Source organism: Haliotis rufescens, unplaced genomic scaffold (genome assembly GCF_023055435.1).
Source record: "Haliotis rufescens isolate VD_foot unplaced genomic scaffold, xgHalRufe1.0.p SCAF_15, whole genome shotgun sequence".
NCBI classification, from domain to species: domain Eukaryota; kingdom Metazoa; phylum Mollusca; class Gastropoda; order Lepetellida; family Haliotidae; genus Haliotis; species Haliotis rufescens.
Genome location: NW_025963835.1, coordinates 32,357,324 through 32,501,502, shown reverse-complemented (window position 1 = coordinate 32,501,502; position 144,179 = coordinate 32,357,324). Strand labels below are relative to the sequence as shown.

Sequence of the window (144,179 nt, the reverse complement as noted above, 5' to 3'; positions counted from 1 at the left end):
ACGATCACGTTAGACCCATGCAGGTAGATTTGATCCTTTATAATTCCAACGCCAAATTTTCTTCCAAACACAACTCGAACTAACCAAACAAGGTTATTTTTTATCAACAGCAATTTGCATAAATCTCGGTTGAGCGACGAACAAGCAGGTGCGCTATTGGTGCAGCGTGGCGTGTCGATCAAATATATAACGCCATGTTATAATTAGCCAAAATTACATGTATAATGTACTTCATATCTTAATTGTGTCGGGAGATACACACTGTGTACATTACAGACGAGCTTTAGCTGGCTTATCTCCAGGCTTGTGATACATCGTACCCTGTAGAGAGGGACCTCTAATGACGCGAACACGTGCTGCCGTACAAACTACACCATACAACGAAAACTGATAGCATCACCTCAATGGATAGTTGACGGGTGGTTTATGAAATCTCGTCAGCAGCTGATTTGTGCATTTTGGCCTCGCGAGAAACGACGAGATTTAATCTGTTATCGCAGTTGCGCCTTAAATGCGTACGAGACTTTAAAGTTGTTGACTGGGGAAAGACTAACGGTAGTCAAGGCGATTGCTCTCATGCTGGCAATGTCGAATTCTTTATAAACGGAAATGGTATTTAAGTGCAAATAGGAGTATCCTTTCCGACGAAAATCCGACCGTTGTAGTTCTTTTCGCATGTTGAGAAATAGCTCTCGCTAATATCAAGGGCTTTCTCGATGATAAGATCGTTTAAGGGTGATACAGCAATCATTACATCGGATATATGTTGGATTCTGAAAGGCGCCGTTCTCAGGGTGAGGTGCCTATGCTATTAGCATTGTAATGCAGTTTGTGTGTGAGTATTGTTTTACGCCGCACGTAGAGTATTCCAGCACTATCAGGACGGGTATAAGATACATGGGCTTCGCACATTTTGTTTCGATAAACACGAATAAACACACGGTCACTAAAATGCCTAGCGGTCAAAGCGTCGCTCCCTACATAGGTACTATGTGTGAACATAAAACGTCAAGTCCAGAGAATAACCAGTCTAGATTATCAAACGAAACAGATTCCACGAGGCCAATTTCTGGTGGTCCCGCCGTCGTATTGCTGGGATATTGCTTAAAGCGACAATCTCATTAAAATCAGATCTCAGCTCTCGCTATCGCTTAAACAAAGGTCTGAGGACATCCCATTACGGGTCACGTCAGACCGACCTTGCGCGATATTGTACCGACCAATGGAAGGACTGACAAGAAGTCGACATTAGCCAATCAGAAGGCAGCTTTCTCGTGCTTTACGGCACTGATTTCAAATTGGCGACTACGCTTCGAAACATATTTTGACAGATTCTCGACTAAAAATTTGAAACCTGAACAAAAGAACATTCTGGAATGGCAAATATATGGTCTAGATTGTATGGATTCAGTCGTTAAGCCCGTTACTATCGTTCGGAATACCCCGTGTTAAAGTTTTCGAGATTGCATGATTAGAAATCACATTCCGACTGTCACTTTCATGATCTGGTAAGCACGTCGCTATATAAGTGCAATAATCTTGGACGCGACGTTAAACCCAATTTCACCTCACCTCACCTGAATGATGTAGAGGCTGGACATGCAAGAAGAAAATGGCGCCAATCCTCCGCTGCGTTTAAATTACATAACAGACGAATTCGTTCTTCTCTCCAAACAGGGTCCAGTTTCAACAAGAACTTTATGCGTAGAACATCTTAATCTAGCTGTAGCTATTCAACAGTTCTTTACATTCAATCGTAAATATAAAACGCCAATGCTAGAGAATTACAAGTCTCAGTTATCAGCTGAAACAGATTCCATTTTGCGTAAAAAGCAGAGGTGAAACTTATATGAATGGATCACTGAATAGCAGTAAAGTCAAGGTGTTCTCGAAAAGCGTGAACTATTAATTCATTATCACTGCATAAACACAGAGACCATATAATAGATGATCTATTATATGGTCTCTGATAAACAGTTTAAAAAGTGATCACAAATATTTGTATATTAACAAATTTAAAAAACAACGTTTCATTAAGACAATTTGTAAATTTGACAGAAAGACAGCTTCCATAGAACACCATTGACACGTTGGTGTAGGGAGCCCGAAATGTGACTGAGTATATCCCACAAAACCGCTGTGTGTTTCAAGCAAATTACCCGAAACCGGCTTGCCTTGTCAAACGAAAGCTATTTTGGTTCCTGCAATGTTATGTTGATAACAATCGGCGAGGCTATCTTATCATTCAGGAAATTTGAAAAGTAAACATACTCCGTATGAGGTCATTGTCTTTGTGATGGATACACTGTGTACCAACTGCGAACAAAATTAATCTTCGCGGTCTTGTGGATGAGATTTCTCTCACGGCTGCCCCAACTGTTGGTTACATAATGATAATACGATATGCTTCGCTGTACTATCATTTTACACGTCAGAAACAAACCAAATCTCATTTCGTTCCGGACTTACAAAGAAAGCGGAAATCGTTCGGTAATTGGAAAATGGCGGGAAGGGTAACCAAGCCCGCTGTTATCATGCGGAGCGGTGACATGAGACTAGGCGATGGTTTCGAATTCTTATTTTCCTCGCGCCGTGGGTATCCCCAGTCTCCCTTGTTCTGACACTCGGGGGTAGGGGAGGGGGGTAGGGGGTGGGGGTGATGTTCACTTCCCATTGCCAGGTGTCGATCGGGTGTCGACGTTACCAAGCTGTGATGACGTCATCAAGACAGCAACGGTCCTTCAAATACCATGGTGGTCACGTACGCTCGAATTTGTATTGTTGGAACAGCCCCCTCTTTATGTACAACATGCCTTTCGGACGATCACTTATGATAATGCTGAGTGATAAATTTGGTTTAACCAATCAAGAGCGGATACAGATTGTGGATGAGGGGAAAGAGTCACAGTGTGTGTTACACTGACATTTAGTCCTAGAAATATTCTTATCTTACTTAAAAATATATATCTACAAAAAACATATGGAGCCTGGAAAATGCTTAATCGCCAAAACATTCTAGAACTTGAGATGGACTACTTTCTTAATTTATTCTCTTGAGTCTGGGAGACGGACTATTCGTTTGTGCTTGCGTGCGTGCGTGCGTGCGTTCATGAGAGAGAGAGAGAGAGAGAGAGAGAGAGAGAGAGAGAGTGTGTGAGAGAGAGAGACTATGAAACAAATTGCAGTTGTTAATCAGCATGTTTTGTCATTCCCACAAGGTCGTCTCTATTGACCGAGTCATCAATTCAATGTATCGCGTACAGCGTTAAAGAACTATGATCCCGTTTGGTGTTCAGCGTCTGTATCAGGTCATCCCCGACTGGCTAGTGTAGCATATCTCCAATGTATTATGAGTAAGTAAGTATCCTCGGCCCATACGCCACCATAACGTCGTCCCGGAAGTGATGTCACCGCATGCATCCCTCCATCACTAACTATCACAGAACTTCCCTCGCTCATGAGCATAATTGTCTTTGACGGCATTTTTTGTCATTCGATCTGGACTGACAAAAGGGTAGACTAACATTTAGTCTCTGAAATCTTATATTACACAATATCCTTCTTGACTCTAAAAAAATTAAACAATTCCCTATGCTGATTTGTGGAATAGAGCTAGCTTGAGCTGGCTAGACTTGCTTTTGTATGCATTTCTAGATTATTTTAAAAAAATAAAATAAATATATTCCACGGTCATGGTGCAGGACTGACAAAAGGGGTTCGTAGCATTTAATAGAATGGAGGTATACTAATCTGGATTATGAGATTCAGATTCCTTTATTCACTCAAAACCACCCACGGCGGTACAAGAGTACAATATATAATTAACATTAGATAAATATACATAGAACAATTTAAGACACTGTGTACACACATTGCATGTTTAAATTAACATCACGAAGGGCTTTTCGTTCATGAGACAGAGATAAATTTACATAAATTTCTCCAGTGTTTAGTGCTGTTGTTGGAAAATAGTCTTGCCAAGTTATGGGTATGGAGAACTTATGATAATATACGGGCATGTGTAGAGATCTATAGAGAGCAAAGAATTCACATTTAAATAAATAATGATATTCATCAGCTACTACAGGGGAGGTACATAGTTGGCATGTCTGTTCATCTCTAGTGAGTTTTGTTCCACCTACTGGTTTCGAAGATTGCATAGGACCTGCTTAAAGCTTATTAATACACGAATGATGCCAATTAGTCCTGCACAATGACCGTGGAATGTATTCATTTTATGAAAAAATAATAATCTAGAAATGCATACAAAAGCAAGTCTAGCCAGCTCAAGCTAGCTCTATTCCACAATCAGCATTGGGATTTTTATTTTATTTTTAGAGTCAAGAAGGATATTGTGTAATATAAGATTTCAGAGACTAAATGTAAGTCTAGATGCCAATCAGTTTGGCTACATAAGAGAATATATATTACAAGTTAGCGTCCGGGCAACGTCGGGGAGCATCTGGTGGGAGCGGCCGGGAGAATGATACTAAATAATAAAGTGTATTCTATATAATTGTGTTCTTGTATTAATTATACAAATATCATATAGCTGGAAAAAGAATCTGCGAAGCAAACAATATTTTATTTTATTCGAACTGACGAGGTATTCGTAACGTAGGCTTTAAAGGATACAATGTAAATTTGCTTATGGAACAAATATTATGTTCTTTTATAGTGTCATATTCTGTATACTATTCCATAACTAATACTGAAACACAGACGTTTTCAAAAGTTCACGCGTGGCCCCAGATGGTTCACTGAGTGTAAAACGTCGGGTACTATAGTTTGGTTTGTTGTTTAACGCCGCACTCAGCAATATTCCAGCTATATGACGGCGGTAGGTGTACTATAGCGTCCGGGCAACGTCGGGGAGCATCTTGTGGGAGCGTCCGGGAGGTTTCATCAGACGTCTGGAAACGTCCGGGAGGTTTCAACAGACGTCCGGAAACGTCCGGGAGGTTTCATCAGACGCCCGGGAGTTTAAAAATACAGTGCAGTCAATAAAACATGTCTTTCTCAGTTTGGTAAGATCGTGAGAATATCAACTGGCGCACGTGTTTGCCATGTGCAGCGACCAGGAACTTCCGGTGACCGGTACTTCCATTTTCTGGCCGCTGCACATGGCAAACACGTGCGCCAGTTGATATTCTCACGATCTTACCAAACTGAGAAAGACATGTTTTATTGACTGCACTGTATTTTAAAACTCCCGGGCGTCTGATGAAACCTCCCGGACATTTCCGGACGTCTGATGAAACCTCTCTGACGTTTCCGGACGCCCCCTGACGTTCCCGGGCGTCCTCGGACGTTAAATAGTAGGACCCACGAACACGGGTTATAATATCCCGAAACGATATATATTTTTAAAAATATTTGATTGTTACAGAGACACGTGACATCGAATACATTTTTTTGTACAGCTGCAGACGTGTGGGTTATTGTTCCTTTGTGTGGATATTCACGGATACATTCCTCGAACAAGGAAGCTGTCTAAAATTATACACATCAATTTGGTAGGTTGTAATTATGATATTTCATTTTGTTTTCTTTCATTTGCTGTAGCATTGGACCGATTCGTTTTTGTTCCTCTACGTCTTGGTTGGGAAATTCTTCGATGCGCGATAGACGTTGTTTTCACAAGTCTTTTCCTTTGTAAGCGCGTATATATAACAGTCAATTTGTAAAATGTGATTCTCTCAGGCAATTTATAAAATGTGTAAATATTTCAGTCATTTTGACTGAAAAATCTGTCCATTCCTTTAACAGATTGACTAAAAACTGATTAAGACGATCAAAAGGGCCTATAAACATCACAATAGATTTTTATGTAGGATTAGAAGTCAAACAATATAGAAATGTACTTGTCATCGTAACATTTTCAGTCTCTTGGTGATGATATTAAACATAAAAGAATTCGTTATCATAATAATACAGATGGACATATTTTTCAGTCAATTTGTAAAATAACTGAATATTCAGGCTTTCAATAAATTTCCTAAGTGAAAATTTCGCACATTTTGACTGTAAAAAATATAAACACGATAAGATAAGCAATGCTCAGGAGAAAAAATTATTTTGGGTTGCAAGTAAAAATAGTGCCCCTTTAAGTTTTGGCCCGAACAGATGACGTTTTTCTTGCAAAGTAGTTTTTATTCACGGCAAGTCAAGGAACATATTTTCCAATAAAGGCGTGCACATGTAGACAACCCTGATTACTGGTCCGAGTGGACCCCGGATGTTTGTCCAAAGTTGACAGCACTGGGTGTCGGATGGCCATGCTCTGTTCCTGATTAGATGTCATCGTGACCTTTGGCGCGCGACCTTGACCGTGCTAACAATCAGGGGTCTATCGGCCGAGGCTCGATCTTTAACAGGCTGGAATATTACTAACGATTATGAAGATGATGGTGACGATGATGGTGACGACGACGACGATGACATAATAAATAAAGTCAGTTACTACCTGCGTCACTTCCGACTGCCCTCAAACATGACACAATATCGTCCGTGAAGATCCGGGTTAGAATGGGTCTTCAGCAACCCAAACTTGTCGTAAGAGGGGGCACGGGTGGCCCAGTCGTCTAGGGCGCCGCGATTCGCTGTGCAGAGTTGCGTCCCTTGGGCACGCCAGAAACCTATGATTGTGGGTTCGAATCCCGGTTCGCCCCGATTGTTTCTAGGTTTGTCAGCACCATACCCGTGCTCGTGGGTTTCACCGAAGTGGTAAACGTCTGAAACCTGCATCACTTCGGGCTTTCCTCCCACATTAAGCTGACACGCCGTGATATAACTGGAATACTGTTAAAAGCGGCGTTAAACCCAACTCACTCACTCATTCACTCACTTGTCGTAAGAAGAGACGAACGGGATCTGGTGGTAAGGATCGCTATCTTGGTTGATGCATGTCATCGTATCCTAATTGCGTAGATTGATGCTCATGATGTCAATCACCGAATTGTCTGGTCTAGACTCGATTATTTACAGACCGCCGTCATATAGCTGGGATAATGCTGAGTGCGGCGTTTTACAACAAACTTGACTCAATGTCATACAACCGAAATTCTGTGACGTTAAGCCAACTTAATTCCTAAACTATAACACGTGTAACGCCATATTTTCAAACTCGTTCCATTCACTTAAACAATCAATATGATATTTGTTGCAACCATACCACACAACGAACGCGACTATCTTCATCGGACATCAAACACGCCCGACCTGCCCTCGTCCGGTGTATACCTGATCTGCTCACCCTAAAATCTTATCCCACTTGTAAATTGGCCCTGATTGCAACCCGCTCGCATATACCCTGTGAAATTTGTCTCGCTTTGGTAAAAGCGGTACGTGATCCCACCATCAAAGGAATAAGAGGAGCAGTTAATCCACAAGGAATTAGCTAATCTCACTTCAAATAACGCCGCGTGTCCAAGATTAGGTCAGCAAACCCGCGTTGACCAACACGAGAGTCCCCCGTCTCTTCGACCGTAAGTTGACGCTCATCCAACGCTCTAGGGAGTCGCACCATAGTCGACGTGAGTTACTCACAAATACCTCAAATATTTCAGAAATTAACATTTCTTTCAGGGTACCTGTTACATTGCTACAAAACCAGGAAGGGGGAATTCACAAGCTATGATAATCTGTTTGAAGCAGAATCTAACACTTTGCACGTGAGATCGTTTCACGTTTCTGGTCTTAACCCTGCACGTGCAAGACGATCGAAGCTGTCGTTTGTTTTGTTCTCAACAGTATTTAACGAAATATCGACGAAAGTATTTGAAAATGTGACAATAACCATGAACGTATGTAAAATATTTTCACACATATTAATGAACCTAAATATTTTTTTAATATCATGCTTACATGTTAAACATGTTAACTCACCTCGCGGTAGTTTAATCATTATATATTTTGTTTTATTATTGTAACACAACCATGAATTTGAATTGTTGTTAAAGTATTTTTGAACAATAAATACTAATACATTCAAATGCGAGTTTTGCTTACAATCTTTTTAATTTGGCCCTTCAGAAAATCTCACAACATTTATAGCACAAAGAAAATTCTACATTTTTATTTTCCATAGTCAAAATAGACATATTTAAGATCCAAATAGTCGTTGCCATAAACATCCATTAAATGATATATAGTTTTAAAAAATGTGTTTTGTTGATTTTAAGATTAAATAAGTTTGCTTTTTGAAATAGTGATTATTATTGGTTCAGTAAGGGCAGAGAGAACCATATGTTACGTTGGAACAAGTTGGGGCGGTGGACAGGATTTAAGTCAGGCTATCGATTCTTGTGCCTCATTGGTTTGGAGGAATTTACAGCCACCATAAACAGTAGTTCAAAGGAAAAAAAGAGCGTTTAAATTTCCAAGTTTAAAATAGGGGGTATATTTACATGCCAACTAAAGCCACTAGCCAAATGTTATGTTTCGCCTCCAAGTGATCCTTTTATCTTATCTTGTTATCATCAGCAGTAATGACCTCATCAGTCTAGTCAAATTTCGCACATATCTTGTCACCTCCGAGTTCTCTCCCCCTGATTACTTGCAGTCTGACACTGCATAGAACCAATTAGTCACCTGTAACGAGTGCACCGTTCAGTGCGCTATCGCACATCTGGAAAAAAACTGACTTAAGTTTGCTACTGGTTTCTGACAACAGAGGCTATTCTTAGACTAACGTCTAGTCTCCGAAATGAACATATCTTACAGAAAAAAAGTTGTTAAATTATTTTTATAAAAATATAATAAAAAGGAGCCCAGAGACTCTCTTCATTTTCTGATAATGCAGTAATCTAGACTTGCCGAGCATTGTAGACTTGCATGTGCTGTGTTGCATATATTTTCATCAGGGTCAGACTAGATCATTCTATATGTACTACACTATCAAATAAAACCCTTCTTGCTGGCTTAAATACATTTTACCCCACATGTGTTTTTCTCAGACCAAATGCAGTTTTGGGTTGCATTCCATTTTTCAAATGAGGTGACATTCTATGTTGCTTGGAGAAAATAATTTTAACAACGCAAAATGGAGTAAACTTTATTTAAAATATACATGGATATTTTAACTATAAATTGTTTATATTCTGAAAAATGACCGATATAAAATTCATAAATTGTTCCTGTGCTGAGAAAAAAACCCTTTGATTTAAAACAACGTTAAAATGATATTTACGTCATGTATTTATCTTTATCTGTGATGTATTCTCATGTTACTCCTCAAAAATGTACTGGACGTGTCGTACTGGGAGCGCTGTTTGCCCAGCCCTTGCGTCCTTAAAGCGTGTCAGGATGGTACGATTGTGTGTTCGAATCTCAGATCTACCCTGATTATGGTACTTGGTTTGTCAGCCTCTAACCCATGCTCGTTGGTTTCACCAAAGTATTTAGCATCTTCGACCTGCATGGTAAAACCAACTCACTCACTCACTCGCCGTCGGAATGTTGATTGTCTTCAAAAACCTATTTGTCCACAGGTTTTAGACCCCCCAATTTTTTTATTTTTTTTTCATAATTGATATTCTGGCCAAATCGTGTTTGGGTCCAAAAATGGTTATTTATTCCACAAAAAGACATTTATGTCTTGTCTTGATCGGCTGTATGAAAACATATTACCTGTGTGAAACAAAAACAAGTTTCGAGTTGGGAGTTTCTCCTACATTTATCTGACAAGCCGTTCGTGTCAAATGCGGTAGAATCGTGGTTTAAACGTTGTCTCGCCACGCAAGGTTACCGTGTGTTTGGGTACAATTAAGGTAGAATGTGGGTATAATTCCAATTGTGATATCTCCCGTCGCAGGAATACTGGTACAAGAGGAGTTAAACTGTACTCACTCACTCACTCACTCACTCATCAACTATAATGAATCTAGGTGGATGCATATTACTCGTAATTCCTTGCATCACTGTCATTGCACCATGATGGCAAACCAACTGTTTTTCATGTTTTATTAACTTTTCTATTCTTGTATCAACCAGGAAAAATAGACAGCACCATGTCCCCAGGGTAAATTTGAAGTATATTAAAAACAAATGTTAAAAAATATTATATATTCCTAAATAAGCATATTTTCAGTCAAACATATTTTTCATTTTCAAAATGTGATTTTTCTTTTTGGCAAAATGGTAGGCTTACTCGTAAAACAAAAACGGGTGGTTTGTCCTAATTAATCCTTCAAGATAATAGAATATGTAAAGGTTTCAAATAAATGAAAAAAGTACAAATCGGTGCATCTTCCATCCAGATGTTACCATCACGGAGTAGGTATAAAGTGACACAAGTGCTATTTAATTAAACACACCGACGTGTGTTTTCAACAAGGTCAGACAAGCAACGTTTTAACATAAACATACCGCAAAATATATAATATATGTGCATTAAAATTTATTTATTTTTCCCTTCTTGAAAGGACAATAGACCCATTAAAAGAACAATGACTTTCACAGCGTGGTAATTTTGGTACATGCTCTACGTCTTTGATGGGGGTGGTGGGGTGGCCTAGTGTTTAAAGCATTCGCTCGTCACGCCTAAGGCTCGGGTTCGATTTACAACATATATGCAGCACATTTCTTGTGTCTCTTTATCCTGATATTGCTAAAAGTTTGCTAAAAGCGGCGCAAAACCATACTCATTCACTCGTCTTTGTTTACGAATTCGCTTGATCCCGGTCCTCGATCGTCCAATGTATCTCTATTTTACTATGATAAACACACAGGAACTAGATGATAGCGTGTATAGCATAATGTATTCGTATAGAAAAAAATTCACAACCCTCTATATACACATAGACAAGGAGTGACACCCGCCATCTTGGTTCTTATTCAAGATTTCGCACTCGGTTCGAATCACAGCTCGATATCGCCTGAAATATGAATGTCACTTATTTCAACCTATTGGCACCTGCTAAACAAACCATAGGCTACACAATCGTGTTCATCTGTGGTCACCTCACCTCGCATTTATTTTAAAACAACCATCAAATCTCAACCCTAGGCTTCGCCGCCGAGGTAACCAAGAACAAGGTGGCCGGAAATAACGGCGCTACACGGGTTTGAACTCAGCAAACGTTTTCTATACGAATATATTATGCTATACACGCTATCATCGAGTTCCTGTGGATAAACACCATGAGACATTCGCCGCCATAGCTTCATTCCGGAAGTGACGTCATCATCTCAATATTCTTACCAGTTACTTTGCACAGAATGCTTCGACTCAAAACAAGGCTACGGCGGCGAATTGGTCCAGGACATATATCTCAACAGAATCGAGATGTCATACCATGCATAATAGAGGATGCTAGTTCTCTGACGACAGCCTGTCTTTGTGTTGCCAGCTCTGTCGTTCTGAAAGTTGACTTTTTATATATATATTATAGTTGCGTCTGGTTCGTTCCCAGAGGATTAATACTATACTCTTTATTACTAGCTTTAAATGTTTTTAAAAAAACAAACCCAATCAATTAATTATTCCGCATATAATGCGGATCCGGATGTGTATATTATGTCGTTTCAATTATTAATTTGCAATACTTATACGCATGATAAATGAATATCTAAAGTACGTCATGCCCCGATAGCTGTAAATTAACGACCGCATGTAAACCCATGATAGGAGTTTTTTAAACCTACAAATGTACATTCCATATGTGGAATCACGAATGTTAAAACCTTGCATATTTCGCCCTACAAATGTAGTAGGTTTTTGTGTAAGCTAATAGTCACGTTTGGGGTATGCATAGTACGTTCTACACATGAACAACGCTTGTATGTAAGCAAATAACACGATTAAAGGTTGTACATCTATCATCACGAGAGAGGGAGGGGAGAGAGAGAGAGAGAGAGAGAGAGAGAGAGAGAGAGAGAGAGAGAGAGAGAGAGAGAGGTGGGAGGGAGAGACTAATAAAACAAATTGCAGTTGTTAATCAGCATGTTTTGTCATTCCCAAAGCACCCTCAGGGTCGTCTCTATTGATCGAGTCATCAAATCAATGTATCGATATCTACTGTTCTTATCACTGAGGTCTACATCATTACAAGTCAATATCATCATGGTAAACATCGTATCAAGATATTATCAATGTTATTCATTTCACTATTTAGCTTTACTACTTCACTGTTTCCTTGTTTGTATGTACGTATCAATCATCTTGTTTGTATGTACGTATCAATCATCTTGTTTGTATGCACGTATCAATCATCTTGTTTGTATGTACGTATCAATCAGCTTATTTGTATGTACGTATCAATCATCTTGTTTGTATGTACGTATCAATCATCTTGTTTGTATGCACGTATCAATCATCTTGTTTGTATGCACGTATCAATCATCTTGTTTGTATGTACGTATCAATCATCTTGTTTGTATGTACGTATCAATCATCTTGTTTGTATGTACGTATCAATCATCTTGTTTGTATGTACGTATCAATCATCTTGTTTGTATGTACGTATCAATCATTGACAATAACAGCAGCAACTCCCGAAACGAAGTCTGCGGACCGTGATCTCATTCACTGGTTTAACTGCCATGGCGCTAACAGTAAAAAACCGTGTTAATGATGTTAAAAAAATACTCCATTAACCGTACGTTAATAACGCCTGAAAATACCTAAATCCCAGTCTGCCGTGTCAGGTACATTCATTTTAAAAGACAATCAGAATACGTTTTTCTTACGAAGAGCGGAAAAAAGGCCCGTAAAACATATAAGTTGCGACAGGCGTCCCAGCGATCTGCGGAAGGGGTAAACAAAGGCTTGATGAGCGATGGCTGAATCTTACCAAAATTCCGAAATGGGATCCTTGTCATTTCAAAGCCTTGACATTGCTGTTCGCGCATAGAAGGCGGTGGTTACATATCTCCTCTGAAACCCGAACATGGCTGTTGTAGATAATGCCGTTATTCAGTCCACGCAGATAGGAGCGGAATGCTTCACAGCTCAACCCGTGTAGGACACACCACACGCGGGAGGCGTCGCTGAACGCCTTGTGGACTGGGTATTCGTCTTTATATATATCTATATATTTGTTGATTTGTTGGGCTGCACAAAAAGATGGGTGAACCAGGCATGGTTTTCTGTACCTACCGATGACGGACAAAACATTATATCTTTTTCCATGGACTGCCAAGGTGCGTGTATCAAGGTTATGAAAATGATGAAAGCAAGGATTTGGTTATTAAAAACATTATTTTGAATGTATACCAGGAAGTGAGGTTTTACGCCGCTTTTAGAAATATTCCAGCAATATCACGGCGGGGGGCACCAGAAATGGGCTTCACACATTGTATCCATGTCGGGAATCGAACCTGGGTCTTCGGCGTGACGAGCGAATGCTTTAACCACTAGGCTATCCGACCGCCCCTATACCAGGGAGCGTTGACGCGTTCATTCCAAATCTTAACATGACCACCACCTTTATTTATTGAAGGAAACACCTGAAATATTGGATCGTGTTAACTAAACGTTTTCGTGTAGTTACTGAAGAATATGAGAAGTTAATAATTCCATTTGAGCATCTTTGAAAATATGGCGTTTAAACGAACGTTTTGGAATACAATGATATAATCATAAGATTTAACAAAAACATACTTTTGCCTCGTTCGTGGAAAATTCCTCATGGCAATGTGTCATATTGCTGAATTACTTAAAATGAAACATTTTGATTCTAGCAATTAAAAAAAAGACAGAACTGTCGAGAAACCATTCCTAGGGGAGATAACCGCTGTAGGAGCTGTATGTAGAACGTCTTTAAACCTCCATGAGAACATGTTGACACAACACACGATAAGGTGCAGCATGTGTTCCACATACCCGACAGGACTTATCAATCATATGCGGGAATCTCAACTCAATGACTATGATTGACAGTTGGGGGTACAGGGTCCTCCCCCGGGGTGAGGGTTGAGGGGCGGGAGGGGGGGTTGATGGAGTGAAGCTATGGCAGATGAATGATAGAGCGCAGTGTAGCAGTCTATGATTATGCAGTAACGCCAGGGACCAGAGTTTGGTATGGAATCCAGGAACAGATGGACTACGCCAGCCCTTGCCTGAAACACATGCGTTCATGTTGCGGAGAACACAAGACTCAGTCTTGATGCGTGGCTAAACTCTCACGTGGAAGGTTCGCTCTGATGTTTGACATGTTTCTAGGTTTGTCAGCACCATACCCGTGCTCGTGGGTTTCGCCAAAGTGGTAAAAACTTTAAAACCTACCTCACTTCCTCCAACATCAAGCTGACACGCCAATATATGACTGAAATCTTCCCACATCAATTGAAATACTGTAGAAAGCCACGTTTAGCTCACTCACTCACTTTTGCAAAGAATCTTTTCGTCATGGATTTTCGTTGTGTTTCTTCAGGTGTTCAAGCTGTTAAACTACATACATATATGTATCAGACCCGTGAAGATCCGGGGTAGAATAAGTCTTCAGCAACCAATGCCTGCCGTAAAAGGCCACTATGCTTGCCGAAAGAGGCGACTAACGGGATCAGGTGTTCAGGCTTGCTGACTTGGTTGTAGTCCTGCACCATGACCGTGGAATATATTTATTTTATGAAAAAAACATAATCTAGAAATGCATACAAAAGCAAGTCTAGCCAGCCCAAGCTAGCTCTATTCCTGAAATCAGCATAGGGAATTTTATTTTTATTTTTAGAGTCAAGAAGGATATTGTGTAATATAAGATTTCAGAGACTAAATGTTAGTCTAACTTGGTTGATGCATGTCATCGTATCCCAATTGCGTGGATCGATGCTCATGATGTCAATCACGGGATTGTCTGGCCCAGACTTAATTATTTGGAGACCGCCGTCATATAGCTGGAATATTGCTGAGTGCGGCGTAAACAACAAACAAACACACATATATCACGTTTTTCATGTATGTTTGGTAATTCTGGAGAAGGTCCCCCTACATCCTGCTTGGTAGACCCGACTAAATGGGAATTGGGTGGTCTCAACGTGACTTTATTGATTCCGTGTCACGACACTAAGACGGCCATCAGCCACTAGTTTTGTCATGCCAAGACTTGACTATTCACTAACTGCCGGAGCTTTAGGGATGGGTGTATGGGGGAAAATTGTGGAGGTAATTCCTTGTCCTTGGCATTGAAGTTCCTGATATGAAGTCCCCCCTAACACACCTGCCCCCTCACGCATTCAATTCAATTTCCTATTGGGAAAAGGATTGTTAAATACCTCTTATCCAGTTGTAAGTATTTAAAATATATTAAGCTTAATCAGTCAGAATCAGAATCGGTGAAAATGATTATTCCCCCTCCCCAAATAAAAAAACCCAAAACAACAACAACAATAATAATAAAAAACACACTGTTTGTTAGACATCCTGGACGCCCTGAAATAATAATAAGAAAATATAGATAAAAACAACTTCTTGCTCTAACAAGCATTTCCGTCTCTCTAAAGTATTAATCGGTGTGTCCACGGTAACCCCACAAGAAAACATGAAATTGTAAATACGGTTTTATTGAATCATTTACTAAATTTGAAGTATTAGGTACACAGTTCACAACAAAAACTAAATTCACAATCAAGTCTTACTTTGGCAACAGTGAGGATCCATTTTCCATCAATCACTTTCAAAGGACCATCTTAAATGTACATTAACTGTCCTCTATCGTCTATAAAAGTCAAACGATGGACACAGTTTTGCTCAAAATGAAACTTGAATGTCATGTAAGTTTCCATTGAAGTAGATTTCCTCTTCTTCTCGTTCTTACGAACCTGACTGGAAACACGATACCACTTTGAGTGTATTCCGAACATCCAATTGTTTTTTTTTCTCATTAATTTTCTTTTTGGTGACAGCGATATAGGAGAAATAGACCACAAACAAGCACCTGCTGGAAGACCTTTTTTATTATCATCATCAAACGGTTTATTTACAGGAGAAAATATCATTGATGGAAATTAAAATTCTCCCAATAGAAGACGATCTATTTGGCTTCTAAAAGGATTTAATTTTCTCCGTGCTCTTTTCGCCTTCTCTGTTAGCAAGGAGTCGTGCTTAGACCAGCGTTATTCAAAGGTCGTTGGCAGTTCTAGTATATCAAATACACGGTAATTTAGAAAGACAATGGCCATATCAGAACATGTGTTTTCGTCATTAACTCATTCCTTTATGAAGATTGTCGGCATCGATTCAGATAGAGATCGATTTAGAACACCATACGGCCGCTAGGGGACGCTCATAAACTACGCTTATTCAACGTCCGCGCCGGGCGGTCGTGCGCACGTTGGAGTTATTGATTTTTTTTACGGTTGTGTACATACTGGTATTTTTTAAAGTTTTTTTATTACAACTTCCGTATTCGGCGGTATGTAGCATTAACCACTATATATATTGTTAGTTATGGGAACAGTTAATAATTCCAATCGTATCAGCACTGTGTTCGATGCCAGTATTGATGACCAACTAAACTATACTGTTATTGATTCCACATTCGGTAATATAGCATATATGTTCATTTCATGTCAGTGGTAAAAGTCTGATACCTGCATCACTTCGGGCTTTCCTCCCGCATTTAGCAGACACGCTGTGATATAACTGGAGTACAGTTAAAAACGGTGTTAATCGAGACTCACTTATTTCACAGTGTTATGACATTAGTCGTATAACGATACCGACAGTGTAATAACAGAAGCAACTCGTGAGGATGGTCTGACTCCCAGACTCTAGAGAATATTTCTATAAAGGAGTCCAACTAAAGTCTATAATGATTTGGCAAGTCTATATTGCCTCAGCTCTAGGAAAGAGATTAAATATTGTTCTGGGCTCCATTTGGATTTTATTTTTTATTTTGTAGATCTAGATTTTTAAATAAGTAATCTTTATTTCTGGGTCTAAATGTCAATCTACCCCATCACTCGCCTCCTACCCCTGCACAACCGACTCCACACACCAGAGAAAGTAGCTTAAATAACCATCCGGATTTGGTGGTTTGAACTGCTCGCAAGAGGTAGTAGCTCAAATGACTGACTAGAGACATAGGCTTAAATGACTGGCTACAGACAGTGACTGACTACAGACAGTGGCTTAAATGACTGGCTACAGACAGTGGCTTAAATGACTGGCTAGAGACAGTGGCTTAAATGACTGACTACAGACAGTGGCTTAAATGACTGGCTACAGACAGTGGCTTAAATGACTGACTACAGACAGTGGCTTAAATGACTGACTACAGACAGTGGCTTAAATGACTGGCTACAGACAGTGGCTTAAATGACTGACTACAGACAGTGGCTTAAATGACTGCCTACAGACAGTGGCTTAAATGACTGGCTAGAGACAGTGGCTTAAATGACTGACTACAGACAGTGGCTAAAATGACTGCCTACAGACAGTGGCTTAAATGACTGCCTACAGACAGTGGCTTAAATGACTGCCTACAGACAGTGGCTTAAATGACTGGCTAGAGACAGTGGCTTAAATGACTGGCTAGAGACAGTGGCTTAAATGACTGGCTAGAGACAGTGGCTTAAATGACTGCCTACAGACAGTGGCTTAAATGACTGGCTAGAGACAGTGGCTTAAATGACTGGCTAGAGACAGTGGCCTAAATGACTGACTAGAGACAGTGGCTTAAATGACTGGCTAGAGACAGTGGCTTAAATGACTGGCTAGAGACAGTGGCTTAAATGACTGGCTAGAGACATAGGCTTAAATGACTGGCTAGAGACAGTGGCTTAAATGACTGCCTACAGACAGTGGCTTAAATGACTGGCTAGAGACAGTGGCTTAAATGACTGGCTAGAGACAGTGGCTTAAATGACTGGCTAGAGACAGTGGCTTAAATGACTGGCTAGAGACATAGGCTTAAATGACTGACTACAGACAGTGGCTTAAATGACTGGCTAGAGACAGTGGCTTAAATGACTGACTAGAGACATTGGCTTAAATGACTGACTACAGACAGTGGCTTAAACGACTGGCTAGAGACAGTGGCTTAAATGACTGGCTAGAGACAGTGGCTTAAATGACTGGCTAGAGACAGTGGCTTAAATGACTGGCTAGAGACAGTGGCTTAAATGACTGACTACAGACAGTGGCTTAAACGACTGGCTAGAGACAGTGGCTTAAATGACTGGCTAGAGACAGTGGCTTAAATGACTGACTACAGACAGTGGCTTAAATGACTGCCTACAGACAGTGGCTTAAATGACTGGCTAGATACAAAGGCTTAAATGACTGACTACAGACAGTTGCTTAAATGACTGCCTACAGACAGTGGCTTAAATGACTGACTACAGACAGTGGCTTAAATGACTGGCTACAGACAGTGGCTTAAACGACTGGCTAGAGACAGTGGCTTAAATGACTGGCTAGAGACGGTGGCTTAAATGACTGACTACAGACAGTGGCTTAAATGACTGGCTACAGACAGTGGCTTAAATGACTGACTACAGACAGTGGCTTAAATGACTGGCTAGAGACAGTGGCTTATATGACTGACTAGATACATAGGCTTAAATGACTGACTACAGACAGTGGCTTAAATGACTGGCTAGATACAAAGGCTTAAATGACTGGCTACAGACAGTGGCTTAAATGACTGGCTAGAGACAGTGGCTTAAATGACTGACTAGAGACAGTGGCTTAAATGACTGCCTACAGACAGTGGCTTAAATGACTGGCTAGAGACAGTGGCTTAAATGACTGCCTACAGACAGTGGCTTAAATGACTGGCTAGATACAAAGGCTTAAATGACTGGCTAGAGACAGTGGCTTAAATGACTGGCTAGAGACGGTGGCTTAAATGACTGACTAGAGACATAGGCTTAAATGACTGGCTACAGACAGTGGCTTAAATGACTGACTACAGACAGTGGCTTAAATGACTGGCTACAGACAGTGGCTTAAATGACTGACTAGAGACATAGGCTTAAATGACTGGCTACAGACAGTGGCTTAAATGACTGACTACAGACAGTGGCTTAAATGACTGGCTACAGACAGTGGCTTAAATGACTGACTACAGACAGTGGCTTAAATGACTGGCTACAGACAGTGGCTTAAATGACTGACTACAGACAGTGGCTTAAATGACTGGCTAGAGACATTGGCTTAAATGACTGACTACAGACAGTGGCTTAAACGACTGGCTAGAGACAGTGGCTTCAATGACTGGCTACAGACAGTGGCTTAAACAACTGACTACAGACAGTGGCTTAAATGACTGCCTACAGACAGTGGCTTAAATGACTGGCTAGATACAAAGGCTTAAATGACTGGCTACAGACAGTGGCTTAAATGACTGGCTAGAGACAGTGGCTTAAATGACTGACTAGAGACAGTGGCTTAAATGACTGCCTACAGACAGTGGCTTAAATGACTGGCTAGAGACAGTGGCTTAAATGACTGCCTACAGACAGTGGCTTAAATGACTGGCTAGATACAAAGGCTTAAATGACTGGCTAGAGACAGTGGCTTAAATGACTGGCTAGAGACGGTGGCTTAAATGACTGACTAGAGACATAGGCTTAAATGACTGGCTACAGACAGTGGCTTAAATGACTGACTACAGACAGTGGCTTAAATGACTGGCTACAGACAGTGGCTTAAATGACTGACTAGAGACATAGGCTTAAATGACTGGCTACAGACAGTGGCTTAAATGACTGACTACAGACAGTGGCTTAAATGACTGGCTACAGACAGTGGCTTAAATGACTGACTACAGACAGTGGCTTAAATGACTGGCTACAGACAGTGGCTTAAATGACTGACTACAGACAGTGGCTTAAATGACTGGCTAGAGACAGTGGCTTAAACGACTGGCTAGAGACAGTGGCTTCAATGACTGGCTAGAGACAGTGGCTTAAACAACTGACTACAGACAGTGGCTTAAATGACTGCCTACAGTGGCTTAAATGACTGGCTAGATACAAAGGCTTAAATGACTGGCTACAGACAGTGGCTTAAATGACTGGCTAGAGACATAGGCTTAAATGACTGACTACAGACAGTTGCTTAAATGACTGGCTAGAGACATAGGCTTAAATGACTGGCTACAGACAGTTGCTTAAATGACTGGCTAGAGACATAGGCTTAAATGACTGGCTACAGACAGTGGCTTAAATGACTGGCTAGAGACAGTGGCTTAAATGACTGACTACAGACAGTGGCTTAAATGACTGGCTAGAGACAGTGGCTTAAATGACTGACTACAGACAGTGGCTTAAATGACTGGCTAGAGACAGTGGCTTAAATGACTGGCTAGATACATAGACTTAAAGAACTGACTAGAGACATAGGCTTAAATGACTGGCTAGAGACGGTGGCTTAAATGACTGGCTACAGACAGTGGCTTAAATGACTGGCTAGATACATAGGCTTAAAGAACTGACTAGAGACATAGGCTTAAATGACTGGCTAGAGACGGTGGCTTAAATGACTGCCTACAGACAGTGGCTTAAATGACTGGCTAGATACATAGGCTTAAAGAACTGACTAGAGACATAGGCTTAAATCACTGACTAGAGACAGTGGCTTAAATGACTGGCTAGAGACAGTGGCTTAAAGAACTGACTAGAGACATAGGCTTAAATGACTGACTAGAGACATAGGCTTAAATGACTGACTACAGACAGTGCTTAAATGACTGGCTACAGACAGTGGCTTAAACGACTGGCTAGAGACAGTGGCTTAAATGACTGGCTAGAGACAGTGGCTTAAATGACTGACTACAGACAGTGGCTTAAATGACTGGCTAGATACAAAGGCTTAAATGACTGGCTACAGACAGTGGCTTAAATGACTGGCTAGAGACATAGGCTTAAATGAATGGCTAGAGACATAGGCTTAAATGACTGACTACAGACAGTGGCTTAAATGACTGGCTACAGACAGTGGCTTAAATGACTGACTAGAGACATAGGCTTAAATGACTGACTACAGACAGTTGCTTAAATGACTGGCTAGAGACAGTGGCTTAAATGACTGACTAGAGACATAGGCTTAAATGACTGGCTAGAGACAGTGGCTTAAATGACTGACTACAGACAGTGGCTTAAATGACTGGCTACAGACAGTGGCTTAAATGACACGGGAGTGATGACATTTATCTGCAATCCTGCAGGGGGCCGTTTCAAGCGCTACGGCGGTCGTAAGTCTATGTTAAAATGAAGGACTTACGATAGTCGTGGCTCTAAGATCGTTTTGTGAAACTGGCCCCAGATATGGTGGCTTAAATTACTCGCCAGAGTATGTGGCTTAATAATTGGCCAGATATAGTAGCTTAAATGACTCGCTAGATATATGGTTGCTTCAATTAATTGGCAGAGAAAATAGCTTAAATAACTTGCCCAAAATAGTAGGTAAAACGAGTCACCAGTGACTGCAGCTGAAATACATGTCATATATAGTGGCTTAAAGGACTCGCAAGAGGTAGTAGCTAAAACGAGTTATCAGGGACAGTAGCTTAAATAAATGTCAAGTTTGTCAAAAATTGTTTAAATATCTGGCCCATATTGTACCTAACATTAATAACCAGACACAGTTGCTTATATAGTCATATATAGCGGCTTAAATGTCTTTCAAGAGGTAGTAGATTACTCGCCCTAAAAGGTAGCTTTAATAACAATCCAGGTGAAGTGACTTAAATGAGTTTGTAGTGTAAGTCACTCTCCGGAAAAAATCAGCCCTTTTGAGGTAAAATGCCTTTATATGTTGACCACTTGAATTTCCGAGTTAAAACACAAACACAACTTTATGTGGTTTTTTTCGCGAACACCGGGTATCATCACTTCCTTCTTATCTTTTTCACCATTATTTTGTCTTTTACGACCAATCTATTGCGTCGGATAATCGAGACTGGTTAGTCCCTAGCCTTGCTCTGACGTTTTATGTAATAACGATTAAAGTGTGTAATCCTACCATATAACAGATTTTCAGATTTAAACGTGTTGAGTTACTAAACGATGGGTGAGTGAGTGAGTGAGTATTGTTTTGCGCCGCTTTTAGCAATATTCCAGCAATATCACGGCGGGGGACACCAGAAATGGGCTTCACACATTGTACCCATGTCGGGATTCGAACCCGGGTCTTCGGCGTGACAAGCGAACGCTTTAACCACTAGGCTACCCGACCGCCCAGTTACTAAACGATATATGCATATACATGTATGTACATATGCATGTTCATGCTACCGTAATGTCTATAATAAGGCATCATGTATATTGACTGATCCAAACAATGGCATGGCATTGCTGTCCACTGTCATCTATTGACGTGGTACCTATCTGGCTTCTAATCAGGGCATTGGCTTTGATGGGGAGACTGTTTCATGTCACTGCTGCCAATTATTTGAATAATTACCTATCTGGCTATTAATATGCTTTACTTTCGATTTATTAAGAAAATAAGTAATGTTTTGACATTTGTTAATATCAAATTGATTCCAATATATTGTGTTAACTGCATACGGATCCAAATTGAAATGAAGAGATTAGTTTAAGGGGTTCATTTCAGCCCATCTGCCTAAAATCTTGTCTCATTGTTCAGACAATATGTATATTGATTGAAACTTACAGTCAATCCGACATTTGCCTTGGTGAATCAGTCAATATATGAAATTTTTCAGTCAATTTTCGTATTATAGACATTAACTGTGACATATATTCATATTGCCTGAATATAGACATTGATTGTAACGTGTACACAAATGTTTGGGCATTTAGGCACATACAAATATTCCCCACTATACTGTCGACTCTGCTATGCATAAACTATTCAGTTTTGACTGGATAACGTCTCGTGTTGCGCAACACATCAATACAAAGTACATGTAAATAGAGGGAAAAACACAACAGAACTCAATCTCAGCTGTACGAAGCGGACAAAGGTGCAATAATACAGATCGTATGACTAAAACGAACAAAGGTGCCAAAATTCAAATTCTTATTAAAATATTTTTTATTCCCCAGAGTCCATGTTTTATTCACTTTGAATCAGTAAAGATGGAATTTACTTTGCTTTGAAAAAATAAAACATATGGTTATTGAGCACCCAGGAGTTGATCGTGTCAGCGGCGCATCCGACGCCAGGTTGCGAGTCCCTGAGGTGGAATATGTGTTTGCTTTTCCATAAGTTTCTTTGTGTCCAAATCACGCGTATATGCAAATCTAGCCGGGATCTAACGGCGCTCTTGAAACATGTACTGCTTTGAAGGTCACGTGGGATAAGAATTTAGAGAAAATGTTAAATATTTTTCCGTTTTCGTACCGCTTCGTGATTTCAGTTTTGTTCAACCCACAGTATGTCACAAGAGAGGTCCATCGCCCGGTGTCTAAACCGGGTCTTGCACCGTACGCGAGGTTTCAAAGAACGCCAGACAGGGTGATACTTGACATCAAAGTAATTTTTTGAATGGGAAAAAGAATTATTTGAAGGATACAGATAAAATACATTTTGGCCCTACATCTGATACATGGGAGTGAAACAGTAATATGCTTGATGAATGAGTTATTCGGGTACACTGAGGTTGTGAAGTAAGAGCTCTACCTTTGTGCTGTCAGTGTGACTACCCTTAGTTTCAACACGGCGAATAAAGCACGTCCCCGGTACGATCAAAAAGAAGGATTCGGTTACGTTATTGGATTTGTGTGTTTTTGTTAAATTGAGCGCTATGTACAATTAAAACGTCTTGCCCTGCCAATTAACACGTAAGTAAACTGTGGATGAATCGGTGGGTACGGGAGATATACTGTACAGACAGGTGTTTGAATGTCAATTAACTTGATATTTAATGCTGACACGAGCGTTGACGTGGGTTATATGATTCATAGATATTAATCACAAGCCATCGCACCATATATTGTTCTCGTGAATCATAGAGTACAGATTGGAACCCTTCGTTAGGTACCTGATACTGTGCCAGGATTAAAGATCGTTGAGTTCGAATCCCAGGTTTTTCCTGATTATGTTTGGTTTCTCGGCACCGACCCTGTGGGGAAAACGTCTACGACCATGTTGGACCTGCCTCCCACCCCACGCAGTAACGCCGTTATATAACTGATATAGTGAGTGAGTGAGTGCGTGAGTATTGTTTTACGCCGCTTTTAGCAATATTCGAGCAATATCACGGCGGGGGACACCAGAAATGGCATTCAAACATTGTTCCCACGAGGGAGTTAACTGACTATAAAAGTCCAGTTTCCACCCTTGTAGATCACAGCGCCACTAGTGACTATTACGAGTTATGTCCCTTCTATGTCCCTCCAACTGACCTATCAGATTTCATCTCTCATCACATTCATTTGCTTCAAGAAAAATGGCGGCGCCCTGTCAAGACGATCTGATCGATAATCAAGATCTGTATTGTAATAAAATGAGTCTCACCCCGCGAAATGCATGTAATCACGCGAGCACCTTGATTAAAAACATGAACAGATTTGCAAGATATCTGTCGACGCTGTGTTGGCGGGACACGTGCTTTGCAAACGCCGCAGTCAACCGAATTCTGCACATTGAAATCCATGTTTTTCTTTCACGCGATTTTTATTGGTCTATGCATAGACTCGTTAATCCAGCCCAAATGTAACTCCAAAATTCCAGCCTTGTTCGGCAAGGATGGAAACTGGACTTTTGTGGTCAGTTAACGTGCTTGCCTCGGGAAGATGTAACATTGTCAGGAAGGACATATATTGAGTTGTCCATCTTTCAGACAATAGCTACGCAATAGCAGGTTATGGAACAATATGCAGTCGTGTCTTTATTTCTTTCCAACTCTGTGGTGATTCCAGAACCGGTCTAAAGTAGTCATTCCTTGTTGTTAAGGGCGTGATATTGACTTTTCCATAGAGTTGTCACACCTCGCTCATTGGCAATAACGCCCGTGAAGATTCAGGTTAGAACTGGTCTTCGCCCACCCATACTTTTCGAAAGAGGCGGCTAATGTGATCGATTGGACAGGCTGACTTGATGCATGGTATCACAATTGCGTAGATCGATGCTTATTGTGATTGACAAACATGAATATTAACAGACCGCCGACTTATAGCTGGAACAGTGGTTGATAGCATTGCGTCGTACTTCGCCGGTGTGCATCCACCACTGGATAGTCTGCTCCAGATTGTTTAGATCGAGTTTGGGTCTGGTGCAGACAGACCGAGGAGAACAATCTGGGCGAATCTGGGATTAGAACCCACGAGAAGCGGATCCTGGAGGCTTGGGAACTAAACTCCATAGAGAGGGTGCCTTGAACCTCCTGCTCCACCGCTATAACTGCAATAATGTTTGAAGCGGCGTCAAACCAAACCCTGACTCTTTGATTTCCATGTAATTGACATTAATCCCAATACGGTACTCGATAATATGTTTGAAATAGTAGTCTAAAAATAAAAATCTTAAGATTAAACAAGGGGTCGGAGTATAGCATTGTGGTTAAAGCGAAGCCCGGGTTCGATTCCCCACACTTTTATACTCATTTCTGGTGTCCCCTGGCCGTGACGTGTCTGGGGTATTGCTGAGAGGGCATAAAACCATCTCGCTCACTTTCAAAAACCCCAAACAGGTTTGCAATAAATCCTCCTCAACGTCACCTTTAATAAAAGGCACCAATGTCAAAGACATCGTTACAGGGCCACAGTTACATAGGCACAAGCCAGCTATTTTAACCGGGTTAAGTCAGTTGTGGGTTGTTTCAACACGACCTTTCTCCTTGCTGTTTAACCCGAGTGAAAATCAATGGAAGGCGACCGGCCTTACTACTTGTCCCTCGCCGCTTCCACGGTCATTATGCTCGTCTAAAGTTTATTTTCAATCTTTGTGACTCATTCGAAGCGTTATATGTTTTGCCAGGACCCCCTTATGTGTTTTTACTGTCAACATTTCGCACAAGACGGCAATGAAAACACGCCCGCGCCATGCTATTCCGGAAGTCCCCGAAGAGTCCGGAAGTCACCAGAGACGATCAGCGCATGCGCGTGGTTAACTTTATACTGGCTTCATTCTCATCAAATGTCGTTCCCTTGCTGCAGACTATGAGACAGATTAGACTACGGTATTTGTCTTTGTTGGATAATCCATTTGGTAGACACATAACCTTTGCTATTAATTACGTTGGTTAATGTTTTGAATAAGCGTTTTTCTTTGATGCTATTTCATGTTAACCTATAGGAAATATAAAAGCAGGTCTCCTGCTAAAACGGTCAAGGATTATTTCGACGATCCCACAAGTATTAGCAGACACATTGTATCTGGTTATAAAATATGTTCCAGAAGAAAAACCATTTTGATATTTCCACACTTTATTAAAGGAATACAAATTGTTTATTAACGACCACAGGCGAGACACAAGGTTCATGTTTACTTGTTGGAAGAATAGGAATTGCTCTGTTTCCTTCGACACAGACAGTGCCTGTCTGTACGTAACGATTCCCTCATACCTGAAATGATCAGTTCTCTACACCCATTAAACGCCTCTCATCATCATATGTCTTTGACAGGTCACCTGGGGTCACCCGACTCCAGAACGAATCTACCCGATGGGGTGGAGCACTGCTAACGCGCGTCCCCCTCCCCGGAGAATCATCGCCACGGGGCGGCAGTGTCTGCGGTTCAAATGTTACACAATGTGTTCAGATATAACCTTGTTTCGAGGAATGCTTCGTTCCGAATCCTCCGCCGTTCATCGTTCTCACGTTTCGCTCCACCCCCCGCGGACTTGTGACTAAGGACCTGCAGGGGGGTGTCACACCGGATCCCCTATACCCGGTATGGCTGTTTGTAACCGTGAGAGACTGCTACACCTAGCCCTGTCTGCTTCGCATATGTTGAGCTGCTAAATACCCCTGTGTGATTTAACTCACGTAGATTATAAAATATGTGGTACTTTTTTCCTCTTTTTGTCAGTCTTAGCGCTACTTGTATTCATGAAGAGGTTTAGGTCAAACCTATCTGGGCCTTAAAGCAGCAGGAGAAATTGTACATGGGCCATTTCATAGCAGGCTTAGTATGAGGCGTTTGAATACCTAAATGAGAAAGTGAGGGGTTCACACTCTTAACATACTTAACGTATTGCGATTGAAATTTTGTAATAAACACACGTATGTGTATCGTTGCTTGTCGACGACGGCAGCTGCACATGCGCACAAGGTACCATAAACAGATCAAGGTAGTGTTTGCATTAGTATTAGTACTCCATATCAGTACTTCATATTAGTACTCTGTATTAGTACTGGATATGAATTATGATATAATGTCTTAGTTTTCAACTGATAAAATTAAGATATCTCATCATGATTTTGTTTGTATGTTTTTTTTGCCGTTGTTAATCGCCGCACTCAGCAATATTCCAGCCACACGTAGCAGCTTGTAAATAACGGAGTCTGGACCAGACAAGCCTCGTTATGGGTCTTGTGGTTAGAATGTTGGTTCGCCAGAGAGTGTGAAGCTCATCCCTGCTGCCTGGGTATTGACGGAACACAGCTGAAAGCCATGTAAACCCTTTCCCCCAGGTACTCATAAAGCTTTAAAGACAAGAATGAGTGAGTGAGTTGGGTTTAACGCTGCTTTTAACAGTATTCCAGTTATATCACGGCGTGCCAGCTTAATGTGGGAGGAAAGCCCGAAGTGATGCAGGTCTTAGACGTTTACCACTTCGGTGAAACCCACGAGCACGGGTATGGTGCTGACAAACCTAGAAACATAATTGGGGCGAACCGAGATTCGAACCCCCAACCATAGGTTTCTGGCGTGCCCAAGGGACGCAACTCTGCCCAGCGAATCGCGGCACCTAAGACGACTGGGCCACCCATGCCCCCTGTAAAGACAAGAAACAAACATTGGTACAGTGCTGCAATGCTGTTTTAAGCCGCAGCTAGCTAAAGAAAGCATACACGCATGTTTGATGGTGACTTTAAGGAAACAAACCAGAAATGGTTATTATGTCGGGGTATGTGATGTTGGTATCAATGTTGTGTTTGAGACCTTTAGTTTGCACTGTTTCGGCGACCGCCGTGATATTGCTGGAATATTGCTAAAAGCGGCGTAAAACCATATTCACTCACTCACTGTTTCGGCGACTGTTTTGGTTACGCTCCTTTGAAGTATATACTTTACTTCCCTCGGTAGTTTATATCATAGCCTCATGACAATAATTGAAAACAGGCCAGAACCAGTGGTTGATAACATGAACACCGAACAGTGATAAACTATAAAGTTATTGGCAGAGGGTCCGAATCACAAGCTAACAGAGTATGGACTACATGTGGCTACAGATGACATGGATTTAACGAGACAAGCGACGTGCGCGTGACGTCACACGAGAGGACATGTGCGCGCCTCAGATTGTAAGAAACATGTGTATCGTTAACCTACTTCTATATGTCTGGTGTTCCAGAGATTTCCCAACAACAATAGGTCGATCTAGCCAGCCCTAGTTCCCCCCGTCCACAAAGCACACGCTTTAGCAGGACAAATTGGGTTTTGTTGTTGTTGTTTATTTTTAGACGAAAGCTGTGATAATCCTTTAGAAAGAATATAAGAGTTTACAAATCCTTTTCCCTCGATTTAACCTTATTCACGCCCTACAGTTAACCCAGTTCTTGTCTGTGGTCAAAGACTGTTATATAACATGTACGTATATAGGGTGAAGCTCGAATACTTGATACAAAGAAACTTTAAATAATTTGAAGACCTGTTTGTCGGGACAAATTAAACGTCATTCCAACACTTCTGATTATCTGTTTGTTAATTACAACAAATATATATTCTTGTCGTTCGGCTGAGTTACAAACCCTAACTTTGTGAGGCTGAGAAAGGCTGCATAGTATTATTCTTGTTTCTGATTGCCGACTGACGCTTATACTTGGCCGACCAACTTAATACAATTCTAAATTGTTTGGGAAATCAAAATATAATTAAAACCATAATCGACCTATCTAACCATTCCTCTCTTCAAAAAGTGATGAAAAATAAGAACGTTTTTTTTGCAGCCTAATAATCAAAGTAATATTTTATTGGTTAAGTTGTTTTTGACAAACGCGAAGCCTGGTCGTGTAGCTGGAGTTGGAGATATTTACAGGTTAAATACACGTGAATGCACATGTTTTTCATATAGCTGGGAAACTGCGGAGTGCGGCGTTAAACAGCAAACAAACAAACATAGTTGTGTGTTTGAGGCGTCGAACATACTAGGAACATCTCACGTGCAGGATGAGACTGAATCACGATGATACTGTGTTTTGCAGCAAGAATGTTCGAAGGACATTGAGTAATTTCTAAAACTTTCTAAAGATGCATATCACCATATTCACGCTTAACAAGGTTCTCGCACCTTGAATCTGATGATTCTATGACAGGTGTTGCTCCGCTATGACACAAGCCATAACCCGTGAGAAGGAGGAGCAGGGATTACAATACGAAACATATAATTGTGTCTTCCTTTACCATAATCAGCCCCGTTTTTTACGAACCGCAGAAATGATTTAACGTGTCATTTAACAGCCAACTTACAAAACGAAACCAGGACACTGGTTAACTGACTCATATCCCATATAAAAAGATACAGAACAACATCATCACATCTCCCTCGACAGCAGCGAGAACAGCGACGTTACGGCGTGGTAGAGATGTGTCACTACATTGTCAATAGGAGCATCATGCGCAATGTAAAACTCCCGTCTTTGAAAAGTCAATAGAGAATGTGTTCACACATCAGGTGCTATTTGGTATAATACATTCTAAAGGAGGATAGCCCTTCTTCCTTTCCCCCCAGCAAACAGTCATTCTTGCTGTTTCATGCTTTCAATGTTTGCGAGTAGTCCTGTGAACGCACTCGTCTGTGCACAACATGAAATCGTGTTACAACTGTTACGGGGAATGGTTTTCAAAAGACCTTCGCAGGTTTTCCCTCCATTCGTCTCACACCGCATTGTCCTACCATGGATGTGTCCCATGCCTGTATAGTTTCTGGTCGGATGATTCGTCACGGCGCGATGCGACACAGCAATACGGGGATACGTTAACGCCGCGCTCACAGCATTAAGAAATACGGGCAGAGAATGTTTCCTTGTTGCGAACCGAGTCGCGAAGGGCCCAGCTGGTGTCTAGTATATCACATAGCTCGTGGATTCGTGGATCATATTCATATATCCTAGCATGGCGTCTACACCATGCTTACCTACCTATATATGTCAGATAGTCGTCACATTATACTTATACGACCCATAATTCAAACATACATATTTCTCAACTTATTTTGTCACTGTAGACAGGATTGCATGAATAACCCGTGCAATAAGGCCCGTTTCATCCCACTGGTAATGTCAAATTTTAAAGTTATCGCACATGTTCAAATAGCTGATGAATAGCCTTTTTTTTATTCTTATATGTTTTGATCACATTCATAGCCATGGCTAAATGAGCGAAAACGATGATTTTTTAAAATTCAAAGAGGATCAAAGCCGTGACCCAAGATGATGGTGGTCACCAAATGATTCAGAGATATGTTTATCATGCATGAATCCCATTCTGGATCCGTGAGGGTTTCGAACCGTATAAGCCACGGTCTTATAAGCCCTAGACCAGGGGAGGCTGTTACCCCCACTACATAAAACAGCTTATCTACCTGATCAAAGGCGTGTTTAGAAGCTACAGTATGGCTATTATAATGAAATACATTAATACTTTACGCATAAACATTTCTATGAAAAACAAAATATAAATAAAATTTATTGGTGAGATAATGATCAAAAACAAATTATGTACGAGATCGACGATACAAAAATCAGAAAACAGCGTTGTGTAGAAACCTGTATTTCTAAATTATGCACTATGCTTTTCCGCCCAACTTGAGTAACCTGGTGTAATTAGTTGTACTTTGTAACGAAAACAACATTTATTTGCTTCGGCACTGTGTTGATGCCATTACAAAAGAACAACCGGCACACGTTTCGCATCATTTCCTCCGTCGGCTCACAGATGAGTGAACATCAAATGAAATATGCGACAGCTCTGTTTGATTAAGATATACTCTTTGAAACAATGACGTGTACGAACACGCTGAACGTGTTTGTATTATCATATCTCTGAACACGTGGCACATGTCACGGTTAGTTTAACACAACTATGCAGAAATAATTACATGAATTTAAATTTATTCAGATTTTTATTACGCATAAGAAAACAAACAGAATGACTAATCAAGATATCGCCGACTATCACGAAATTATGAAGCTTGTTTTTAACATGCTCATACAGATGACGCTGCTTGTCGAAATCTATTCAATGGGATTTCTCTTTAATTCGAACTGCATTATCTCGTTTAGTTTGTTTGTTGTTTAAAACCGCGAGCAGCAATATTACAGCAATATGACAGCGGTCTGTAAATAATCGAATCTGGATCAGACAATCCTTTGATTGATTCATGCAATTCGGATACGATGACATGCATCAGCCAAGTCAGAGAGCCTGACCACCCGATCCCGTTAGTCGCCTCTTACAACAAGCATAATCGCCTTTTACGGCAAGCATGGGTTGCTGAAGGCCTATTTTACCCCGGATCTTTACAGCAAGCATGGGTTGCTGAAGACCTATTCTACCCCGGATCTTTACGGCAAGCATAGGCTGCTGAAGACCTATTCTACCCCGGATCTTTAAGGGAAGCATGGGTTGCTGAAGACCTATTCTACCCCGGATCTTTACGGCAAGCATGGGTTGCTGAAGACCTATTCTACTCCGGATCTTTACGGCAAGCATGGGTTGCTGAAGACCTATTCTACCCCGGATCTTTACGGCAAGCATGGGTTGCTGAAGACCTATTCTACCCCGGATCTCCACGGGTCATCTCGTTCAGTAACCCGAGCTATACTAATGGCCAAGTTACTCGAATTGCATTAGCTCGCTTCATTAGTAACTCGAGCTGCAATATCACGCTCTGTAACTCGAACTGCATTAGCTCGTTTCGTTAGTCGAACTGCATTAAAACGCCTTGACTCGAACTGTATTAGCTTGCCTATAAACTCGACAGGTCCAACTTGTCGAAATCTATTCAATGGGAAGCGTCTTTGATTCGAACTGTTTTAGCCCGTTCAGTACTGCATTTTCCCTCGCAGTAACTCGAACTGCATTTTCTCTCAGTAACTCGAACGGCAGTAGTATCGTCAGTGTGATATCATGGTATTCCGCTTATCTCGAACTACGGATATCCAGAGATATGCTAGATACCCCAACGGACCTCACCAGTATTGCTCCATCAGTTGGTCTCTGTGTCTCTACGTCGGGCGGAAGCTATTTCAAGCTATATAGTCCTCAGTCGGGTGCGTAAGGTAGACATTACTTAATGGATCGGGTGGTCAGACTTTGATTGATTGGGTGTCATCACACCCTGACGGCGTTGTCTGGTCAAGTCTAACTTATTTATAGCTGGAATATTGCTGAGTCGGCATAAACAAGAAACAATATGCATGATCAAAAGTGGTCAACAATATCAGCATTTCTTCATTCCCTTGACGACCCTCATTCAACCATTCCACATATAAGGGAGGTAACAAAGTACTATCCGTGCTCAGGAGTGAGTGAGGTGAGGTGAAATTGGGTTTAACGTCGCGTCCAAGATTATTGCACTTATATAGCAACGTGCATGCACGTGTATGTGTGTGTGTGGCTGCTTGTACTAGTCCGGACTGATGCCGATTTATAGTGCTAGATCACTGAGATACCATGCCGCAGTTTAACATGAATACCCCACTCAGACACAGTATACTGACTCCGAGCCGACCAGTCCTTGTTTTAGCCCCTTAATGCCGAGCGCCAGACAGGGTAACAACAAGTACAATCTTTTAACGTCTTTTTGTATGACGCGGCCCGGGATTGAACCCCGGACCTTCCGCTCTCCGGGCGGACGCTCTACCACAAGACCACGGAGGCGGTCTCTCAGGAGTCAGTGAGAGTATGGGGGACACCGGAAACGGGCTCACACATTGTACTCATCTTCAGCGTGACGAGCGAACACTTTAACCACAAGGCTACCCCACTGCCCCGTGATCTGGAGGTATGATAATCACCTTGCCTTGTAATACTCGCAGGATAAAACACCAGGAGGAGCCGGGACAACCGGACGACGGAACTGTGATTTCGTGATTTAAAATTTTACAAACCAATCTAGCACTACAGCTATTTAATATAATTGTACATTACTGTAACGTCGCTACACTTAACTATGGGGGCAGTGGGGTAGTCTATTGGTTAAAGCGTTCGCTTGTCACGCCGAAGGCCCGGGTTCGATTCCCACATAGATACAATGTTTGAAGCCCATTTTCTGGTGTCCCCCGCTGTGATATTACCGGAATATTGATAAAAGCGGCGCAAAACCATACTCGCTCACTGTGCTATCGTTTGGTTCGAACCAATCTCGATATGAGGTCGTGTTTTCATAGCCGCAGTGACGCTTTCAAAACGTTTTACGGTGGACATGTGGAGCACATTTCCAAAATTGACGCATCAGTTGCCAACATGATTTTCGATGCAGGTTCCTATTTTGACTTGAATCGTGGGGTACCATGTTTTTCAGAGGAAGGATTGACTTCTGTCACATATGTTTGTGACAGATGCTACCGGAGAGGCCGGATACACTCATATTTTCACCAACACCTGCTATACATTTGTTGATCTAGTGATTCATAAACACGTTAACTTTGGTAGGTGGTTGACAGGTGCATCCGATAGACCATTACATACTTAACCTTTTCGCGAAAACGAATGACGTCATCACTGATTTTCATTGATACATTCATATAGGTCAGCGCTATTTTGCCCTTTAGGCCCAATATAATCTATTTCTGCGGATAATCGAGGCTGATTGTTCTCTGGCATTGGTGATTTATATTTCTGCTATAGAGTGAGTGAGTGAGTGAGTATGGTTTTACGCCGCTTTTAGCAATATTCCAGCAATATCACGGCGGGGGACACCAGAAATGGGCTTCACACATTGTACCCATGTCGGGAATCGAACCCGGGTCTTCGGCGTGACGAGCGAAAGCTTTAACCACTAGGCTACCCGACCGCCCCTTCTGCTATAGAAGGAATGGTACAATGAACTGTTTTTAACATATATTGCTTATGATAATATATTTACGACTTGACATGTCACGGCATTCGTAGATCTGTGATAGTCAAGTTAACGTTACAGTATGAGAGTTACGGCATTCGTAGATCTGTGATAGTCAGGTTAACGTTACAGTATGAGAGTGACGGTTGTCGTAGATCTGTGATAGTCAAGTTAACGTTACAGTATGAGAGTGACGGTTGTCGTAGATCTGTGATAGTCAAGTTAACGTTACAGTATGAGAGTGACGGTTGTTGTAGATCTGTGATAGTCAGGTTAACGTTACAGTATGAGAGTGACGACAGTCGTAGATCTGTGATAGTCAGGTTAACGTTACAGTATGAGAGTGACGACAGTCGTAGATCTGTGATAGTCAAGTTAACGTTACAGTATGAGAGTGACGACAGTCGTAGATCTTTGAAAGTCAAGTTAACGTCACAGTATGAGAGTGACGACAGTCGTAGATCCGTGATAGTCGAGTTAACGTTATAGTATGAGAGTGACGGCAGTCGTACATCTGTGATAGTCAGGTTAACGTCACAATATGAGGGTGACGACAATCCCAGATCTGTGATAGTCAGTCGTAGATCTGTGATAGTCAAGTTAACGTTACAGTATGAGAGTGACGGTTGTCGTAGATCTGTGATAGTCAAGTTAACGTTACAGTATGAGAGTGACGGTTGTTGTAGATCTGTGATAGTCAAGTTAACGTTACAGTATGAGAGTGGGTGCAGTCGTAAATCTGTGATAGTCAAGTTAACGTTACAGTATGAGAGTGACGGTTGTCGTAGATCTGTGATAGTCAAGTTAACGTTACAGTATGAGAGTGACGGTTGTCGTAGATCTGTGATAGTCGAGTTAACGTTACAGTATGAGAGTGACGGTTGTCGTAGATCTGTGATAGTCAGGTTAATAAGACAGATGTTTACTATTTTTGACAAGAGTGAACCAAGAGAAATGCTGTTTTCGTGGAGACATATTACACACGTTTAACAACTACTGACACAGGCACAGCAGTCGGGTATACGGAGTGGTGGCTTCCCAGCTCACTTGGCTGTAACGAGTAGAATTGACCGATCAAGGTTAGCTAGGCTGATTTAGATAATGACAAGTTGTGACTTCGCACTTTCACGGGCGACTGCTCGTCTAAATCCCCAACGAGCTGAGACAAGCGTCTACCACGGTCCACTGATTCGACTGTGGCACACCAAAACAGAGTTTACATGACAATTCCCCGCAAGTTGTATCTTGTGAACACACCTAGGTGTCATGTTACTTTCATAATTTTATAGACCCGTGAAGGTCTTCAGCAACCCACGCTTGCTGTAAAAGGCGACTATGCTTGTCGAAAGAGGCGACTAACGGGATCGGTTGGTAAGGCTCGCTGACTTGGTTGATTCATGTCATTGTATCCCAATTGCGTTGATCGATGTTCATGATGTCAAACACTCGATTGCTGGTCCAGACTCGATTATTTACAGACCGCCATAATAAAGCTGGAATATTTCTGAAATATGTTTAAACAACAAACAAACAAAAACAAAACAGAAGTTTATATGCTTACCATTGAACAGAAAAAACTTAGAGTTGGATTTGAGGGGGGTCGTTGCTTGTACTTATTGTTACATTAAGGTATATACTATAACTGTTGCCTGACAGTGTGCATTAGACGTTAGGAGAATACTATCACGGTGAGGTGTAAACCCATGTATTCGAACTTTACCATCAATATTTGCTGTATGAAACATATACACTTTGATAACACAGTTTTCTATACATAACTATAGAGTACTATCTATCTGTGTTTTACTTTGACGTTTGTGGTGTTAAGCCATAAACTGGAATCTGTTAATATACAATGTCAGTGCAGGAGAATCCCAGTCTTGATTATCCACCGAAACAGATTCTATTTGTCGTAATAATGGGCTTCACAAATTGTACCCATGTCGGGAATCGAACCCGGGTCTTCGGCGTAACGAGCGAACGCTTTAACCACTAGGCTACCTGACCGCCCCTGTTCGCGAAAGGGGTAAGCATGTTTTGCCGACAAAATACAGAAAAAACAATATTTACTTTTTCGGAACTATGGAGTTGTGTAAACCATCTTTAAATCATAAAATAGATGAACCTAAATTAAACCATCCAACCAACATTTTTTTCCTAGAAAATTCGGTTCCTCAGTTCCGCAGATATTTCCCATTCTAAAGCTGCACTTTTTACTGTAACCCGTCATGACGAAAAGTAATTACGTGATTTCCTTTCCAACAGAGACCACATCAACCTACTCTCCCTTTTGTAATATCATTGATTCATTGAGTACAGCTGTGGTGGTAAACTGCCGGGCAAAAGAAAGTATACACTTGAATCAGTCGCCGAAATGCAATGTTCCTTGAGCCGCCATGGGGGGCACGGGTGGCCCAGTCGTCTAAGGCGCCGCGATTCGCTGTGCAGAGTTGCGTCCCTTGGGCACGCCAGAAATCTATGATTGTGGGTTCGAATCCCGGTTCGCCCCGATTATGTTTCTAGGTTTGTCAGCACCATACCCGTGCTCGTGGGTTTCACCGAAGTGGTAAACGTCTGAGACCTGCATCACTTCGGGCTTTCCTCCCACATTAAGCTGACACGCCGTGATATAACTGGAATAATGTTAAAAGCGGCGTTAAACCCAATTCACTCACTCAATTGAGCCGCCATGTGCACGTCACCTGTTGTGAGATACTCATTGATATCATGTGTGCCATATCGCCTGTGATACCCGCTTAAAGACATCCCCAATGAATAACTATTTCTTGTTTGTTTCATTTTTAGCCACATGTATATACATCCTTTTGTCGGGCAGTTTAGTTAGAAATGTTAATAATAAAAAGAAAAAGAGAAATTCAAATTCGTCCTACCTCCCCATTTTGTTTTAAACAGTACCGGGAAAGACGACACGCGCGTTAACCCATTGTTCATATGCGGAAAGGGTTTGGACTGAAAGTTGTGTTTTTATTGGCGAAACTGTAAACAAGACACCAGAACCTGGATTCAGTGCAAGTAACGTGAAGCCCAATCACACAGAAGCAAAGACACATTTACATCTATAGTATACAAATACATCATCCATGTTTATATTCTGTTATTATTATTCTCAAAGATATAATAAAAGTTGAAATATTTGTTGCATTTAAGAGTAATATGATTAACTAATTCAAGACAATATGCCCAAATCATGTGAAAATAATCATAACTGCCTTTTTTTAGTGTACAAGTTGTATCTGATATCTTCATGAATCATCATGTACACGTCGGTCCCGTGTTTTCAAGATGAACAATTGACTTGCCTTTGCGTGTGTTTGTGACGCAGCCACCCGTGGGGCAGGATACGCTCACTTTGTGGCGTACATCTGATATCTTCACTACGTGATGGTGATCCATAAACACATGCTCTTTATGTAGTCGGAATCGTACAATAAAAAATATATATATAAAGATAACATTTATGTATTTGGAGTTCCCCGCCCGAGATTTGACGTTTTCTATCTTTACTGTTCATTGTTTCTTCAGGGTACGGTGTTTAATGTGGGCTTGAAGTGGATTTGTTATTTCAAGTGTCATTGCATGGATTTGAAGTGTCCTTGAATTTGAACATGTATTATCCATTGTATTATATGGTCCTAACATGATATGAGTTTTCTATCGTACAATTGTATGGTTTTAAATCCTGTTGTACGAGGTTTTTACTTTTTTATTTGAAGCCAGCCGTATGGATTATGTGTGGAGAAGATGGTTTATAGAATTTTATACCGCTATCATATCAACATTAACGACATCAGCTACATTAGCGACACAAACGGCATCAACGGCACTGGCATTAACGAAATCAGCGACATTAACTATAAAGAAATCAACATTTACAACATCAACGGCATGAGCGACATGGACAATAACGACACCACGTTTTACAACATCAACGGCATTAGCGGTATGAACAATAACGACATCAGCGACATCAACATTAACGACATCAACGAAAATCACGACATTGACGAACGACACGAACGACATCCCACAAAGTGCACACATCCTGTCTCCAGATGAAATATTTGGTACCTTTTCACTCACGACCCAAATGAAAAAGTGCCGCATCATGTCTTTACGACAATCAAGCTTCATCCCCGACGAACCAGGCGCCATCAGATTTAATGGCTCACAACGCTGTGTGTTCCTCTAACTTGTCCGACACAAATTGGCGACACCTCGACACATGATCCCCCCCCTGCTCGTGGAGCACGTGGGTGGCAGTCCCTGGGTTGGGGATGGGGGTCTTTATCCACGGGGATTTGGTCCTACTCCCACCCCAGCCTCCGCCAGACATCCTGACTTCGCGAGTTGATCTCTAAATCCTCAGTCACTAAGCAGCGATGTACAGCCAAGAAGACGATCCAGCGAGGCAACTTGATACACAACGGTAGCAAGAGTGGTCATGACGTCGTCACAGCACCCTCCCGCATAGAGGGGCGGCCAGGGGTGAGTTAATGACAGTGCGGCATATGACTAGGGCTTAGGAATATACGGAGTGACCCCAAAGGGGTGTTCGTGTGTGTCTCATAGGGGTGGTTGTGTGTGATGAGCGATTTGGGTTTACGTTGGGATAAGGATCGGGTACGGATGCAGATGAAGGATCGTCTTGTCGTACATGAGGTGGATGCTACCCGTTTCGGGTACTGATGGTGTGGTCTTGGTCGAACAAGTATAGGGGACATGTGGGTACATTAGACATACGTGTAGACTTACGGACGTGGGAGCAGCATAAAGGGCACGAAGATATGGACAAGTCGGCACAGGATGTCACATTTAAGGACGTATGGCCTTATAATGGCCTTATAATGATGACATATAGCAAAAGGAATAGAATTTATGGATGTCAACTTCTTTATAATGAGGAACACAACGTTTCGGAGTATATGCTTACTCCTTCATCGGGTGAAATGTATATAGCAAAACTCATAAAAAGGGACATTTTCAACTTCTTCTACTTCTACTTTAACTGTCGGGAAGTTTGGCAAGGACAGTAAGACTTGTGCCAATTTTAACGCTGTATGGAGAGATTCAATGACACAAACATAAAATTAGGACAAATAAATATTCAAAGAAATGAGACGAGGTTATAAATGGATACAATGGAGGGTTAAAGACATTAGATTAGGTTTAGATCAAGGGGATCCATTTCAGGCCATAATACATGGTAGATATAAGAACGGGCCTAGGTCGATAGTTGTTCTTCCGGCTTTTGGGACGTTGAGGAAAAGAGTGAGTGAGTGTGGTTTTACGCCGCTTTTAGCAATATTCCAGCAATATCACGGCGGGGAACACCAGAAATAGGCTTCACACATTGTACCCATGTCGGGAATCGAACCCTGGCCTTCGGCGTGACGAGCGAACGCTTTAACTACTAGGCTACCCGACCGCCCTTGAGCGAAAGAGAGTGGAAGGTGGTCGGGTGTCGATACGACAGGACTCCAAGGCCAAATCCAAGCAAAGATATCAGCTTTTTACGAACAACACAATCTTTGAACTATTAGTCGGGTACGGTATGATCTTGTTTGTTGTTTAACGCCGCAGTCAGCAATATTCCTTCTATATGACGGCGGTCTGTAAATAATCCAGTCTACACCAGACAATCCAGTGATGTACATTATGAGCATTGATCCACGCATTTGGCATACGATGACATGCATCAACCAAGTCAGAGTGGCCCGACCACCCGATCCCGTTAGTCGCCTCTTTGTAACCCGGATCTTCACGGGATGGGTACAGTATAAATAAGGCACGGTCTGTATGATTCAATCTGAGCTTGTGGACAGAGTGTCGTCTCGTACAGAGCGTCTTGTCTTAATAAGGACCCCTATTACTGAAACCAACCGTTAACTGTCATCGCCCGATCCCCCGATGATCCCCCAATGATCATCCAGTGATCTTGATGCTGGATTGTCTACGGGTAGCCCTCAGCATTATCGTCAAACCATCTCCCCATTAAACGTCAAAGTGTCCCGTTCTGATGCGTGGTGATCCACGCGTTTCTCCTCCGAGCATGGGGGCGTGCATGTGTTAATACCCCGCGGACCGGGATGTCAGATCGCTGCTGATACAGTTATTGATATTTCTCTTGGGCGTCTCCACCACAATGACGACGATGGTCAACGCGGCGGTAGCAACAATGCCGACGTCTACTGCATCAAAGCAACGACGACACCATACACCAACAGTAGCCACAGCGTACATGATATTGAGGTCTCTGGAGCATGTTGGTCAATTCACACGCATAATATATTCTAGTTTCTCAAAGATGTATCTGTCGATATAAATGTTATTTTGACGTCAGTCATATCTTTCTATATATGTATTACCTCGATCTCAAATCCGATCTTAACAAATAATTCATTCCTCCCTGCTTAACTTAAGCATGTTTAATAGTATATCTCTTGTTCGTCATACCGGCTCCTAATGATATCTAAGCTTCATAGCGCAAGTATCCCTTAAAACTAGCCAGATTAAATTTGCAATGTATTTCTACTACCAGTTGTGGATCTTGTATTTATTTTCTCAATTTCCAAGATGGCTGCCCTGTCGGCCATTTTGATTTGATAATCCTTCTTGGCTATTTTTGTATTTGTGTTCGGCCGAATAGGATGCGTGTGTTCCCTGCGTGCGCATTTAGATCTTGGTTGTCTAATCATTGTCTGGACTTGATGTGGAGTCGGGGGGGGGGGGGGGGGGGGTTGCATGTGTCGCTAGAGGCGTCTTATAGTGGAGACAGACAGGCGTCATGTCATTCTCATGTGTACTTCATTTCCGGTTTTGTTCATAACGTAATTTTTTCGATCGATCCAAAATGGTCTCTTGTGTGTTAGGAGCATTGTAAACATCTGTGTCAATTCAATTGCTGCACATCAACAAGATCTATTTAACAACCACATTAAGTTACTTTTGATTTTATTTATTATATGCGAACAAACGTTGTCATCACTACTTTTCAGTGATCCATTCATATATTTTTCACGACTTTTTTTCCACTTACCCCAATGAAATGTGATTAGGTCGATGACCGAGGCTGATTATGTTCTGGCGTTGACGTCATGTATCTACATATCATCATTGCTTATGACGTAAACTCATGTAATATGAAACCACTTTCCTCCCAGTGTCGAGGTTAAAACGGCTTTATTTAGTTAATACTTATGTCTCCGTACATGTGTAGATGATAACAATATACGCAGTGCGATGATGCAGTGGACTTGATATGTTACTATTCCAAGTAAATTGTTACACAAACTTGAGCCAATGATATTCATTGTTTTATGTATTTTTTAACATCATTATATGGGGCGGCGGTTAAAGTGGTTAATGTGTTCGTCTTTCAAGCCGAAGACCCGACTTTCAATCCCAACCTTCGAAACCAACACTTGGTATCCCCCAACGTGATATTGACTGAATATTATTAGAATATTGCTGGCATATTTCTGGAATATTACTGAAATAAAGTTGGAATATTGGTGACATTTTGCTTAAATATGGTTGGAATTTTGATGAAATATTGCTGGAATATTTCTGGAATATAACTGAAATATTGCTGGAATTTTGCTGAAGTATTGATGGAAAATAACTGATTTATTGCCGGAATTTTGATAAAATGTTGCTGGAATATTGCTGGAATATTGCTAGAATATAACTGAAATATTGCTGGAATATAACTGAAATATTGCTGAAATATTGCTGAAATACTGCTGGAATATTGCTGAGAAATTGCTGAAATATTGCTGAAATATTGCTGAGCGTGAGTGAATGAAGTCCCCCGAGTAGACAGCTACAACCGATCACCCACACACTAATCAGCTGCGACATCTTGGGTACAGACCAGTCCGCCGGCCTCTCCCCTGTTTGCTGGTTGCTACTTCATGGCCTTCGAGTCCAGCCTGTAGTAACAGTCTGATACAGTCCGCCGGCCTCTCCCCTGTTTGCTGGTTGCTACTTCATGGCCTTCCAGTCCCGCCTGTAGTAACAGTCTGATACAGTCCGCCGGCCTCTCCCCTGTTTGCTGGTTGCTACTTCATGGCCTTCGAGTCCCGCCTGTAGTAACAGTCTGATACAGTCCGCCGGCCTCTACCCTGTTTGCTGGTTGCTACTTCCTGGCCTTCCAGTCCCGCCTGTAGTAACAGTCTGATACAGTCCGCCGGCCTCTCCCCTGTTTGCTGGTTGCTACTTCCTGGCCTTCGAGTCTCGCCTGTAGTAACAGTCTGATACAGTCCGCCGGCCTCTCCCCTGTTTGCTGGTTGCTACTTCCTGGCCTTCGAGTCTCGCCTGTAGTAACAGTCTGATACAGTCCGCCGGCCTCTCCCCTGTTTGCTGGTTGCTACTTCCTGGCCTTCGAGTCTCGCCTGTAGTAACAGTCTGATGCAGTCCGCCGGCCTCTCCCCTGTTTGCTGGTTGATACTTCATGGCCTTCCAGTCCCGCCTGTAGTAACAGTCTGATACAGTCCGCCGGCCTCTCCCCTGTTTGCTGGTTGATACTTCATGGCCTTCGAGTCCCGCCTGTAGTAACATTCTGATACAGTCCGCCGGCCTCTCCCCTGTTTGCTGGTTGCTACTTCATGGCCTTCCAGTCCCGCCTGTAGTAACAGTCTGATACAGTCCGCCGGCCTCTCCCCTGTTTGCTGGTTGCTACTTCATGGCCTTCGAGTCCCACCTGTAGTAACAGTCTGATACAGTCCGCCGGCCTCTCCCCTGTTTGCTGGTTGATACTTCATGGCCTTCGAGTCCCGCCTGTAGTAACAGTCTGATACAGTCCGCCGGCCTCTCCCCTGTTTGCTGGTTGCTACTTCCTGGCCTTCCAGTCCCGCCTGTAGTAACAGTCTGATACAGTCCGCCGGCCTCTCCCCTGTTTGCTGGTTGATACTTCATGGCCTTCCAGTCCCGCCTGTAGTAACAGTCTGATACAGTCCGCCGGCCTCTCCCCTGTTTGCTGGTTGATACTTCATGGCCTTCCAGTCCCGCCTGTAGTAACAGTCTGATACAGTCCGCCGGCCTCTCCCCTGTTTGCTGGTTGCTACTTCATGGCCTTCGAGTCCCGCCTGTAGTAACAATCTGATACAGTCCGCCGACCTCTCCCCTGTTTGCTGGTTGCTACTTCATGGCCTTCGAGTCCCGCCTGTAGTAACATTCTGCTACAGTCCGCCGGCCTCTCCCCTGTTTGCTGGTTGCTACTTCATGGCCTTCGAGTCCCGCCTGTAGTAACAGTCTGATACAGTCCGCCGACCTCTCCCCTGTTTGCTGGTTGCTACTTCATGGCCTTCCAGTCCCGCCTGTAGTAACAGTCTGATACAGTCCGAATCCGAGGCTGATCTTCCAATGACCTTCAGAAGTCCCTCAAAATACACATCCGGTCTATCGTGGACAGTTTCATACTACATGGTTCAAACCCATTTCCCTTTTAGTGCGTGAGTGAGTACAGCTTAACGCCGCTTTGGGTAATAGTCCAGAACATCACAGCGGGACATAACAGACTGGTGTCACACATTGTACTAGGTGCGGAACTGAACCGGCTTTCGGTGTGGTGAGCGAACAATGTGACCACTTGGCCCCACTATCGCCCAACCTTCCAGTGAACAACATGTCCATGCAGCATAGCAACATTGGCGGGGCAGAATAACTGGAATCGGTTGTGTTTTCCGGTTTCTAAATTTAACGGATAAATTAGAGATCGAATCATATTGTGTCATCCAGCCATCTCCACCCATTCATATGTAATTTATTATTGCCGGGAGCGGTGATATGTAACGAGAAATAAGTGGTAACATGTGTTAAAATATTTTATTAAATTGTTGAATAATATAGTGTGAAAAGGTGGTGTATTATTTATACATAATTTTTTTTTACAATATATACAATGGTGTACATTGAGTCATCAACCAGTCATTTTTTCCTTACACCCTCACAGGATTAGAAGGAAGAAGAAGAAGAAGGAGGAGGAGAAGAAGGAGGAGGAGAAGAAGCAGGAGAAGAAGAAGGAGGAGGAGGAGGAGAAGAAGATATTTTATTAAAGTGTCACACACATAAATGTGTCTGGCCAGATTTGGCCTATGAGACACTACAATTCAATAAATGTCTGTTAAAATACAGTTTAAGATATTGGTTTAAAATATATAAAGGCAACAATGACAATTATCTATCATGTATGCTGAAAGGGTGTGAAATTGTTAATAAATAAGTTAGTAATGTACATAATTATATATAAGCAAGTGTCGACCTTCATCGGTCGAACATTTGCAACACCATGGCAGCTAGGGATGTGATGTTATTGTCATAATTCAGCAGGTAGATAACCTTTTGTAATGAAGATTTTCCCAGAAACGTCGCATCAGTCGTATATATTTTGTTAAAATGATTATGCCGCAAATCGGAGTAGAAGGGGCAATCTACGAGAAATCTACGATTAGATAAGTAGATCTCAAGAGGTTCTCAAGCCTGGCCAGCCTAGCCGATTCGACCAATCAGAAGGGAATGCACTCAAGCCTTTGTCGACCCATCAGGATTGAACGCACATAGCGTTTTTCAACCGATCAGATCAGATTCATTCTAGGAACTGGAACGATCAGGATGTAACCAATTATTTGTAAAATGAACTCGGTAAATGGTTTGGGAACTAGGTGGCAACCCAAACAAATCAATTATATCCTTTAACTGTAAATGGCGTTGAAAAAATTAGCACCGAACTGCATAAAAGTGCGGGAGGTTTGTCAGCAATGGATGGAGTAGTAAGTATTGGCGAACAAAGCGAACGGTGCGTAGCGACTCAGTTCTTCACACCTAAGCTGCTCCCATAATCCATTACACCAGTCGTCCGTATTAATTCTCATTTTAACATTAATTTGGACGATGTGAAGTGTCTGAATGTGTAAATCATGCGCGTATAGAAAACCATGTCTTGCTTTGTTTCTGTATGTAGCGCCCCGTGGTTGCGACATTCAAACATTCAGAGGCCATCACAGCTGGCACGGTACCATGTCATAATTAGCATCTTCTCTGTATAGTTGAGTAGCCTTTGTGTCGTGCAACCTGCATGCTAATAGTCAATTAATAATTGTTGAGATACCTTGCAGCAGTCTTGCCGTGGTGTGACGAAGTGTTAACATCTACCGCCTGCTTTCACAGACGTCATGGAGTTTACCGCTACTGTTACCGGTGTCTCAGTTTCATTGGGAGGAAAGCCCCAATGATTCAGACGTTTACCACTGTGTTGAAACCCATGAGCACGGCTGTGGCGCTGACAAACCGGAAACATAATCAGGGCGAACCGGAGTTCGAACCCACGGACACGTTTCTAAGGGGCGACAACTCTGTGCAGCGAATTTCGTGACCGACATATGTGTCACGTTGAGCGCCCCCTGCAATATTGGGTATGCGGCTCTACAGCTTAATAAATATCTAGACAATCTCCAGACAAAATAACTAACTGACTGCAGCGTTAAAAGACTCGTAATGTTTTATATAGGTACTTTGGGGGCGGTCGGGTAGCCTAGTGGTTAAAGCATTCGCTCGTCATGCCAAGACCCGGGTTCGATTCCCGACATGGGTACAATGTGTGAAGCCCATCTCTGGTGTCCCCCTCCGTGATATTGCTGGAGAATTGCTAAAAGCGGCGTAAAACCATACTCACCATAGGTACTTTGAGGCTGTAACATCAGTGAATGATGAATAATGCTAATAAGGGCACTGGTTAATTACAGTGAAGTAATAAGCATGTCTTTGAACTCCAAAACTCAAACTTCAAACTAGGAATGGCATATTTACAAACATTTATATTGTATGTCGGTATATGAACATAGCAAATTCATTATCAAATCTTTGATAGGCATCTAGAAGTTTGAAGTACATAGACATGAAACTTTAATGGATAACGACTGACTATTTTTTGTAACGGCGACACGGGGCTACTACTTGTTCATTCATTATTCGTATTAAGTAGCCCTTAAACGTCTTTACAAGAAATATATAAATTGTTATCCATAAATATTTATATCTTCAAGTTCACTATCGTTTTGCATGTGTATCCCTTACCAAAAAAAAAAATACTTAATCCCCTTCAGATGAAACAATAGGGTTTGTTTGGAAATTACGACACATACAGAACAAACAAATAAACTCAATTATCAACTTGATCTGCGTTTATTTGAACACATTTCAACGTCAACACCTAGCTATCGAGGAGTCTCCGTTTACAGGATCCCATAATCTCCTTGAGGTCACACGTATACCCCCTCAACACCCGGGAACAATACCCGATAGATCACACTCACACCCAGCCCACCCAAATGTACAACACAAGTTCCTCGCAGCTTACACACGTTCAAGTGTCGCCTCTTAATCCTAAGATCACCTTAATGGTATACTCAGCCCTACTCCGATCAGGAGAGCATGTTTATTTAATCCATATCAGCAAGAATAACAGTACTTTGGTCATAACGACAATCCGTAAAGACAGTCTTTAAATCCGATTACTTTTATTATGTGTCAATTTCATTCTCTGGGGCGGTATTTACCGTTATGTGAGTGTGAGACACCGTCCGGCGGCCGTAGCCGTGACAGGTCAAGAACGTCGGTGTATGCACGAGTGATTAATTGCTGTTATATACACTCAGATATTCACCTAATAAAATTGTTCGCTGGTTTCGAATTCAAAACAAGCAATATTAAATATCGGGTTGTGTTGAACTGCTGGAAGTAGATACGGTATGTGGCAGAATACACACCCTTCAACGTGTCAATGGTCTTCGGGGCGTGTTTAGCATTATAGGCACTTTTATATATCCGATATAACTGTATCAATGTACGTTTCTAGATGCTCACGGGACCTGGGTCATTCCATCTGATGAAAAGAAACACAGTAGCTACGAACGTGTAAACTCTTCGAATTTCATTACCTATTTAGATGTGAAACATTTAATGAATATAGAACCTCTCCGATAGCTGATAAATATACACATTATTCCAACATCACTGAATTAAAAAAAACACCCTTTTTCCAAAAACGTCAAAGATCTTAAGAAGCTCGCAAAATTTCTCTCAGTCATTGACAAAAATATGAAATAAATAACTATTTTTTATACCAGGGCATACCTTTATAGCGTAGGAACTATCGTGTTCCCAAGTACACTCTAGTGATTTTTCTTATGATTTATTGTTATACATTGTAAACAACCATGTGGGTGTATAATCAAGTGTGAATGCTCATTCAACGACTTGTATGTGATATACAAATGTACATCATCCCATTTATATATATTCATGTACTATTGCTAATCCTACCATCCTGCTTTATATTTAATTATTTTGCTGAAATTTATAACTTTTCTCTTGCACCACCATGGGTGTTTTTTACAGTGAGAATAAACTTGATTGAGTTGAGTTGAGTTGAGTTGAGTTGAGTTGAGTTGAGAAAGCGACTGAAAAGATAGTTAAATAACTAGTGTATGTCATAATACAACCGAGCTCTGTGTAGGTATGTCACTTTGTAAAAAAAGAAGGGTTTTTGTCATAAAATAATATAGAAACGCTTTTAAATGAATATATAAAATAAGTGGTGCTTATCCTTTTTACAAGCGTATACTTCATGCCGTGAAGACCGTGGACCTATATTACAAACCGTCACACCTGATAGTCAATGTACATAACTTCATGTATACAATGTTATCAAATCCTGCATAGATTGCATTTTGTCAAATTGACTTGCCTTTGCATGTGTTACTGGCGGTTGCCACCGGTGGGGCAGGATGCGCTCACCTTTTTGCGAACACCTGGTATCATTACTATTTGATAGTGATTCATAAACACATGCTCATGATATAGTCGGAGTCACACACTGCTTTATGCAGAGATTTCTATTGGATATGGAAAGGGCTTGTCGCTGTATTAATAGGGATATAGAGCTGAACAAATTACTTAGAAAGCCCCTCCGCCCAAATATTAAATGGTCGGTCAGTGAGCTGGACTGACGAAGAAACGCGAACAGTTATGATAAACAGAAGCGGACGTTAGTCTGAGTATATCATTATGTCCATTCATTCAAGGTTTAGTCAGTGGATAATGTAGCAATAAATTCTCTTGGGTCAAGGGTATATAGATATAGTGAGCTGACGCGATCACTTGTCTGTATCAAGCATTATATTCATTCATAGTCAAGTTTAGTACAGTCAAGTCCCGTTAATCCGACACTGTTGGTTGCATATGATGCATGTAAAACAATAAACGTGCTTCGGTCAAGAGATATAATGAGCTGAAGAGAACATATGTTTGTGTACACCATTGTTTGTTTGTTTGTTGTTTACGCAGCACAGCAATATTCCAACTATATGACGGCTGTCTGTAAATAATCGAGTCAGGGCCAGCAATCCAGTGATTGACGTCATGAGCATCGATCTACGCAATTGGGACACGATGGCATGCATGAACCAATTCAGCATGAACCTCATTAAATATATACATTCAGGTCAAGTATGGAATGGTATGGAAATGCACTGTCAAGAGTCTTCGGATTCAAATAAAGAACTGAAGCGAACACAAGTCCGTCTACAGCATTGCACTTTCGTACATGGATCCAGTCAGGTTAAATTAAGTGGACTTTCTCGAGGAAGATATTGAACTTGGACCAGTTGCACAAAACGATCTTACTTATGTGTTGCTGAGGTCGCTTTGTGTGACTGGCTTTAAGAATCTACACCTCGGTGGTTATGTGGAAAGGGGGCAGAGAGAGAGAGAGAGAGAGAGAGAGAGAGAGAGAGAGAGAGAGAGAGAGAGAGAGAGAGAGAGAGAGAGAGAGAGTCTCAGCGTCAGCGCACATTAATTTCATTAATGCGTCAAGGAACAGCGTCAAGTAACCATCTCATGGAATGGTTTCATGGATATTTCCTTCGACCAAGACTATCTAACAACCAAGATAATTGAGCGAATTCGTAGAATAGATTAACTGTTAAAAGTGTCTTCATTTTAAAAAGGAGAATTTTGTCTCCTGTGTGAATAACACCAAAGCCATTGCTCGAAATTTACTGGTGTGATATATCATTGACAGTAATCTGTACTCCTGTTAAAAGTGATAATACACTATAGTTTTATGCCGGAAATAATATTTAATAAATATAAAACGCATCCTTAGATAAAAAAAACCTCAGTGATAATTAGTTTTAGTACAGCTGCGCACTATTCTAAAAGTAGTCCTTGCATGTGTTCACGAAGTATTCCAATTTAGAATAAAGGAATTGCATAATGAATGGCTGCATGTGTCTAAATAACAGAGAGAAAATGTATAGCTTCACACGTCAGTTCAGAAATAAAACGCATCCTTAGATAAAAAAAACCTCAGTGATAATTAGTTTTAGTACAGCTGCGCACTATTCTAAAAGTAGTCCTTGCATGTGTTCACGAAGTAAACCATCAGCTGTCACATAACAAAATGTCTATGACAGATAAACGCACTGGGAAACATCCATTACTTTCCAAACAAACAATTCTCCGCGGTAATATCGCTCGACAGTAACGTTTAATATTTCCTAACACCACCTCTCATCGTTTCTATCTTTTATCTCAAAATATTGACAACCCAAACAAAAACATGGCGGAAGGCTTTGCGCGATCAACTGGGCCCACTCAAGGGATTATCCCTGATCTTCCGCCAGATCCAGCTAATCCAGAGGTGTCAACGATGATCTCAGTGACACCGTTAATCCCCCGAGTCGGCCCGACCCGTCAGCTCCAGCCGTCGGATCTCACCCAGCCAAGACCCCGGCCCCCCTCGGGACTGATGAAGCAGCGCCCTTCCAGGGACCCCCAGCCGCACCGAGACTGACGTCCAACGGGCTCCCTGTGAAACTCCTGGCAGGTCGAGAGGCTTCGCTCGGACACGCACATCAGGGACTTTGGATACCGCGCTGGTAACAACTTTAAAAGCTCCTGACAGGGTCGAAAGGCATTCGCTCGGACATGCGCATCAGCAGCCGGAGATAAAGACGACGGCAGTAACATCGTCGTTGGGGCAAATTACCCCATTTGAAAGTCCCTTGAGGAGACGCGATCACACGAAAACTACTCTTCGTCGTCATAATGGATGTAGTGTGTTATTCCTATAGCCCCTGGCTCTGTGCTGTGGGCCGGTGCTAGCTTCATGGGTCATCGTGGTATTACATGGGGCATTTTATGGCCTGTCTTGGCCCGGCAACCCGGACAAAACAAATTTTCAATCTGTTATGGGGTCGATATGTTCTGTCCATCACGGTAACTCGATCTTGAGACGGAACTCGGAGCATGAATAGCGACTATCTTGCAGTGACTAAACTTGTAACGTGGCATTGATTGGAATACCAGTGGTTATTGACAGAAACATTCACGTTATGTAAAGAAGCAGAAAAAATCATTACGTTTGTAAATTAACAATATGACGGTGTAGTTGTGTATACGGGGATAATTACTCAAATGTACGCGTGTTTAAAAAACAATTCACAATATCCTAGATACATGATATAACGTACAACAAGAACAGTTATATACAGCAAGGATGCGTGAATTGGGTTCGGCACCGCCTTCAACAGTAATATGAAGGTGTGTGAGCTGGACGCTACTAAACACGCAATTGGGTTTGTGAAAGCGAGGCGTTGATTCCGACCGTAATATAACGTCAAAATGACGTTTGTTGTGCGGGGGTAAAGACAACGTGAGTGAGTGAGTGATGTACCATTCTGAGTATCAATAATGGAATTCGCACCAGAACATTCAGCAGCTCTCGCACGTACATACATGACGACGTAGCGATGTTCTGATTGCATAACAGTGAACTTTCACCTTGAACGCCGCTTGAACAGGATTTCAGTTATATATTAGCGTAATGTGGAAGGCCGTGAAAGTCCGGGTTAGAATAGGTCTTCAGCAACCCATGCTTGCCATAAAAGGCGACTATGCTTGTCGTAAGAGGCAACTAACGGGATCTGGTGTGCATGTCATCAATCCCAATTGCGTGGATCGATGCTCATGATATCAATCACTGGATTGTTTCAAACTCGATTATTTACAGACCGCCGTCATATAGCTGGAATATTGCTGAGTGTGGCGTGAAAGAACAAAGAAACGAAACTTAATGTGGAAGGAAAGCCGGAAGTGACGAGCAGGGCATGGTGCTGCAGTTCCAAGTATCGGGGAAGAGTCTGGGATCCGAACCTACAAAGAGGACACACCCAGACTGAACCGTTATGGAATGAGTTCGTATGGTGTTACGGCACTGTTAATGTTCCAGCAAGGTCGCTGCAGATCTTTGTCCGAGGTTCAGCGTTCAGTGACTTCACTTAGCACAGCGGTAGTGATTGTGTGAATGTAAAACAGAAAAACATTTGATACATTTATAATATGTCTGGAACTTAAAGAATAAAAGATAAAAACATTTTTAATTTCAAACAAAGACATGAACAAGTAAAAATAGTGTTCACTTCATAAACGATCTTTTCGTTTGTGGTTTTACGCCGCTTTTATCAATATTCCAGCAATATCACAGCGGGGAGACCAGGAATGGGCTTCACACATGTACCCATGTCGGGAATCGAACCCGGGTCTTCGGCGTGACGAGCAATACAGCTTGGTCCGTTTAAAACTATATCAGTCAACATCAGTAATATTGTTATATTCGAAGTACATTATTTACCTGAACAAAAAATTCCAAGAACATCGCATTTTGAACCGGGTTCATTCTACGGCTTATTCGCTACACTGGACGTCGAGAGAGTGAGTGAGTGAGTGAGTGTGATTTCACCCATAGTGTTCATGTGGGGAATCGAACCCTTTTTCTCAGCAACTGTTATCCCTCGAAGCTACCCACCCACACCTCTACGCGTGCGATATGACAAAGGACAATGGAATGACAAATGCGTCATTCACAATTTGCGTCATTCACAGTTTGCAATCTACAGATGCACCAACTGTCCTTCACAGTTTGCAACACACTGTGGATCTATTGACTGAAAGACTTAAATCAGGTCCCAATACCCCAAATGTTGCGACTTCCAGTTGGAACAAAGCCAAGTGATGTTAACAAAACCAAGATAATGCAAGCCTCGTTGTCGTAGTAAACAGCGTTTGGAATGGGCCCTCACTGCCTACCTTTAATGAGGGCGATATGTACCATGCGAAGTCTGTTGGTTTGTTTGTTGTTTAACGCCGCACTCAACAATATTCCAGCAACATTATATCATATGACGGCGGTGCGTAAATAATCGAGTCTGGACCAGACAATTCAGTGATTGACATCATGAGGCACAAAGTCAGCATGGGTTGCTGATGACCGATTCTACCCCTCATGCGAAGTATAACTATAGGAACTAAGGCCTTGTGAACACTTGATTATAATATGTAAGTAATATTTTTTTTCAGTTAACTGTAAGAAATATATTGTCAACGTAACTCAATATAAGTATAAATAAAATGAAGACACGAAGAACTGATTTTACATGACTGTGTATACTCAATATCATTAATATTATTATTTACAGATTAAAATAAAAAAATGCAGCAAAGAGCATTTGGGTGATCCTGGCACAGTCAGGCTGGTTAGGCTCATCATCAGCTCAGGGCCCTTGCCCCCTCTACACACAACTTCTCCCAGGAAGCGCTGCCTTGTCAAACCCACCCAGAACTTTTCGGAGAATGTGAAAACACTGCAGCCTTCTGTATTATCCAGATTGTCAGAAGGCCTGTATTCCTGGAAGCAAACCCGGGTACTCTCCTAATGTCAGACAACAGATTGGGAGGTACCAAACCTAAGACACCGAGAACAATGGGTCGGACAACTTGGTACTTGGGATTTCAAAAGCGAGGGCCGCATATTTGCCATACTTTTCTTGAATCTTGTCAATCACATTAGTGTCAAAAGGGACAGAAAATACAATAATATAAAAGATTTCAGCACAGACACAATGTTTGGCGGGCACTCAGGACACTACCTACGTCACCACAACCTTGATCCTAAATGGACAACAGACTTTGGAGAATATAGAATCTTTTTCAGACTAAAATCAAATCTCTGAAATGAAATTATTTTATAACGATCTTTTGCTTACATTTTCGTCTCATATACAATAGAACGAATCGCAGATAATTTCTTAATTTCCTTACACTGAAGAAATCTAGACTTGCCAAAGTATTGCAGATTGGCAAGAGAGTTGTCGGACTTTTGTTTCCAGGTCCGTGTGAGAGGCTATCCTCCATTAAGTACAGTGTGATACGATACACCCGCATGTGTAGCATGATACTAAAACGGTATTTATTTAAGCGTTATGAGGAAGGAAACAAAACATATCTGAAAAAAATATTATTACATTTTATATGTACATTAATATAGAGACATTATTCAGAGATGTCGTACAAGCCATGCACAAGTCACAAAAGCTTCATATACAAGTATACGAATACATACGTCTTTGATTGTTGCGCGCGTATGTGTGTGTGTGTTGTGTGTTGTGTGTGTGTCTGCTCGTACTAGTCCTGACTAATGCCGTTTTTATAGTGCTAGCCCACCGAGATACAATGCCGCAGTTTAACATGAATAACCCGCTCAGACACAGTATACTTCGAGTCGACCAGTGCTTGTTTTGTCAGTTTAATGCCGAGCGCTAGGCAGCGTAACAACAAGTACCATCTTGTAACATGTTTTGGTATGACACGGCCGGGGATCAAACCCCCGACCTTACGCTCTCCGGGCAGACACTCTATCCACTAGACCACGGAAGGTGTCCGCGTATTCGAATGGAAGGATGTGTAATGCATTGCTTTGGGGGAAGGCAAAAGCCATTTCTGTGTCGAAATCTCTCACAATCCGAATTACAGCCTGTATATTTTCAATGTAATTAATATGCACCGATATTTATAAATGCCCCTCTAACACGTGCACATGATTTGGGACAATATCACCATGACAACGTTCTATAATGGTATCTTTTTAATTCTCTATTATTACAAAATCGTTCGAAAGAAATAATTTTACCTTCCAGGTGAATGTATTTTTTTATTTAGAACGATAATAGAGTCTGAAACAGGACGAGTGTGTGAAGCGTACATTTAATTCATCGTCGTCGTCGTCGTCATCATCATCATCGTCGTCGTCATCGACGTCGTCATCATCATCATCAAATGGTGGTTCTGAACCGGGCCAAAAAAGTATACACCACTTGAAAAAAAAGTACAAAACGTTATTAGCTCGACTACAGTCGCCGAAACAATGCAAGCATAGGGTACAAACACACATATCATACCCGTATCACATGCATCACCATCGAATAACGATTTCTTGTTTGTTTCACTTCTCGCCACCATCAGACATAGGTGTATACTTTCTTTTGCCCGGCAGTTTACATCGCCAACATAAAGCAACCGAGACAACAAAAACACAAGTACCAGACAAGCATTAACATTGTAAACACTGTAATACCAATAGCATTGAAGACGAGATACACTTTTTTAATAAATTGTAATCTCTATTTGGATCTAAGAGCTTGTGATGGAATCGTGCCTCGTCTTTGAATCAAACTTTCAGATCTTGGTACAGACCAAATGAAATATCTAATGGAGTGCGAGGATTTGTCAACCCATTAAGCCGTATTGATTAAGAATATGTTTATACGTAGTATGATAAATAATGTTCACGGTTGTTTTTTGTGTAGCTCTCTCTCTCTCTCTCTCTCTCTCTCTCTCTCTCTCTCTCTCTCTCTCTCTCTCTCTGTGTTAGAAACCAAAGTGTTTAAACACAGGGTATTTGTACTTTTTTAGCACTATTAGTGTTTTTATTATAATTGGCCGTTTAACGGTAACTGGTGTCCAAGGATAGGTATAACAATATGATGTGTTTTCATTATGTTTTTTATTTAAAGTGTATGCACGCTAGACACCTAAATAAAATATAGAGGCGACCAGTTTCCTTGATAAAATAATCAATCAGTTTAAAACTTTGAAAAATACATATTGTCTTCAAGAATAACTTTCGCCTTGGACAGTGAGAGAAACAAAAAGATTATTATCATTGTGAATCATATCATTCGGTCTGATTGCGTCATTGGTGCTTAGTAAAAACGCTACCAATGACGTCTATGACATTTTGAAGTAAACAAGGTGACTAATGACTCTTAGTTAGTCATTGGTAGAGTCGTTATGAGTTTTTCTAAACTTTATAATAATCATGATGATAATGAAAATGATGATTCTGTTGATGAAGATGACAACGACGTACATCGTCATCATCATCATCATCATCATCATCATCATCATCATCATCATCATCATCACCTTTGTTCCGTGTCATAGACTTTACAGGTGAGGCTTGGGTAAATGAATAATCTCACTGTTATTGTGTATCATGTATTCCCATATAGCCTGTAAGTCACATTTGTATTTAAACTTTCAGACACATATCATCCAAGTTATCATCGTCGTATCCTCCTCCTCCTCATCATCCTCATCCTCATCATCATCATCATCAAGGTCATCATCATCACAACAACAACAACAACAACAACAACACGTGAGAACACAAGACCCCATCACAAGAGACATGTCTTTGAAGACTGCGAGGTGTCATCATTGCAACACAAATCCTTCACACTGATGCTGAGTGAAACATATTCCTACATCCATCTTGTCAACAGTAGGCAATCAAACAGTTCCTCTTCCAGTCGCATCTTTGAAGGGGTGCGTCTTCAGCGCAATGTTATCATAGAGCACCATTATTGACAAAATATTCAAAATATTCCACAAAAATATTTCCCCATTCTATTGAAACTCTTGAATGTATTATTAAATAATATTATTATTTACAGATTAAAATAAAAAAATGCAGCAAAGAGGGTTTGGGTGATCCTGGCACAGTCAGGCTGGTTAGGCTCATCATCAGCTCAGGGTCCTTGTCCCCTCTACACACAACTTCTCCCAGGAAGCGCTGCCTTGTCAAACCCACCCAGAACTTTTCGGAGAATGTGAAAACACTGCAGCCTTCTGTATTATCCAGATTGTCAGAAGGCCTGTATTCCTGGAAGCAAACCCGGGTACTCTCCTAATGTCAGACAACAGATTGGGAGGTACCAAACCTAAGACACCGAGAACAATGGGTCGGACAACTTGGTACTTGGGATTTCAAAAGCGAGGGCCGCATATTTGCCATACTTTTCTTGAATCTTGTCAATCACATTAGTGTCAAAAGGGACAGAAAATACAATAATATAAAAGATTTCAGCACAGACACAATGTTTGGCGCGGACTCGGGACACTACCTACGTCACCACAACCTTGATCCTAAATGGACAACAGACTTTGGAGAATATAGAATCTTTTTCAGACTAAGATCAAATCTCTGAAATGAAATTATTTTATAACGATCTTTTGCTTACATTTTCTTCTCATATACAATAGAACGAATCGCAGATAATTTCTTAATTTCCTTACACTGAAGAAATCTAGACTTGCCAAAGTATTGCAGATAGGCAAGAGAGTATGAGGGACTATCCTCCATTAAGTACACTGTGATACGATACACCCGCATGTGTAGCATGTTACGCAAACGGTATTTATTTAAGCGTTATGAGGAAGGAAAGAAAAGGCTCGACTACAGTCGCCGAAACAATGCAAGCATAAGGTACAAACGCACATAACATACCCGTATCACATGCATCACCATCGAATAACGATTTCTTGTTTGTTTCACTTCTCGCCACCATCAGACATAGGTGTATACTTTCTTTTGCCCGGCAGTTTACATAAAGCAACCGAGACAACAAAAACACAAGTACCAGACAAGCATTAACATTGTAAACACTGCAATATCAATAGCATTGAAGACGAGATACACTTTTTTATAATAAATTGTAATCTCTATTTGGACCTAAGAGCTTGTGATGGAATCGTGCCTCGTCTTTGAATCAAACCTCCAGATCTTGGTACAGACCAAATGAAATATCTAATGGAGTGCGAGGATTTGTCAACCCATTAAGCCGTATTGATTAAGAATATGATTAAACGTAGTATGATAAATAATGTTCACGGTTGCTTTTTGTGAATCTCTCTCTCTCTCTCTCTCTCTCTCTCTCTCTCTCTCTCTCTCTCTCTCTCTCTCTCTCTCTCTCTCTCTCTCTCTCTGTGTCTCTCTCTCTCTCTCTGTGTGTTAGAAACCAAAGTGTTTAAACACAGGGTATTTGTATTATTTTAGCACTATTAGTGTTTTTATTATAATTGGCCGTTTAACGGTAACTGGTGTCCAAGGGTGGGTATAACAATATGATGTGCTTTCATGATGTTTTTTATTTAAAGTGTATGCACGCTAGACACCTAAATAAAATATAGGGGCGACCAGTTTCCTTGATAAAATAATCATTCAGTGTAAAACTTTGAAAAAGACATATTGTCTTCAAGAATAAAACTTTCGCCTGGACAGTGAGAGAAACACATGGATTATTATCATTGTGAATCATATCATTCGGTCTGATTGCGTCATTGGTGCTTAGTAACAACGCTACCAATGACGTCTATGACATTTTGAAGTAAACAAGGTGACTAAGACTCATAGTTAGTCATTGGTAGAGTCGTTATGAGTTTTTCTAAACTTTATAATAATCATGATGATAATGAAAATGATGATTCTGTTGATGAAGATGACAACGACGTACATCGTCATCGTCGTCATCATCATCATCATCATCACCTTTGTTCCGTGTCATAGACTTTACAGGTGAGGCTTGGGTAAATGAATAATCTCACTGTTATTGTGTATCATATATTCCCATATAGCCTGTAAGTCACATTTGTATTTAAACTTTCACAATTAAGACACATATCATCCAAGTTATCATCGTCGTATCCTCCTCCTCCTCCTCCTCCTCCTCATCATCATCAAGGTCATCATCATCACAACAACAACAACAACAACAACACATGAGAACACAAGACCCCATCACAAGAGACATGTCTTTGAAGACTGCGAGGTGTCATCATTGCAACACAAATCCTTCACACTGATGCTGAGTGAAACATATTCCTACATCCATCTTGTCAACAGTAGGCAATCAAACAGTTCCTCTTCCAGTCGCATCTTTGAAGGGGTGCGTCTTCGGCGCAATGTTATCATAGAGCACCATTATTGACAAAATATTCAAAATATTCCACAAAAATATTTCCCCATTCTATTGAAACTCTTGAATGTATTATTAAATAATATTATTATTTACAGATTAAAATAAAAAATGCAGCAAAGAGGGTTTGGGTGATCCTGGCACAGTCAGGCTGGTTAGGCTCATCATCAGCTCAGGTCCTTGTCCCCTCTACACACAACTTCTCCCAGGAAGCGCTGCCTTGTCAAACCCACCCAGAACTTTTCGGAGAATGTGAAAACACTGCAGCCTTCTGTATTATCCAGATTGTCAGAAGGCCTGTATTCCTGGAAGCAAACCCGGGTACTCTCCTAATGTCAGACAACAGATTGGGAGGTACCAAACCTAAGACACCGAGAACAATGGGTCGGACAACTTGGTACTTGGGATTTCAAAAGCGAGGGCCGCATATTTGCCATACTTTTCTTGAATCTTGTCAATCACATTACTGTCAAAAGGGACAGAAAATACAATAATATAGAAGATGTCAGCACAGACACAATGTTTGGCGCGGACTCGGGACACTACCTACGTCACCACAAGCTTGATCCTTAATGGACAACAGACTTTGGAGAATATAGAATCTTTTTCAGACTAAAATCAAATCTCTGAAATGAAATTATTTTATAACGATCTTTTGCTTACATTTTCGTCTCATATACAATAGAACGAATCGCAGATAATTTCTTAATTTCCTTACACTGAAGAAATCTAGACTTGCCAAAGTATGCAGATTGGCAAGAGAGTTATCGGATATTTTGTTTCCAGGTCCGTGTGAGAGGCTATCCTCCATTAAGTACACTGTGATACGATACACCCGCATGTGTAGCATGATACTAAAACGGTATTTATTTAAGCGTTATGAGGAAGGAAAGAAAACATATCTGAAAAAAAATATTATTACATTTTATATGTACATTAATATAGAGACATTATTCAGAGATGTCGCACAAGCCATGCACAAGTCACAAAAGCTTCATATACAAGTATACGAATACATACGTCTTTGATTGTTGCGCGCGTATGTGTGTGTGTGTTGTGTGTTGTGTGTGTGTCTGCTCGTACTAGTCCTGACTAATGCCGTTTTTATAGTGCTAGCCCACCGAGATACAATTCCGCAGTTTAACATGAATAACCCGCTCAGACACAGTATATTCCGAGTCGACCAGTGCTTGTTTTGTCAGTTTAATGCCGAGCGCTAGGCAGCGTAACAACAAGTACCATCTTGTAACATGTTTTGGTATGACACGGCCGGGGATCAAACCCCCGACCTTACGCTCTCCGGGCAGACACTCTATCCACTAGACCACGGAAGGTGTCCGCGTATTCGAATGGAAGGATTTGTAATGCATTGCTTTGGGGGTAGGCAAAAGCCATTTCTGTGTCGAAATCTCTCACAATCCGAATTACAGCCTGTATATTTTCAATGTAATTAATATGCACCGATATTTATAAATGCCCCTCTAACACGTGCACATGATTTGGGACAATATCACCATGACAACGTTCTATAATGGTATCTTTTTAATTCTCTATTATTACAAAATCGTTCGAAAGAAATAATTTTACCTTCCAGGTGAATGTATTTTTTTATTTAGAACGATAATAGAGTCTGAAACAGGACGAGTGTGTGAAGCGTACATTTAATTCATCGTCGTCGTCGTCATCATCATCATCGTCGTCGTCATCGACGTCGTCATCATCATCATCAAATGGTGGTTCTGAACCGGGCCAAAAAAGTATACACCACTTGAAAAAAAAGTACAAAACGTTATTAGCTCGACTACAGTCGCCGAAACAATGCAAGCATAGGGTACAAACACACATATCATACCCGTATCACATGCATCACCATCGAATAACGATTTCTTGTTTGTTTCACTTCTCGCCACCATCAGACATAGGTGTATACTTTCTTTTGCCCGGCAGTTTACATCGCCAACATAAAGCAACCGAGACAACAAAAACACAAGTACCAGACAAGCATTAACATTGTAAACACTGTAATACCAATAGCATTGAAGACGAGATACACTTTTTTAATAAATTGTAATCTCTATTTGGATCTAAGAGCTTGTGATGGAATCGTGCCTCGTCTTTGAATCAAACTTTCAGATCTTGGTACAGACCAAATGAAATATCTAATGGAGTGCGAGGATTTGTCAACCCATTAAGCCGTATTGATTAAGAATATGTTTATACGTAGTATGATAAATAATGTTCACGGTTGTTTTTTGTGTAGCTCTCTCTCTCTCTCTCACACACACACACACTCTCTCTCTCTCTCTCTCTCTCTCTCTCTCTCTCTCTCTCTCTCTCTCTCTCCCTCTCTCTCTCTCTCTCTCTCTCTCTCTCTCTCTCTCTCTCTCTGTGTTAGAAACCAAAGTGTTTAAACACAGGGTATTTGTACTATTTTAGCACTATTAGTGTTTTTATTATAATTGGCCGTTTAACGGTAACTGGTGTCCAAGGATAGGTATAACAATATGATGTGTTTTCATTATGTTTTTTATTTAAAGTGTATGCACGCTAGACACCTAAATAAAATATAGAGGCGACCAGTTTCCTTGATAAAATAATCAATCAGTTTAAAACTTTGAAAAATACATATTGTCTTCAAGAATAACTTTCGCCTTGGACAGTGAGAGAAACAAAAAGATTATTATCATTGTGAATCATATCATTCGGTCTGATTGCGTCATTGGTGCTTAGTAAAAACGCTACCAATGACGTCTATGACATTTTGAAGTAAACAAGGTGACTAATGACTCTTAGTTAGTCATTGGTAGAGTCGTTATGAGTTTTTCTAAACTTTATAATAATCATGATGATAATGAAAATGATGATTCTGTTGATGAAGATGACAACGACGTACATCGTCATCATCATCATCATCATCATCATCATCATCATCATCATCATCACCTTTGTTCCGTGTCATAGACTTTACAGGTGAGGCTTGGGTAAATGAATAATCTCACTGTTATTGTGTATCATGTATTCCCATATAGCCTGTAAGTCACATTTGTATTTAAACTTTCAGACACATATCATCCAAGTTATCATCGTCGTATCCTCCTCCTCCTCATCATCCTCATCCTCATCATCATCATCATCAAGGTCATCATCATCACAACAACAACAACAACAACAACAACACGTGAGAACACAAGACCCCATCACAAGAGACATGTCTTTGAAGACTGCGAGGTGTCATCATTGCAACACAAATCCTTCACACTGATGCTGAGTGAAACATATTCCTACATCCATCTTGTCAACAGTAGGCAATCAAACAGTTCCTCTTCCAGTCGCATCTTTGAAGGGGTGCGTCTTCGGCGCAATGTTATCATAGAGCACCATTATTGACAAAATATTCAAAATATTCCACAAAAATATTTCCCCATTCTATTGAAACTCTTGAATGTATTATTAAATAATATTATTATTTACAGATTAAAATAAAAAAATGCAGCAAAGAGGGTTTGGGTGATCCTGGCACAGTCAGGCTGGTTAGGCTCATCATCAGCTCAGGTCCTTGTCCCCTCTACACACAACTTCTCCCAGGAAGCGCTGCCTTGTCAAACCCACCCAGAACTTTTCGGAGAATGTGAAAACACTGCAGCCTTCTGTATTATCCAGATTGTCAGAAGGCCTGTATTCCTGGAAGCAAACCCGGGTACTCTCCTAATGTCAGACAACAGATTGGGAGGTACCAAACCTAAGACACCGAGAACAATGGGTCGGACAACTTGGTACTTGGGATTTCAAAAGCGAGGGCCGCATATTTGCCAGACTTTTCTTGAATCTTGTCAATCACATTAGTGTCAAAAGGGACAGAAAATACAATAATATAAAAGATTTCAGCACAGACACAATGTTTGGCGCGGACTCGGGACACTACCTACGTCACCACAACCTTGATCCTAAATGGACAACAGACTTTGGAGAATATAGAATGTTTTTCAGACTAAGATCAAATCTCTGAAATGAAATTATTTTATAACGATCTTTTGCTTACATTTTCTTCTCATATACAATAGAACGAATCGCAGATAATTTCTTAATTTCCTTACACTGAAGAAATCTAGACTTGCCAAAGTATTGCAGGTAGGCAAGAGAGTATGAGGGACTATCCTCCATTAAGTACACTGTGATACGATACACCCGCATGTGTAGCATGATACGCAAACGGTATTTATTTAAGCGTTATGAGGATGGAAAGAAAAGGCTCGACTACAGTCGCCGAAACAATGCAAGCATAAGGTACAAACGCACATATCATACCCGCATCACATGCATCACCATCGAATAACGATTTCTTGTTTGTTTCACTTCTCGCCACCATCAGACATAGGTGTATACTTTCTTTTGCCCGGCAGTTTACATCGCCAACATAAAGCAACCGAGACAACAAAAACACAAGTACCAGACAAGCATTAACATTGTAAACACTGTAATACCAATAGCATTGAAGACGAGATACACTTTTTTAATAAATTGTAATCTCTATTTGGATCTAAGAGCTTGTGATGGAATCGTGCCTCGTCTTTGAATCAAACTTTCAGATCTTGGTACAGACCAAATGAAATATCTAATGGAGTGCGAGGATTTGTCAACCCATTAAGCCGTATTGATTAAGAATATGTTTATACGTAGTATGATAAATAATGTTCACGGTTGTTTTTTGTGTAGCTCTCTCTCTCTCTCACACACACACACACACACACACTCTCTCTCTCTCTCTCTCTCTCTCTCTCTCTCTCTCTCTGTGTTAGAAACCAAAGTGTTTATACACAGGGTATTTGTACTATTTTAGCACTATTAGTGTTTTTATTATAATTGGCCGTTTAACGGTAACTGGTGTCCAAGGGTGGGTATAACAATATGATGTGCTTTCATGATGTTTTTTTTTTAAAGTGTATGCACGCTAGACACCTAAAAAAAAAAAAGAGGCGACCAGTTTCCTTGATAAAATAATCATTCAGTTTAAAACTTTGAAAAAGACATATTGTCTTCAAGAATAAAACTTTCGCCTGGACAGTGAGAGAAACACATGGATTATTATCATTGTGAATCATATCATTCGGTCTGATTGCGTCATTGGTGCTTAGTAACAACGCTACCAATGACGTCTATGACATTTTGAAGTAAACAAGGTGACTAAGACTCATAGTTAGTCATTGGTAGAGTCGTTATGAGTTTTTCTAAACTTTATAATAATCATGATGATAATGAAAATGATGATTCTGTTGATGAAGATGACAACGACGTACATCGTCATCGTCGTCATCATCATCATCATCACCTTTGTTCCGTGTCATAGACTTTACAGGTGAGGCTTGGGTAAATGAATAATCTCACTGTTATTGTGTATCATATATTCCCATATAGCCTGTAAGTCACATTTGTATTTAAACTTTCACAATTAAGACGTATCCTCCTCCTCCTCCTCATCATCATCATCAAGGTCATCATCATCACAACAACAACAACAACAACAACAACAACAACACATGAGAACACAAGACCCCATCACAAGAGACATGTCTTTGAAGACTGCGAGGTGTCATCATTGCAACACAAATCCTTCACACTGATGCTGAGTGAAACATATTCCTACATCCATCTTGTCAACAGTAGGCAATCAAACAGTTCCTCTTCCAGTCGCATCTTTGAAGGGGTGCGTCTTCAGCGCAATGTTATCATAGAGCACCATTATTGACAAAATATTCAAAATATTCCACAAAAATATTTCCCCATTCTATTGAAACTCTTGAATGTCTTAAAAACATTGTCTCCCTCTCCCGAAGGCAAAGCGGGCCCCGTTAGATACCATTGAAGTTCGGTACACGGATATACTACCAATCGCCCGGGGGGTCGGGAACTCAGTAACGGGGGTGGCTCTAGGTCTATATCGGGGTAGGAGATCCAGGTAATGTTTACACAAGATGCAACTTGGCGGTCACTTTCAGACAGTTTTGTTGGAGGCTTATTTTCAATATTTTCCTTCGTCACCCAAGGACTGAAGTTTGTGCCCCGAGGGTGAGGTCTGATCGGGGTATGTCCCACCCGTCTGTCGGGGTGCACACAGCAGCTTTGATCCCCAGTGCTAATGGATTTACCCGGGGATCTGTGTTTTTGTAGCAATTACCCTTAAACTGTTGCCAAATGTAGTTCAAATAGGTAAATACGTGAACAAAAGGCCGTAGAGCGATACATCTTAAAGGCGCTTTGTGTAACTTCAGCTGCGATGAATGATCATTGTTTTCCCCTTTGTCTACCCCCGACCCGAACAAACATCCCCCCTGAGTTCCTGAACACCTTACCCCGGGCCTCGATACAGCTTCACCCCCATGATCATTTCACGCTGCTGCGAGAGACGAGTCTGGCACCAATCTCAGCGGCACAAACTCCCCCCGCACCGGGGTGGTTACGCCGTGACGGAGGGGTGCTGACTTTAACGTGTATGCGCTACATACATATTACATCACCCATTAATAGAGATTCTGGACACACCTTGCACCTCGCACCCTTCATAACCTCCGTGTCAGAGGGTATATCTAGATTCAAGCATACAACATACCGGTGTTAGATGGAGATGGCAGCATGCTTACGTTAAACTCGACTGTCAATGTTGACGATAATTATTGTAACCGAATTGACAACTACTGGACGTATCAGTGCGCGAAACACAATTCAGAAAGTGGTGAAAAGCAAAAAATGTTCAATCTGGGATAATACCTTCCCCATAAAGTACAGATTCTAACACTTTTGGGGGTTGAGTCCCGTCCGGGATTCAGCGTATTTCTGGATGTGGGTTACTTGAAATTAAACAGTTCAGTTCACTTTATTTCTCTGAAAAACCACCAACAGTGGTACAAGAGTATATATATATATATATATATATATATATATATATACAACATATAATATACAATGCAGATCAAGATGGTAACAAGCCTAAAATAAATAGAAATTAAGCAAATAAAGTAATAAAAATAATCATCATCATCAAAAGAAATAAAATTAGACACCTTAACGCAATAATGAGTTCAATTTTATGATGTATCTGGACAGATGTTTCAAAGTGGATATATTTTTAGGTGATAACGTTTTACGCCATTTACACAATTCAATTATCCACGATTTAAAACAACAATGGTGCCGTGATCTCCTTTAATAAAAAAGGAAAAGGTTTTATGAATAAACAACCGGGCAAAATAAAGCATTCACTAAAGTGATGGCGGCCAAATGTGAAACAAACAAGAAAGGGTTAGTGGGTGGTGAGGTATTTGATACGGGTATCACAGTTGTGTTTTAGAACTTAAGTTTGAGGTGTTTCGGTGACTGTTTTCGGGTTGTAACGCTTTGACAACGTTTGTTATTGTTTGGTCTGGTCCAAATTACAAGTGTATATGTCTTTTATCCGGCAGTTTATGTCATAAATGTGCAAAGGCTTAGAAGAAACACAATAATCGAAAGGTCGCTGAGACAGAAAATGTGGAGTTTAAGCGCGATGCACAAGTGGCGTGTTTAGTCTGGTGCTAAATTCACTGAGTATTTAGCTAAGAAAAATATTTTATAGATCTGTTTTATTTTGAAGGAATTCAGAAGTTAGATTTCATCAACATTCAGCATTCGATATATAATCTCATAATATAAGTGTATAAAACATATTTTTCAAATTTAATGACAAATCTCTTGACACACACGACGCAAGTCGACTTGAATAAAAATTAAATGAAATCAATTGATATGCGTAAACTGATTTAGCGATGAATAAACGTTGATCGATTGTTGTGATCAATACACAGCCGACGTTAATCGCTTACAAACGCCTCCACATGGAGATGTATATAGGGGAAAGCGCACCCGTTAAGTGAGTGTAATCATCGATTGATTGGGCAATTACAGCTGTTGTAACGCCGTGTAGTTTATATAGGGGTGTGTTATCGTGAGCATAACAATGCTGAGGGGTGGGTACATAGGGTCATAAACCCGTCCCCTACTAATAGTGTATACATGGAAATAAACCCCTAATGGTCACGAGTGACGATCGCCGTACAGCTCTGTCTTTCGTGATGAGGTTCAGCGTTCATTGACTGGACTTAGCGATGTGGTAGTGATTGTTGGAATGTATAACAGCCAACATTTGACACATATATGACATGATTGAAACTTTAATGAAAAAAGGGACAAAACTTTAGCTTTAAATGGGTTTGAAATGAACAATCACATACGATGTTTTGTTATATTATTTTACGCCGCTTTTAGCAATATTCCAACAATATCACGGCGGGGGGCACCAGAAATGGGATTCACACATTGTACACATGTGGGGAATCGAACCCGGGTCTTCGGCGTGACGAGCAAACGCTTTAACCACTACCCTAACCCATCACCTTAAACTTCCTCAACACAATCTATATTACTCAACTACTACTACTACTACTACTACTACTACTACTACTACTACTACTACTACTACTACTACTACTACTTCTACTACTACTACCACCACCAACGTCACTACTGCTATAATAACAATAATAATAACAACAACAACAACAACAACAACCAGTAATCAGTGAAGTAAGGTGGTGTAGTTAGTTTTAGTTAAACATTCAGTTAAACATTTTAGTTAAACATTCAATGCCTCATCAACAACGCAGTGTTATATCTCATCTTCAAAGCCTCAATAACAATTCAATAAACAAATCGATTTTTTCAAAAACGGTTCATTTTTCAAAATATTCAAACAGAATCAACATTCAATCAGCTACGGCTCTCATCAACTGTCCATAAAATGCCTTTTGCAAACAGTACAAAATTGATGATATTTTCGTATAACGATGAATTTCGTATCAGAAACCGAAGAGTGTTTGAGAGGCGATTCGGCCGGACTCACTTGCGATGTCGTTGCCTGAGACTATATGATGATTAAACCTCGTTTAACTGTATTGTAATACCTCGTGCTGAGGACCAGGTGTTGGGTGCTGATTTTACTAAATGTACATTTATTTCAAATAAAACAAACCGAACACCTAGTAAAAATGATAATGATCTGAAAAAATTCCCTTCACGTGCAATGTGTCGCGCGAAAACGAATAGTTTCGTTTCTTTGATATTTACCGGTGCGAGAAACTTGTTAATGTTTCCGAAATGATAATTTAACGTGGCTGGGATTACGGCTTGTTTTGGACGGTGGTATGGGTCATTAAACTCTGGTTTTCGTTATGCGGGTGTTTGTTTTACGGGTTCAAAATGCAAGGTTGGTGTTTTTCTATAATCATTCAAACTCATCTATGATATGTATCGTGGTTGTGTGGACAGAAATCACGTCACCATGTGCCGCACGCATGAAATCAGATGCCCCTTTGTTCTCAGGTATATTCTCAAAACTCCTGTCAATAAATGAATACGAGATACAGGTATCCAGTTTTGCTAGCTTTAACCACATATTGTAGATAGCGCTTTAATTATACAATTCAATTATTTTCTGTTTCAAGTTGATACAATGTGTATAATTAAACCATCAGTCCAAAAATGCACAGTTTCAGATTGGAAATATTTGATCTTATTTAACTAAATGTTAAATATTTATGATTTTTTTTTCAACAAATACCTAGATATTAAAATTGCGCCATGTTAGATAGCTTGTGAAACATCTGGCTCCGTTGTTTGTGGATTTTGTAAGAAGGGTCGCGTCAGTTCTTGACAAGTTTCGCTGTATCCGGATTACACGTCGGTGACACTTCGCAGATACCAACATGGCGGGAGAAGTGGTCAACTCACGTGGTCACCAGCGTGCAGTGAGCCAGCACGAGATTACCATCTGCCAGCTGACACCCGGAAACTACCCACACTGAGACTTTGGGTGGGTGACCATTGGTCACCTAGACTAACATCTAGTCTCTGAAATGAACATATCGTACAGAAAAAAACAGTTGTTCAGTTATCTTAATAAAAATATAGTAAAAGGAGCCCAGTGACTCTTTTCTTTTTCCTGATACTGCAGTGATCTAGACTTGCCAAACATTATAGACTTGCATGGGCTGTATTTGATATATTTGTATCAGACAGACTATTGGTCACCCTGCTTCCTTCGAAATGTCAAAGACGTCATTGGTAAGCTTCTTACTAACACCATTGACGCAATCAGAGTGATATGATTCACAATGATAATAATAAATTTGTTTCTCTCACTTCCAAGGCGGTACTTATTCTTGAAGACAATTTACTTTTTAAACTGAATGATATTTATGTTACTGTCAATAATATTATAAGTTTATAACACACGTGCAACCTACGGAAGTATGTTTTATTTGATTTCTCTCGTTCGAGTAAGATGCGTTTAGTATCCGTAGTATACTTTCTTAAATTGAAACTGTAACAGGGTTACAAACGTTTACAAGTGGACGTTATGTAAACGAGGGTACGAGAAACGCTCCCCGCCATCGCGACAATGGGGTAACTGTTTATATTAAAGCTATACTAATGGCCTGTACAAACGTATGTGAAATGGAATCTGCATTAACTTGCTTTTAACAGGGTTTTGATCACAGCCATGTAACGAATGTTGCACTTTGAATTTGTAGGAGATTCTCACTAAAACATCACTTCCATACTGAAATGTTTGCTTGGGGATTTATGGGTAAATATTTCGTTTTCAGCAGTGCGTTGGAAATCCGATCTGTGTTCTTCAAGAATATATATACAATGACGCGAGAGTGAGAATGTACATGCTGCATAAGCCCTACTCAGGGCCCTACTGAGGGTAGGGTGTCGAGGGGTCTGTCTGCCGCAGGGGACAGGCTCACTACTACCCTATGAGAGATCCTTGTTCAATCTTTAAGAGCCCGCTCAGTGAGTGGCTGGTGCAGCGATCGCCTGTCACAACAATGCTGAGCTCTGATTGGTCGACGCATGTGAGTGTGGCGTGTTCAATGGGCGATCAGCGTGAGGGTTTCTATGGAGACTGTGAAGGTGATTGGCAGGTGCTGGCTCCGCCCCTTCAGCGTGTCATGATGTTATGGTACACGAAAACTTTCAGCACATATTCCGAATAAGAGGACGGGGGATCGTGTGTGGAGTTTCAGGGGCAGACATGCAAACCCGGACGTGAATGAACAATATAGGATTCTACCCTAATCTTCGGACGTGCGTTACATGTTATAGGGATAGTCTGACACAAGACGGGACATAGTACCACAGCCAACAGCCTGACATTCGGATTGCAGTACCTCTCGCTGTGTGTAAGTGGTATACCCGCTACACATTTTTATCTTTGGCGTACTTGTAAGTTAAAAGGCTGGCACTGTCAGTTGACCCGCGGGCTTTGATCCCGACCCTCAAGTTGGAGCCTGTGTCACGGCCCGTGGGGTGCGTCAGTGATTGTGAGGGGGGAGCGATGGTGCAGTGCGCTGGGTGTGACCGACCCATCTTGGACAGATTTCTATTGAATGTTTTGGACCGAGCGTGGCATGCCAAATGTGTTCAGTGCAGCGACTGCAAAAGTAATTTGACAGAAAAATGTTTCTATAGGGACGGGAAGTTGTACTGCAGAACAGATTTTTTCAGGTAAGAAACTGTATTATAGTAACAGTAAATTCTATTGAACTGACACGGCAATATTGATAGGTATTGCCGGCGGTCGGCTGTGGTATTACGTGACATATATTAACACATTTAAGTTCAAAATTGTGTCAACTTTACATAGCTATTTGATGTAATTTCAACGGCTTCGCGTGTCAATAATGCCATGACTACAGTTGAATATCACCCACTCACGTTGTCGTGATGAAACGGCTTAAACATAAACAGAGTGTCTGTTCAAAATAATTGTCAATATTTTGAGTTTATCTTTGTTCTATAATTCTGTTACAGTTTTCAAACGCTCAACAATATTTCATCAAAGTTTTGATTTAAATTGAACTGGTACTTAAGTTTTTAATTTCAAGCTCGAGTGGCGCCGAGAGATAGCAATTTGAAATAGTCTTAATTACACATGTGGGCTATTTCTATTTTCAATAGAGTAGATTAATTATTTAGCCAGGTCTATTGGGAGTTTATCCATAACCTGTTATAACTCAACGGGGTCATTTCCTCAAAGATGAGGTGTGGAAACATCGTGATCGATGCTCTGGTTAGACCACCTTGATTACTTTTACACAGGTGAAACACGGTAGGTATATAGGCATGACAAGATACATATGTATATCTAATTGACGTTCATTTCACAGAATATGAACTTATATAATAACGTTCTTGTTGAATTTACATGTTCAATGGGAATGTAAGTGTTAAACAAGAATTCTCGATCGAACAACACATACAGATGTTAGATTTTACTCTAATACAACTACACAAAAGATGACTTTTTCGATAAAATAAGAACATATTAGTCAATTGTATTAAAACATTTCCTTGTTCAATATCCGTATCATCAGATTGGACCCTTTGTCTAAATACCAAGGAGGAACATATGAGAGCCTATACAATTGTACAATACAATGTGAACGTATAGCAACAAGGAAACTGTTCATCTAATATTTGTTTTCAATACAACGCCCAGTTTGTCATTAAATAATTGTTTAATTTTTATTTTTTTCAGACGATACGGAACAAAGTGTGCCGGCTGTACTCAAGGTATATCTCCTAACGATCTTGTGCGCAGGGCGAGAAACAAGGTGTTTCATTTAAAGTGTTTTACGTGCATGGTGTGTCGAAAACAGTTATCTACAGGAGAGGAACTCTATATATTAGATGAGAATAAATTCATCTGCAAGGACGATTACATCAACAGCAAGTTTTCAGGTAAGAGAAAGAACACGGTTTATGTTTTTGCATACCTTAATACCAAGTTTTACCAATAATACAAACTATTTGCACATTGCAGACCCCTCCCTAACAAAGCATCCCTTTAAGAAATATTTATTTTATCCGTCTCTGTATTTTGCCACTTTAGCATCCCCCTCATACATAACCCCCCACAGCCGTTTGATACAAATTGCCGGTAACCGGATTGTTTGTCAGAAGTTCTCGCAAATTAACTTAATTTTATTCTAGGCGATAATCGGCTCACATTTTAGCATGCGGTCTTCGTAAACCTGTATCTCTCGTGCTAATTGGCTCATGTTTAAAAGCCGGATAGAGCGGCGCGTGCCGAAACCATTAAATTCGATCAGCGCCTCGTCAAATAGATAAGTGCCTATATTCAAGATTCAAGTGGGGATTGTATACATACCAAATAAATAAACAATCTGACCCGATATCTGTCTTATTACTAAAGATTAGTCGTATGTTTGTTGTGTTGAAACATAAACCCTAATATTCTTATTGTTAGGGTTGTGAGTACATGAATAAAACCGTATTCAAATACAACAACATAGAACACGATAGTGGTATGACGAACCTCACTTAAACTCGAATGTACTCATATTTCTCAGGCGCTGAGCGCTTCAATATGAATAGTTCTCAACATTTTTTTAAATTTTATGTTTGAAGCCTTTTTCAAAAGGAATTCTTGTCATGCACAAGTCAAGCTATATTGTTGCTTAGAAGGATGATCAAAGCTGTCTATATCCACAAGGTTGCGGTAATGACACAGAACATCTCGCTGATGTAATACACTCTCCTCCGTCGGATCCCAGTCTATGTAAGGCACTGTGGTACGCTCACTTACAATGCCTGAAATATTTTTCATAGCCTTGTTGAAGTCAAGATGCTAAAACACATTGCGCTGACTCGATATCAGATTAAACGGGGTGGCGAATAGGGGTTAGTTCGTCTGGGTGTTAAAAATGATGACTTTATAACACAAATTCAAACAAAAAGATGTATTTCGTTTTGGTCCGTAATTCAAGAGACCTTGGAAATTAGTCTCGATATTGTATATAATAACATAATTGCCTTCTTTAGTTCGTTTGTTTACTTTGGGTGACGTAATCTTTAATTTGAAATAAAACGGCAAATGATTCTTCTTTTTATATTGATTTAAATATTGATAACATTTTCGAAACTTTGGGGAATTAGGAGTTCATCATTATAGTTAAATGCAAAACAATACTTGGTTGATATCCCCCGCGAACGCGGCAGACAATGTTACAATGTGTCTCCTCGTTGTTCCGACGTCTAACTCGATGTGACGGTGCCGGGGAGAGGCGAGGAACTGTGACACCAACAGATCCCTCGCCCCTCCTTACAGGCGCGGTGACACCGACGATCGAACTGAAGAACTTGCAACAATAGGACTTGTGTCGACAATGTACTCGGAGCCCCTACAATAGCAAGTGGGGCGGACTTCTGTTAGATTCTTTGGTCAAGTGCTTCCATCGATTGAATCTATTCTGAAATCAGAAAGCAGGACTACCCAGAGGCACTGTCTGAATATCTAAACGTACAAAATGTCGAAAGTCGTTCCTGGCATGCTATTACCATGCACCGTTTCTAAACTATCCCTCAATCTTGCCCTGATATGCTATCATATTAAGCTTGCGCATGGAAAAGCGTTTAGAAATATTTGACGATTTTTTTCTCTCTAAATATCATTCCCCCATTTAGAAAACTGCGTCCCATTCACGGCATCCGTCGGTCACATTGCGTGGTCGTGAATAAGCATTTACTCTGCGGCGACAATGCCCGTATAGAAACATCCCCGGCCATCAACGTCCGTATCGCCAACAATGAGGTACATTGATAACTCATTGGCATATTGAACGCCAAATGGATTATATCACTGATAAGGGAAACGCTAAGATAACATCGCCACGGTCTGGTGGATGTCACTACTTTCTCTATGTTCCGTCAACACAACATAATAGTCACATCGAATAACGCGGACTGCTCGCCAGATGAGAAATCGAATCTGTTTTAGCTATCAATCAGATATGTTTCTGTTTGGTTTAGTGGAAAATACTTGAGAAAAATACTAGGATGTGCTTGCAGTGTTTTAACATTCACTGAATAAACAATGCCAGCTGGAATTGTTTAGGAGTGGACATATCTGATGTCACTTATACTGATAGCAGTTTGAATATAATCACCGTCGCCGTGTTCCGTGCAGATCTTGCGTCATAACAATAGGGGCTGGGAAAAAAGGGTAATCGTTTAAACTTTAGTCTTTGACATGTTTCATAAATAATGTGACACGTACAAAATTGTATTGAGATGTCTGCAGCGGGGAAAAATAATTGTTTTTTAACGAGATTTCTGAAACATTTATTCCGGAACAATAGCGTCAACAATTAGTGGATTGCAAATCGTTTAACTCGGAGAATGGTTCAGCGTAGAAAGTATAGGTATCGTGGGGAGATGAATTTGGATCCTGTTGAATTATAGCGTTCTGTGTTTAGACCAAAGGATACCAAACCCTTAAAGCTTATTTTCAAAACAAACCACAGGCTAGAAGAACAAGGTGGTCATTGAACATATGGATGTACGTGGAGCCCCATCCACGCTAAAGCCTGGTAAAGGTGCCATGAGGTGGTACGATAAACAACATAAATATTCTCCATCAGCTGCTCGTGTGAGTTTGATGCCGTTGTACGCATAGGGGCCCAGTCTACGGGTGGTATCCCTAGCCCTTTTAAGTTGCCCCTCTCACAGCGTTAGTGAACGGGAAACATGTATATGGGGCTTTTACAACTGCAGTGAACGTGTCCGGCATTGTTGCATTATGGCCGAGCGACAAATTTACCCGTGTTTTCGCCTTAGCGTTCTCTGTCCGCTTCTTTTTAAGCACCGAACCAAGAACGAATAAAACTTTACGACATCTGCGTACAAGTTAGGACAAAGAGATGCGTCTATGTCGAGAGTTTAGTTCCGAAACGTTTATGTTACTTCTAGAACGCAAGGGGGTATACTCTATAGACAACCCATTGCTTCTCATAAAGAAATCACAGGGGAGTTATACCACTGAAAACAATACAGTTGCGATAGATAAAAGCGAAGCCTGTGAGATGATACGTATTTTTAATGAATCGAGAAATTTTGGGCCTCTAAATAACACCGAAGTCTTGAACACAAACGATGTGCCACTTCGGCGGCTCCTGTAACAACCGGAGCACGTAAACAAGGAAATAAAAGTTATGTTCATTGAATAAACTTTTAGAATTTTATTAAAGGAAAATTGTGCAATGGTAGATAATTTTACTTTGATCTCGGGCTATTGGAAAACATACATGCTGAGACTGAAACTCGCTGTCTGTGCGATTGTTGTGTTGAACATGTGCTTCGGGCCATTTGCCGTATGTATATCGATGTTTGGCTGGGATCGATGCGTGATATACCTAGATGCACACCCAGGGTTCTGAGACATACATAGTGGTCCACCACGAATATTTCACATGTAGAATTGCAAGATTTAAACATGTATATGATTATCAATACAAGTTCCTGAAAATCTGTGATATATATTTTTTCACTTAACGAATATTTTATTTTGTGATGTTTATTTAATTATTGTTTACGGTAATCTTTTTTATTACACTTCAATGAATTGATCGGAAATAAATATACGACTTAAAAATGTTAATTCAACCGAGTCGCCATTTCGTTAAAATACGCGCGTGAAAATATACCCATAAATGATATTTAACAAGAATGATGAGCACAAAAGAATTGAACCGATGCAGGCATTGTGATAGCTGTCAACAAACGCGTAAACGGTTATGGCAGAAATGCGAAATTCTGGCTTATTAAAACACTCACCTGTCTGATGTCCTAACCAGCGAACATGGAGTTAGCCCCATCCAACTACTCGCCTTATGATGAACGAGGGGAGAAGAGATGTTCTCATCAAACAAGTGACTTGGGAATATTTTCCAAATATCCTTCCCTAACAGAATTTTAATGACCGTAGTTGAGGGGTTCCCCCATCCCCTGAAGCGGCTGGCTTGCCGTTTAGCTGCCCGAGAACGGGTTTACAGAATTGATGAGTGAAAAGTGCCATTTACTGCGAGTTTTAGCACTAAACACATTTATTTTCCCGACTGGTGAATGTACTTATGTAAATATAGGCCACAAATAGCGAGTCTCGTGCAGCATTTTCATCACGTGTCAACTTATCGTTTTCCGTTTTTTTAACGTTCCGTCTTTTCTTTTTTTCCATTACTATCGCAAATATACCGCATGTATATTTTTGTTTAATATAACGCTCAATGAGCTGATCATTATCTGAAGTTTCATTTTAATGTTTTGCGGGATTTCATGTTTTTAATGTGATGGAAATTATCACGTTAACATGTTTTATGACGTATAATTTCTACATTTGCCTCGCATTACTGTTTCATTGAACAGGTTTTAAAAATACCCACAAACAAACCCCGACGTGAGTTCAGTAACTGATGAGTGATGCGGGAAAAGAACCACCTAATTGGATATTTCAGTAGTTAAAATACGAAAATTAGTGCAAAATGTCTTTGAAAAATTCATGAGTATTTCGCCATAGTTGTGTGAAATATGGGCAGGGAGAAGATAGCACGTGCAAATTGTCACTTTTTTCGCGGATGATCAAACGTTGTCAGTGTGTTAGTCCTGTTCGTGCTCGAATCTCTTTCACAACACACTTAACACTCATTTAATAAAATTAACTTACACAACTCAATCCTCCCATCTGTAATGTAAATTTAATTGGCACTGTAAATTGATGCGCGCGTTTAGAATCGTAATCAGATTGAATGCACCTTGTCACCAAACGCGCTCTAATGTGTACTCCGTCTGATTCCTAGCGCGTGCATTGTAACGCGCCGTGGCACGTGCGAAAAACGCTATCTTTGCTTCAAATTGTTCATACGTGTATGGGGTTTCATTTCAAATTTCCACTATGACAGACGAAACGATTTAGTTGAATTGTTGTCATTAGGAAACATAGGGGATTCGCGACTATTGATAACAATCAGCTTTGCGACACCTCTCCTATCATAGGTTACTGTGTAGAGAGCAATAGTTTTTATTTCCTTTACATCGATCGATCTGTCGGTGATACTTGATGTCTTTGTTTTGTATGATATTTGAAAATCATATTTCAAAACGGATCGACCGAAATGAACCCTAGATAGTTAGGTCGTTGCTTGTCAATGTTTCTGTTTATGATTCCATATTTTATATACACCATATTTATGAAACAACAATATTTAATTGATTATCATTCCATCTTTTCACCAACTTTTCGATCAACATGTACATTAATATGCAAATATTAGAAACAGTATAACCGAACTATGATATGATTCACAACGATCTGAAACGTGTGCCTGTTTGGTTTAACTACCTATTTCCATATCTGTTTATAAATTAATGTAATCCAAGCAGTGGTTTTCTTATCGCTAACAGCAGAGTGTTCACTTGTCCAATGCAGGCAAACTTAATGTTTGTTGGAATGGCATTTAAGTTTGAGTTATTTTGGGTTATTTCCCGAGGAATCATGCCCCCACGAACGCGACCGTAATTCCTATTTTACGTCCCTCGCCTCGGCCCGGGGTTGTGGCGTATGTGCGGTCTCCTAGAGGCAGCAACTCTATCGAACTGGAGCGAGGCACACCGTATTCTGTGAGATGTCGAGCGAGAGTCTTTGAAAGAAATTAAAGATCAAGTTTAAAGAATTCAAAGAAAAAGACAAGGGTTTGTTCGGTGAAGGCTTTGGAGTCAAAATCGTCCTAGGAATGGATTTTCTGATTGATTTCCCATTGAAAAAGGAGCGTCTCACGCGAGCGGGACTTGTTATCGAATTTGATAGGGGAATTGTCTTCCGATATTGGACGGGCCGGACCTGATTTACGCCAACATGGGCCCCTGTTTGCTTTAACCTCTCACGTTTGTTTGTCGTATTAAATTGTCGATTCGTGTCAAGTAGATAATACAAAATCAATGGGTCCATAATGGCCCTGCCTCCGAATTTGTGAGCCTCAATCCCCTCCCCTGCCCACAGACCCTGATCAGTCGTGTCCAAGACGTCTCCTGGACATGTGACTTGGACCACGAATCTAATTACAGGGGGGTGTTCACACTCGCCCGACCGGAGGCATTGTTAGCCCTGTGGGGGTTAAACTAACTTGGCCCAAGACACCTTGTTCAACGTCCTTGGTGCTAGGAACAGATTGAGAGTACAAATGTCAAGTTTAAAGTTGGTTTAAGCACAAGACCTGCATACTTCATGAATGTGGAGGTGTCGGGGTTTATGGGGCGGGTGGGGTGTATAGGGCGGGTGGGGACACGGTGTCTTTCAGAGGACATAAAGCGGATACTGGAGGACATAGATCTTGGGATCGAATCGCGTGATTGGGCGCGGGTGTAACAAATCATAATTAAGTGTTATATAAAGGGTATATAATTTCTATTCATGAGACACAAATTAAAAAATAATCAAAAAGAAATTACATTATCAAGATGCATCATTTCTAATTCACCGAATCGCTACGAAGCTTAAGAATGCTACTCACTCACTCACTCACTCACTCACTCACTCATACATTGAAACTTACGTGTCTCATTCCCATCTATCTGATTCTGATTGAACAAATTTAACAGATTTGTTATTGGCGAAGCTCTTTGCAAAGCTGTTATCTAATATGGCGTAATGGCCGTGTTTCGGCAGTTAAGTAAATGAATGGATCTCGAATGTTTAATTACACATTATATGAATGAAGCTCTAATAATAGTCATGTATAGGTAATGGCTGATGTGCAATGTCCATCAAATACGACTAGCCGGCTCCCAATAGGTGTGTATTTACATTCAAATACACAATCACAGGTAACGTATCCATTAACAGACGTGCCACGTGCGGCCATATTGACAATACACACAGAACTCTCCTGCGATTGTCCCACCGTTTTATCTATATAAATATTTGTCTAGTACAGTTTTACCCTAGTGTCCTTCCCAAATGCGTAGAGAGCCTGCCTGCGATAGACTGTTTGCATTGCCTCGCCATTTAGGCGATAATCTGATCATGTTTGCTTGTCATAGTTGTTGAATGAAACTGAATACTTGAATCGGACGCTTGCCAATGGTTTAATTGGTAATTCAAGAAGTTATTGTGAAAATTGTACGTTGTTATTATTGTAGATAATATCAGTTGGTTGTGATGTAATATTTCTAAAATTACAAAGTCAATTTTAAAGTCAGTTTGACCTGACAGATTTTACCGACTTTTGAAATATAAACTTCCATAGGATACTTCTGGAAATGAGTGTGAATATTTTATTGGGAATGATAACTACGGGGGTACTCGTGAATATTTCACTATTCTCCTCTTCTGTGTGTTGACAGTCGTGTTTCCTCACGTGAATATTTAATTCGTCTCAATATTTTCTTTATTGACCAATTATTGTTATTTGGTTCCGTGACTTCTGCTTTGGGATGCGTCTGCGGTCCTGTGTTTGTTTTCCAGTTCCGGTGAGGGTTTTATTCAAATTCTGTCCCTTAAGACGGAACGGGAATATTTTTCTTTGAGCCTCGGACGACAGCAATGGCGTGCTACAGGGGAAATATTGACTACTCCTGGAGAAGCGGCCCGTCTGTCGGACCGGGATCTCCCGATTTGAATGGCGGACTCTCCCTGTCGACTTTCTGACTCATCCACTTCTTTGTTTCGTCGTCATGTTAAACCTTTGTCAAAGGACGAAAAGAAGATCAAAATAACGCCCGTGTTGCCTCATTTCAAAGGCTACTGCTCTGGACTAAAAAAAACTAGGCAAACAAACTGTATCTTACTTTCCCGCCTTTTTCAAAATGTCGTCTGCCCAAATCTCGACCCTTCCCTCGTCTCTATCCAATTATTCTTCCAATCTTATGACATTTGGCTGGTCGGTTTGTACGTTATTCAATTTACAGCATCACTTAAAGACAATCATTCATAGGGGACTCGGTCTTCATTCAATAACACATCGGCCCCTTGGTTCCAGCCGTAGGCAGAAGCCCTGTGGGGTCCTCGCTTCAACCGTCATCAGGCTAACCAAATCTGTGCAGCACCCCGGGGCAGCAGCTACCATCTTGTCAAACTCCATCTGTCGCCATCCCTGTCACAGATTTATAAACAAACTTGCATGTTCTGCATAGTGCAACTCATCGATCCTAAATACATTCCAGTCGTCAGTGTGATATAACGTGAAGATACGACCACTAATGCTTGTATGTCAGTGTGATATGACGTGAAGATACGACCACTAATGTTTGTATGTCAGTGTGATATGACGTGAAGATACGACCACTAATGCTTGTATGTCAGTGTGATATGACGTGAAGATACGACCACTAATGCTTGTATGTCAGTGTGATATAACGTGAAGATACGACCACTAATGCTTGTATGTCAGTGTGATATAACGTGAAGATACGACCACCAATGCTTGTATGTCAGTGTGATATAACGTGAAGATACGACCACCAATGCTTGTATGTTAATACATAATCCTCATACAACTTGATATACCTTTGTAACACTTAAGGACATGAGTCTAACATAAGTCGTCTCATAGTATTCGATAGTACGAACATGTATCTTGGTTATTACGCTATTTATCATTACTTGGACAGATCCACGGTATATATGTATAACTATATTTACTAAACATTGCCTGTTTACTCCAGTGTATAACAGTAGGTTATGTGAGCGACACTTCTGGCAATGGTTTATAACGTAGATGGTGAATTTACATGCATTACGATCAACAGACCATTCGCTTTTTTAAGATTAACACCCTTTTCGCTTTTTTAAAGATTAACACCCCATTCGCCTCGTTTAAGCTGAGCTGGGTGTCCATCAGTCACGGACAAGGATAAAACCGAAATCGCTGTGCGAACTGTTGGATAAAGCTGGATACACAAATTCGCTGCGTTTATTTCATGCTAACTAATTTCCCATTAACAAACCATTGTTTCATCCCACAATGGTGCTTAAGCATAAATAATTGAACAGATTTAAAAAGATATTCCGTGTTTTAGTGACAACTAGCAAGTCCGGAGAGGCGAGGCCAGAGCCGATTGCCTTGTCCACGTGTTTCCTCATTGTCATTCTCACACAATTACTTAAGCGACGATGGTAAACTGTGGTTTGGGGACACTGAGACAATAATTTGTGACTAATTTGTCAAATCGTGGACACCGATAACTGGATTTGGGCACGATACTGCTCTCAATTCGTCCCAAATTGAACACCTTGGGGGCTTGGTAATCGCGTTAGCTCGTAACAAGCATTTCATCCATAGCGCTGGGCCTCACCAAGCGACTAGACAATATATAGCGAACAAGTCAGCTATTTTACTGGGGGTTTATCAGTCAATTTCCGTTCGTTTCTCTTCCTTCTGAAGCTTTTGATACTGTTGTTTGATGCCGCAATCGCTAACGTCATTCCTGTAATTTCGTTTCGTTTTATTTTCCTTGTGATGAACGCATAATATGCAGTATTACCCCATTTGCGCTTCTGTGTTGTTGCAAAAGTGATCACGATTTTCTAAATTGATATAAAAACGAATTATGATTTAATGTTGCGCTTACTGAGAACGAAAATTGAACGCCATGTTTTTCACGGATATTATTGCGTTCGGTGCAAAGCTGACAATTCTGAAGACACAAAATCGTATTTGACAAGTACTGTGAACTAAAACCTACAGTTTTAATGACCATTTCAGTCCCAGGGGTAGAATCACCACACGGTTAATGAACATAACTGTTATGTTCACGAAGTAGTTTATAACAAACACTTTGAAGTCAGACTTCTCTGAAACTAACAAATTATTAACTTGAATGTCGCAGACGAAAAAAAAACAAAACCCGTAGTGAACCGAGAATTTCCGATTGACTGATGTTTAAATGTATATAACGCTACTGTTTATGCTTGTTTTCAGCGAGCGATCGATGTTTTCGTTTATATTTTTTCTCATCAACAATGCTATTGGCCTACTTCATTAAAACTTCATGGATCTCATTAAAACTAACTGATATCCAATTTGGTCCTCTCAAAGGATGAGACTCGGTCGACACGGGTGAAACTCTCGGACAATACGGACAAAACGATATTTCAAGATTGGCTTTGATTTGTCTCGTTGAGGGAGAGTTTACGTTAAGTTGTTGTGACACGCTTCTTATTTATTATGTATGGGTTGTTTCAACTGTCTCGCAGTGCTCCGCTGGTAGGGGCCTTGATTTATTCAAACACGTATATCAAAGACACATTTTCTTTAATGCTGCACATTGAATTAAACCAGTGACCTGATCGGTATGACGACAGTCTCAGTTGATGTATAACGAAATCAAATTTATAGGCATTTGTACGAAATTAATAAATTATGGGATTTGCATAATTTATCTTTTCACTACATGTGAGATTTATACCTGGCTATCATCAATGAACAGTTGTATGAAACTGAAAGAAAAATATTTTTTTAATAATTTAAAAAACCCGCTAATGCTTCTCATACTGGAATCAGCAGCAATCAGCTACAGTAGCGTTATCATGATGATGTGTGTAACGATAATAACAATAATTATTTGTTAGCATATTTACTAAATCGACATCGTTTCATGCTGTTTTTATTGTCTGTAATCTCCATTCGACCACAACCTTCATTTGTGGTGTACAAGGAAACATAGTAACACTAAACATTGGCTTTGTCCACAGCTACCCCTTTATTTGTAAACTCGCCGATTAGCCAAGGGAACCACGTATCAAGCTGGAATAACCCACTTAGGGGGTCTACCATTAACTTTCCGTCAAACGCAAAGTGAGAAAAAATATCATACTTCGTTTAAGAAATTCAATAGAAATTCGAAAATTGGAATTCGTTTTGAATAGATAGCACACTGTTAGTGTTATATTTTGTTAAATTTGCGAAAAGCACGTGTTCACGTTGCGTGGCCTGCGAGAGATAATCGCCTAACAGTTGGTTATGCGATATTTTGATTACACTTTCTCTTCCCTGTGATTATCCTTTGTGGCAAATCACCTGAAATGTATCGATCTTGTTCAATCATAATTTCCTTCCTTCCTGAACCAACCCGTTCATAATTATGTTTTTTCCTAATTAATAATTAATTTACTCCTAGGATTTTTTTCATGTCGTAAAACAGCGGGATTTTATTGATTTTTTTATAGATATTAGCCACTAAAAACAAACTATTATATTATCCTTTCAAGCTTCCTAAAAACACTTTTCCTTTTCGTGTTTTTTTACACGCAGGCATTGCATTCTGGAATTATTTCCTTGGTTTTCTCGTCATAACTGGTATGCGAGCGTCGTTGTTAAGATACGCCGTTAGCCCCACATACTCAATTCAAGCATTAAAGAAAACAAACTTTGAGGAAAGAATTCGCGATACTTTGAGAGTGATATAGTGGAGGCGAGAGAATGCTTTTTACCGAATCCTTCGCCATATTTCACTTTCCGCATCAGCTGGTGCCTGTATCTGTGACAGGCTGCAACCGAGCAGCATCGTGTTCGGCTACTAAAACACCGTCATTGGGGAATAAGTAACATTTTTTTACCACTCCAACAAAACGCATCAACAATCCGTCCCCGCGATGTTGTATATTGTGACGTTGACACAGTAGGGTTGGCCACTTTCTCTCCATCACACTGACTAACGACAAAAGTATGTGAATCATCGCCCACGGATTGTTTGCGAGATGTGGTCGAATGGATACAACATGACTTGATTTCCCGTCGTGTGCGCTGGCCCATTTTAATTTCTATAAAGCTGTGATTTAATATTAAATATATGACACGTCTCTTGTCAAGTAGTATGCATTCCTTAAATGTTTGGACTGCGATGTTTCAGCTTGGAAGGATGAAGATGGCGATACGTATTTAATATACGCTGGGTTTTTTTCAAATACAGCGACACTGTTTAGACACATAGTCAGATGTACTGCTGATTAACGGTCGTGTGTATTTATTAATGCCAAATGAGATTTGAAGGCGCTGTTAGAGTTATTAAATAAAGTGTTTAATAAAAGGCTATGCTTGTGTGATTTTATATATTTCAATACACTCCAGCATATAAATAAATCAATATGAACAAATAAAAACAGGTTAACGTTATGATGTGTTTTTTAAAGTGTGATGGAATTTGCGGTTTGTTCAGAACAGAATTATCATTCGTCGGGAATTTTGGAATTGCATTAATTTGGGGAAGCTGAATATTAAAGAATATTATATTCAGATCTTTAGGCAGAGGCTAGAGGTATTACTGATAATAAATATTATTAATAACATTCACTTCGGTGGGTGTAGAGTAGTTGCTGTTTGGGGCACAGCATTAGGAAACTACTGTTGTGCTAACGTGAAATATCATACTGTTGGTGTTGCTGTTGCTGTTGGTGTTGAAGAGGTTCAGATTAACAATTCCTTCTGTTGTTTCAGGTTCAGACGGCGAGGACGAGGGCGACCCTGACAGCGGCATCGACACACAGGGCAACATCTCCGACAAAGACTTCGCTCTAGAAACCGATAATAGCAAAGAAGAGAAAGAAAATATCATGTCGGGTATTGGGAATAATAACAACACTAACTTCATGAACAATAACAACAGCAGCAGCATCGGGTCCAACCCCGTGTTGTCTCCGACGCTTAATAGCCCAGCGCCTATTAAGGAGGAACCTCTACGGCCCGACAGCTGTCCTCTGGACGCTAGTCCAGCATCTGTGGACTCCAATGCGTCTGTGGGTTCGAATCTTGGACTAGACACATCCAGTGGTAATATTAAATGTAACGAAAGTACCGGAAGCGGAAGTCCTCAGAGCGGTACCCAGGGGAGTGGGGGGCTCGGGGGGTCGACCGGCTCCGGAAATGGCGGTGGCGGAAACACACAGGTTGGGGCAAAAAGACGGGGCCCAAGAACCACCATTAAGGCCAAGCAGTTGGAGACTCTTAAAGCAGCATTCGCTGCCACCCCAAAACCTACCCGGCATATACGTGAACAGCTTGCTCAAGAGACAGGGCTCAACATGAGGGTGATTCAGGTAAGAGTAGGTCTTGCATTAATCTCTGACTACGATCTTTGTATTCCAGAAAGGCCTCGAGTCGCTCAATTCGGGGGTGACGGGCTTGGCATTGTCAGCGCTATTGTCGCGAGTGTCAGCTGAATTGAGGGTGTCTCGGTCTACCGTAGTGGCCCCGGGGTTGGGGGCAAGAAACGACCTTCTGTGCCATCCTGGGGGACATGCTTAGATGTCACATCTCGTCACGCCTTGGTTCACGGGACTCGTTTCTATACGAAGATACACTGGTTATTTTGATAAGAAAAAAATCAAAGCTGTTCCAAATAGTAAACCCTGTAGCCAAATTTCTTTGACCAGTATTTGTGTTGGAAGTGTCGTCACTATGCGAAAGGCTTGAGTCTATCACAGGCCAATCCGCAGTTTCCTTTAGTGCTTTTAATAATGTCACTTTTCAAGTGCATTGTCGGACTTTCTATTGCTTTTGTGGGTTGAAGGGTATCACGCATTTCGAGTGATTGTACGCTCAATCCTTGCTTGCTACATGTATGTGTGCGCACTGTCTCTTTTATCACGATAATACCTTATAATTTGTAATCCCATTTCCATTTCGCTCCAAGTATTGTCCTACTGAAGGGCTTGGATGTAAGAATGATAAACCAGATGTATAGACATACAGATTCTCTTTATAACCTCTTGACGCTCGAGAACTCACACCTCTGTTGAGACTTTTAAGGTGAAGAGCCCAGCGCCTCTTTCAAATCTTTCACGCGAGAGTGTTCAACAAAAGCTTACACTCCTTTTTGAATTTTATGGTAGAAGCTACGCCAGTCTTTTCAACCTTCTTTCTTCGAGAGTGAGAAAGGGGAGAGTATCGCGTCATATTGTAACCTTGTAATCATTTTTTCCTAAGGTCGCGGCCCGCTGCATAAATGTTTGTGAATATTCCGAGATTAGCAGAAACAGTACCGCGAAGCGTACACGTTGTTTCATTTCAGGGTGTCAGGTTTCCCCCACACTCGGTTTGCTGTTGAGCTACATCCTACACTGTCGTAAAAGCCGTCTCTAACGCGATTTCACCTCCTCGCGGAGACGATACGAATTAAGAAAACGGTCATTCTGCTAAAAACCGGCCGAACTCATTAACCCTAAATATAAACTCTGTTTGATGTAAACTTATGTCGTCGAAGGAAAGAATTCTTTCCAAATGTTCCGTTTCTTTTTGGACCTCTCGGGGCTTTTAATATGAGTTGCCCTCTGGGTGGTATAGTTGGTAGATTGCTAGAGCCGAGGTTCTTTAGCATAACCTACACTGGGCTTTGTTTTCGTACAAAGACACGCGTACAAGTCTTGTTCACGGAGAAATCAGCGCGGAAATTACATCAAATTTTATGACGGTGATTCTGCTGTAAGATAGGTTTTATTGTCTCCCTTGGCTTGTTTATTTCCCGTTACAATGCCTGTAGGGATGGCAGGCATATACCGACATTGTGTAGTCTGCTAGGGGATATCAAAGTGTCTCCATGCGAGTTCAAGTGAAGGAGCCCTCCTCGGTTGTACAATAGAATGTATGTCTAATGCATGTAAAATGAGATCAAAGAAAACAACTCTGTGGCAAGTTATGGCAAGGCAAAGTCCTGAAAGAAGTTAGATACTAGTGTTTTAGACTCCATACATTTTTAAGTTTCATATTTACGTCTTGCTATTTGGGTGGGCTAGTGCAAGACATAGCTTTATATCATAGCATTTTCTTTGTTAAATAGAACTTTTTATACCTGCCTGTGTATGTCTGGTGTTCTAGCATAGTTGCCAAACCCGGAATATCATGGTTGTAATTATTAATTATTTGTTAAGTGGTCCATAATATCATCTGGAGTGTTTGGGGAAAATATTTTTAATCTAAATTGAAACTTATTCGAGGAACATGGTTACAATTCATAGAAGAAATATCAATTCAATTGCGTACAATGATGTTTGAGTCCATGGGTTACAATGATGTTTGAGTATGTGGATCACAATGATGTTTGAGTATGTGGATCACAATGATGTTTGAGTATGTGGATAACACTGATTTAACACGTAATAAGAATCAAACTACAATACAATGTATAGTAGGAGGTGGGAATGCTGTAGTGGAGGCTCTTCATGGTCTGATCTCGGCTTGATTACCGAACAACGCAGAATCAAAAGCGCTTGAGTTGATTTCCAATTCCAAGACTTCCTTTCCAGCGAGCGGTGGCGGCCTGTGTTTGAGCATTCTAGCAAGATTGTTTAATTTCATCGCCCCAGGCGTGATGTATGAAGAGGAAAGGCGATATGTTTTTCGAATCAAAGGAAATGGGCAAAATTTGGTCCTATTTATGGTACGAGCGATGTGTATGACAACCATTTCCTTTAGGGACGCACACGAGATGCCATACACATAGACTCCGTTTCGCGGACGCGCAAATTCGGAATCCGCACGTTCGGCCCTAATGGCCGCCTGGATGTGAGCAGACGAGGGATCGTGGCTCGTCGTTGGCCAATAGACTTTGAAAAACGATCTGGAAAACAGGACAGAGACTTTATTTGCGTTAATTACTGTCAAACGTTTTGTGTGAGGCGAGCTAACAGTCTTGAGTTAACGGTATGGCACGCACCAGTAGGCCCTAGTTTCATGAGTGCTGTTAATTGCAACTATTAATCACCAATGGTTCGATAAGGTCGTCAATTAGGGAACAAAAATCGCGCTACTTTCACTTGTGGTGTGTTCTTCTTTCGATTAGGTCAAGTATTCTTAATTTACGGACGTATGGCAGCAGATTAGTGTAAACTCCCCGTCATCATCAATCTGTCCTCGCCCCGACTCTCCCTCTAAACACGCTGAGAGATTAAATGAATCTCTGACAACAATCCTAAAGATACGGGAAGGAAGCCACCATTACGATAATTTGTCTTTTCGGCCGATACCGTGGCAGGATAATGGTGCCATTAACTCTGCAAGGATCTCTGGGTTCCAGAGAGGATGCAGACCCTTGTCTGGATCAGACTGTAAAAGATCATCGGGTTTACTGTTAAGGCAGCGTGATGTATATCTTTAATATTGTACAAATGGACATTTTGTAGATAGCGTATTGTCAACACACATTTGGCTTCATATTGTTGCTTAATTTCGTAAGGTTAAGATGTGCATGTTATCTTGAATTGATAGAGTGGTTTTCTCACAGGAAGGTTAATAGTTTCTTAGTTTCTTAGTTTCTGTGATAAGGGGTATGTTTTGTCGGTTTATCTTGAACGAATAATGGATGAAATACGATCATCCATACGATTCCGACGACATCATAAGTATGTGTTTATGAATCACTATCCAGTAGATGATACCAGGTGTTCACGAAGAGGTAAGCGCATCCTGCCCCACCGGCGGCACCTGTCACAAACACATGCAAGTCAAGTATTCAGAACAAACAAGGGGACACATGGTACAGGTTATAGATTCTGAATTTCGCGATGAAGGCTATGAACCTGTTTCTTTAACGTGAGAATGATAGAACGATAAAGGTTGTGAAAAGTTAGCACACTTGATATTAAAAGGAGTGACGAAGAATGGCACTAAACATGGGCTATTTTAGAAACTATATGTCAATGAAAAAACTGAGATGTCGCTGCGTCTAGTCATGGGGCGAGATGTTGGCGAAGTGGGGCATAAACATGTCACTGTTTGGGGGGAATTAAACATACTACATGATGACAGAGCAGTCGAAGCAAAGACTGTGGAGGCGACGATTCCCACACTCAAAACTCGATAACTGTCCACTCGTGAAAACGTAGCGGAGAGTATAGACACAGTGCGCAATTGTGGAAAATAAGATATAAATAACCGTCTCAAGTTAAATTGGGGGGAAAGGCAGATAGGAGATAGGCAAGATATCCCTAAGCCTTGTTGCAGGGTCCACCAGTAACTACGGTTTATCTCACACTGTAAACAAATGCCGGCGATAGTCCACGCCAGGCTTTCATGTCGTCTCATGTGAATCGACCAAGGTCATCCAAGTTAAAAATCATAAATTTGAGAGTTTTGGCGTATAACACCATTGGTACGTAGTCTTGATGGAATCGCGGAGCGATACCTCGGTGATACGGCCAAAGATAGTGCGCGTAACGCTGTTTGCCGTCCCATTACTGCTGCCCTCCGCGCGGAGAGATACGTAAATCTGACTCGCGGAGGGTCTCATGGGAATAGGCCTATCTTGGTTCCAACGAGGCTATCTCAGTGCGAATATCATAGAAGGAAACAATAATCGCTTGTTCTTTCACACCATGTGGCAAGAAAAGGATATTTAGGAGAGATAAGGGTGGGGTTGAATTTCGGCGAAGCTCGAATTTAACACACGAATGTGATCTATGCTTCGACACATTGACTAAGACAAAGGCAGGGGTACTAAAGCATACCCCTGCCAACGCCCCCTTCACACGCTGATCCCCTTTGTCCCTTATTAAGTGTCCTTGTACCCCCTTTCATCAGCGCCTGCTATAATGACCGCATACTCCCTATCGCTTTAAACGCTGGGCGAATTACATAGTGGACAAATTGATCTTCAATGGAACGTGTAAATGGCGGAAGCTTTAAATCACCGCGGATGAAAGGGATGGGGTGGAAGTACGGCGTTCTCTTCTCGTATTCAGGTCGACTTTTCACACATACTTAACCCAGGCTATATATTTCGACATGAAGTGACTATTCTCTTATCCTAAATGTTCTTAGATTAGGGGGATGATGGCGTTAATCTTTCCATATATTTCGCATTATATACTCAAGTGAACTACAGTACCAGGTGTAGAAACATCAGTGTAAACATAGGAGAAACGTGTGTGTGTGCACTAAAGTATTATTTATCAAGAGGACGAGGATCACGATGCGGGTTTAATCGTAATATATATCTCACATATAAGTGAGTATTGTTTTACACCGCTTTTGGCACTATCCAGCAGTATCACGACTTCCACACATTAACAAGCTCCAGCCATACACGAGGACTGTATCTGAAAGGGGTTTTATGTTACTAAATGAAACATGGCTCACTTTGTAAGATGATTGTAACATATATTGATGTCCCTATCAGTACAGGAATACAATTCGCGTCTCTTATAAAACCAACTGTAAAGAAACTAGATGGTCGTGCAGGGACATCCGTATACGAAGCAAGTTACCGCGAGGATTGCCCTGTGCGTTGTTGGGTTGTGTGCAGGGTAGGTAAATACACGTCGCGGGGATTCTAACGTGACGGGTCATTCAGTTTACTCCGTGACGTAGAACCTGACCCCTGACCCCTGACCTTCAAACTATGTCCTCTGTTGACACAAACCGACATACGTACACGAGTTCTAGGCAAATACGGATGATGTTTGCAGATTGTATGCTTGTACCACATTTGCTATCGATTTCCCTCAATGCATCCATACATACACGGAAGCTGACACGCTGCTCTAATACAATGTGCATTTCTCTTGTCAGAATTTTCATTTGAAACTTATCAATCAGATTTTGATAGAAATGACTTCACAATAAAAAAACCCTCCAAAAATGGAATAAAAGTTTAATGGTAATGGGTGCTAAAGTTAACTTAAATAGTGTTGCTGAAAGGAAGAACGCTGTGCGCTAACCGACCAAAACTCAAACATCATTTCCGTACCTTTAAGAAATAAATGTTAAAATTGAATGTATTCATCCACATTAAACTTTATGACACATACATTCCCTGTTAAAATAAATAGAGCTTTATACTATTTTGTTAGAATTACATACTTGGCCAGTTGTGTACACAAGTTTGTCTAGCCAGGGTAGAAAGCTAGTTATGTCATGGTTTGTTTTTTATACATTAAATAGGTTCGCGTGTTCTTCAAAGCGTCAAAAATTAAAAATGATATCGTAAAATGATATTAAAGTGTGGTTTTGTCTAATTAACTTATCGAGGCTTTGATCAGCTGCTTTATGGTCGGTATATCTGTTCTGTCGGGTTAGGTATCGCATTAACATACACTTATACACGGAGTTTACACACGTTTATGATGTCTAGGGGTACAGATGTCAGTAGAAGGCACCCGAGCATGGTATATAATCTGTCGCAAACAGTGCACCCGACATATCGACAGAGCAGGCAGTCAAGCACAGCTTTGCCGAGACCTTTGATTCGGAACAAAGATCATCGATGTGTCAAACTCACCTGAAGATATGTCGGCCAATTTGAGAGGCGCGGACTGTGATATTCTAATCACTGAATAATTGTAAATTATCAATTTACTGAATCATAAATATGGTTTATTATGAATATATTATTGACAGGAACGGACATGTTATTTCTCGTTTCGATCATGTTGAGTTTGTTGGTTTAATTTATTTACATTTGAAAGCGAATGGTGATGCTGATTAAGATACATTTTCTTAAAATATTACCTGGTGATGCAAACAGTTTTGTGACACAAACATAAACGAATTCTTGGAGAAAGTACAACCAAATTTGTTCTGTAAATCCATAATATAGTATCAAATATGCTAAAATTGTGTTTTGGGGAAAAAGGTGAGAAGTGAATGCTTGTTTCGGCTATCGAGTAGCCGTGTTTCGATCGATCTGGAGAGTTTACTCTCAGTCGCACACTGTAAAACACACCTGTTGTAATCTCGGATTCAAAAGCTCAACCAAAAAACTCCAGGGAGGGCTTGCACTTCTATTTCCCCCCAAACGATTACCACCAATGCAAGTTCAATTTTCAAGTGACTTGATCCGACTTGACGAAGGCTCAACAATCTTAGAAGAGGCTTTGTGTGAATGTCGAAAATCACGTGACTCCTTCACGTGCATTGATTTGCGCATGCGCGGCTATTTCCGACATCGATTCTGGCGCTGATGGTGTCAAACTTTAATTGATTTGAATTGGAAGTTTTCGAATTTCGATCAGAGCCGTCCAGAGCGAAGTGAACAGTATCTTATCAAGTTTTCTTTCGGGTCTGATTTGTTCACCTCGATGTTCTGTAGAAATCATGTCCTTTTCACCCGATAGTATTTTCTAAACGAATATATATTTTCGATATGGATTTTTGCAAAATGAATATACCCTCACTAATGAAGGTTCTGGTTTATAAAGGTCATTAATTCACATTCGTAAAGTACAGCGTCCAGTATTGTACAATATAGTTTATAACAAGATGCCCAGAGCTGAAGATTCAAACGCATGCCTATTAACGTACATTTTTAATGTAGCGAAGTTACCATGGGTTGAATAAACGATATGATTTCTATTCTTCTCCCAGCGCAAGTCGTACGGGGTCACCCCGGGATCAGACGAGGTGTGGCAATCGTTTGTTTAATGCTTGTACAGCCAATTTTATTTATTGAAATATTAACTAGAAGTTTATTGTATTCACTGCAGAATAGGATTTCAAGGAGTAGTGATTTTTTAAATTATTCACTGGGATTCTTTTGTTGGGTTAAATGTGAAAGTATTTTGAATGTGAATCTGACTGAAGCGTTCACGGTCATGCCTGATTACATCTTTTGTGTTTCAAATACTTTGGCAGATTTATTAATTGCTTACGGAGTTATCACTGACGTTAATGATGCCAGGACCTAATGAAATATCTCCTTTAAAATAGACCACGTCCGTTTTATAATTCCATGAATTATTTCTATGTATTATGGAAACAGTTCTGAATGCAACAGAACTGAAATGTTTCACGCAATGATTTTGAAAAAAAATAGTTCCTGTCGTTGTGGATGTCATTATGGCAAATAGAAAACCAATCAACCAGTTTGACGCACCGAAATCATGCCACCATTGCCCCTGCATACCTCCATGTGAAACATCGAACATGTTTACGACATCTAGACCCCTTTACGGCATGTGTATGCGGAAAACGCCGTTTCAACGCCGTCTCAGGGCAAGGTTGTATGGCCGTCTGCAATTTCCACATACCACATGGGTATATGCAGAAACATATACATTTAGTTTGCCAGGTACATACGACCAGAGCAGAGGAATACTGTGCGTTATAAATCAGACCTGCTCTTCCGAACGACTCGGAACGGCGATTGAAACATCGTGTATTCCCGTCTTGGCCCTTTGATGTCCTTTTTAGAATGTGTGCGAATATGCTTGTGTTGTTTTACGGCAAAATTCCCAACACTGGATAGGCATGCACGGGTTTGCACTACAACCGGCGTCAACGTAACTTCACGCCTTGCACGTGCGTTACGCGAGGTCCGTGCCGACTCTCGTGCACGAGGCGAGTGTGACATATGGACCCAAAGGCTGTTGTATATTTCCTATCAAATTGCCTCTGGTCATTGTCTCGCATCCCTGGCTCACAAGCTCCGCTCTTGCTTCAAAGCCCTCAACACTAACACACGCTTCAACATTTTTAAACAGAGTTTGGTTTCTGTAAACCTTTCCTACTGCACAGCGGAAACGTGTTATAATCCTGCCAGTCTCGTAGTCACAGCTGTGGTAGAGCTCCGGTCTCTTCCAACGTTTGTGCATGACTTGATGAAAAGGGATGTGGTCTCTGGTCGAAGCGATTCACTCTCAGCCCTCCATCTTTTGTCGTAAGTATACGGCGTTACAGAATCGTTTAGCGGATTCGCATCCCTGTGTGATATAGAGATGTCCAATACAGGGTGTCGCTTACTCCACCAGGGGTATTAAAATACCGGCAATCCGCCGTTGACAGTTCGCGAGGGTGTTGGGTAGCTCCACATCTTGTCACAGTTGCAACTGGGGTGTTGAGAAAGGGATCTTTTCTTGACGCATTCAACTTTTTAGGAGGAGAATTTCAAGTATTTTCATGAAAAGCACGAATTGCTTGTACTGCCGTCGTATTGTCACAACTCGGGTCAGCGAATGCGCGGTGTTTGTAGTAACGATGTCCGACGTTCAAATATGTTGTTTATCATATAAGAATTCTTTTTAAAAGTCAAATTATATTTTTTTAAACTGTCATTGTGAATGTAACATTGTTTGGAATAAAAAAAATGAAATAAAACTGATGTATCACAGGATATATTTAAGATCAAATATATTGCTCTTGGTTTGAAGCTGTAGTCTGGTTCCGAATTGCATGGGCTGACAGGGTGACTGTGCTGTGTGAAGGGTCGAACTGGTAAAAGTTATTCAACGATAAATGGGGTATGGACTCCCCCGATCCTGTCCTACTGGTGAACGTCACATGGGGATCCTTCACTTCATGAATGTATTGTTAGCTGGAGTTTGTCATTGAGAGAGCCCCGTGTGTTTGCTAATGAAGGGACAATGCATGTCTGTTGCCTTGTAAGCGGGACGGACGAACTCGACTGTTGGAACCATCCAGCGAAAAATCGAATTATTCCCCTCGAGACAACGGTCATACTATTGTCGCCATGGCAACACTGAAACGAATGACACCCCTTTGACCGGACAGTCTGTCATGGAAAAAGTAGCTGACATTCCATGTCGAAATTGCTAATTTGCAAATAAAATATTTTCTCATCTTTTGCCCTTTAGAATAAAGTCCTTTGGTTTTAGCTTGTGTACGTCACTCGAAGATATCTGATGTTAAGTTGCTGGGCAGGTTATGTGAAAGTTTTACAGAAATCTAGTTCTTGTCTGTTCTGCTTCAGTTACAAACTCATTTCCAGTCTAATACTTTAGCGCTGACACAGATTCCAAAATAATGAGTCGTTTAAACAGCAAATCACGAACATAGTTGAGTTATCCCCCCTTCCCAGAGAATTGTAGAGATTCCATTAGCTTCTACCCTGCGGCGGTCGAGCAGAGCTGACGTGAGACTGTCGGTCTCGTACGGGTTCGATCCCCATATGCCCTTGGGAGGGAAATCGCATTTATGTGTCTTCTCTCTGATCGCGCTGGTCACCGCTAGAGGGGTTTCTTTCAAATAGTCGTGTTTTTTCTTCTGTGGAGAAACAAGAATTGACGTTTTTGACCTTTTGGCCTTCAAATAAATCAATGTTTTCTCTTTTGAGTCGAGGGTTTGAAGGGCGGGAACGGGATAAGGTAAAATATTGATGGAACTGAACCTATTCAAGAGATTTCATTAAAGTGGCCAGATCAGCCTTAGCGGAGGAAACTATAATTAATGCAATATAAATGCAATTAGAAAAATATACAATTTTTTCAGCTTCAATTGAACTTGGTGTCATGGAAATGAGCAGAATGCATCATCATGTAAATTTCACTGACTTTGAAATATTTTCCTGAATAATATTTTCAAGTTCTTCTATTATTCCATCGCAGTCGCTGTTCTCCAATCGTCATATCGCATGATGAAAGACGGAAAGTCCATCGGAGCATATCTGCTTGTAGGCGGCCGCCATCTTTGTTTTTCAAATTACCTCAGTTCGATGTCGCCTTAAATTCTCTTGAGGGGTCATTGAACAAAAATATTTTTTAGAAAATGTGTTAGAACACGATTCCCGTGGCTACCTCCCGGACAAAGGCTAGATACAGGATCCATCATTGGCTATGCAACATGAGACTTGAGCGTGCCGAACAGACGACATCTTTGACCTTTCCCGCCATTTCTTGCTCTCCCCTCTCCACTAACGGCCTGTTTACAAGACCGTGTCTTATTCGGTTTCCAGATCCGGTTGTGACTTGCCATCATGTCAGTCACCATTGTTTTCCGTATTAATCATGATATTTTCATTGCTAAGGTTTCTGATGAACATCTTGCAGCGTGTCCAAATGTGAAAATTATTCATATATTTTGAAATAATACCATGTCTTTCTCCTTTATCAACGAATGACCTTAACGAGTGGTTGTCAGATGTTTGCGGATTGTTCAACACATAATTTCCAGTATAAATGGTGCTGTACTTGATGTCAATTTTATTTATAACTCAAACACGAGAATTGGATTTGAAGCGGTTGAGACCAAAAAACTTTCGCATTAGTATCTTTTTCTCAGATTTTCTAACAGCAATTATCCTGGTTTCGAATAGGTGAACTTCAGTAATGTCCAAAGACTGTTTTAAATTGAGATGCCGCCAAGGTGTCTTAAAACCTTAAAGCTCTTTCCTTTTCTATTTTCGTTTTAACACTTCTTAAAGAGCAGAGCCTCATTTGCATATTTCCAATCAGAACGTTGTTTGAAGTGGTGATAGAGTATTGATTGGCTGGACCGGACGAGTGTTATCTCATGCACAATCGAACGGACTGCCTATGTTTTCTGAGTAGAACAGTGTGTCAGTCTCTTTAAGGCAATTCGCAATTAAAAAGCAGTTGATTTCTCTTGTGTGGAGAAATTACCAACACAGAACTACTTAGGCGGAGCGTTTTCCGGCGTAGAGGAGTAAATCGCCGTACGCGTGCGCATTTGTCTATCAATTACAGCCATTCCCCTTTGAAAGGCGACGACAGAACCTCCATAATAGAATTGCCGTTCGTCAACAAACTACAAACACGTAGGTAACAGAATTGGCAAGTTTGAAGCGTAATGGCCGGCTGATTTGGTTTCCAGGCATAACATTGCCACAACGTTTGCCGACGGTTCGGCCAGAGCTGCGAGATCGTTAATAAATGGTTTTCTAACGCTACTGGTCCCACTCGCGTGGAAGCTGAGACCGCGCGGTTTGGTCCCCAGGGTCTCTAGTTCTCATTTCACCAGTAACTGAAGCATTTAGGACACTTAATTCCCAGCATCTGAGTCCGCTTACTCGACGCCGGTGAGCGTCTGTCGTACTGAATATGAATGTGTCTTTAGCTGGCGTTTGTGAGCGGGACCCTGATCCGTCAAGGCAGTTAGTTAATCCTCCAGATCTGAGACGGGAGGGGGAAGGGGAATTTTTGCATTTCCCCTAAGATCGCCATTTGAATATTCCGTGTATGATAACTACAATGTCTGGTTCGTGACGTCAGCGTTCTCATACCGTGTAAAAAATAAATAAAAGTGGGTAAAAAAATCAAACTGAGCTCCATACTTTAAAGAACGTTTTCATTTCGGGGTAATTTGATATCTTGATTTAGCTAGCCATAACATCAAACATCAGCTTACCAGCGGAACAAAAAACGTCAACACTGACCCATTTTGCCAAAGTAGGTCACGGCGGAGCAACGTCAAGAGGCTTGACTATTTCCCAATCTTACCGGTAGGACATGTGTACAAATCCCATCTGAACACTTTACCATGTGAAACAGGGTCAACTTTCTCTTTGAAGCGTCACACATCTTCAGATACTTTTATTCTTCCGCTGGAACTACTTTGCCCCTTGTTCTCGGGATTTCCTCACCTTTTCAACTCGAACGCTCCCTCCTGCTCCCCCTCCTCATCCCCTGTCACCGCTCTCACGGTGTTATCGCCAGATATATTCCTTCCAGCTTTGATCTCAGCCCTCCTCAAAGAGAAGGGCCTAGAATCATGGGTCTCCCACTTGTCTTTGTTTTGTAATCCTACGCCTAGCGTTGCTAGCCTTTCACGCATGCAATGGTTCTCCTAACCACGGCTGCAAGATGCGAATAAGGTTTCACCTTTTCGGATACGAAACCATAACATAAATACAGAGGTGGAGAAGTTTCGTCGGTAGAGGCACTCCTTAGTATAACGAAGTGCTGTTTGCAGCCATTTGGAATGTATCAGCGAACAAGGAAGGTCCCTTTATGGAAAAAAAGAACTCCTTTCGGATTAAAATTAACGATACATCGCGTTAATTTAGTTTAAGATCGAAATTGAGAATTAAACATTGTGGATTTATGTTCGTAAAATGTGTATTTGGTAAATATGTTAATTTTATTACTATTTTACACATCGGCTTTACACGTCCAGACACAAAATAAACAAGAAAACGTGACAGGTAATAAATATGATATCTCGAAAAGACGATGAACCTTTTTGAATTTTGAGAATGTTACGCAGGGCGGAAATGAAATTGAAGAGGGCATTTTTGGATGTAGTTATATAGGGGTAACAAGTTTGTTTCCAAGGATGCAAAGACTTAACAGAAAGATGCAAGAGACATCTATTGCCGACCCGTGCACTGAAAATGTCCCCCACCGAGTTGAGGTCTATTGGCACATTTAGAAACCCCACCCCTCCTCCCGGAGTCTCCCCAGGGGCCATTGTGGTCCCCGACAGGGGGTGCGAGATGCGAAGACAGGGGTAAAACGACCCCGAAAACCGAGCCAGACTGCCACACACGATCTCGACAAATAATGTACCTTCACATCGCACTTTAAACAACTGGATCTTGAGTTAGACTACTCCGGGCTGAGAACAGTGGCGGTGGTGAGGGGCTATCTTTGTTATGTGTCGTTTTCAATTTGAAGCTTTGATGTACAAAGAGGAAGCGAAATGGTTCTCTCCATCACGGGGGTACATTCAAAGACCCCCTCCTGCTGGAGCAGCAGCCGCAGCCTGCCACATACTAGTCCCCCGCCACCTACCGCGGGGAGTGTATCTGCCTTAACTCACTGGCGCGGATCACACCTCCGTCCTAATCCACCTTGTTTAACATGATCAACTCCCCTATATGGAATAGGAATTTAATTAATTTCACAAATGAATTAATAGTTTTTGTGCGAAATCTTTTTAAATGTCAATCACTCAAACATAATACACTCCCCCAGAAAATGATATGCTAATCAACAGTGCCAAAAAATTTGTTTCTCAGAATGATACAATTGTTGACTTATCTATTCTCAAAGGCCTTTTTATTATTGTCAATATTTAATTTCACGAAATATTGTCAATAACGAACTTAATGATAATAAAAAGTAGATATAATGGTAATGTTTCATGAAAGGCATTGATTGTAAAGATCACTGATCATATAACAGTTATATACCCTTCAGAAAGGGTATATGGCAATGTTGAACCATTATCCCTCTTCCATTAGGCGGTATATAGCAATGCCCCAATGATGCCCTATAGTTCATGCTTAAACCCCAGTGTTAAATCTGTATTGATATCTGTCTTAAACCCCATTTCACAGCGTATTGATATTCGATATAATCATGCTGTTGTCCTGATATTTGTTTTAAACAACTAAAACGTATCACCTATTAAAGACAGAGGATATTATTTGCTAGCGGGGAATTAACACTACGGGATTGTTGAGATCAAAGCAATCGTTTCTGAGCAGCTCATAATGTTAAAAGGTCTTCAATACGATTTATGATTCTTAAACCAACTTTTATCGCTTGATTCTGCTACCCTACTGCTAGTTTTAAGCCTAACCCGGGAGGGGGCAGGGAGAAGGGGATGCGACAGGGGGGATGAGCGTTAATTTTACTGATTAGCCGTTTAATACCTTGCCAAGCGCTGCAACTGTCGCCTAGTGTAGGCCTGATTTAAGACAAGGGCTGGCAAGAGGGGTTCGTAGTGGGTAGCTTGCTGAACAAATACCCCCAAGGCATATCCAGGCAGAAATAATTCCGTGGTGGAGCCATTCTATAACCTCAACTCACACACGCACTGGCGGGGGTTTGTTCTTGTAGAATCGCCCTAGGGAGCGTTCCGTGGTGAAGGGAGACCCTTTCCCCCTTTTCTTCAACTGTAGAAAGCTGAACGAGCAACAATGGCAGCAGGATGACAATCGCGGGTTTGGCTCATGGCCTATGCCAATTCAGCTGCTCTCTCTCGCAGAGAGAATCGCAAGGAAATTCTATCTGGGAAACTGCGACAATGGGCTGAGAGAGTGTAAATATGTTATTCTTGGGATTAACGCTGTCGAAACAGGTCTCGGCTATGAAACCGAGCCAACATGGCCCCTAGGAAAGTGCTGGTCAGTGTTACATGTTTGTAACTCGAGATGACTGCAAAGAAAAGGCAAATTTGTATTGTGAATTGACGCTCCAGTCGGGAGCTCATTCCACACGTGACGGAGTGGCATGACACTTTAAAGATGTAGTTGGAAGCATGTCGTGGGTGGGGGAACTCAATAATTGATCGGGAATCGCAGGATAACTGTCATTATCCAAATAGACACCAATAGCTGCTCTGATAAACCCTTTCCTCTCATCTTCAGAAAGGCTTTTGTCTAAGAATTACATTTATTTGATATTTAAACCTGTCTTCATTACACGGCCCGGTGAGCATGTATGCCGGCGTGGCACGGTAATACCTGGTTATGACATACAGGGTTCGTAAACATAGGGCTGCTAATTTTCACTCCCATAAACATTCAATTCAGAGGTATTACAAAAGATTTGGAATCACGGATGCTACGTGAGCAGGATCGACAGATTCCGGGTACCGAGTTCAGATCAGTTGTTATGCTTCACCCTTGTCTTGGACCAATCTGTAGTCATCTCTGATTGCCGGCATGAATAGACTTTGGTAATGTAGTGATTGAAAACGATCTGAATGGGAAGTCAACTGTTTTGTACAGGGCAATTCAGCAGTTTAACTGTTGAAAGGACCTGTAATTGGCAGTAGTTGTGTGTGAAAGGGTCGGCCTAGGTGACACCGGGTAACGGTGTAATGATAGACTTTGGATATTACAATCCCCGTTAAACTGTCTCCTCTCCTGTCTTCCCTGTGATAAGCCTGCGAGTCCTGTCTCAGTTTCGTGGTCGTGGTGGCTGGGGACATCTACAGCTGTAGAGTCATCAGAAAGCCTGACTTTGCTGCAACATATACATTATCTGCAATGCTTCAACTTGGTCGAACTGTAATTACATTGGGAGAACATTCCTTCACCAAACCGTGAAGTCTGCGCCTGCCCTTTACGTGTAATTAGGAGTCAGTTCATCTTGCACAGTTCCAGAGAGGCAATTTGGCGAACCAGCAGGCCGACGTGTTCTTGTCCCAGGGGTGGAATGAGAGATGGGAAAATTACCCTGAAATTTTCAGTTATCTTGGAATCGGAACATATATCCATGGATCTATATCCCCGTGTTATAACTAATACGCTTTGAAGACAGGGGCCATGGAACCACTACAATCTAAATTACTCGGGTCGGGGTTTTTCGACTGAATTGAAAGGTAGCATTGACGGTCAGTGATAAGAAAGATGACGGGTTCTTTGTCAATGAGTCTTTTGGGGGTCAGTGTCTTAGGGTGGAGGGACAATTGTTGAGGGGCAGATGTGTGGTCAAGATCGGGCGAGAGGGAAAGGGGTAGGGACGAGTAGGTGTGGAGAGGGGACACGGTTTGTCGAGGAGGGGACGAGAGGGTAGGGCGAGAAAGGAACAGGGGGTCGAAAGATAATAATAGTGGAAGACGATGTGAGAATATCGGCTTCCATTGTTACCTAGTTGATATTCGAACAAACGGCACGGGGATGCCGACAAGATTATGGTCAATTGATGTGAGAAGTTTTATAGTTGCATTGTTGAGACTTTTATGGACATTTAGATCGAATAGCTTTGAAATAGGTCTTTATATTATATTATTCACAAACGATCATTCATGCACTGTGTGTCTGTCCAAGCGTGAGACTAGCCAAGCGATCCAACTCTCGCTAGTATATTATTACACTGACGGATCAGCCTAACCCGGTGTGACGGTAATTACAAAGTCCGACTGAAACGCCTGCAATATATGCATACGGACTCCGTTAACGAAACATATTTGGTAGAGCTTTTGATGTGTTTTTAAAATTATTTTTAATATGTTAAAAGTGCAGTTTAATCTGTTTTCGTGGTTCACTACTTTGGCAATTTTGGTTTGAAAAACTTCTTGTGTGTAAATAGGAACTTTATATGACTATCTAACATGTTTTAAAAACTCTTTTTTTCAATAGATCTTTAACTGTAATAGTCTTTGACATTAAATATCTTATATCAACCTGAAGAAATGTTTGGAACAAGGATATATTTCGTGTTCATCCAACATCTATTTGTCTGTCGTACCAACCAGCACGTAATTATGACACCGAATTCCAAATTAACAAATGATGATTTTAACATTTTATGTTAAGAATGGCGAATACTGCAGCCAAATGACAAGTTCTTTGCCATCTGTTCGGCGTCACAAAAACACCTGTTGCTGCATGCGTCAGTTCATGTCAAGAAGACGACTGCGTTCAATAATTAACTCTGTGTCAAAGAGGCTCCTGCACAATCCTTTCCAGATAAAATTAACATGAGTTTTTATATTGCCCAATCAAGGCAGTTCATTTCACTCTGACTAGTGCACCTGGTTGTTGCATTGTCACAAAAGTTGTGCGGTTTTCTGATAGTTACACCACGCTGATTACGACAACGTTTCCAAAGACGGTGACGTGGAGTGGACAATCTTGAGTACCGGGATAACGCCACAACAGGCGTGTATTTTCTCAGGGATCATTCTGTTTTTCTTTAATTTTGTCTCATTTGTTCTGCCGACTCTTCTTCTACCTAGACTCCTGAACGCGGGTCGTATTACGAGGAGACCCGGCACGTTTCACCGTCGATTTTACCTCTGCCCTAGCTCACTCCATACGTTCCTTGAATCAACATGAAAAATCAATTGTATTTGTTTTAGTAATTCGTTAAATCATATCTTCCTTATGTAAATACATCTTGTTGATGCATGAAACCCACAGGGTTAGACTCGCCATGTATTACAGATTGTGAACGGTTCGATGAAATGAACGACATCACGCATGGTTTTAATTTGTGTGGATTTCCCTGGAAGCGTGTTGTATATTTGCTTCTCCGTCATCACCGATTTTCATAACACTAACAAAACATGTGTTAAGACCCCAAAACACTTATGTATTTTGTGACTTCATTTGTATCACTTCCTGAAGGTGACTTGAATCGCCGATCAATTTAGACGTACTTTTATCCGAACAACACATTAACGATCTAACATTAGGTTATTCAGTCATGCATAATTCTACCTACGGGATTTTTTGAATGCGTTTACATGTCGGAAAATTATTATTGAGCCATTGAAATTGTAGAAAAAATATCTCAATTCAAAATATCAATATACTCTTTAGCCTTGCATTATGTCGAAACCGTTTTCATTTGTAATTTTCAAAGAGCTATTAATTATTCTGAAAATAGTATATATATATATATATATATATATATATATATATATATATATATATATATATATATATATAAAATGAAGGGAACACATTATGAAAGCTATTGTTGCGTTGCCTCTTTGAATCTTTGAAAATACAAATGCTTTTGTATGTACTAAAGAATACGCATAGGCGTCTGTATAGTATAACACGCCAGGTAGAGAACGAGACAAAGATTTTAATTTGCCATTTTTGCTTTGCAGGTCTGGTTCCAGAACCGGAGGTCAAAGGAACGGCGCATGAAACAGTTGAGCGCCTTGGGTGCGCGACGACATTTCTTCCGTAACCCGCGGCGCATGCGTTTACGTCCCGGCGAGGACATGGCGGACAGCCCGGATATGATGGGGGCCCCGGGATTCGGCTACATGGCAGGTAGGCACCCCCCGGACTCCATGGATAGTTACATGTACCTCGACCACCCTGAGTACGTCCAGCCCGACTTCGACCCCATGGAATACAGTCATAATGAATATAACGAATATTCTAACCATTCCGAAATGGTTTGGAATCAGGGGGGATTTGGCGCGTACGGTGGTTATACTGACGAAACCTATGTGATGTGATGCGTGACTGCTGGACTCACCGTACAGAGAGCAGTTGTTGTTTATTCCTATTGCGTATTTAACAGACATTCTGTGAAATGTTGAAGAATTTATCAGGATGGTGCCCAGTTTATGTTTTAGCATAATGTTTCAGTGCATATTGTGTCCAACTTAATGTGGTGTACATATTACTTCTGTGTATTTATGAAATTGTGCATATGTTGTATATTGTGAAATGTTGCCAAGAATGACTAGAAATATCGCTGAATTTATACAGGGGGACCTGTTGAAAAGACTGATATTTGCGATATTGAAAAATTGCATATTGTGAAAGCTGTTGTTACCTACAAAAATTGGAATAACTCTGCATTGGCAATAAAAAATATATATGAGGAATACATGACTATTGTTCACATTTATTTTGATTCTCTTGAGGCTTTATCACGGAGTGAAATTCACGTAGGACATGGAATTGTTGCGAGTTCGAGACTAATAGTACCATTGAAAATTTGTAAAGCATTGAAGATGCGTTCCAAAAAAAGTCTACATAGAAATCAATTTTGGTCGTATGAATATTAATAAACCTTTGACAAGAAACAAATTACAACTGTAGGGAGTACTTTTCCGACTTGGAACGAAATGTATTTTCTTTGAAAACATATTGATTTCAATTACCTTCTCTTAAAATGTCTTACATACGATATTTCGTTCCGAGAAAATATTGTGAAAGCGACACGAGGCGTAAAGCATTCAACTGTTATAATTTACAAAATGATATTAATTACCATATGTATCATTGTATTTACCTCGGAGTGAAAATACACAAGTTCATGTGTAATTGCTGCACGTGTTTGTCGAGGAGCTGTATGGGAGGTTGCTTGGATTTGACATTGTTCTAATTTCAACGAAATTATTGAAATGTTCACGTAATACTTCCCAATCCCCACTGCGTTACAACTCGGGAGTATCTCGCCAAAATCAGCCAACATGTCGGGGGGATATGTAGTTGAAGTAGTCGGCTATGTAACAAGCAATGTTTATGACGACATTATTCATATTTTGTGACTGTTTAAAATTTATTATGAGAGACTATGTTGGGAGGAAGGTATTAAACTGCACTTATCACAGGTTTTCTCCAGGGTGGGCTTCTCGAACGATGCACCCCCAATAGAGCGGAAACGGCTTCAAAGAAACTATTCAAAATAACACCCATTATAATTTCATTAAGTTCTAATGAAAACTTTTAAGCCATGTTTATTGCAAATACAAAGTTTGAACTCTATCTTTTCTGTGATTGGTCACGTGCCTCTTTTAGTTCGCTTGGTTTTACTGCTGGATAAAAGGAGTTGGTTCATAATGGCTCTGAATGAAAATTTGCATATTTTTATCTTTTCATTTTTAAATATTTTGAAATATTCATCAAGCTTGGTTGCATCTGTTCGAGGAAGTAAATGACAATTTTATGATTTCAGAAAGTTATGGGTCTTCGGTATAACTAATATCTTACGTTTTAGTACTTCAGGATCACAGAACCGCACGCATTCGTTTACGCGCAAAAGAACGCAATATAAAGACATTTATCAACACAACAAAACTGTGGCATACGATACACGCAAAGATAACAGTTATTCATAACTAATATTAGTAGTTCTGTCAAATATGACAGTTAATGTTAGCTCTGATTAATAGTTAATACCGTTGCTTAGTGACGCGTTATTATTCTCTATCAAAATATGAACTTGAAAAACATTTAGTCTATTCACGGACGCTTGTTCTGGAACAGATTTATACAAACATTTTGTTTCCAAGCGTTTATTTAATTATTAAGGCAATAATTTTGCAAATACGACTATTGGTCCAATGATTGCAATAGTAACAATTAATTCATGTTCTAGGGCTAGAGGATTGTTTGCTATATACGACATGCACATCCCTGCAAACAGAAACAAATAACATCTGTCGTTTTTTATTCAAAATATTCTTTTTATTTTTTTTAATGAAACATAAATACTTCCAATTACTTGGTCACACAAATAAGACAAAATATGTCTTTGTGTACAGCTCATTTTGTAACTACACCTATAAGGACGGGGCTGGTACTTGGTACTGTCACCACGGACTTATAGCAACTGTTTGAAATAGTTTTTTCATAGTTAAACCTGTATTCAACGTCGTAAATGTATGATTTTATCAGACATATTATGACATTGTTTGTTGAGGTTATTTTTGTAAATCAAACATGCGTATGCAAGCAATAAATATGTTTGATTAAAAATTCATGATAACCTTTCCAGGTTGATTTTTCGTGGTGGTGCCGCAAGCGATTATGTGAAAAACACAAGTTTCCCCCATACCTTGCGGAAATGTGAATTATTAAAGATGAATTCAAGTCAGTGACTGTAGTCAGACCGCTATTGTTTAAACATGTTAATCTATATTTTATCATTTCATTTTGTTTCTCGGGAAGTTAGAGTTTTTTCGAACAGACCTACAATCTTCATGCTATTAAAAAAGCTTCGTGAAAAAATAAACCTGTTAGGAGAAAACAAAATTCATTGTAGAGGGTGGATGTCGACGCAGTGTGCGATATGCCTACCTGTTGATAGAGGTAAACTCCTTGCGCATACAGGTATTAATTATATAAAATAATTCAGAATAGGATATTTTTCAACCCAAAAGAAAGACATTTACAGGAGATATAAAAATCGTCTTTATTTAGAATGGATATGTATATGTACGTCCCATTTCCACAAGAACCTGGCATAGGATAGTTACCTGCATAACAAGAATACGTTTTGGAGACGACGTAACTTTTAAAACTGGTCTCCCGACAATAAAATATGTTTAATACAAGATACATAAATTGATATCTTATTATTAAACTAACATCGATATAAATTCGATAGATTTTCATGGACAGTTGGAATACGGCAATACTAGGGAGAATGTTTCAGTATCATGGGCTCATTGCTTTTAGTTATCTGCAATTATCGTTCTGGGGGTGACAATGCAAGAGGGTACATCGTCCTTACAAATCTCTATCAATACGAACAAGGAGAGGGCCGATAGGGCGTTCTGTGGGTCGCACACCAGCACATTGACGATATTAGGGGACGGGGGACACAAGACTCACCACGAATTTCGGAACGGATTCCACCGCGCGGCACAATGGAGAGGCGTTGGATTTAGGATCCGATGCTTAGTCTAGTATATATGATACAATTTTGTGTTTAGTTTGTAAGCTGATTTCAGTGTTTTTCTTATTGTCCATAGTAAGAGCGTTCAACGTCTTCAATATACGGCCTTCCCAGCACAACCGCCCATGCTTTGTATGAGATTTACAATGGGGGCTTTGTAGGGTAGTTGGGTTCTTGCTTAGATTGCGCCAAGGCGCTAAGACTACCATACCACCTCAGGGGCGGAACAAAGGTTAGTTTGCGGGAGGGGGGCCTAGGCGTTCTGACCCTCCCGGGGAGGGGGAGAGGTAGAAGACATTTGGGGTGTACCCCACATACAGGTGCGTGCTAGTGACTAGACCGAGCGTTCGTCTTTTGAAAACATCTCAATGTGGTCTGGTTGTCGCCCAGCATGAAATGGACGATTCAACCTAACATTTTATCAAGGACATATTCTTCGGCGCATTTTGCCAGCGTCATGTGGGGAGCTGTTGTTATTCTCGCCGACTTTCTTCACGGTAAAATTTCAAAACCGAAATAATCGTCACTATGCAACAAAAGCAGAGCGGCAATATTGACCAGCAGCCCCCAGCTGATTGTCAGAGACCCTGCGTTCCATTCCTCTGGGCTTAATGATCAGTTATCGATCTCCCTCCAACGTAATTATTTTCAATTGTATCCAAACCCAGGTGTTCTGTGATCTCAACGTTCTAAATAGGAATTGTAAACAAGGTTTGGTAAACAACGGCATTATCAGGTAGGTGAACGAGGTTTAACAAATACCCCAAGCAACATATTATGACAACAACGCTTCAACTTCAATCATATGCACCGCTATACTAGTCTAGGATGTAATATTAATAATAATAATAATAATAATAATAATAATAATAATAATTTTGTGTCATATGTACATTTGATTGCAACTCCATTTTTTTTATTTTTTAAGAGTCTATACACCTGGCCAAAGTTTGCCCGAAAGCCACCATTTATATTTTTACATGATCTGAATACATTATAAAATATACGTAGATATACATACTTTAAAATATACCAGTTTCTACAAATATCTGCTGAGAGCATACATATTCACAAACACGCACGCACGCACGCACGCACGCACATGTATCTATATAACAATATGCTAATATATACTACGGGTAGGTGTCAATCAAAACACTAGCGGTATGTACACAGCCAATTTCCGTCCCCCGTGATATACCATCGCTATGAACCCACACAGTCAAGTAGCCCTTACATAACGGTATTGCGCTACCAGGATACACAGGCAAGTAAGCCTTACATAACGGCATGGCGCTACTGTCGCTGTGTCAACACCGTCGAGATTCTATCGATGTAGATTCACATTTTGCCTGATCAAACATCATCTGTGCATAAATGCGGATTTTTTTCCTCCGTGGAAAAGATTGATATATGCTCCCCTGATGATCAAACATAACCAAGAGACTGTTTAACAATCTGGTATGCCAGGGCCGTCGCACGCTCACCCCCCTACTCTCTGTCCTCGGGCGGCCTCCGAATCTTATCCCCCGTCTACCTGTTCCGTTTGATCGTAAAGAAATGTCTTGTGAGTCTCCTTCCCAAATTCCTATACCCTAGCTATTGTACCGAAGCAAAAGCAATACTTTTGTCGCTTTGAACTGATATGTTTGTCGATGTTGTAAGATAGTGTTTTTATAACCACGACTCATAGGATGGCCTGTTTTCCCATCACAAACTTATGAATGGCTCTATGTTGAAGCTCTGTTCCCGGCGGTATAACTCTCTTTGAAGCTGTGCAAGTCAGAGTTGATAAAAATATCTTATAATTTCTATAAGGCTCGAGAAGCTCTCGCTATTTCCTGTTTAATGGAGTAATAACAATACTGCGATGGGAACTAGCTTCACCACCATCAACGACTTGAACGGCAACCTTCTCTGTATGACGTCACATTCGGACGGGGAGGTATGCTATAAAATTCTAATCACAACGTTCCGGAACGACGGTTGGCTATAGTGAACCATTTGTTAGGTTAGCAATGGCGTCGACTTGGGGCTGGCACGAGCAGAGCCCGACACCTGGAACATAGGCTACACTACACCCCAGTTCTAAACACACCGGTATTTACGCGGGTATTTGCCAAGGAGAAAAGGAATTAAATTTACATCATGGGATTAAGATGTGGGATGAGGACAGTGATGATTTACGAGCAGTGATGAAGGCATTACTGTTAGCGTTTCCCCCGACTGGCGGGTGGGCAACTGAACGAAACACCGTGCCGCGTTAAGCTTTAAAATACTGTCAAAATTACCTCATTGATTTCAGGAGAATGGTCTTACTTTCTATAGGTATCATCATATGCATCCACTATATTCAAATTCAGTGCATAATTCTTATTGGAATTAGGAGCCGCCGTTTCGCCGAATGATTCCTGAGTAAGGACGTGATAAAATGTTATATAACACCTGTATCGCGTTCTTGTTGTGGTATATGCTTTTATACTTTTATTGCATTTAAAACGATTATGTTTGATGCAACAGGGTAGGGAATATCGTTTAATCTTAGCAACATCAATGGTGGGATTTCCAAGGTTTGGGTAGTCGGGTTTTTCAGACATCAGCAGATGGAGGTTGTTTTGTACGTTGTGTTAAGTGAAGTCGGACTAAGGGATAACACCTCCTTAACGTCATGGCGATAAATAGTTTTGTAAAGAAAGAGATTGGCTTCTAACTTAAATTGTTACCGGTGTAGGTGGTACGTCATTTTAGAAATTTATTTTGTATATAAATCATATTTTATGAGTGTTAAAAATTAGAGAGATCATAATCCGGCTTAATATACACATTAAGAAAACACTTGTATTGAGTCAGCGAAGCTTAACAGGGTTGATGTTTTTTACAAAAGCCATTTAGATGCCTTTTAAAAGGGCGACACTGAAATCTGTACATTTGGTTGAAAAAAAAGTAAATGTGCCATTTCGATCCTTTGAAAGATCTGAAACTGTAGGGGATGTGTGAATATATCTTGCAAATATTAAGAGTATCTATAGTATAATTTGATACCAATTTAAACCATCGCTAAACTCAAAATAGAACTATGATATTGCAGTATAACCCGATCAACGTGTTAATTGTTATCCAATGAAACAATGTCAATCACTTAACTCCGTGACACCGATCACTGGCTGACCAATCACATTCGTGATTGACTGCGCTTTCCGGAATGAGCATTCTTGAGTCAGACCCTGTAGAAGTGACACTTGGAGTTGCTTATGTAATCTAATAGCCATGGGCATAGGATGGGCAAATATTGCCCGTGGCATATTATCCTAGGACCGTTGTATCACGGAGATGTTTACTCTTCGCACCGGGTCATTGTCGCCATTGTTACTTTGTATTATAGGAAAATCATGACTTTCCTCAATAGAATTTAAGAATTGTTAGGAATTTTATCGTTTGTTCAAATGTCACGCTGACCCAGAGCAAATATTATCAATACAATTGAATTTTGAACTGTGTTGGTTTAATTTTGGATGACATATGGATACTGTTATTTAACGAATAGTCCGATTTTGTAGCTGTGAATGTTTGGATTTTATTCTCTCGGGAAATCTTATATTTCCCATTAGGCGATAAAATTGAATTAAGAGTTCATCGTAGACTAGGATGTGACATGGTATCGTTTCATTAGGATGTTTTCCGTGTTGTGTAAATGGACTCTCAGCGGGGCTGAGGTTCACAATATGTTTCCGATATTGGGCCCGGCGATATGCTGTTATTTATCTACATCCATTAAGAGATGGTGTCAACTTGCGGGCAGTCAGTTCACTGACACCAAATTTGTGATTTGTTTCTGTACATTGTGTTGTGTAGCACCGACAAGAGACAAGCGGCAGCGTGTTGTCCACGGATGGGAGGTTATGATTAATGTGGTTCAGAGTGGCTCGTCTTTCACAGGGCCTGGCTAACTTGTTAGGGGCACCTAGGGGTTCCAACTGCCGCAGACAAAGACTAAACCTTTACCCCGATTCTAGGAGTCAAATGTGGAAGGACGGGTGGATCTGCTGACATTACCACCACCCCCACCCCGGCCCCTCACCCCCATCCCACCCCCACCCCCATCGGGATTGGAAAGGGGAGGGCATTTAGGCGAGGGTAGATCTGCAGATGTTACCCCCGGGCTTTGTTGTAGTGGGGAGGGACATATGGGCAAGGTAGTTCTAGTGTCAGTATACTCCCCCCCCCCCCCCCCCCCCCCCCCCGATCAAGGGGAAGGGCGCATGTGCTAGGGTGGTTCCAGCGACATTAACCCCATCCCACTTAAGTGTGTCAAGGGGAGGGGCACTTGTGCTAGGGTAAATCTGCTGACGTTAACCCCACACTTTGAGAAGGAGGGACACTTGTGCTAGGGTAAATCTGTCGACGTTAACCCCACACTTTGAGAAGGAGGGACACTTGTGCTAGGGTAAATCTGCTGACGTTAACCCCACACTTTGGGGAGGAGGGACACTTATGATAGGGTAAATCTGCTGACGTTAACCCCACACTTTGGGGAGGAGGGACACTTGTGCTAGGGTAAATCTGCTGACGTTAACCCCACACTTTGAGAAGGAGGGACACTTGTGCTAGGGTAAATCTGCTGATGTTAACCCCACACTTTGGGGAGGAGGGACACTTATGCTAGGGTAAATCTGCTGACGTTAACCCCACACTTTGGGAAGGAGGGACACTTATGCTAGGGTAAATCTGCTGACGTTAACCCCACACTTTGGGGAGGAGGGACACTTATGCTAGGGTAAATCTGCTGATGTTAACCCCACACTTTGGGGAGGAGGGACACTTATGCTAGGGTAAATCTGCTGACGTTAACCCCACACTTTGGGAAGGAGGGACACTTATGCTAGGGTAAATCTGCTGACGTTAACCCCACACTTTGGGGAGGAGGGACACTTATGCTAGGGTAAATCTGCTGACGTTAACCCCACACTTTGAGAAGGAGGGACACTTATGCTAGGGTAAATCTGCTGACGTTAACCCCACACTTTGGGAAGGAGGGACACTTATGCTAGGGTAAATCTGCTGACGTTAACCCCACACTTTGGGGAGGAGGGACACTTGTGCTAGGGTAAATCTGCTGACGTTAACCCCACACTTTGGGGAGGAGGGACACTTGTGCTAGGGTAAATCTGCTGACGTTAACCCCACACTTTGGGGAGGAGGGACACTTGTGCTAGGGTAAATCTGCTTACGTTAACCCCACACTTTGGGGAGGAGGGACACTTATGCTAGGGTGCTTCTGGTGACCTTACAACCCATGCATCCCCCCTTCAGTATCAAGGGGGAGGGGCGGAGGGGGTAGATGCAAGGGCTCTTGAGCTAGGGTAGTTCTAGTGACATTACCTCAAGGCTTTCCAAAGGGGTAGGATGGCGTCTCAGGTACACCTACCAAGGGGGTGGGTGGTGGGTGGTATAACCCCCATATGGCAGGTTTCGTTTTCCTTTCGATTTCGCCCCTGTTCCCTGACACCTTAGAGGTCAACCCGTAGTGTCATTGTGTTAAGGGTGACCTAGTGTTAGTGTAGTGTCAAGGATGATCTAGTTTAGTGTGGTGTTAAATTAACCTAGTGTAGTGTGGTGTTACAGATGGTCTTAGTGAGGATATAGTGTTAGTGTTGTGTCAAGGATGATCTAGTTTAGTATAGTGTTAAAGATAATCTAGTTTAGTGTAGTGTTAAGGATGATCTCGTTTAGTGTGGTGTTAAAGATGATCTAGTGTTGGTTTCAGTGATGATATAGTGTTAGCGTAGTGTTAAGACCGGTAGGTGGTTATGCCGGGAGTGTTCATGTCCGAGTGTTGAGGAACTTGTCTCGGCTCCTGTGAAACTGAGGACCGAGCCATTATGTCCAGGACTATCCGTGACGAAGCCAAAACCCAGAAGCACAATATCAGCTGTCTCACACTGGGAACTTGGGGAAACTTTAGACAAGTTCAAATAGAATTATGCCGGGAATGTCACACCTTGGCGATCATGCTATCCACCGACGCTCGACGGCCACAGGTGTTGCAGTGGAGAACGGGGTGCGAAATAAGTGATCGGGTGGGAAACGCTGTTCTCATAATTACCCATCGTTGTGAATATCTAGCAGTGCGAAGACCAACAGCTTTAGAAATACAACACAACGACCGTACACATGACAGCATGGAGTTAGGTATGTGTGTATGTGCTCATTATTCCATACACTATGACAATATTTTCACATTTTCGGTTTTTTTAATTTTCTTTTAATATGTAATAGAAATGAGCCAAAAGAATCTATTCAGTTTCTGAAGCTGAAGAAATGTAGACTTTAAAGACGTCAAAGACTTAAATCTAGACTTGCCAAAGAATTGTAGACTTGCTTAGGAAGAATTTTCGGGTGGTGTTTTTCAGGGTCTGTACGGGACTGTGATAATTCGACACAGGGAAGGGTAGGATTGCTCATTTCAAAGACTTTAGTATTAGTTTCCATATAGGTTTAATTGTCATATATTACAAATACGGCGATATGGTTTGATATATATGTTTTTAATAGAGGAGAACATATAGGGTATAATATTCCATGCTTATACCCGAATACAGCAGGATATATTTAATCAACAAGCACGTTTTATTATTTGGCATAGATCTTGTCTATTAACATATGTTGACTTCGGGGCAGTTGTAGCAGATACACAGATTTCCTACGGTTGTTGCATGATGAGTTACGAAAATACATTCGCCATATAAATGATAAATGGTGATAATTGTATATGTTTTTTGTGAGCACCAAACCAACTAAGAATTCAGTAGGCAGGCATCTTGCTGTTCAGGGTAGCCGTGTTCCTGGTTATCTGCAGTTGGTTTTGAACCCAACAACCTCATCTAGCTGACAAACCTCTCATCGTCACGTGATAACGTCAATGATAAGTGCTTATCGGCGCTGAGAGAAACGATGAAAGTTGCCGCAGAGTGGTCTTTGGTTTGTCATCGAAACACCACAGGGCACTCGAGCGGGGAGGTGTGAAAATGAGATGGGAAAAGCTAACGAAATGACTCTTCATGTAGCTTCGTATAAAACATGGATTTGTGAAGAGGATACATTATTACGAAATATGACAATAATCATAAAAATATCATAGATTTGGGAATAGGATGAATAAATACGAAAAAGAATACGTTTGAAATATCACACAATTTGTTTATAATAATTTTCAATGTTATAGTACCAGTGTGTTCACAGTTTCCATCGTATCGATGTATTCCTCGTGGTTCTTTTGTGTTGAGTACACTCCAGCGACGTTTTACAAAGGAGACTCGGAGCTTTCTCTTGTTAAAGACCATTTGGCAGGACAGAATTTATGTATTATGTATGAGTTAAGTGCTAATGTAGCATAAATTTCAAAAAGGGCATTTTTGTTAAGAAAAAATAGCAAATTCTTCTGTCAAGAATTAACATGATAGACACATTACTGTCAAGCAGTTTGTGATAATATTCAATAGTATCGCCCTAGTCAAGCTGAATGTGGATACGGGTTAGAATTACGTACGCATGTAGCTTTCAATGGCCCCCAAATCGCCGTATTATTGCGCGGTGAGGAGAACATCTGTCCGCGATTCCACATCTGACAGCAGGGGGCAAAAAAAATGGCTTACCTAGACCTAAATTATAGATAATAAATCATAGAAAACTGTGCTTTGACGACAATCCCCAGATTAGATATAGGCATAGAGAACGCACATGAAAGGCGAACTCACCAACACTGGGAGGAAGGTCGCGTGAAATCTCGCGATATTCGGTGTTACTTTCCAAGCTTACATATGTGATATGTTTAACAATTAGTAAAACAGTTTATCCACGCACGGTCGTACACGGTCCGGTTTCTTTGTTTGGTGAGAATTAATTACTATGTTCATTCATTCACATGCACGACACCGTTGTATAAAAACGCAGTTTATTTTAAAATAATAATAAGAATAATAATTAATAATAATGATAATAATAATAATAATAATAATAATAATAATAATAATAATAATAATAATGCGTCATTGGATTAGTGTGCTCTCGATTTTCACTCTCAACTCCCTGGGAAGTATGCGATATATGATTAAACCTATTTCCCTTTTTAATGCTCGTCCAACCTGACAAGGGAATAATTAAAATTATATATTATAAAATGATATATCTGGGGAAATGATATGCAAATAGTCGTGTTACAATGATACAATACGGGAAGTGTGAAAAATTGTTCCTTCAAAACCACTGAATGACATCCCTCGGTAATGCGAGGAGATGTAACCTCACCTCAACCCCACAGTATTCTAACCCCATAGAAGTGCGCTGTATACAAATGTAGATACGGACCGGCTATCGCAGCGTAGCTCCGCCCATTTGAATAAATTACACGAGACTTGACTGGCCTGTGCGCGGTTTATGGCGTACTGAACGAGGCGAATGTTGTATGCTCCGCTAGAAAGTCACCTCGCCCCCAATAGGATCACTCGGGCATTGTGGCACATAGCCTTGTATATCATAAATCGTATACCTACTAATCGATCCGCAACATGTGTCAAATCTGCTCTCAGTGTCAAACATATTTTTCTGTTCAAAAATCAATGTTTCCCATATCGCTGGTACGTTCGTGAGGCTGTGCGAGCGGTAGTTTGATGTAATTATATTAAGTAGGTCAGAGTATTTTAGGCATTAATTATCTTTCTGCAGTGTTGTAGTGTGATATTTGTTGTAATGTAAATAGACAGGTTGAACGTGTTTTAGGCCATATGTTTTCTACGTGCCAGTAATTTACTCGTCAAAGCACAGCTCGCCTTCGTCATTAAACAGGTTGAACCTAGCCATCCAACCGAACACAACCATCTGATCCGCCACCCGAGACAGCCCCCAGACACGCGGGTCTGTCGCAATTGAACATTCAGATTTGACGCTTCATTGGTATCAGTTCATCTCTAAAAAAGTATTAGTACAATAAAAGGCTTATTATTCTACATCGCGCTGAATCGGCTGTGATTTCCTTGATACGGCATCGCGACGTCACCTACAAGAGTGCGCGGCTACAGTGAGATGGTTATCATTATCCGGCTTTCAACAGTTTCCTAGCTTTGTCTTACACCCGTCTGAATGTCAGCTGGACGTTAAGGCAGACTTGTCAGTCTGTCATACTTGCCACCCGCATCCCCACTCCGAAGACGGCGACCACCCTAACGTGATTGTTCACACCCAACCCTATAAGGCAGGGAGGCCACCCAGGGCCACTCACCTGGTTCACGCTCTACCCCATGGGACAGAGACCCCCCCCCCCCCCCCCCCCCCCCCCTCCCCTCGACACATACACACACATCCACCCTGTGATCGTACACGCCCTACCCCACGAGACACAGAGATAAGACCCCCACCCCCACCCCCTTACTCCACGAGACAGAGATCTCAATTTTAAACAATACAGTTATTTAAATAAATGTAAATAATGTCTCACATAACTATAAACAAGTAAACACGAAAATTGAACAAAAAACTAATTTTGAAATATTGTTCCTGGAGGATTCCAGAGGTTTTGCCCCCTTACATACAAAGGATCATTTAATCATACTTTAAATTCATATTGCAAATAGGACAGGATTCGATCCCTTAAACGGGTATATACCACTGTAACCCTTAAATCAGTCAGTACAAAAACACTGCTCGGGGCGTTACAAAATAATTTGGTGTTATGTCATATTTTATCTCACATATGATTATTGTTTTTTAACCTGTAAATAAAGACATGTTGTTGCAAAGCCCATATGCAAATGGTAGACTAACACCTAGTCTCTGAAATGAATATATTTCACAGAAAAAAAACAGTTGTTTAATTATAGATATAAAATATAATAAAAAGGAGCCCAGAGACTTTCTTCATTTTTAGATACTGATACTGCAGTAATCTAGACTTGCCAAACATTATAGACTTGCATGGGCTGTATTGGATATATTTGTTTCAGGGCCTGTATGAGAGACTAATACAGATGGTTAAACTTCATTTTGAATTACATATGCAAGCTGTTATCAAAATATTAATTTGCACATGAAGAATCAAAGACAATGTATTGACAAAAACTAAGGATAATAACGTGATTAGTCACATCAGACCATGGGGTGCTGGACTGCTCTCGGTGAGTTGTTTGTTAATACATGTCGGTATATCGACAACACATGTCGGAGAATAGTTATAGAAAATCACTCATATAAACACATTATTAGTTCCGGAACTACACACAGGAATAGAGTTAACAAGTTCACATGAAGGAAACAAATTGAATCCATGAAACGAAACATGCACTGGATCCCTCCATCGCTTGTGCGTCACTTAATAGTTGGCGGGTGAGTCGGTATGACTGCAAAGCCAGTGAACTCTACATTAATTATTTCTGTGTGCATTAATGTGAACGAATATATTTGCATTTGTCATCAACGGAATTTGTATACTTGTATTGGATTTATTGCAATTTTATAAATGATATGTTTCTGAAAATATATTGATAATACAGAGATAGGGATATAGAGGTAACGGTATATATCTGTAACTGTCACTGTACATTGAAACCCCGGTAATCCGGACACTGTTAATCTGGACTTCCCTTTATGGAGAAACACTGATTGGAACCACTCTATAAAACTGGAGCGATGAAACGATATTACAGTATACGTTTGTTAATCTGGACATTTCGTCAATCCGGACAATCTCACCCGGACCGATAACGTCCGGAATAACACGGTTGTCTGGGGAGTCTTCACATTCTCCGAATATTTCTGGGTGGGTTTGACAAGGCAGCGCTTCCTAGGAGAAGCCCCATTCGCTGTCTGGGCTGCGTGTAGAGGGGGCAAGGGCCCTGAGCTGATGATGAGCCTAACCAGCCTGACTGTGCCAGGATCGCCCTAATGCTCTTTGCTGCATTTTGTATTTTAATCTGAAATAATAATATTAATTATATTGAGTATACACAGTCATGTAAAATCAGTTCTTCATGTCTTCATTTTATTTATACTTATATTGAATTACGTTGACAATATATTTCTTACAGTTAACTGAAAAAAAATATTACTTACATATTATAATCAAGTGTTCACAAGGCCTTAGTTCCTATAGTTATACTTCGCATGAGGGGTAGAATCGGTCATCAGCAACCCATGCTGACTTTGTGCCTAACCAGCCTGACTGTGCCAGGATCACCCAAACCCTCTTTGCTGAATGTTTTAATTTAAATCTGTAATAATAATAATAATGATGATAATAATAATAATTATAATAATAATAATGATAATAATCATAATAATAATAATAATAATAATTATAATAATAATGATGATGATGATGATGATGATGATGATGATAATAATAATGATAATAATAATAATATGTGTTATGACACCCACGTATCCAAATACCGAATATGATGTAAAAACACATGTTAATTATTTTATTGAAATGCATGAAAACGTGCACATATTGTACTAAGTATGATCATCGAGCTAGTTATTAAACACCATGATGCATGAAATCATGGTGGTGGTAAATATATGTTACATACGAATACATTAAACATACACCAGCACACGTGTCTGAATACACTTTTATATGCTGTCGTGTGATTAACACCACCACATGGCTGTTCACAAAACTGGCATGAATAGCAATAAGCACGTATTTAAATCCATTCTAAATCTTGTTGAACTTCAAGCCTCAATATGAACGGGATGGTTTGCTGATGGTAGTGACGGGTCGCGCATCTGTGTCGTTCATCTTCGGCAAGGTGTAAGCGACGCTGCAACAGACTGTCCGCTCACCTCGTATCTCGCGACTCTATCGTTACTGTGCTTCATAATGGATCATCGGATTTCATTGTTAATGTATTTGCGCCCTGGTGCCAAGTTCTCCCGACTGTTTTAACGGTTTCACGAATCTAGTATCTATTAATATTGAATTGTAAATTGAAATTGATAAGCTCTCATAAAACATATTTCCATGATTTTTGATCATGTATTTATATTGCCTATGCTGTCGGTGCTAATGCTGTGTATTTTGATGGGGTTTTTATGATTGTAACTGAGATATATGATATATTCGACTAATGTGTTTTGCATATATTCCATTAGAAACAGACTGAAATTATCACATATTTCCTTCATTTACAAGAACTTGGATATATGACACGATATGGTATCATAAATCTTCTAATATAAAAACATAAAATATTTGATTTGTCGATGACTGTTAACGTTCTACACGTATATATTTACAGCTTGATATATTGTGCTTAGTCAGCAAGAATTCTAAATATCCTATTCACTTGTATATGTTGATATGAAACATTAGTATGCGGTAATATGCGGAAAATACAATTTCTTTTTATTATTTTCAGATAATGGACAGGAATTCTATCCTGGTTACCAAGGTTACAACGAGTTTTTCCTAGGACAAGGTCAAGACGGCAGTATTGGTTTTCTGCCCCCCTCGCAAGGTACCCCACCCCTGACATTAGATCCGTCAATGCCCCCGCCAGGTATGTTCAAGGGAGATAATCCCGGCATACCTGTTCCGTGTTCTCTTCAGAACAAACCCCGCCGAGAAACAACTGCACTGACATTATTCAATATTCTACTATAATTTCAAAATATTATGCATCACTTCATTATTCTTAGAAAAATTAAAAGTATGTTTCAATATATAAGGAATTGTTATTCATAATTGTGTCGGCATTCATGATATTTTTACTCAAAATCGTGTCTTTGTTAACGTGATGCTGGTTTGGCTGGACATGAACAAGTGTTTTTTAAAGATAATTTGAAAAAGAAAACAGTGAACCGTTTCTCCCAAGGTTTTGCACGCTCCCCACCACTCGTATCTTGTGTTTTTTCTGTTTTTATGATAATGCAAACGGTCGGGTAGCCTGGTGATTAAATCGTTCGCTAGCCCGGGTTCGATTCCCTTGAACGATTGTAGCCCTGCACCGTGTCCCCGCCGTGATATTGCTGGAATATTGCTTAAGGCGGCGTAAAACTCAACTCACTCACTCACGCTTATGAGAATAGCGAATTACTTCAACTAAACACCTCTTGCTTGTAGTGTTGTGCCCGTAGAACGACTTGCCTCTGTTTAAACTAATAACGCTTCAATAACTACCACGGCCTGTCAACCCCTGGTATATCAACTCTTTGAGCATCCGGGCGGGCTGGTTGTAATTAAGTGTGTTTGGTAACACAAGTCTGCGATAGTAACTTGTTAAGAATCGCCGACCAAGAAAGTAATTAGTCACCCATCAATATGCTAATAGAACTTGCGCAATCCAATAAGAAGCTCAGTGGTACTTGACAATTATTATGCAAGCTAGCGGTGTGTTTACAAACACTATTACAATGTTAAGGACATGGTGGCGGTAGACTCTCTCCATCTTCTCCTAGTGGAGCATATGGACAACGGTCTCCTCCCTGTGACATCGAAGCTTTGTGCTCTTGCTTCCTTCTTCAACATTCAATAGTAATTAAGTCCTTCACAACAGAACCTCAGCGTTCTGCTTTTCGTTAGGTCATTAATTACGTCTGTGAAAAAGAAGTCCCAGAAAGGCCTTCCTGGTCGAGATTTGTGATAGACTAAACGAGACCGCCCAAGGCCCAGTAGAACTCTTCAGCGCAGGAAGTCCAAAAAGGACAAGTTCAATAGTTCTCCAGTCTTGAAGTCACAGAAGTTTGTGAACGGCACGAGTATGTAGCCTGTTCGAGCTACCACTGATTTATATCGCGAATCCCCGTGCTACCGGCCATTCTCTCACAAATATGAGCCGTGCCTTTAATTACAAAGGATGATTGCATAGATCGAGTGTTATGATATGCCGCGAGGGAGAGCGGGGCTTGAGCAAATGCCGCCATTCCAAGGAGTTATAGGAAATTTATCCGTAGAGTCTTGGAGATCATCTATCACCAAGTATCCCCCTTCCCCCTTCCCGTTATCTTCCCAAAGCCCGGGGGATTATGCTCAATCGATTATGTCCCTCACCCAGCTGACTCCAGACCGGCTGTATAGAGAGTGTGTTTTGACAGGCGCTTTTTATAATTATCTGTCGATTATGGTCGAAGGGCTCAACTCAATGGTTGTCTTCAGGGTCGGTACTTGCCACCCATGAAATAAAGACATCACTAGCCGGAAAGGAAAGATTAATATCGAAAGATTATGCAAAAGAATTCTTTGGACCGTTGACTTGATGTGCCCGGAAATATAAAAGAAAGAAAACTTTCTTCAGAAGAGCTGCTTGAAAAACTTGACTCATGCTTAATTAAAGATGAGCATGGTCATGCTTGGACCATAGTCACGTGATCTATTGGAGATTTATAAGTAAAAATAGTTTTGCTAACGGCGAATCTTTTCTTATTTAAATACATTGTTTTGGATTTATGAGCATACCGAAACACGCAGGGGTCATAATCATTTCAATTATGCCACGACATAGGAGGTCGTGTTTAAGAACCCTTATGATCAGCTGAAGAGAAGCTTTCACTAACCTAGACCTACTTCACCCCGCTTCAAAAAGCCATCGGTCCCCTGAACACGAAGCATGGTGCGATTTTATCAGCTTATAATTCAAAACAGAATGTCGTTTTAGTGTTTTCGCCAACTTAAAAGGGTGCGTACGAGGTGCGTAAATGTAAGACACTTGCGCACGTGCATGCCAAGAGCGCACACGGCTCGGGGAAACATATATCCACGATGCGGACTTTAAATTCGTTTCGGCGCCCGCTCCATTCCGCAAATGTTCTACACTTGTGTCTGTCGCTCAGAGCCCCCTATCGGCAGCCCTCCTCGCAGTAGGTGAAGCGACCTCTGGTGGCAACGAAGGAAATCAATTAATTTCGTAAAGAGAACAACATTGTGTGAATATTTCCATACTCAGTGTTTTGCAGAAGCATCTGTTTGTATGTATTGAATGTACCTAACGGAATGAGGTCTCGGCCGTGGGGATCGCTGGCCAACTGATTGCTTTCCGTGACCTCCAACATGGGTTCAGACCTCCTGATAATTCTTAAAAGATCCGTGTCCACCGTAAATTATGCAATAAATAACCCTAGGCTTAGTGCCCCGTAAACATATATCTTCTAGTCCAGTTCGATGAGGTCGTTCTTGAAGCGAGGGACAAACTCGCCTTCATTCACAACGTTGTTCAGCAAGTTCACGCTGTCAATCAATCATTTCTGTAACATCTGTCCCTTTTTACAAACTTATATCTGGGAACGTCAATATACCTGCCGTGTTGTGTGAATGAAATTAGAAACAGAAACACGATTGGTTTTGTTTTAACTCAAGGCCAAGGAAACTGTTTAATCCTTTAAAATATATATTTCTAAAATTAAACAAGCCGTCAGATCATTTTTAAATTTAAACTTTAAATAGGGAGTGTTTTATCCACGAGCGATGATAAAAATGTGTTTCAATTTAAATGATCTCAGTTGCTTCGAAAAGAATCACAGTATAAAATATAATTATTACACATCGAGGGCAAGAACACGTTCTGGTATCAATCTATGCACGTGGCCGTGCATGCTGGTGCATAAGGCAAATAATTTGACAGATAATGCATATTAACACTGACACCTTGTGCTTACAACCCTACGAACAAGACATTGCCCATCAAACAGGAATAATGACGTCATCGCTAATATTGCCTCGCCCCAACAACGGAAGATTTAGATTTGTCACAACGCAGGAACTACATCCCCGTCGTGGTCGTCGTGTGGTATTTTTCTCAACATATCGGAAATGCTGTTTTGTAGATGAGGACGGCCATGTTCTGGCACATACGATGTCCATAGTCAAATAGACATATGGTAATTCGAAAAGTATTCTCAACTGCCTAATTAACACTCCAAACACTCCGGCTTTGCTGGGCCGTGAGGGAGAATAATTTCTCGCACTTGGCGGCTGCCAGCGACATTTTAGCTTCAAATGGTTGCTATCTCCGTCTTTGTTCACTCCGAGCACGTGTTTGACTATCGATCTTCACGGATAGCAGGTCCGGGCTTACTTCCGGGATGGGGTCAAGTCTGCTCCATAGTCGCCCCTCTGCCATTTGTTGTGCAAACTTTGTCACGTCTTCTTTGAAAATAGTTCCGTCACGCTTGGCGTTATCTGGACACTTCACAACGCACTTCCGGCCTTTCACACTCCTGATCTTTCAACCTGCCATGCATAATTGTTGGCATGTGAGGGGGCTACTTTTCGGCCATTGTGTAAAAATAGTGTCAAGAACTACATCGACTATGACCACTACTACATAGCACTCTTGTTGTTATTACAACAACGACTACATGTACTACTGCCACTTTTTCTTCTGCCATTCAGTTCATCTGACACTGAACGGCGTAAAACACTATATGGATTGGTACGTGTCGCAGAGGAAAAAACAACAGTTTCTTAATAGTACTTCTGCTAGCAAGACAGCTACTACTACTACTACTACTATACTACTACTTATGGTATCCAGAAATATTTACCTTTCTGTGAATCCCGAAATGGGCTAAAACCAAAAACGTGTAATCCAAAATATATAATTTGTTACATTTGATGCTTTTTAAAAGGCAGTGTGTAACCATCCTGGGCTTCATTCAACAAACCTAACGTTGGATTGATTACATTCTGACGTTAACTCGAGATTCTCTCCTCCCCCCTCCTCCCTATACTATAAGCCTCCCCGAAACAGCGTCCCCGCCACCACGCCTGTTACCAACACAAACCGTTACACTCCGCTTTACGCCTTCACCGACTGCTGCCCGACAACCATGACGACGACTGCAGTGACACACGCCGACAGACACAGCTGTTGTCAGGTCGCCTACCTATATCGACAGAGAGAATGCCCGACTGTCATTCACCATCCTTCTCACGTTCGTTCCACCCGTGCTGACAGAAAGTATTCCTCACGACGATGTTTGATTGTCAGATGGAGATGTTTCACTCATCAACGTATTTTCCCCCCTCTCGCCCCCCATTCCCGGCATGGGTGGTGTTTCGTTCACCCATACAGTCAGGGCAACGTAATACTGTACTCTACAAATGTACAGACGCAGCGAAGCAATATCAGTTTTGAAGAAACTCCCATTTGCTATACGGATTAGGCGGAATATTAATCGCGCGGAGTCGATCTGTATTCAAGGTTCTTAAAACTCGGAATAGTCTCGGCTTACCAATTCAACTAAAATGCCAACATGGACACCGAAGGCTTTCGGGGGACCGCTCATTTTCAATTTTCAAAAGGAACATTTTACCATTTCCAATTGTATCTAAGACCCAACGTATGCCGATAGATATGACCAAAAGTGCCTTTCCGGAAACCTTAAATCCTCCTGTCTTGAGATGAGGTATTTTTCTTGCCTTCATTCGACTTCACGATTACCTAAATCGCCCCTCCTGTTCTTTTAGCTGCCTTCATATCGTTCCATCTCGTTTGAAGCCCAGTGGCTGAGTTTTATGGCCATACACTGGCCATTTATGTCAAAAGAGGCAGAGAGGTTCTGGTTCCAGCAAGTTTGAAGGGGGCCATTGTTTGTCTCCTGTGTCTCGGAAGGTCCATAAAATGCCAGAAAGAGAATGTTTAACATGAGAATCAGCCAAACTTTTCACCAATGTTCGTGTTCTTCACGCCATGCATCTAGATACCGGCTTTAAACTTGATAAATGTCCGTTTGAGCATGTGCGTGTGCCTTGAAGGCAGCGTGCGCGGAAGTTCTCAATACTTTACCCGCATCTTTATCCAAATCCGTGCATTCCATGCCATAAACGATTTTTATGACCCTCTCCCCAGACCGTTTTTGAGTTCTGACAACCTAGAATCTCAAGGCATGTGTTAGATATACCTTCTCCATGCACCGAGCAGCGAAATATTCAACAAAGCGGTACTAGATTTGTTGTGACTTGGCCTTTCTTTGACTAAATCACGACCCTTTGATTTCTCCAGAACGGTTTATCGTTGCCTAATTAGACGCATATGGCCACAGCGTGCAGGAGAGGAGGTTTCGAAGACGCTAGGAAAGATCTTATCGCTACAAGTCACCACTGCATTCCGTTGGTACAAAAAACGACCACTTCGTTGGTTGTTTCAACTGTCTACGCAGCGTTCCCAAAGTGCTTTAGGATTGTAAACTCCCAGCAATCTCTAGCTCATGGTTTATATGACGCCCAAACTGTCACCGGAATTTATCTTCAGGAAAATACTAGCATTTTGCCCATGTCCCTTCAATGGGTGTTGACGGCTCTAAGATTTTTGAAGTGAAATGATGATAAACAAACGACCCAAACAAAACTTAATAGGTTCCTTAAATGGCTCTGTCGTACATTTCCTCTGTGTTTTCCTCTTGATATAATCAGACGTTAAAACACTTGAATTACTGGACATGTCCCTAGTTTGTTTAGGTTTGTTTGTTTGTTTGTTTGTTGTTTAACTAACGCCGCACTCCGCGATATTGCAGCTATATGGCGGCGGTCTGTAAATAAACGAGTCTGGACCAGACAATCCAGTGATTGACATCATGAACATCGATCCATGCAATTGAGATACGATGACGTCAACCAAGTCAGCGAGCCTGTCCACCCGATCCCGTTAGTCGCCTTTTACGGCAAGCTTGGTTTGCTGAAGACCTAGTCTACCCCTGATCTTCACGGGTCTAGTTTTTTAGGAATCTACCATAAATCTGTGGATGTTTGTTTGGATGCCACGTTTGTGTTTGGGTGTCGTGAAACACGTCGCCGATAACGATACATACTCATCGTATCACCGCAAATAATTGTCAAGCCATGATAGTGTGGAAGAGACATTTATGACCAGGCTTATCTGCTGATGCATATCTCAAATTAGGCGTTACCAAATTTGGAATATGAAGCTTTGAAGCCAGTCGGAAATATTTGTTCATTATACGAAATATGTCTTTCCTTATTTTTATGTCCGATTTAAGATGAGATGCTGTACATTGTTTTTGGTTTTTTTTCACAAGAAATATGTGAATATGTTTTAACAAAGATGTTATTTATTTTCAGGGTTGGGACAGGAGGGTCAGTTTCTACCTGGAGATATCCTTCCGCCAGCATCCACACCCGAGCCAATGCCGCTTCACGGACATGACGGTTCGTTTATTCCGCGCTCAATTCCTGGGACTCCTTTCAGCCAGTCTCTTTCCCAGTCCCTCAGTCACCATCACCCGGAAATGTCTGAAGCATGGTGACAGTGAATTTGCCGTGCGCAGTGAAGATGCGCAAACACATCACGGGTCAAACCTTAAAGTACTGGGACGGTACAGAACTATTAGAGAGTGTCCGAGATGACTGTGGCACGTGTAGACATGGCTTGGAAATGTGTGCTGAATTGTGATTAATGGCTGTCCACATACGGGCAATTGGATGACGCAACTTCCTGTACACTGAATTCTGGGAAAAACGACTGGACAGCGACGCGTGTGCGGAAGCGCTACGTTTCACTCAAACAACATGTCTCGTGTGTATTAAGGATCAATGCATCTCGAGGGAAGGCTTCCCCTAATGTGCCATGGACACAGTGTAGCTCGACCTTCGAGATATCCGGACTAAATGTACATTTGGTAAAACAGATGTTGATTTTACATAATATTGAAGCATAATTTAAATTTGTACATAATTCGTCATTTTTCGTGACAAGCATAATGTCTGTCCTCTGTCTGTGTGTATTTTGTTCAATGTCTGCCATCATCTGCCACCGTGTGGGAGGTATATTTAAGATGAACTTCGTAAGACCCTACGACCCTTAGCTGTAACCTAGATGTAAAGAAGTCCCTAATTTATGCTGGAAAACTTCAGTCGCTCGTTTAAGCTTAACACAGTCCTAAAACTGTTTACCCAAGCGCGTGGCTCGAATAACGGCCGGGGTGAAAGGGTACACGTACCCGGTACTGCGTACGAACTGTCTACGCAGACCACGTAACTACTCATCCAGTTAAGCCCCATGTTGACTGCAGTTGAAAGCACAAAGCCAGTACATGTACAATGTTTTATCTCATTTGACTTCAATTATCTCCCTTCTTCGCGACTAAACGTTTGAAGCTCGCGACAATGTCCTTGCGCGTCCGCCATGCCCTCCGTCCTTTTCTATCCCGTATTCGTTTGAAACAAATGGGTAAGAGCTATGTCAATCTACCGCCATAAATGCCCCATAGAAAGGTTTGCAGAATGGTTGGAACAATTTGGCTTTGAAACCTAAACTAAGTTAGTCTCGGCTCCATTTTCTGAGTAAACATGCTTTAGGTTTTGAAATAAAATGGAAGGTCTCTGAGGACAGTCACGTGACGCATACACGCACGAGATTCCAAAGCCGTCAGGTCTCAAGGGGAGCGCTATTACAAAGGTAAACTTGCTTCCCGCGACGAGGAATGAAATTTTAATGGATAATCCGTTAGCGATTTAATACCTCGGCGGCAACTGAGAGCTTTTAATTCTTCCTCTGTTGTTCGATGCGGGCTGAGATTTGATATTCGCTCAAATACCAAACATATCGTAATTGTGTGCGATGTTTACCTGGCGTACTTGTGTAGGGGCCGTTGCAAGGGGAGGAAATCACATCAACTCTAAGCAGTCTTGCATATTAAATTAAAGAGGTCTTTATTCATCTGCCTCAACGCGACAATAACGTTATGAATCGCTCGGCTGGAATTACTGTTTATTTTCGGAGGGGACCTTCACTAACCGTTATAATTTACATTCAAACGGTAACCCACAAAATCCATTACCAGATTCATCGTCAGAAAACACACACAACAATCGCTTTGGAATCATTTGTATCCATATAATCATGCGAAACAATGGCTGAAATAGCTGTACTCAACGTACGAAACAACGGTTTAACAGGGTGATTGACTTCGTATGTTTCCAATTCAATATGGTGGCTCCTTGTGTTCAATGTTCTCTGTTTTATCCTCGTCACAATGTAGTGCTCCCGTGTCATGGATGTGTTTCACCTCAGGTACTTGGTGCAAAGTCCCGTATGAGCTTGGTGTGTCAGGTGTTTTCTCGCCCCGTATGAGCACCAAAAAACAACCGTTCTAAATTATGGGCAACAGATGCGAGTTTTATAAATAAATTTACGACCTTTTTCCAAAAAATCGGAATCACAACTGTTAAGCGTTATGACTGACAGTACCGAAGTAGAAATTTAGATCTACAATGTTGCATCGCGGTTTATTCTGAAATAATTATATTAGATCAATACCCAAAAATTGACAATCGTCACCATCAGAAGTGCTATTCTTCGAATATTTATTTTCAGAATTTTAATTTTATAATTGATACCATCTCCTTTGACAAATTCATTCACAATAGCAAAGGTGCTCACAGTATTATGGAGAAAATACACTGCAGAAATATCAGCTCATACGAATGGATTTTCACCCTCAACAAATTTCGTAAACGATAATTTCCAAACGAATCCTCCAAATTTTGAATGTGAATACCACAACCACTTGCTGTGGTGCTCCGACTGTCGAGCGTTACCGCAGTGAGGACCGCATCAGGCCCAACAGTATAATCCCAAACAAATAAAATGAAATTCCACACCAATTGGTTTTATTTACGTGTTTGTTCAGCACAACCTGGGTCCCAGCAGGACGACAGCCTAAAGGGTTTCCAGTAGTAGTTGCAGGTCCTGAGCTTGTTGGGGACGAGAAGATGGGGAGTCGGCTCAATGCAATATGAGGTCCAGATGGGGGATAATAGCTCACTCGAGATTCTGCAATGTTCACACGTTGAAACGGAACAAGGGGATGAAAAAGGTTGAAACACGTTGGAGAAAATATGTCCATCTCTATCGTGTTTATCATAGACAATTGGGCCTTCGGTGGTGAACAGAATATGACGTTTTAAGCTCTAAGATGTGTTGGTATACAGCGTATATAGTTACTGTTTACGGAGCTCGCCAAGATTGGTCTATCATTGACACCATGCAACATTTCACTTGGTTTCCTAAATATGATATACATGAGAATCAAACGATGATATTCACAACATACATCTGGTCCATCTTACCCAGTTCAGACGATATACATGACTGATATTAAATTATATACGTACTAATTATCAGATGATATATGTGATAAATATCAACAAATTATCAAATAATATACGTGACAATCATTATCAGATATACATAACTCAGTTACTGATATACATGGCCAACCAAGATGATATACACGGCGAAATAAATATATACATCACGATTATCTGATGATATACATGACAATTTTCACATAATAATCATTACAAGTTTCAGATGATATACATGGCAATTATCAGATGATATACATGACAATTGTCAGATGATATACGTGACAATTGTTAGGAGATATACATGGCCCTTATTGGGTGATATACATGTCATTTCTCAGATGATAAACATGACAATGCACAGATGATATACGTGGCATGTATTAGAAGATACACGTTACATTAGCAAGGCGATATATCCTAACAATTATAAGATATATCCTTGAAAGTTATACAATGATATACAACCACAAGATCTTATATGACAATGTACAGTAAAGAGTTACATATTGTTCAGGTGAACAATTGACTTGCCTTTTCGTGTGTTTGTGACGGGTGCCACCGGCGGGGCAGGGTACGCCCACCTTTTCGCGAACACCTGGTATCATCACTATTTGATAGTGATTCATAAACACATGCTCATGATACAGTCTGCTGGAGACACGTGAAAACAACCATGGTGTATCACAAGTTTATATACACGACTGATAACCTCCCCGCGTCTGCAGTGTTTTTACGATTTATGAAAAAGTTTACAGTTCGTATGATTTATTTATTAAAGTAACATCATATACACAGGCAGTAGGGTCCTGGCAAAGATAACAGAACACAGTTGATATTAGAACAGTCCCATCATGTTTACATGGGGCATTGTTATTTAGATATAGTATTTTTGATATAACGTCACAGGGATATATACAAGAACTTTGAATTAATTAAGAGAGGAAGACTTTTCCATATCGATATATACGGCACAGAGTATTTGACCTGAAGCTGCTATTGCCATATATACAACTGGAATAGGTTAAGCAACGCTTCTGATATATTTCGAAATGACAGCCATTTTAAGGAGAATCGGATCCTGTAATAATTTGTTGAAATACATTTGTTCGTATTTTATTAAACGACCGATGATATGCTTTATAACTGTTCCACGGCAATTGTTTTTTTCGACTATCCTTCTTCGCGGCTAATAATATGACCCATCTGGGCAAACAGTATGTTCTTGTTCTTGTTCAAACATATCACAGGTGTCGTTGGTATCATTGATAAAATTTAAAACGATGTCTTATTAAATATTTCCTAAAGATATATGTAATGTCGGGATATATGTAGCTAAAGAAGGGTTGTGATTAACTTTGTTCTTGATGTACATAGACTCAGCCAATTGCTGCAAGATCCATCACACGATTACCACACAACAACCCATACAGTACCTGCAGGTACTTAACTTACCACGCAAATTTATCTCTGCTTATCGAAGACTGACATGTTATATTAGAACTAAATACACTCCCCAGGGAGATATTTCGAATTCCCCGGAAACCTCCGGAAATCACCGGAACGAAAAATGAGCATCTGCGATGTAACCGAAACTGTCAATTACGTCATCGCCACCCAAGGCGCGGACACTTTATATACTTGACCATCTGCCGGACAGTTGTTGGTGTCCATCTGCTCCGACTGACCACACGGGGGCGTGGTTAACATGCCCCACGTGGATTTAAATAGACACACGCGAGTCTAATACTTCCCCTGGCAGCTAAAGATAATAGTCGCATTGTACGCTGAGTAGCTCCAACACGGATTAGACAGGGATCGTCTCCACCTTTGAACTCCCGCCAGTCGATATCACATTATGCTGGACATTATGAAGGGGTGTTTACATGCGACTGCAGGCTTAGACCCAGCGGATGTGAATGAGTAATTACACAAATCAGGTTTTGTTTAACTCACAGTGATCATGTACGATGTACGTTTCTTTAAGGCGGAACCAGTTGGTAAAATAGGGAAAGTGTGAATACCTTTTCGGACAGTATGAATATTGGAGTGGGGTGGGAAGAGGGTGGGGAGTGAGGTGTACCGACCATCTACTATCATGGAGTGGGGTGGGGAGTTGGAGGGGTGAGGAGAGGGATGGGTTCATGTGACTGGACAAGAATATGTTTTCGGTCACTGCTGCATAACAAACAATACCAAACAATACCAAACAATACCAAACAATTAGCAAACAAATTAGTTTTCCATACACCCAGCATGGACAGTGGACCATTTATTTTGGGGCGTAAAACTGAGGTCAAATTATTTGTGTTCAGTATTTTCGGGAAAAGGTTTTTGTGTTAAAAAAATTCAAGGCACCCGCCAGAATATCAAAGGGATGTTCCTTGGATAAAAAGTGGGATTCGTGTAGCCCAATCATACACCTTCGTGTTGATAAATAAACGTCAAGGGACACATCCATGTCTGCCTTTCCTTTGTACCTCTTTCCTGGCTGTCAATATTCGACCATATTCTCTTGTAGTCAGTTGCAAAAAGGTCAAGTAATTTATATCAGCATTTGACGACTATTGGCCACGTTGCTATCCTGACGTTTTACATGGCTATTCTTGTGGGCGAAATTCCGTTCATGTAGACTCGATGGCACCGATGTATTCCCAGTATATGTATATAGAAACAGGGAGATGTTTGTGCATGTCCCAGAGAGACGAGCGTGGGCCGGATCGCGGTATCCCTACACAGTAAAACCATTTTAATACGGACACCCCGTTAATCCTGCCTGTTAATCGGGACGTTTGTTTCTGAGGACGAAAGAACGGAGTCCCATGGTGACGAGCGGTCGTGAGTGTCCGTCTTGTGTCTTGGTTTTCACGATCGGTCAGCGTACCTTAGTGGTCATTGAACTGACCAGGCCAGGTTCTATTTACACATATCGTGTAGTTATGTCAAGGGGGTGATATCTAATGGGCGTGGTTGTGTCAGCTTACGGGTAATATATATCAAAATGTGCAATATCACGGCGGGGGACACCAGAAATGGGCTTCACACATTGTACCCATGTCGGGAATCGAACCCGGGTCTTCGGCGTGACGAGTCTGGACCAGATAATCCAGTGATTGACATCATGAGCATCGATCTACCCAATGGGGATACAATGACATGCATCAACCAAGTCAGCAAGCCTGACCACCCTATGCCGTTAGTCGCCTCTGACGACAAGCATGGGTTGCTGAAGACCAATTCTAACCCGCATCTTCACGGGGGATATAACCCGATAAACCCCACATGCATATGAAGAAGAAGAAGAAGAAGAAGTTTGTTTTATTTGAGTGTGACGTATTGTACATAGTATGTATGTATAGAGATCCATTCCAAAAAATCATTTACATATCAAAAACATTTAAAAACGCCGTTTCCTTGAATGTATTTATGGTATGTAAGGATAAATACACGTACAGTAAAACCCCGTTTATCCAGACGGTTTCTTCTCGGCGATATCAAATGTCTGGAATAACGAGTCATTGTACTGAAAAAATGTCCCTCTAATTGTACATAGACGTTGCCAGCAGCACTTGTCCGGATTAGCGAGGTTCCCCTGTGAGCATCACATGTGCAGGACATGGACGTTTCAGCATGAACTCTTCTATGTTTCTAAACTGCCGGACAAAAGAGAGTATACACCCGTGTTTGTTACCATCTTCCCGAGGCAAGTGAGTTTACTGACTATAAAAGTCCAGTTTCCACCCTTGCCGAACTAGGCTGGTATTATGGAGTTATATTTTGGCTGGACTAACGAGTCTATGCATGGTCCAATCAAAATCGCGCAACGAATTCGAAATCCGGTTCGTAAAATGTCGTGCAGATTTCTGTCAATTGCGGGATTTGCAAAGCATTTGCACCGCCAACTCGTTGTCAACCGATATTTTCTAAGTCTTTTCATGTTTTTATCAAAGTGCTCACGTGATTTTATGCACTTCGCTATGTAAGAGCCGTTTTATATCTTGATTATCGATCAGATCGTTTTGACTGGGCGCCGCCATTTGTTTTGAAGCTAATGCAAGTGATACGAGAGGTGGAATCTGATTGGTCCATATGAGAGGCTTAGAAGGGGAATAACTCGTAATAACCATTGGTGGCGCTACGGTCGAGCCCAGGAATTCCAGCCTAGTTCGGCAAGGGTGGAAACTGGACTGTTAAAGTCAGTTAGCTCCCTAGCCTCGGGAAGATGGTTTGTTAGTGGCTAAACTATCTGATGCGTGTGTCATAGTTGTGTTTTTGTACCTGAAGTTTCCAGAGCTTCGACAACTGTATGCAGCCTAGAAACGTTTTGATAATGTTTTGGTCAAATTTTTCCAGTGAATGCTTCCTTTTGCCCGGCAAGTTATGTAAAATCAAGGATAATGACCGTCACGTGATATTTCTAGACGCCGGATGTATGAATACTATCTGTGTCAAATGAAAGGCATCATTGTGGCAGAGAATTAGGTTTTGTCGATACATAAGAACGTTCATGTCACCAACATCATCATCATCAGCACCATAAGCGCCATCAGCACCCTCAACACCATCAACACTATCAACACCCTCAACATCACCAATATCGTTATACTCCAACACGCCTTCAAATTGTTATAATGCGTTGTACAACAACACGCCTTCACAATGTCACAATGAGTTGTGCCTCTAACACGCCTTCACAATATCACAATGCGTTGTACCCCCAGCATGCCTTCACAATGTCATAATGCGTTGTACCCCCAGCATGCCTTCACAATGTCATAATGCGTTGTACCCCCAGCATGCCTTCACAATGTAACAATGCGTTGTGCCTCCAACACGTCTTCACAATGTTACAATGCGTTGTACACCCAACACGCCTTTACAATGTTACAATGCATTGTACCCCCATCAAGCCGTTACAATGTTTTGTACCCCCAACACGCCTTCACAATGTTGCAATACATTGTACCCCCAACACGCCTTCACAATGTTGCAATACTTTGTACCCCCAGCACGCCTTCACAATGTTACAATACTTTGTAACTCCAGCACGCCTTCACAATGTTACAATGCTTTGTACCCCCAGCACGCCTTCACAATGTTGCAGTACTTTGTACCCCCAGCACGCCTTCACAATGTTACACTACTTTGTAACTCCAGCGCGCCTTGACAATGTTACAATGCTTTGTACCCCAAGCACGCCTTCACAATGTTGCAATACTTTGTACCCCCAGCACGCCTTCACAATGTTGCAATACTTTGTAACTCCAGCACGCCTTCATATGTTACAATGCTTTGTACCCCCAGCACGCCTTCACAATGTTACAATACTTTGAAACTCAAGCACGCCTTCACAATGTTACAGTGTTTTGTACCCCCAGCAAGCTTTCACAATGTTACAATGCTTTGTACCTCAAGCAAGCCTTCACAATGTTGCAATACTTTGTAACTCCAGCACGCCTTGACAATGTTACAATGCGTTGTGCCCCCAACACGCCTTCACAATGTTACAATGCGTTATGCCTCTAACACGTCTCAACAATGTTACAAAGCGTTGTGCCCCTAACACGCCTTCACAATGTTACAATGAGTTGTGCCTCTAACACGCCTTCACAATGTTACAATGAGTTGTGCCTCTAACACGCCTTCACAATGTTGCAATACTTTGTGCCTCTAACACGCCTTCACAATGTTACAATGAGTTGTGCCTCTAACACGCCTTCACAATGTTGCAATACTTTGTGCCTCTAACACGCCTTCACAATGTTACAAAGCGTTGTGCCTCTAACACGCCTTCACAATGTTACAATGCGTTGTGCCCCAACCCGCCTTCACAATGTTACAATGAGTTGTGCCTCTAACACGCCTTCACAATGTTACCATGCGTTGTGCCTCCAGCACGCCTTCACAATGTTACAATGAGTTGTGCCTCTAACACGCCTTCACAATGTTACAATGAGTTGTGCCCCAACCCGCCTTCACAATGTTACAATGAGTTGTGCCTCTAACACGCCTTCACAATGTTACAATGCGTTGTGCCTCCAGCACGCCTTCACAATGTTGCAATACTTTGTAACTCCAGCACGCCTTCACAATGTTGCAATACTTTGTACCCCCAGCAAGCCTTCACAATGTTACAATACTTTGTACCTCCAGCACCCTTTCACAATGTTACAATGCTTTGTACCTCCAGCAAGCCTTCACAATGTTACAATACTTTGTAACTCCAGCACACCTTCACAATGTTGCAATACTTTGTACCTCCAGTAAGCCTTCACAATGTTGCAATACTTTGTACCTCCAGCAAGCCTTCACAATGTTGCAATACTTTGTAACTCCAGCACGCCTTCACAATGTTACAATGCTTTGTACCCCCAGCACGCCTTCACAATGTTACAATACTTTGTACCCCCAACACGCCTTAACAATGTTACAATACTTTGTACCCCCAGCACGCCTTCACAATGTTACAATGCGTTGCACCCCCAACACGCCTTAAAAATGTCACAATGCGTTGTGCCTCTAACACGCCTTCACAATGTTACGATGCGTTATGCCTCTAACACGTCTCAACAATGTTACAAAGCGTTGTGCCCCTAACACGCCTTCACAATGTTACAATGCGTTGTGCCTCTAACGCGCCTTCACAATGTTACAATGAGTTGTGCCTCTAACACGCCTTCACAATGTTGCAATACTTTGTGCCTCTAACACGCCTTCACAATGTTACAATGAGTTGTGCCTCTAACACGCCTTCACAATGTTGCAATACTTTGTGCCTCTAACACGCCTTCACAATGTTACAAAGCGTTGTGCCTCTAACACGCCTTCACAATGTTACAATGCGTTGTGCCCCAACCCGCCTTCACAATGTTACAATGAGTTGTGCCTCTAACACGCCTTCACAATGTTACAATGCGTTGTGCCTCCAGCACGCCTTCACAATGTTGCAATACTTTGTAACTCCAGCACGCCTTCACAATGTTGCAATACTTTGTACCTCCAGCAAGCCTTCACATTGTTACAATACTTTGTACCTCCAGCACCCTTTCACAAAGTTACAATGCTTTGTACCTCCAGCAAGCCTTCACAATGTTACAATACTTTGTAACTCCAGCACGCCTTGACAATGTTGCAATACTTTGTACCTCCAGCAAGCCTTCACAATGTTGCAATACTTTGTACCCCCAGCACGCCTTCACAATGTTGCAATACTTTGTAACTCAAGCACGCCTTCACAATGTTACAGTGTTTTGTACCCCCAGCACGCCTTCACAATGTTACAATGCTTTGTACCTCCAGCAAGCCTTCACAATGTTGCAATACTTTGTAACTCCAGCACGCCTTCACAATGTTACAATGCGTTGTGCCTCCAGCACGCTTTCACAATGTTACAATGCGTTGTGCCTCTAACCCGCCTTCACAATGTTACAATGCGTTGTACAACAACACACCTTCACGGTGTTACAATGTGTTGTACAACAACACGCCTTCACAATGTTGCAATACGTTGTACAACAACACGCCTCCACAATGTTACAATACGATTTTCAACAACACGCCTTCACAATGTTACAATGTGTTGAAGGTGATCGCCTTATACCCAGCTGATAAGTTAACTATCTGAAACTTAAGATTAGATAAGTCCCGTTTTAATCACACTTTCAGCATTCTGAGAGGAGATAAGAGCAAATTATGAGCCTAGAAAACTACCTGAAAAAATCAGTTTATCTCGAAGAAGATATGCATGAATTACCCACTCGACGTATTACATCATAAAATGTGATGGATCGTTTTCTTTTCAGGAAATAAATTTTCTTTTTTCCTAACCTGTGTCTTGGTTTCGTGGGATTTTTAACGGTATATTGTTAATTGATATAACCAGATTGGGTTCATGTTACTGGTATCAAAGGAACTTGTAGGGTTTGCTTTGGAATTCATTACGTTTGGATGTCTCAGACTCTCCATTCAAGATTAATTTTGGCTATTTCAACCATGGTGATAAATTGTATTTTTTCATTGGGATTATCACTTCGCACACTCATAAATTCTTGGTTATGACGAAAATTATAAATTATGATTCATACGTTTCTCAATTTGATAAAAATCTCAGATAAAATCGCGAGGAATATGGCGGAGTTTTGCAACATATTGCCCTGATAATACATTTCGTACTGGACGGTAACTTATAATATCCCCACGTTTCACATACACAGAACGAGGTAGAAACTGCACGAGCCCGAACATGTTCAGTTGTAGTTTGTTGGGAGGAAAATATATAAATAAAGCTAAACTGCCGGGCCAAAAAATATACTCTTCAAAATTCACTTTACTTTTTGTATTTGTGTGTACTGTGACATTGCGACCCCATGTTGCTGGAGGCTTCATGTGCACGTCCAATGTGAGGGAGGTACTAATTGAAATGATGCATGTGATATCGCCTATGGTACCCGTATTGAATACATCACCATCGAATAACCATTTCTTACTTGTTTCATTTTAACTGCCATCAAACATGGTGTATACTTTCTTTTGCCCAGCAGTGTAGATTATATTGCACATATGTCATTTTATTTACAACGAACTTAAACATGTGTATAAAAACGTAAATCTTAACAGTAATATATTTAATGTGGACATGAGTTGGTAGGACTTGTTGACAACAAATCCTGGTTATTGCATTTTTCAACATGATGCATGTTTTCATGCATTTATGGATTTGTTATGTGTTATAAAATTCACTTTTCAAAAATTTGATCAGCTGTTTACAGAATAAGCTCGTTATAAGGCAAGGAGAGGTTGATCATATGGGATATTACCTTCAAAATAATCGAGAAGGGATGCCTGTAGGTGTTGTGGGTTCTGACTTGAGTCTCTGTATGTGTGAAGATGTCGGAGGTCTAGCATCTACTGTTGCTGATACATCACAGATAACGTCTGAAGTATTACAGGACCAACACCGAACCAGGCATTAACATTAAATTACAGTGTCCAGCTAATTAATTGATTGTCGTTTTATCAATATCCTCGCGTTATCGGGTTATTAGTATCACGGTGTACAAGGAAGGGCGACTTTTAACGCCACAGATCTGGAGATATATTGAACATAACTGAGATATAAATACATGGGTCTGCCCTGACTGTCTTGTAAACATGAACAGTCTATTGTCCGGACAGTGCATTTGTGCGAATTAATTTAAAATATAAATAGACAGTTCTTTCAATTTAAAATATTCAAGCAGATACAAAAATATAGATACCAATGATTTATAAACTATAAAACAATTTTGAAAAATGTTAAATGCAAACATATCGTAACGTATGCTCTAGAACGTTCTGCTCCCGTTGCTCTGGTCATGTTCTGTTCTGTCCAGAACACAATACCGAGAAGTTGATGTAGTATTGATTCGTCTATGAATTATGTGGTTTAGTATTGATCTGTATGTCTCGTCATTAAGTCTACAAATAGTACCCCCTTGCGGTTCAAACCCAGCTTTTAACGATTCTCCCCAAGGTATGTACCAGTGAGTCCCCCGGGACGGCCACACCGACCCCCATCGAGCTCCGTAATAACCGTATTACCTTGATGGGCGGGGTCAGCGCGGTGTCTATCCTTTTTACCATATTACTTTGTTTAATCTTTTTTTGATGTCCACTCTTCGTCCATGCCGTTGTATTTTGTCATTTATTTTCCATTTTCTATTTCACAAGCACAAACGACTTAGTGCAACCTTTAACCGTTACTGTCAGCGAAAAATGGATTTTCTATCTAAACCGTAGCACTAACGTGGTAATAAGACTCGTGCAATGACAGAACTGCCGGTAGAACAAAGCATCGCACAATCCCGCGAGATCCCACGAGACCGATTCCTACCGCGCGCACGTGAACGCACTTCTCTTTGAAATCATATTTCGCATTATATGCATAGCGGCCCATTAATTACAGTAATCCACAGATATTGGCGCGCGTATTAAGCTCCACAACAGCTCTTTTACAGATACCGACTCCATGATCTAACGGGTTAGGATCAAACGGGAGAACATCTTGTATGGTTGGGGGTTACAATTCTGGTTAAATGGGGGCTCCCGACGGATGGGGGTATTAAGCGGGGAAGGGGGGTGGGGTACGGGGGAGTGACGGGTGGCTTGATGAGGAGGGAAAGCGGGTGTGGGTTATGGCAATGTTTTGATATCGTTATCAGTGCAGCTCATTGAACCAGGAAAGGACATGAGAGAATTGACGTTGTTACTAAACCGGTATCAGAGTAAAGATAAATATAAAAGTAAATATAAAACTTTAAATACAGTAAACTACGTTTATAGGAAATACGCTTATAACAACTTACGTATATAACGAACTCTTTCTGGTCCGTGCATTTGTTGTATATATGCTGTATATATGCTTATAACGAACTACGGATATAACAAACAAAATTAGTTTTCCTTTCGATTTCGTTGTAACCGTAGTTTACTGTATATCGAGTGTTGTTTCGGTGTATCGGGTAAAACAGATGTATTGCGCCAATGAACTCGTTGAGTTGATATCTACTAATGTAGGGGCGGTCGGGTAGCCTAGTGGTTTAAGCGTTTGATTGTGACGCCGAAGGCCCGGGTTCGATTCCCGACATGGGTACAATGTGTGAAGCCAATTACTGGTATCCCTCGCCGTGATATTGCTGGAATATTGCTAAAAGCGGCGTAAAACCAAACTCACTCACTCTACTAATGTAACCTTCATACTCATTGGAATATCACTTTTACCTTGACCTGTAACTTGTTGTCATTTTACATTTATTATTATTTATTAGTATTAAATTGCTGTGGTATCGTTTATTCAGTAAATATGGAACCTTGTTAGTGAGTGAGTGAGTGAGTGGGGGTTTAACGCCGTTTTGAACAGTATTCCGGTCATATCACGGCGTGTCGGAGTGAGGAGTCAGACGTGATGCAGGTGTTAGACATTTGCCACGTTGATGAAACCTACGAAACCATCCGAGAAACAATCCGAGAAACAATCCGAGAAACAACCCGAGAAACAATCCGAGAAACAATCCGAGAAACAACCCGAGAAACAATCCGAGAAACAATCCGAGAAACAATCCGAGAAACAATCCGAGAAACAGTCCGAGAAACAATCCGAGAAACAATCCGAGAAACAAAACGAGAAACAACCCAAGAAACAAAACGAGAAACAACCCGAGAAACAATCCGAGAAACAATCCGAGAAACAACCCGAGAAACAACCCGAGAAACAACCCGAGAAACAACCCGAGAAACAATCCGAGAAACAACCCGAGAAACAACCCGAGAAACAACCCGAGAAACAATCCGAGAAACAACCCGAGAAACAACCCGAGAAACAATCCGAGAAACAACCCGAGAAACAATCCGAGAAACAACCCGAGAAACAACCCGAGAAACAACCCGAGAAACAACCCGAGAAACAATCCGAGAAACAACCCGAGAAACAACCCGAGAAACAATCCGAGAAACAACCCGAGAAACCCGAGAAACAAAACGAGAAACAACCCGAGAAACAAAACGAGAAACAACCCGAGAAACAACCCGAGAAACAACCCGAGAAACAACCCGAGAAACAACCCGAGAAACAACCCGAGAAACAATCCGAGAAACAACCCGAGAAACAAAACGAGAAACAACCCGAGAAACAATCCGAGAAACAAAACGAGAAACAAAACGAGAAACAATCATGGGAGTTCTGGAATTCGGACCCACACTGTGAAAACTGTGTTTAGAATGAAAACACATACAACTCATGTTTCGATCTAAATATGTTTAGGAATGGTTTAAATTCTAAACGGAATACACTTTAAGTGTGTTTTATCCTAACACATTTCGGATGTAAACACATAACATCTAGTCTGTCTTACAGACCCTGATACAAATATATATCAAATACAGCCCATGCAAGTCTATAATGTTTGGCAAGTCTAGATCACTGCAGTATCTGAAAATGAAGAGAGTCACTGGGCTCCTTTTTATTATATTTTTATTAAGATAACTAAACAACTGTTTTTTTATGTACGATATGTTCATTTCAGAGACTAGATTTTAGTCTAACATAACATCATGCAAGTCAAATATCGATAACATGTATAATGATTACTTAAAATAGATTTTACAATATATTAGATAACAAATTTTGAAATGATGTATTATGTTATGAAATATATTCATAATTAAACGTTGTTTAATTATGAACTATTATTCAAATGTTATTGTGTAAGAACATAATTCTGACGTTAATGTCGAACTAGCAGTTTTAATCATAAATACAAAAGTTATCAAATAGGTTGAACTTGGCAAAATGTTTGTCAGTCACACAGGCATTATCAAATCCTACTGCACACAAAAATACATCACAGTTCAGAAACATGTACACCTTATAATGTCCCGTTACTTTAGAGTTTAAAATATGTGTAGATCTTTATAAATTGTTACTGAGATGGAATATATGAGGATTCCATCTTGAGCGGTTAACACTGTGAAGAAACGCGCATAGTGTCATCCCCCCCCCCCTCCCCAGCCCCCAACCCCTTACCCCCCCCCCCCCCCCCCCCCCTACCCCCACCTCCTCCTTCCGAAAATGACACTAACGTTTACAATATAATTTCTAAAACAAAGGCAGTCAATTTGGAAGCTAAAATGAATGATTTGAGTATAGCTGAAGTGTATTCCACAGAATGTCGTTTATAGGAGACACCCTGGGCAATCCTGGGATACACGTTTAGCTGTTAAACACAACATGAAACATCTTTACATCCTAAACGTGTTTACATTATAAACACCACCCTAAACATGTTTAGACACCTAAACATATTTAGACACCTAAACGCGTCAAACTTTTAGGAACGGAACCCGTTTAAGTTTGTATTTTGGGACTAAACACACTTTTACAGGGCACAATCATAAATTCCTGGCACGACTAGGGTAGGCAAATCTGCACATCAAGTTCGACGACTAAGCTGGATTGACTAACATCTAGTCTCTTAAATAAACATATTTTACGGATGAAAACAGTTGTTAAATTATAGCTACAAAATATAATAAAAGGGAGCACAGAGACTCTCCTCATTTTCAGATACTGCAGTAATCTAAACTTGCTAATTATTATAGACTTGCATGGGCTGTATTGAATATATTTGTTTCAAGGTCCGGATGACAGTCTAGAGCCACCCGTGCCATGGAAGTATCGCGGTACACACGAAACACGTATTGCGCTTTCCCGAAAAATCCCATTTATATGCATCAATGAATAACAATTATATGGCTCAGTGCCTATGACATAAAGTGTACCACATATATACCATGGCAGACAACGTAAGGTGAAACACAATAGTTTAACGCTGGAATAGTATTACTACATCTCATGGATCCAATTAAAACCCATCCATTCACTACGTGCATTTGTATTCTTTGAATAAACACAATCTACATACATTGCCCCAGTATGCTGCTGAAACCGCTTACCATTGAGAACACTGCGTCCAGGGACGGAAACACAAAATATTTATTCAAGTTAGATATTCTATACTCTTTCTCACATATATTGTACGAAACTCGACAAGGATGTCCCAATTGTGTTGGTGCGGGGGTAGCCTAGTGATTAAAGCACTAGCGTGTTACGCCGAAGTTCGATTCCCAAAATTGGTACAATTTGGGAAGCCCATATACATGTTCAGTGTCCCCTGCCGTGATATTGCTAGAATATTGTTAAGAGCGGACGTATTGACTAATTTCCAAATACGATTATTAGTAACAAGTTCGTTACTCTCTCTCTCTCTCTCTCTCTCTCTCTCTCTCTCTCTCTCTCTCTCTCTCTCTCAGATTATGTAAGGTTTTAGATCCAAATACGGTTCAACTTTAACTGTAACATGAAAGAACACGAACTGATGGGCAAAAGAAAGTATACAGCAATGTTTGATGGTTAAAATGAATCAAACAAGAAATTATTATTCCATGGTTTCTGCGATTGATTTCAACCTTATAACGCTTTGATAACGTTTGTAATTTCTTGGTCAAATCCAATTTTCAAGTGTATGCTTTCTGTGCCAGGCAGTTTATTTGACATCATATATGTACAAACCCATGACATCTCGCGTTACAATACGTGGTCCGTGCCGGAGTCAATCTAGATACCATAGGGGTGGAAATTCGATCAAGTCACCAGTACTATGACCAATTACACGAACTCCGCATGTGTCGAATTATGTATAAGTTGAATGTATTCGATCGCCATCGAGATAAGGAGGTTTTAGTGCCTGCCTAAGCGCGCCAAGGCTCAACAAGAGAACATCAGTAGTACCGGTACTTCGTCATTATCTTCTTTTATGGAATATAACGAGTGGAAGTTCTGTCGCCGAGCTACAGGATCAACGACACAAAGAAGAAGAAATGGACACCGATCATAGACGTTTCTTGTCAATTATTCATTTCAAAACCATTGGGACAAACAAGCTACCGCAGTCTTCATCTAAAACGGTGCCAACTTTTAAAAACTTGAGAGACACGAATCTATCAAATATTTAGACATTGCTACAAGACAACCGATTCTAGTTTTGCATCCCACCGAGGACCATGGCTCACGGGTCTAGCAGCTTATCGATTTTGGGCCCTCGAACCCACTCGGTGCTCGATCCAGACCAGTGGAAAGCGAAGAACATATTATTTTCCCCGTATCCTATTAAATAACGTAAAATAATACACTGGCTGGGTAAAAGGAGACCTGTACAGTTCAAGCTGAGTGATGGGATATTCTCATAAACTAATTAAACATCGCTGCACGAGATTGAACAAGGGAAAATGGAGATAGATGCGGGCTGGTGGAGAGAGGAAATATCATGGGGAGCTTAAAGCAAAACACCGCCCGGCTTGGGGCCATGTGCACAAATACAGGCGTATCGGTGATCGTGGCCCAATGCTACCCTTATCCTGGTACACCAGTCTCGGCTTTGTAATTAACTCTTACAATGGCTACAAGGATGTTAATTAATCGCCTGATTACCATAATGTTGATTTCGTGTGTCAGGTCGACTGAAGTTAGACCGCAGCCTCGAGGCACTCTTGTGCTTTTCGTGTTCCTGTGTTTGCTTAATTGATTTTTATGTTCATATGATGTTCATTCACGAATTACATTGCTGTCGACATGCATTTAGCGATTCAATTTGTTGAAACGTTGTTTTTTGGAATTGTGGATTGCGGATTTCGTGGCTTTCATATATTAAATCACACAATGGTATTGGTGGTGGACGCGATGGTTGGCCGAAACACGTACCTGGTTTGTACAGCCGATTTGTACAACAGAACTGTCGTTCATCGCATCATCATCATCATCATCATCATCATCATCATCATCATCATCATCATCATCACAAGCGAAGAGACCGCCTCCGTGATCTAGTGGTAGACCGTCCGCCCGGAGAGCGTGTTCGATCCCCGGCCGCGTCATACCCAAAGACGTTAAAAGATGGTACTTGTTGTTACCCTGTCTGGCGCTCGGCATAAAGGGGCTTACACAAGGACTGGTCGGCACGGAGTTGGGTATTCATGTTAAAGTGCGGCATGATATCTCAGTGAGCTAGCACTATAAATCAGCACTAGTCCGGACGAGTACAAGCAACCACACACAAACACACACGTGCATGCACGTCGCTATATAAGTGCAATAATCTTGGACGCGACGTTAAACCCAATTTCACCTCCCCCCACCCAAGCGAAGATCTAAGTGAGAATTTTATTTTTACCCCTTTTATTTAAACAGAAACCAACAATCTCATTTGTAGAATTAATTCCAATTTTCAAAACAGGAATGATATTCAACGGATATTTGACAGAAATCTGTTCCAGTTCAAAGATTAGTTTATTCATGTCTCTTTTTGAAGTTGAAAATTCAAGTTTGTGAAAAGAGAAGGTTTTGAGTTAACGTCGTAAGGATTGAAGAGAGTCTACTTGTTTCTGTTCGAGTGGTATCGAGTGGTATGGAGCTTGGGACTGGCAACAGAGAGTGAGTGAGTGAACATTACTTAACGCCGCATCTCTAATTTTGCAGCCATTCGAGGCGAATGTTGTGGTGTCTGGTACGACGAGTCTGGTATGTCTTGTACGACGATGTCTGGTACGACGAGTTT

The 144,179-nt window shown here is 41.0% G+C and overlaps 2 protein-coding genes across 3 annotated transcripts; both read left to right on the top strand.

Moving 5' to 3' along the window:
* Positions 1 to 69,320: 69,320 nt before the first annotated feature.
* Positions 69,321 to 127,551, top strand: LOC124132038 (LIM/homeobox protein Lhx1-like). Of its 2 annotated transcripts, none has more exons than XM_046495620.2 (6): positions 69,321 to 69,859; positions 70,893 to 71,095; positions 83,641 to 84,239; positions 102,403 to 102,571; positions 118,352 to 118,450; positions 125,008 to 127,551. In XM_046495620.2, exons 1-6 carry the CDS (start codon positions 69,690 to 69,692, stop codon positions 125,190 to 125,192), a joined length of 1,425 nt encoding a protein of 474 aa, XP_046351576.1. In that variant the 5' UTR covers positions 69,321 to 69,689; the 3' UTR covers positions 125,193 to 127,551. The 2 variants fall into 2 exon arrangements, with proteins under 2 accessions (XP_046351576.1, XP_046351575.1); XM_046495619.2 differs by having other exon boundaries at positions 118,352 to 118,492.
* Positions 127,552 to 139,004: 11,453 nt separating this feature from the next.
* Positions 139,005 to 139,787, top strand: LOC125379966 (protein TsetseEP-like). Its single transcript, XM_048395887.1, has one exon. The coding sequence runs from the start codon at positions 139,005 to 139,007 to the stop codon at positions 139,785 to 139,787; it is 783 nt and encodes a 260-aa protein (XP_048251844.1).
* The last annotated feature ends 4,392 nt before the right edge of the window (positions 139,788 to 144,179 follow it).

Excerpts from the sequence above, each read along its gene's own strand:
- LOC124132038 (XM_046495619.2), top strand. The coding sequence starts at position 69,690 with ATGGTGCAGTGCGCTGGGTGTGACCGACCCATCTTGGACAGATTTCTA. Across the intron at positions 102,572-118,351 it reads GGGATTCGGCTACATGGCAG|ATAATGGACAGGAATTCTAT; the intron begins GTAGGCACCCCC and ends TATTATTTTCAG. Across the intron at positions 118,493-125,007 it reads TCCGTCAATGCCCCCGCCAG|GGTTGGGACAGGAGGGTCAG; the intron begins GTATGTTCAAGG and ends ATTTATTTTCAG.
- LOC125379966 (XM_048395887.1), top strand. The coding sequence starts at position 139,005 with ATGAAACCTACGAAACCATCCGAGAAACAATCCGAGAAACAATCCGAG.